The 130,101-nt window shown below is 46.7% G+C and overlaps 6 protein-coding genes and 2 pseudogenes across 10 annotated transcripts; 1 reads left to right on the top strand and 7 right to left on the bottom strand.

The window, feature by feature from the left end:
* Positions 1-16,443: 16,443 nt before the first annotated feature.
* LOC123828574 (olfactory receptor 2Z1-like) lies at positions 16,444-17,406 on the bottom strand. Its single transcript, XM_045853626.1, has one exon. It carries the CDS (start codon positions 17,404-17,406, stop codon positions 16,444-16,446), a length of 963 nt encoding a protein of 320 aa, XP_045709582.1.
* Positions 17,407-24,355: 6,949 nt separating this feature from the next.
* LOC123828489 lies at positions 24,356-24,663 on the bottom strand (annotated as a pseudogene).
* A 10,881-nt stretch (positions 24,664-35,544) lies between these two features.
* On the top strand, positions 35,545-36,495 carry LOC123828469 (olfactory receptor 10H2-like). The gene has a single exon (XM_045853480.1). It carries the CDS (start codon positions 35,548-35,550, stop codon positions 36,493-36,495), a length of 948 nt encoding a protein of 315 aa, XP_045709436.1. The 5' UTR covers positions 35,545-35,547.
* Positions 36,496-43,593: 7,098 nt separating this feature from the next.
* Positions 43,594-44,541, bottom strand: LOC123828447 (olfactory receptor 10H1). The gene has a single exon (XM_045853424.1). The coding sequence runs from the start codon at positions 44,539-44,541 to the stop codon at positions 43,594-43,596; it is 948 nt and encodes a 315-aa protein (XP_045709380.1).
* A 6,993-nt stretch (positions 44,542-51,534) lies between these two features.
* On the bottom strand, positions 51,535-54,970 carry LOC123828573 (annotated as a pseudogene).
* A 3,002-nt stretch (positions 54,971-57,972) lies between these two features.
* LOC123828571 (olfactory receptor 1361-like) lies at positions 57,973-58,908 on the bottom strand. Its single transcript, XM_045853622.1, has one exon. The coding sequence runs from the start codon at positions 58,906-58,908 to the stop codon at positions 57,973-57,975; it is 936 nt and encodes a 311-aa protein (XP_045709578.1).
* Positions 58,909-72,025: 13,117 nt separating this feature from the next.
* Positions 72,026-93,862, bottom strand: LOC123828435 (cytochrome P450 4F11-like). Of its 5 annotated transcripts, none has more exons than XM_045853399.1 (13): positions 93,739-93,862; positions 93,127-93,325; positions 90,962-91,106; positions 88,239-88,292; positions 88,020-88,147; positions 86,039-86,160; positions 84,975-85,245; positions 83,752-83,818; positions 83,434-83,563; positions 81,313-81,446; positions 81,150-81,214; positions 80,889-80,971; positions 72,026-73,717 (listed from the first exon to the last, which is right to left on the bottom strand). In XM_045853399.1, exons 2-13 carry the CDS (start codon positions 93,322-93,324, stop codon positions 73,651-73,653), a joined length of 1,464 nt encoding a protein of 487 aa, XP_045709355.1. In that variant the 5' UTR covers position 93,325; positions 93,739-93,862; the 3' UTR covers positions 72,026-73,650. The 5 variants fall into 5 exon arrangements, with proteins under 5 accessions (XP_045709355.1, XP_045709351.1, XP_045709353.1 ...); XM_045853395.1 differs by lacking the exon at positions 72,026-73,717 and adding an exon at positions 78,850-80,487; XM_045853397.1 differs by lacking the exon at positions 72,026-73,717 and adding an exon at positions 78,850-80,487 and having other exon boundaries at positions 93,725-93,797.
* Positions 93,863-101,897: 8,035 nt separating this feature from the next.
* Positions 101,898-126,203, bottom strand: LOC123828434 (cytochrome P450 4F3-like). Its single transcript, XM_045853394.1, has 13 exons — positions 126,129-126,203; positions 125,460-125,658; positions 121,321-121,465; positions 119,696-119,749; positions 119,476-119,603; positions 109,053-109,174; positions 108,076-108,346; positions 107,668-107,734; positions 107,349-107,478; positions 104,350-104,483; positions 104,204-104,268; positions 103,958-104,040; positions 101,898-103,764 (listed from the first exon to the last, which is right to left on the bottom strand). Exons 2-13 carry the CDS (start codon positions 125,655-125,657, stop codon positions 103,587-103,589), a joined length of 1,575 nt encoding a protein of 524 aa, XP_045709350.1. The 5' UTR covers position 125,658; positions 126,129-126,203; the 3' UTR covers positions 101,898-103,586.
* Between the last annotated feature and the right edge of the window lie 3,898 nt (positions 126,204-130,101).

Raw genomic sequence — 130,101 nt, 5'->3', positions numbered from 1 at the left:
GATGGGAACTTATTTTCTCACGGTCCTGGACACCAGAAGTCTGAAATCGAGGTGTCTGCAGGTGGTTCCTGCTGAGACAGGGATTTTGTTTGTTTCCTGCTGTGCCTTCAGCCCTTAAAAGAGTGCCTAAAATGTAACACATGCTCACTAAGTAGCTGTTGGAGGGATGAAGTCACAAACAAATGAACCAAGAATGATATGAAGGAAATACCTAAGATTGAGACCAGGCAGAGAAATTCAGGACAGATGGGCACACTGCAGACCGACACAGGCTTCCCAATGCTGCAGTCACTAACTGAAAACTGTCTTCCTGCTGACAAGGGCCCCAAGGTGCCCTTCATGTTGCTGTTGCGTTGGCTGTAGATGAAGGGATTCGGCATTGCTGCAGTGGCCTTGTGGGAGGACATGGGGCTGAAATAAACCCCAGTGAGCATCCCATAGACCAGTGACACCACAGAGAGATGAGAGCCACAGGTGGAGAAAGCCTCTGCTTGCTGCTGATGGATGGGACCCTCAGGATGACAACAAAGACGCATGTGTAGGAGTCCAACATACCACTAGGGGGTGATGGTGGGCAGGGTGCCACGAAGTATCCTGCTGAGAAAGGAGTCAGAGCAGGCCAGCTTCAGCAGAGAGATGAGGTCACACAGAAGTGGGACACCCGATTGTGGGGGCAGAATGAGAGGCAGGTTAGTAATACCATGTGGGTCAGGACATTTCTGAAGGCTGCAGTCCAGGATGCCACCACTGAGAGGCCACAGAGCTGCACTGTTACAGATGCAGCATAGCACAGAGGGTGACAGATGGCTGCATAGTGGTTCTAGGACATGGCAGTCAGCAGGAAGCTGTCAATGCCAGCAAATCAGATGAATAAGAACAGCTGGGTCAGGCAGGCAGAGTGAGGGATCTCTTTGTGTCCTGATAGGTGGTTGGCCAGCGTACTGGGGATACACAAAGGCCAGGATGGTCAGGAAGAAGTGCGTGGGCGTCTGGAGCTGGGCATCAGTGGCAATCGCCAGGGTAGGTTCCCCAGCCCAGTAAGAAAGTTCGTGCTCAGGAACAGTGTAAACAGCGGCTGCTGTTGCTCGGGGTTTTCTGAGAAGCCCGGGAGAAGGAACTCAGAGACGGAGGTGAAGCTTGCCCTTCCCACTGCCATCCTGGGTGAATGGAGGAGCTGTCCGTGGTCCTGGCCAAGGTCAGCCTCGCCCCTCACCCCCATTAGTTCAGACATTCATCAATTCTTCCCACTTTCTCTTGCAATAGGACCCCTGCCCCATCCATCATTTCCAACAGTGAACACACCACTCAGCGAACACAGCCCACCTTCAAGATGTCACCTACAGTTTGTCACATAGCTCCTGGGTACACTGACCATTGCTCAACGCCACCACCTGTATCTATGACCCAGGGATTTACCTGGCCATAGGAACAGGCTTAGCTCAAACATGGGGTAACAAGGAAGTGCTGAGAGTTGACAACCCCGGAGTGACCTTTGGACAGTGAGGAACAGGGCTTGTTGGGTGGCTCTCCTGGCCTCACCACTCCTGAGTGAGGCAGTTCTGGGTTGTGTTCTACAAGCTCTCAGAGATCTCCAGAAGGATTGCCCCTTTGATGGCCAGAGCAGGAACCTAATCATTCACAGCTTTCTTTCCAAAATGTTCATTAGGTCTCTTGGGATTATCTCCTCAATAAACTATTTGCATTCAGGTCGTTGACTCAGACCTGCTTTGGAGGGAACCCAAAGACACAGGATTCTAAAATTTCTTTCATCTGTAAAAGAATCTCTTCTTTGCTCCAAAGACCTCTCCAGCTACTATCCTCTTGTTCTGCTCCATTGGACCTCCAATACTCCTCAAAACATTGCCTGTCCTCACCTGTCAAGAGCAGCCATGACCTATTGTGAATCCAAAGCTGGCATACAGACAGTATGCACCAGGACAATTGTTGCATTGCTAAAATCCAGAAATATTTGACACAGGCTAGAAAATACCCTTATAGTCGTTCCCAAGAATAGTAAAATTAACAATAGAACTGCAATGTAAGCTCAACATTTAAGCTAATTGTTGTTGAATGTTGCAATAAGCTTTGATACACTGGGGACATCTGAGAAACATTTGCAAAACTTTTTGCCAGTTTGCCTCTTGTCACTGTGAGCAGCGTGGGTGTGCGTGTGTGTTGCTCTGGCTTATAGGAGAGGAACCAGTCCATCCTTACCCTCAGTTTCCCAGGTTGGCTCTGGTTTTAAGTGGTTCTGATTTACTTTGGTTTTTATTCTTTGGGCATTGCAATTTTTTGTGTAAGCTGCAAATGGGCAATGTTTTCAATTATAAAATCAAAAGTTTGTAATAAAACATTAAAATAAAGTATCCAAAATGGAAAGGCAACCAAGCTTGGATAAGCTCTTTAATGTTCCTGTTAAACATCATGAGCAGCATTTTCCCACAAATCTGTGGTATGTGTGAGAAAATAGAGGAGAAATGATACTTATAGTGAATCGCAACCCTGGAGCCTCCAATACTTGCAGAAGTCAGAGCAACTTGGAATAGTGTTGCTACTGTGTACAACTCTCTGTAAAATGTAACCACTAGTTTACAGTTTGGGAATAAAAAATCTAAAAAGTAAAAATATGGGTAGTTTAGGGTATAAGGATATAGATATTAGATGTAAATGATGTTCACTAAAGTTGGAAAGGCTGATACTTAAATATTTCATCTGAATGACAATCATGTTTTATTCATTTTGGCTCAAATAAAGAAAATTTGTAATAGTCAATGAGGAAAAATGAAAAGGACACTATTATTCAGTGTCACACTAAAAAGTATGTGAATGATAAAAAATTAATGGAAACAATTTGTTTTATGTCAAAGAATGTTGGAGCAGACAAAAAGCATTTAGAAAGTAACATAAGACTTTCAGAACACACTAATGTATGCTTTATAATAATTGAGACTTTTCAAGACTTCCGGCCAAGATGGAGGTGTAGGTAGATACGCTTTGCCTCCTCACACAACTGAAAGAAGAACAACAACAAATTTAAAAATAAAAAAACAACCAGAATGGCCAGAAAATCAAACTGTATGGAAGTCTGACTACCAAGGAGTTAAAGAAGAAGTATTCATCCAGACCAGTAGGAGGGGTGGAGACAGGCAGCCAGGGTGGAGAGGATGCTCAGAAAGGCAACTGACCGGGTGGGTGAGGTGGCAGCTGGCAGACTGGTTCGTCCCACATTTGCATGTGGATAAGCTGGGAGAAACAACTGGGGAGCGAGACAGATTTCGCAACCCAGGGTTCCAGCAAGGAAAACTAAAGCCTCAAAACATCTGGCTGTAAAAATCTGTGGGGGTTGCACTGGTGGGAGAAACTCCCAGCCTCGCAGGAGAGTTTGTTGGAGAGACCCACAGGGTCCTGGAATGTGTACAAGCTCACCCACTTGAGAATCAGTACCAAGGGCCAAATTCGCTTATGGGAGGTGGGGGAAGTGGCTGAAAGTGGGGCAGGAGCTGAGCAAGCAACATTGTTCCCTTTCTGACCTCTCCTCCACATACAGTGCCAAAACTCAGTGAAGTGGGTTGTCCCCCCACCACAGGAAAATACCTAAGGCTCTGCCCCTTACAATGTAACAGCTGTGCCAAGACAAAGAAATATGGCTCAAATGAAAGAACAGATCAACTTCCGAATGAGAAGTAAGTGACAAGGAGATAACAAACTTATCAGATGCACAGTTTAAAACACGGTAATCAGGATGCTCACAGAAATGACTGAGTACAGACACAAAATAGAGGAAGAAGTGAAGGCTATGCAAAGTGAAATAAATAAGAATATACAGGGAACCAACAGTGAAGGGAAGGAAATCAGGACTCAAATCACAACTGGAACAGAATGAAGAAATAAGAATTCAAAAACATGAGGAGAGGCTTAGGAACCTCCAGGACAACTTTAAATGTTCCAATATCAGAATCATGGGCGTGCCAGAAGGAGAAGAGGAAGACCAAGAAATTTAAAACTTATTAGAAAAAATAATGAAGGAGAACTTCCCCGATCCAGCAAAGGGAATAGACTTCTAGGAAGTCCAGGAAGCTCAGAGAGTCCCAAAGAAGCTGGACCCAAGGAAGCACACATCAAGGCACATCATAATTCCATCACCCAAGATTAAAGATAAGGAGAGAATCTTAAAAGCAGCAAGAGAAAAGGAGACAGTTACCTACAAAGGAGTTCCCATCAGGCTGTCAGCTGATTTCTCACAAGAGACCTTACAGGCAAGCAGAGGCTGGAAAGAAGTATTCCAAGTCATGACAGGCAAGGACCTACATCCAAGATTAGTCTATCCAGCAAAGCTTTCATTTAGAATGGAAGGACAGATACAGTGCTTCTCAGATAAGTTCAAGTTCAAGGCGTTCATCATCACCAAGCCCTTATTATATGAAATGTTAAAGGGACTTATCTAAGAAAAAGAAGATGATCAAAACTGTTAACAGTAAAATGACTACAAACTCACAACTATCAACAACTGAACCTAAAAAAAAAGCAGAGACAAACTTAGATAACAACTAGAACAGGAACAGAATCACAGAAATAGAGATCACATGGAGGACATTAGCAGGGAAGGGGAGGTAAGAGAATGGGAGGAAAGGTACAGGGAATAAAAAAGCATAAATGGTAGGTAGAAAACAGACAGGGGGAGGATAAGAACAGTATGGGAAATGGAGAAGCCAAAGAACTTATATGTACGACCCATGGACATGAACTAAGGGGGGGATTGCTGGAGGGAGATGGGATGCAGGGTGGAGGGGGATAAAGGGGAGAAAAAATGGCATAACTATAATAGCATAATCAATAAAATATACTTAAAATGTAAAACAGTACTGAGACTGTTCAGGTGTAAAATCACAGAACATGAAAAAATGCGATCTTGACGTGGCATGCTGTCGCCATCAGACACACCGACACGCTTGCGGGCAAACTCTTCCGGGGAAAGACGCGTGGATCTCTGGGCAGCCACATGAGTCAGTAAAAACTTCAGCATGATCCATGAAGCTTCAACAGCGTCACTGAAATTGTTTCCATAATTTATTTAGAAAGTGAAATTCAAGACTTCGAAGGCAGTTTAAGATCTGTTGTTAATCACACGAGGCTGTAATTTATTTCAGAACAACATCTGAAATAAATCTGGAAAGAGTAAAAAATAGAATTCAATTTATTGAATCTGAAACCTAATCAAATGACATTTGTGATGTTCTGGTGGCGGTTCAGAAATGTCATTTCAGTGAAAAGATATTTACATGAAGACTTTCTTGGATGTTGTACTGATACAATGCAATTCTAAGGTTCAGGAAAAGTTTGCAAAACACTCTGATGTTTTAATTTGGTATCATACAAGTTCCTTTGTTAGGTTATCTTCAAATGATTTAAAAAGATGGAATTCAAATGAAACACTTTAAACATTTCCTAAAAACTTTTATGTGTCCCTATGCATCCAATAAAGAGGATATCAATGAGATATCTGCACCCCTGCTCACGCAGCATTATTCACAGTGGCCAAGATCTGGGAACAACCCAGGTGGTGTCAGTGGATGAACGGATCAAGAAAGTGTGGTGCACTTACACCATCAAAAAGAAGGACATCCTGCCATTTGTGTCAACATGAAAGGACCTTGAGGGCCTTATGCAAAGTGAGACAAGTCAGACAGAAAGAAAAATTATATCACATATATGTGGAATATTAAAAACAAAAAAAGTAGGAAAAAATCCAAATCTTTCCAAGTCTAGTCCCTGCTCATCTCCTCAGTCCCCACCCTCACCTGCTGTCCCCCAGCAGCTCAGATCTCTTGGTCCCAGATCGGTCCTGCCCAGACGGGCCTTGGCACCTGATGGCCCGTCTGCCTCTCATGCTCTTCCCTTAGGGCTGCTCTTCAGCTTTCAAGACCTACCTCAAACCCTTCTGTCTCTTATACCTCTGTCCCTAGTGGCCGCTCGGTCCTCTGCCCTCCTAGGGCTGTGTTGTCTGGACCTGGACAGGAACAGCCTCGGGGTCCATCTGCCTGCCGTCCTGTTGCTCCCCTCTGCCTGGGAAGTCTGCACACCCAGGCTCACCGCTGATGGCACATCTTCAGTGACACATTCCCTAAGCTGAGGGTAGGAAATCTGACACCAGGACAGAGACAGGGTCCCCCTCCTGACCCGGCAATTCCACTGCAGAGGACCTCTCCTGAAGGTGCGCGTCGTGCACAGGTGTTTGGAAAGAGAAGTGTCCCAGTAGGGGTGCACCCATCGGACGTGATCCTGGCACTGGCGGGTGCCTCTGCAGTCACAGAACAGAGGAGACATGGAACCACTCACACTGGCCTGGCTGAGTCAGAGATCGTTATGCTGGGCCAGTGGAAGCAACTCTAGAAGGAGGTGCACAGAATAATGCCACATCTGTACATTTTAAAAACACACAACACAATTTTGTATGTCCTTTGTGGATAGGCCCCTGTAGAAAAGTAAAAAAATGTGCATGGGAGTGATGAGCACTTGACGTAGGGTGTTGGTTATCTCAGAGAGAGGAAGGGAGGAGGGGAGGCAGAGGAAGAGCAAGCGGGAGGGGCCAGGAGGGGACAGGAGGGAGATGGAGACAGGAAACTGGCAGCATGGGAGTAAGGAGACCTGCAAGGTGTTGGAATTCTTTAGCTCAGTGATGAATACGAGCTGTGTTCCAGATTGATTATGATTTATGCTCTCACACACACACACACACACACACACACACACACACACACACATCACTGGCCCCACCTACTTTCAAGGAACTCACCGGGAGAAGAGCAGATGGATGAACAGGTAAATGATGGCCTCCACACCCATTCTCTGGTCGAGATCACTGTGTCCCTTGAGGTCTCATCCTGAAGGTCCAGACATACTTCTTGGGTGCCCCATTTTTGTTGAAATTCCCAAGTCCCCACAGACCCTGGGTCCAACCCAGGTCAGCGTCTGCCCTAGTCCTGTTCTTCTCGGTACCCGAGCTCAGTGCCAGCCCTGCTGACTGCCCAGCCCAGCCGCCAGGCCTCCTGCCCCACTCACAGCACCCTGACTGCTGGTTTTACCTGGCCTCTACGTCTTCTTCCAGCACCCCACCAGATTCTCATCTCGTTGCTCTTAGACTTCCCACCTGCCCTTTCTCTGGCCTCTCGGACCCCAGCTCGCTCTTTCAGTCTGGGCTGCACAGCGCCCACCACTGAGGTGGAGGGACGACCTACCTCTCCACTGCTTCCAATGCCGCACTGTCTCCTGATTGCCTCGCTTCTTGCCTGCTTCCCATGCGCCTGCCACCATGACAAGGAGTCTGCTCATTGCGTAACCCTCTAAGGCAGTCACTCTTCCTTCCATTTATAGGATGAAGAGGTGGGAACAGCCAACTACCCAGTATCTGTCTCTCTTGTTCTGAAGCTTTTAAGACTCTTCAATGAAAGACCCAGAAGCTGGAACCTCCTAGCAGGGTTTACACACACTGGGCATTTCCTATCTTTGTTTTTTATTTTCCATTGTACAGACAAATGAACTGAGGCCCAGAGAAGCAAAGTCACTTCCCTGTAGTCACACAGGAAGCCCCCAGCATGCCGATTTCATTCCTTGCCTCCCTCTGTCCCCACTCACCTGTGGGAGGTGTCCCCTCAGGCTGTGAGGCTGTCCGGCAGGAAGTGAGCCAGCTCTCGCTGGGGGAGCATCCTGGGCCCAGCACAACACGGAGGTAGAGCTGGGCCCCAGCGGAGGGAGCCCCAGGGCCTGGCAGGGTCCAATTCACCGTCCAGAGCCTTGGAGCTTGGGTTCAGTCCCTCTTGTCCTGTCAGGGCACCTACTAATTGCCCACCCCACATTTTGTCCTGTTGGGCTGGCATCTTTAGGGACAAGGGGATTGCAGCTTGTTCTGGGCTCTTCCCTCTACTCCTGAGCCTGGAGTGTGTGTGTGGGGGTCTCTGGGCTTCTTTGGGGGAATCCCCGCTGTGGGGCCTCGGCCCAGAGGAATCCCCTTCCTCCTTCTGCTGGACCTGCCAGCTGCTGGGGTATGTCTGTGGCTCCTCACTACTGGAACAATGGCCTCCTAAAATTCATTTTTTTAAAATTGAGGTGAGATCCACATAAAATAAATGAACCATTTTAAAGTGTGGCATTTAGCACGCTTACAAGGATGTACAACCTCTATCTAGTTCCAAAACATTTTCGTCACTCCAAAATAACACTCTGTCCCCGTTATCAGTCACTTCCCATTTCCCCTCTTCTCCCCCCTCCCCCGACCTCTGGCAGCTGCCAGTCCGCTTCCTGTCTCTGCAGGATTTGCCTGCTCTGGACATTTCATACAAATGGGACCGTGCACTGCACAGCCTTTTGTGTCTGACTTCTTTCATTCGGTGTAATGTTTTCAAGATTCATCCACATTGTAGCCTGTGTCAGAGTCTCCTTCCTTTTCATGGCTGAGGGATGTTCCACTGCATGGGTGGACCACCTTTTGTTTATCCATTCACTGTTTGATGGGCATTTGGGCTGTTCCCACCTTCTGGTGGCTGTGAACAGTGCTGTTACGAACACCGGTGCGTGAGTTTCCGCCTGCGTCCCTGTGTTCAGTCCTTTGGGGGGTAGCCCTGGGAGCGGAATGCTGGGCCATGCAGCAGTCCTGTGTTTAGCTTTCTGAGGAACCGCCAAACTCTTCCCACAGCAGCTGTACCATCTTACATTCCCACCAGCAGTACACAAGGGTTTCAATTTCTACACATCCTGTGAAATGTGTGCTTTTTTCACATTTTAAAAACATGTTAAAATACATATAACATAACATTTACCATCTCAACCATTACCAAGCGTCCAGTTCAGGGGCACTGAGCACATTCACACTGTTGTGCCACCACCACCACCGCCATCTGTCTCTGGGCCTCTCTGCATCGGGTGGAACTGTCAGTCTGTCTCCGTTAAACACCAACTCCCTGTCATCCCTCCTGGGCCCTGCTGCCTCCCTTTCACTTTCCATCTTTATGATTTTGGCTACTCTGAGTACCTGGTATAAGTGAAAGCACACAGTGTCTGTCCTTTGTGACTGGCTTGTTTCACTATGCCCTCCCGGTTCATCCACACTGTGGCTTGGGTCAGAATTTCCTTCCCTTGTAAGGTTGAACAATATTGCATTGTGTGCACACACCACGTGTTGCTTATTCATTCATAAGCACCTGGTTGCTTCCATGTTTTAGCTGTTGTGAATTATGCTGTTATTAACACGGGTATACTGACATCTCTTCAAGACCCTGCTTTCAGTTCTTTCGGGATCTACCCAGAAATGAAATTGCTGGGTCCCATGGTCATTCTATTTTTAATTTGTTTAGGAATCTGAATACTATGTCTCACAGTGGCTTCATCAATTCAGGATCCTACCAATAGCACACAAGCGTTGCAGGTTCTCCACATCCTCACCAGCAACCGTCCTCTGTTTTTTTAAGGCACCGACCTGATGGGGGTGGGGCGTTGGCTCACGTTTCTGTTTGCATCTCCCTGATGAGTGATGCTGAGCATCATTTTACGTTCCGAATATTTTGACCTTGCACACCTGCTGGAAAAGTGTACATGTGCATACACTTCTGCTGCATGTACATTTATCTTAAAACTAAATATCGCACCGCTGTTGTAACAGTGTGATAAATTGTTATAAAATGTCTCCACATTGAAATTAAAAGGGAACACTATCAGGACGAAATAAACTCTTGGTTGTTTCAAACCACCCTAAAGGTAACACTGATGCTCGGAGGTGCCCGGGGACAAAGTTCAAGGCTGAGGGTCATGGACAAGAATGCTTATCACAAATAGGCTTTTGACAGTTGAACAATGCTTGGTCATTTCTCATCACAAACCCTTTCTCTATCCTTGCTTTTTCCCCTCGTGATGCAGCTGACAGAGTCCATTTCAGAGGCCAAGGGTCCCCACCAGCACTGTTTGGTGGCATTTTGGCCATCTTGTGTACTTTTATGTTGCAGGTTTATTTTTGATGATGAGTTGAGAAAAAAATGGACGATACGATCAGTGAATCTACTCACCTTGGCACATGGAAACTGCATTTAATGTGTGCCAAGCACATCAAAATAGGCTGGAAGCTAAAAAGTCAACCTAGTGAAACAGAAAAAGTTAGTAAAGTACATGTTCTTTTTATTTAAAAAACGATTGACTTTGAAGGAATTTGAGACCCACATAGAAGTTGCCAACAGTACAGCCCCATGAGCCCTTTGCTCAGCCTCCCCAATAAACCACCTTACAACTACATAAAAGATTGATAATTATATATTACATAATGTATCTATGTAATTATATATTTTATGTTTATATATGATTATTATATATAATTATACATTTGTACTCTAATTTTAAAAAACAAGCACCTTGACTTTGTCATAATACTGTTAACGAAAAACCTTATTTGGAGTTCACTGATGTTACATGCACTCCACTGCTTTGAAATGCTCTCTGACATTTTGTCACTCGCACAGATTCATGCAATCACCACCACAATCAGGCAACAGAGCTGTTCCATCTCCCCAGAGAAACCCCCTGCAGCTGCCCCTCTGAGTCACCCCCTCCCCTAACCCTTGGCACCCTTCATCCGAGCAGCACAGCCCCTGACCCATCATTCTGAGACTGTGATGTAAATCATACCCTAAGGTGCACTGCCTTTTGAGACTGGCTTCTTATACTCAGCACAACACTCCTGAGAACCATCCAGTTGTCTATGTCCATGGTTCATTCTCTTTCACTGCTTAGAATCATTGCACTGTATGAATGAGCCACTGCTTTGCTTTGTTTTGTTTTAGACATTTTGTATTTGAGGGAATTTAGGTTGTGTCCAGGTTTAGGCTGGAAACATGTTTCCATTTCCCCAGGGGGGAATGAGACCCGGGAATGAGATTGCTGGTTTATGTGAAGTGTGAGTTTAATTTACAAGAAACTGTCAACCCATTTTCCAGAGTGGCCACACTGTTTCCTTGTGAGACTCCTGCTCGCTCTGCACCCTTGACCACAGGGCATTGTCAGAGTTTCAGTTTTAGCCATTCTGGTAAGTGTGTCACGATATCACATCTTGGCTTTAATTTGCATTTCCCTAACGGTTAATGATGTTGAACATCTTTTCATTTGCATCTTTGTCATCTGTATATCCTTTTGGTGAGGTGTTAAAATGTTCAAGTCTTTTCTCCACCCTCTAATCTCTTTAAAAGATTTTGGAAGATAAAATGCACATGAATGGCCCTGGCTGGTGTAGCTCAGTGGACTGAGCACTGGCCTGCAAACCAAAGGGTTGCTGGTTCGATTCCCAGTCAAGGCACATGCCTGGGTTGCAGGTCAGGTCCCCAGTTGGGGGCATACGAAAGGCAACCACACACTGATGTTTCTCTCCCTTTTTTTCTCCCTCTCTTCCCCTCTCTCTAAAAATAAATAAACAAAATCTTTTAAAAAATGAACGTGAATGTAAGTTTTTCAGTTTTCTCCTTACATGAAGTGCTACTATGGCATAATTTCCGTGTGTGTGTGTGTGTGTGTGTGTGTGTGTGTGTGTAAGCACCCTTCCCATTGCAGTCTGTGTGAATGGTGCCCCCCTGAGGTTAGTGCAGGGCACTACTTTCTCCACTGGTTTCCTGGCAGCTCTGTCTGATTCTCCTTGGAACAACTTGCGTGCCCTGCCTGCCCTACCTTGACGATAGCTGATGCCGGTCCATTCTCTTGTTGTGGGATGTGCTCTAACCTCACCTGCTTGGCATCAGGGTCATTTACAACATGGCTTCAGCTGACCTTGCCAGTCCCTGTACAGTTAGTTCCCATACCCTCTCTCTCCTAAATCATGCTTTCTCAAACTTCAGGACTGTGTATACACAGTCTCTCTGCTAGGAGTGCCACCATCCCTCCAGACTAATGATTCCTCACACTCTGCTCTCCAGGCTGGGTCCAAAGCTCTTCTTTTCTCCAAGACATCTTTCCTTGTCTGCTCACCAACCCCAGGACCCTCGTTTCAGCCCATCACTAAACATTTGGGCCAGTAATATCTGTGTCCAGCTCTGTGCGCCCACCACAAGTGGAACTTCTCAGGGGCAGGGTCTTGAACGGAGCTCTCTCTGCTTTCCCAGTACTACTCAGCATGGGGCTGGGCACAGTGGGCTGGCAGAGGGACAGGCACTGTCGTTGACACATTAACCAGGGGATTCCAAGAGGACCTTGTGAGCCAGTATTCACATTTTTGTAATAGGATCATATGAATTTTGTATTGAGTGGAAAGACTATGCAAGCACAAATCTACATGCTCATGAACCTATTCATTCATTCAATTGTTATTGAGCATCTACTATGTGCAAAGCCCTAGGCCAGGTGAAGAAAACATCTCATCCCTCACCCAGCTCACTGCTGAGTGGAGAAGACAGGCAGGAGTCCATATTTGCACAAATCACAAGTTTATGGTTATAATGTGACGTGAGCTCTGAAGCATGTGATGCTAAGAGAGAGGGCTGCGGGGACCCAATCTGTGGTCAGAGAAGGCTTCACTGAAGAGGTGACTCTGAGATGAGACATGAAGAATGAGTAGGAATTTAGTTGGCCAAAGTGGGAAGGGAAGGGAAGTCAGGCCATAGGAACAGCACTTGCGAAGGCAGGAGGCTGGCTGGAGCACCCCCGGCACCAGCGCTCTTGGGCACCCTGCCCTGCGTCCTGGCAAACGTATTCGAAAGCATCATTACACCTGTTTCTTCCTCTGCTTAAAAAGTAGAAAGAATGGTTGTATTTTTTCTTTTGAAATTATTTAGGTACCATGAAAAACTCATTCACTTACTGTGCATCTCCAGGAATTCTTGCAAATGTTGAACGTCTAACCCAGGTAACCTTTAAACGTAATGGACGTTTTGGGGAAATGTGGTGCCAACAACGAATGAAGTTGACATCATGTTGGACTATGAAGAAGTTTCATTCGAAAGTTTTAATTTTGATTTAGCACACTTCTTTTCATATTTTCAAACATTAGACTGGTTTTTAATTTTTTTCTTGGTCTTGAATAACCTCAGAAGACTATTGGAAAACCTACTGATGCGGCGATATACCAGCGCCCCACAGCGTCCAAACTGGGAAACGCACCCTGCGGGCATGTAGATCAAACCCAACTTGGGGCTGCGGAAAAATCAACTTAAAGCCATCGATGGCCTCCCAACGCTTCCTCCTCTTCTCTCACAGTTGTCCTATCTCCAAGAAACCCAAATTCTAATGAGAAAGAAGTGTTCTTCTCCCCCGATACAACATTCCTCTCACACACTTCTCTGCTTTTGTACCCAAAGTTCCCTCTTCGTGCTTTTATTTATTTTGCCAATACTCCTGTTCTTTAGAGGAAGACTCCGAGGCACAGGGAGGTCAAATCGCTCAGGTCTTCTTGGTCCCAAATATCACTCTTGTTAAACATTTTGATATTGGAGCCAGTATGGCAAACATATATGAAGACTTTCTGGTCGTATTTATACAATATGAAGACAAAGTGTCAGGGCTCAGAGAGGCAAAGTCACTTGCCCAGTGTCACACAGCAGGTTTTGTTGACTCCAGAACTCTTGCTCTTACCTTCTGCTTCCACCTGTTTACCCCTCTCCCCACTTATCTGGCAGGTGAGCTATGGTGCCAGGCACTAAGCTGAGGGTGGCCTCTATAGTTCTGCTTTCTGGATCTGGATGTATCTGTTGAGTGGTAAGCTGGGTTGCGTGGAGAATGGGGTCTGAGGCTTCGAGTGGTAGGAAGGTAGGTATGCAGTCCCCCAGGAAGGAACTCGAATGCTCATATCCCAATCCCTGAGTGCCTTGTTAGAGAACCACATGCCAAATAATCGTCGGCCCTAGGTGGAACCGCTGCTAGATGTGACCTCTTGAGGAAAGCAAGCAGCATTCATCAGTTCTTTATCCTTTTCCTCCACTTCTACCGACCCCCGAGTGGTGAGAGACACGGACTCTGAGTCACTTATCCTGAGGAGAACTTTCCTCAAAAGCCGTACAAAGGGCAGCATTCCCCGAGGCAAAATTTGCCTTTGGAGAAATCTTGGGACCCACCTACTTGATTTTGAAACGCTAGCGCCCCCTAGCTATTGGTTTGGAATACATGCACGGAAGAGTTAAAGTTTAATGTGAATGGAATGGAGGAGTGAATTCATCTATAACATATATGTGTGTTCTGCATATTTATATATTTACTTATAAAAATATATATCTTTATAAATACGTATATCTTATAAATATATAAGAATCTATGTCTATCTTCTTAATGGATTGACCTTCTTATCATTATGAAATGTTCTTTATCTCTGATAACTACTCTTATTTTTGATACAATAGTGCCCTTTATCCGCAGTTTCCCCTTTCTGTTTTAGTTACCCTTGGGCAACTGCAGTCCAAAAATATTAAATGGAGAATTCCAGAAATAAACAATCCATACCTTTTAAATTACGCACCATTCTGAGTAGCGAGGGTGATGAAATCTTGTGCCGTCCCGCTCCATCTCTCTCAGAACGTGAATCAACCCTTTGTCCACATATCTACCCACATATCTGTACACCACACATCAATTTTTTTCTTTATTTCTTTTAACCCTTACCAGAGGACATGCTTATTGATTTTTAGAGAGGGGGAAAGGAGGAGAGAGAGAGAGAAACATCATTGTGAGAGAGAAACATCAACTGGTTGCTTCTTGCATGCACCCCAAGTGGCTTGCATGCACCCCAAGTGGGAACCCAACCAGCAACCTAGGCATGTGCACTGGCTGGGGATCAAACTCATAACCTTTTGGTTTATGGGATAATGCTCCTACCAACTGAGCTACATCATCTAGGGCACACCAACTTTTCTATGATTAGTATTTTCATGATTTGCTCTGCATACTTTTTACAAGAAATCCATAGTCAAGGAAATTTGAACATCTAATAAACTTATGAAAAGATGTGTGCCCTCACTAAAAATCAGGGATATATTAAAAGTAATACAATAAAAAAATGTAATTTTCCTCCAGGAAACTGATAAAAATGTGAAGTTTTATCATTCAGAATGTTGGTGATGTATTTGGGAAAGTGAACACTCCAATCCATGGGTGGCAATCTTTGCAAGGTAATTTGGAAATATCTATTAAATGAAAAATGTGTACACTTTAAGATGAAGCAGTTCATCCTCTAGACCTCTCAACTGTGTGTGAGAAGGAAGAAGGGAGGGGAGAGGTGAGTGATCCAGGCCTGACAGAGCGATGGTGTGGACGAGGGAAGAGGAGTGGCAACCAGGCTCTTCATTTCCCCACTGAACATGGCTTAAAGCCTTTCACTCTTTCTGCAGTGTCCATGAAATGTCTAAAAAATAAAACCAACTGGCTCTGGCTGGTGAGGCTCAGCTGGCTGGAGCATCATCCTGTACCGAAAGGTTTCAGGTTCAATTCCTGGTCAGGGCACATACCTGGGTTGTGGGATTGCTCTTCCATCTGAGCACCTTTGGTTCCCCATCTGGGAGCATGTGATCCCCCATCCAGGTGCATATGATCCCCAGTCCAGGTGTGTATGAGAGGCAATCAATTCATGATTCTCTCTAGCATTGTGCTTTAGCCCTTCCTATAGCCCTTCCTCTCCCTTTCTCTAAAAGTAATTTTAAAATGTACTTGGGTGAAGATGTTTTTAAAAATGCTTAGGATGAAATGCCAACTGAGCCTTTGTATGAATAGAAATGGCTGTGTTCCAAAGATTCATTAGATAAACATCTCTGCAAAGATAAAAAACAAGGATAGATCATTCCTCTGGAAACCCTTAATTGAGTAATCTTAACTCTTGTTCCCTTTGGTGCTGATAACAGAGGCTTACAAATGGCAACGTCTAATCATACATCATCCTGACAAATCATTCAAGAGTGACCTGTCTGCTCTGTGGTGATTGAGACAGCAAAAGTAACACATGCTTGGGCTGTCTAATCAGGGGCATCCTTGGTGACAGCCTTCTACTTTTGTAAAACCTAAATGTGACTCAGACAAAGACACTGCTAAGAACTAGCACAAGCAGGGATTGTCCTAGTGTCACTGCCAGAGCACCACCCCGAGTCCTCCTTCTTGCTTGGATATTAAGGATTGGATCTCAAACACTTCACTCACTGTGCAGAAATGTATAAGAATGACTGTAAGGCTGGACACTACCAGGTGGCCAAAATATCCATGAGCTGGGGCCCACCTCTAATGTTGGATTATCCTTCTTATAGTAAAAATTTCCTTCTACTTAAGACTAAATAACCCAACCCCTCCTATTTTCTAAGTAATTGAGATCACTATGTTTACATCCTACAAATGCACAACAGAAAAAGTGAGTCTCGGAGGAGGAAGGGAGCTGACTGCAGTACACCTTGCACCACATGGACTGCAAATAAAAGAAAGGTCTTAGATGTAAAGGAGGGTCGCTTGGGCAATTCAGCACCCCCTGTAGGGTCTTCTTTTTGATCTGAAACCAGTTCTGCCAAGGACCTTGACCAAAGCCACTCGAACTTCTTGGTTCCTCAGGCTATAGATGAGCGGGTTGAGTGTGGGGGTGACAAGACTGTAGAAGAGGGAAACCACATTGTCCTGCTGTGGACTGTGGTATGTTCCTGGCACCATGTACATGAACACGGCTGCCCCATAAAAGAGCCCCACCACAGTGATGTGCGAGGAGCAGGTGGTGAAGGCCTTGTGCTGGGCCTCCTCCGAACGCATGCGGAGAACCGCCCCCAACACCTGGCTGTAAGAGGCAGCAATGAGGGACAGGGGTAGCAGCAAGATCAGCACCCCTGAGATGGACAGCGCCAACTCATAGGCAGAGGTGTCTGCACAGGAGAGCTTCAGGAGAGCGGGCAGCTCACAGAAGAAGTGGTCCACAGTGTGGGAAGCACAGTAGGGGAAGTGCAGGGCGATGGAGGTCTGGATGGAGGCCACAAGCACACCTGACATCCAGGAGGTGCCCACCATGAGCAGGCACACCTGACGTCTCATGAGCACAGGATAATGGAGGGGGTGGCACACAGCAACATAGCGGTCATAAGACATAAGGGACAGCAGAACGCCCTCAGCGACACCCAACAGCATCAGGAAGAACATCTGAGATGCACAGCCACCAAAAGAGATGGAACTCTCTTCCTGGAGGAAGTCAGCCGCCATCTTGGGGATGGTGATGAGTGGGAAGCCAACATCCAACAGGGAGAGTTGGCTGAGCAGAAAGTACATGGGTGTGTGGAGCCGGGAGTTTGTCTGGATCAGGAAGAGCAAGATGGCATTGCCCAGAAGGCCCACGGTGAATATGGCGACCACGAGGGAAAATAGGACCATATGTGGTCCTGAGTGGTTGAAGAGCCCCATGAGAGTGAAGTCCAAGGTCATTGATTGATTTGACTCCCCCATCCTCTGGGAGGCATCGTTCATCTGCAGAGAAAGCTGAATATTTGGCAAGAAGTCTCAGTGGGGGTAGCTTCACCTTATGTGCCAAGTGCAATAGTTTAACAGGGGCTGCTGGAGTCTCCTGAGAAGGATGATGAGTACATTCAGTCTCAGTATGAAAAAAAGTACCATGACTGATTCATGATTCCTGACCTAGTCAGGAGATGGAAAAGAGCAAAATGATGCCCTGCTTTTCCCATTTCTTTGTAAAATTCTTGCCTTCACCATCCAGGCAAGCACTATTCATTAGTACTTGCAGTTAAACTGTGAGTCCCCAAGCCACAGAGTGCAAATCAGCCCCAGTGGAATATTGGAATACACATCGTTCCAGACACCCTGGGGACAAAGCAGAGTGAGGATTCTGAATAGACTAGAATTTGAAGTAGGGAGACTTTGTCAAATGACAGGTGGTGATGAAGATGGATCAAATATTAAAACCATGAGGAAATTCTCATTTCCAAGTTCATTGGGAGGGCCAATGTCTGGAAAGAGTCATAGGTGGGATGATATTTAGGATGTGGACTCAAGGCATCTATACAGTAAGGGGGAATATGAGTGACAGGGGTTGGGACCACATGGTCTGGGGTGGTGAATGGCAAGTTTTCCAGAATATTAGACGTCATTGTGAGGCTTAATTTCATAGGGTAGGAGTGGAGAGCATTATGCTCATGTATTAAGTGCTCAATAAAAATCTGCTGAGTGAATGCAGTGGACAAAGGAGATGAAGGATCAGGATGGACCAACTGTGCCTAACTAAGAATACTTATATGTGACCTTCTTACCTTCAACATCACCTTGCAGATAGCCCTGGCATATTATTTACACATGTCATCTTCAACTTCTGATAACTTCTGGGCCAAAGTGGTGTCTGTTGCCATCGTCAATGGGGAAGAACAGAGATGTGTACAGATAAGCATAGAGAAGCCAGCATTTTAAGACCAGGAGGATTCAACCTTGCATAGACCTCGAACAGCTTTGCTTTACCAGATGTCCAAAGGAGTTGACTGCTCAGACACCAGGAAGGGTCAGTGTTGGGTCGGTGTTTACTCAATACCTGCCCTGAACAGTGTTGCTCAGTGGGTTGGAGTGTCATTCCATAACTGAAGGATTGTGGGTTTGACCCCTGTCTGGGGCCTGTACAATCCCAGGTCTGGGCACATACGGGAGGCAACCAACCATGAATCTCTCACACTGATGTTTCTATCTCTCCTTTCTTTTCTCTCTAAAAGCAACAAAAACATATGTCCTTGGGTAAGGTTAAAAAAAGAAAAAGACCCTCTGGTGCCCAAATCATTGATTTTACTTACTTTGGCTATCTTTCATCTTTTTTGCCTTGGCTCCTTCTAATCATGAAGCTCAGTCAAGGATCTTTCCCTTACCTAACTGCTGACTGTCACCTTCACTCCGTCTCTCTCTCTCTCTTTCTCTCTCTCTCTCTCTCTCTCTCTGCTTCACCGATGTCAATGTTGCCCTAAAATCAGCCCTTTAAATCACTCTCTATTCTGACTTTTCATCACACAAAGGTGTGTTATTATCCCATCCCCAACCATTCATTCAGTAAAAATTAATTCAGCTCCTCCTAAGTGCCAAGCCCTGAAGGAGCCATGAGCTACACAGTGGTGAAAAAGGACAAAGCCCCTGCTCTCATGAGACACAAGAAACAAAGAAACAAGTCAGCCATATACTTTTTCTTAGAAATATATGTTCTTTTCTATTCTGTTCTTTTCTAAAGAAACAGAGTGATCTTTTAGGAATTTACTAGAGAAAACATGATGTGGTTGAGGGCAGCAGCTCTGGACAGAAGAGAGCTGCCCTCAAAATCTAGCTATTAATACAAAGGAGGGAGAAGATCCAGCTCTGTGTCTAGCTGTGGGTGGAGACCAGACAGGCCAGTTAAGGTTGAATGGAGAGCTTTATGAGGTAGTGTCTGTCTTGTTCAATCCATGACATATGAACTGGAGGTACAAAGACTCCTTAGCACTGCCCTCAAAGAACCTAGAGTTTGACCAGAGGGGCAAGTAGGTATGCAAACCACTTGAGGACAGTGTATACTACACTGGGGGTTTCCAGGGGTCTCATGCCCAACTCTGCCTGGAGGGTGTCAGAAAATGCTTTGCAGAAGGGGGTACCTTTGTGGTGAGTTTTGAGTCAGGTAGGGTTATTTTCTAGGTGCATAGAGAAAGAAATGTCATTCCAAGGAGAAGGAATGTGGTGTGTGTGGATTGTATGGCATGTAATTAAGAGAACACACTCTGAATGGGCTTAGAGCAAGATTTGAATTTCAATTCAGCTTCATCATATCTTTGGGACTTCATGACCTTGGGCAGGTTATTTAACCTTTCTGGAGGTCAGTTTCCTCATCTGTCTATTGGGATAAATGAGACCTTCTTCATAAAAGCAGCTGTAAGCATTAAATGACACAACAAATTAAAAAGTTTAGCACAATGACAACTGTATGGTAATTTCTTAAGTTCACAACTATTATTCATACCATAGAAGAAATGTAAACATTAGAAAAGATCAGGTGGGTGACTTCTGGAACCCCTTCATATGGCTCAACAATGCATGCTGGGTGCTTAGCTCAGTGTCTGGAATTTAATAAGACTGCTCAATACATATTAGCTTTTTTTGTTGACATTATTCAACATTATAGCTGTTGTCCAGTTATATGGCAAAAAATTATTAATTTAAGTTCATTCTCAGTAATGTTCTTCTACACAACAATCCCCCTGTTACTAGTTTAACTCAGTGGGTCCCAACTAGAGGTGCTTTTGTCCTTTCCCCTGCCCAGGGGACATTTGCAATCTCTGGAGACACTCTTGGTTGTCACAGTTGGAGTTGTTACTGACATCTCATGAGTAGAGGCCAGGGATGCTGCTGAACACCCTACAGTGCAAAAGACGGCCCCCTCCACAAAGAATTATACAGCCACCAATTTCAATAGCACCAAGGTTGGGAAATCTTTCAACTGAACTCCCACACTTTCCTCTGACCTTAACTGGAGGCTTCTGGAAGGTCTCCTGAGTCCACTGATGTGCTTGTTCAGTGTCATGTCCCATACATGTCTAGAGACTAATCTGTGAAGTTGAATTTCCAGACACATTTAAAAGGAAATACAAATAAAACTAGTCCAAACCTAAATCCCTGGACAATTGCATTGTCTCAGCATCTCTGTATATAGAAGGCTTGTTCTTTAATCATTATCCCTTGGGGTCGACTCATAGCCAAACAGTCCCACTGGACCATGTCAAAGGATTTCCAAGTGGACAATGTACTTGGTTCTTTTGACCCCTATCTCCTCCTGCTTCCACCCCCCCTTTAAGGGGAAGAAAAGAGATCTGATTTTTATTAAGCATTTACTATATACAGGGCACCAAGCTAAGATCAGAGAATGACTGACGGGTTTCTGTTGATGGGTTTCTCAACCTTGGCACCATTGACATTTTGGGTGAGATGATTTGAAGTATTTTACAGACACTTTTTTCACTTGATTCTTACCAGAGTGTGTTATTTTCTGTCTTGTATGGGAGATGGAACAGAGATTGAAAGAAGTGTAGTAACTGACTATACTGGATTAAATGAATAGTGTCACCCTCAGTGATGTTGTCTGCATCAACTTGGTACCAGTGACTGTGACCTTATTTTGAAGAGGGTCTTTGCAGATGTGATTAGTTAAGGATCTAGAAATGAAATTATCCAGGATTTAGGATTTAGCCCTAAATCCTATGACCAGTGTCCTTGTGAGAAGAGGAGAGGCCACACACAGAAACAAAGAAGGTGGTCACGTGAAGACGGAGGTGGAGATTGAAGTCACCCAGCTGGAAGGCAGGGAACACCAAGGACTGCTGGGCCACCAGACCTGGAGTCTTCAGACAGGTTCTCCCTCAAAGCCTCCAGGAGGCACTGACTTTGTTCACACCTTGATCTCAGACTTCTGGCCTCTAGAACCAGGAGAGAATAAATTTCTATTTTTTAAGCCACCCAAATCATGGTACATTGTTACAATAGCCACAGGAAACTCATACATTAACCCAAGATCACTCAGGAAACAAATGGTAGAATCAATTTTTAGACCAAAGCTTGTATAACTTCAGAGTTCCTATACTTCCATTCATATCTTACTTTCCAACTAAAGATAATGGATTATCCAGGCCCTGCTTCCCCAAGTAAACCTTTGGCTTTCCTGCCCCAGTCACATGGTGTTTACTTCCTCAACCAGATCACTGTCTTACTGCCCGGCCTGCGACGAAAGCCACCTCACCAGTTAAGGGGTCCAGGGTTCTCTGAGATGTTCTTGTCCCGGCGTTCCCCCTGGTCACTCACCCAGCTCTGGCATGGTGGTCATCTCAGCTGATTGGCCAATGGCCACTCAGTCTCTGCCTTGAGAAATACCACATAGGTCAACTTTGGTTTACCTCCAAGGAGTGTTGACTGCTCTGGAACATGATACGAACTCAATACCACCAACTCTGGTACTTCAGATCCTCTGCCTCTGCACACTATACAGCATCTCTCCAATGTCTTACCTGTAAAAGGCCCCCATCCTTCCTTCACACACCCAGGGCTGGGTTTCCCTGACCTCACCTTCCCTTCCAGAACTACCAGGTGGTCCCTCTGGTAGTGGTGAATCCATAGAGCAGCATACCCCTCACCTCCCTGCCTCCACCACCACCAGATTTTGGGATCTCTGTAAACAGCTTCTCCAACAGGACTGTGACCCACCTTGTCATGGTTTGCCTTGGGCTTTGCCCATATTCTTCCTTCAGGACATTTTAGGGAAAAGACAGTTCCCTCCACTAAACCCACGTCCCCAGTCAGGCAGGCAGGTCTGAACAGAGACAAGTCTTGGCCTAGGGTTTGTTCTCTCCTTGTCCTAAACCATCCCCTTCACACCTTAGGTTGAAGAACCCCCTGAGCCAGTTTTTTTAGTTGACTTTCAAAACCCTTCCTTTTCTTGTTTTCCTCATTGCTGCTTGCATTTCAGATCTGATGCCCTTTGCTTGAAAATGAGAGATGAGAGAAATGGCATTGGGCTTAGCTGATTCCCTGTTGCCAATAAAACCCTCACAGCATCTCTCAGCTGTGATGGAGTGAGAATGAGCCCTTTCTCCATCAGACATAGGAAGGCCACAGAAATGTTTTGATTTCTTTTAAATTCAAAAGAATAAAAGTGAGTCTATCCAACCTGGAGTACACGTGTCTTTATGCCAACAACAAGCTACAACAAATAATTTTAATGTTGTTTGTTTATGGAGGAAGAAGTCCATAGAAGCAGAAGTGCCTCTGACCCGTTCAAGATCTTCTGCCGGCCCTCCTTTGCCTTGCTTGATGAGTTTGGTAATCAAATGAGTGACTTGAGAGCCCAATTCTCAAAACACTTTTGCTTTTATTGTCTATTCAACCCTCCCTCCCAACCACATAGCACACCAGGTGCATACCAAGCACTGCATAAGCATTTTCTGAATTAATAAAATTGTGAGGAAAACACTTAGTGTGATGATGTGTCTCAGGTGATAAAGGGATTGACTGTCAGAGCTGTGCCCACTCTGACCAGTTCCAAATCACATGTTCTCCCTCCTCTGATGGCCCACCAGGGGCCTGGTGTCCTCAGCTCTGGCCCTCCAAGCTCACCTGATCTTATCTCTGAAGCTGCTTCAGTGTGGCCGTATTTTAGACTGCCCCTGGCAGGCCACTGAAGGTGTCTCTGGGCTGTGCCAGGCAGCATGTCCTAAGTCCAATCTCTCAGCAATGATCTTCCCAGCTCGGCAGCCTCTGTGCAAGTTCAAGTCTGGACTTTAAAACAGGTGACCTCCCTGGCATGCTCAGGCTCCTGGCAGTGCTGAGCAGCTGAGATAAAACAAATGATCAGATGCCCACCTGCAAACTGGGCAGGATTAAGAACAATGTACAATCACTCTCCCTTCAAATGCCTACATATAGTCAAACTCAGTGTATTTATGAAAATGAATTCTAAAACCATCAGTTCCTGGGATTTTCTTGCCACCAATACCTCCCCTCTAATCATGCCCAGAACCCAGACAGCCCCACAAGCAGAGGGGCACCAGACTCTCACCTCTGTGTACCGGTGTCAGAGAGAACCCCCCTTGGCACCATCACACACTTCAATTCTTGTCCTGGGACATCTTGTTAAAGCCTGCCTGGAATCCAGCACCTTCGGAGAATGAATCTTGCCTTGGTCTGTGGGATAACTGACAAAATTGCCTGAGGATAGAGGCTCGTGGGGGATAGTGTTGCATCAGAAAGCTCCCTTTTATCTCCCCGCTCTTTATTTTTCATCAGAGAGACGATGAACAACCATGGGGGCTAGGGCCCTTGGGATTTGAATTATTTTGGGAGATACAGTTTTCCACTCTAAGTTCCAGGAAAGTGGAAAGCACTGCGGTGGATAATTGAACTTTCCACAGAATCTAAGTTCAAACAACTGTGTCAGATAATTCAGAAGTCCTTCTTTCACCCTGGCCGAGTGGGTCAGCTGGCTGGAGCCCTGTCCTGTATACCAAAAGGCTGTGGGTTCAATCCCCATTCTGGGCACATCTGGCAGGCAACAGATGGATGCCTCTCTCTCACATCAATGTTTCTATCTCTCTCCCCTCCTTTCTCTCTCTCTAAAATCAATGAATGTGTCCTTGGGTGAGGATTCTTTAAAAAAGTCCTTTATCTTCTTGTGAGAAAAAGAGATGTGAGGTTTTTGGTGTTTTTTTTTGTTTGTTTTTTTTAGCGTGGACACATATGCGCAACATAAAATAACATTACTGATCCTCAGAGACTGTCTTCTGAATGAAAAATTGCCAAAAATAACCCAGCCTCCTTAGGCTACCTATTTTGAGTGACTGCCTTCTCAAATCCATATTTATTTTTTTGAGTAGGTTTTATTACATAGAGGGCATGGGGCTCAGTCTTTCTTGGCTGCTGCCTCACTCAAGGCTGCAAGGACATTGCCCAACTCCTGTCTCTTCTTCTTGGCATGGATGTGTGTCCCCACCCTTTTCTTGATGAACTTCAGGGCCCTCTTGTCCTTAGAGACCTTGAGCAGCTCCACGGTGCGCCGCTTGTAGGGGGCAAAGCCACACACCTCTCGGATCTTGTTCCGCACGAATTGGTGTGCTGGGTGAGGTATCCGAAGCAGCTGTGCCTCGGCTTGCTCCCATTCCTTGTCACTTTGTGGCCCTTGTTGAGGCCCACGGCCATGGGGTAGTGAAGAGCCACGGCTGCTGTTCTTCAGTGGCAGCTGTGGCAGAAGGGTCAAATCCATATTCTCTGAGGGTGCTCACAGAACTCATGTATGTGAGAGAAATCAGAAAAGCATCGAAGGCATCAATGCCCACGAGGACCTTGGCAAGGTCACTGAAGAAATGGAAAGGGTCTCAGTGTGTGTCCCTGGATGGCATATTGTCAAATGAAATTATGGGGGAGAAAGCCCAGGTTCCTGGCACCAACAGGTGTGAATCACAGCCCTGCCAAACACGATTTTCTGCCCAAGGTTGTGGATACACACCTACCCTCTAGACTGCCTCCAGCACACAGTACATCTAAGTGCTGATCAGCTTAGCCTTCAATTTGGAAAAACACAACATCTGTAAAGCCCGATACAACAGGGTGCCTGCATATCTGAGTCAGTACTCTCTGCGGTTTCAGACATCTGCTGAGGGTCTTGGAACATATTCCCCTGGATAAGGGGACATTGCTGTTTTTGTTTGTATGGTTCCATGAACCTGCCCGTGCCTCACGGGTGAGGACACCAAGTCAGGGAAAGAGACAGAGAGAGCTGTCCACCTAGAGATCTTAGTCCCTGTGTCAAACAAGGAAGGAAGAGAGATGTATGAAGTTTGAAAGGGAAAGTTTCCTTTCAAGGGCTCGGGGAAAATAACTGTCCAAGGTGGAGACAGCTCAGAGCAGAGCTGGCTGCCGTCTGGGCTGGGGGCAGGTGCATGCTGGAGGACTGCACAGAAGGTCAAGGCCCTTGGGCCTAAACCTGTACCCAGACTGCAGGAAGCAGGTGAGACAAGGGGTTGGAAAAGGAAGACCTTTAATCTGCCTCCACAGGCTGGAGTCTGATGTGATGCTCTGACCCCAGGAGGGGGCAGGGCACTCCTCTGACCCCATTAGCTTCCACGCCCAGCAACAAAGAAACCTCGGCTAAGCTTGTAAAGTATTTAAATTCTCAACATAAATTATACTTCAACCTAGCATCCCACTGGAGTCCAGGCAGGAGGTAGTCGTGGGGGATGGTTTTCTCCTCTAATCTGTCAGAGAGAGATCCAGCATCAGACAATTTAACTCTGTGGGAAACTGACTTTAATCTAACATTACTGTGGAGTGTTGTAAGATGTGACTAGATGCACTACCAGGAGCAACTGCAGGAGGTTCAGAGCAGGATGTATGAGGGAGATTTTTTTTCTTAAAGATTTTACTTATTGATCTGTTGCTCCTCGCATGCCCCAACCAGGGAACTGGCCTGCAATCTAGGCATGTACCCCAACCAGAAATCTAACCAGCGACCTTTCCTCAGTCCATGGATCCACACCAGCCAGGGCTGTATGAGTGATTTTAATGAAAACATGTTTTAAGTGTACCTGGGATGCTTTTTCACTGAGGTATAATGGATGTGTAGCATTGCATTAGTTTCAAGTGTACAACATGGTTCAGTATTTGTACAAATTGCAAAGTGATCACCATAGCAAGTCTAGTTAGCACGGGTCACTACGTAGTCACAGAATTTTTTCTGTACACTGCATCCCGGGACTTGTTTATTTTATAACTGCACTTGAACTTGTTTAAGCAGGTGTGGCAAAGCCCACAGACCTGGAAATGGCTGCCATCGAGGAGGGTTTTACCCCAGACACGGGTGGCAAGGTGTGCCTTTGGGCCACTCGGGGAAGCCCGGGGGTCGGGCAGGAGCAGAGGGAGCAAGAGGAAGGAATGGGCGCGGCAGGGTGAACAGCTTAGGGTTGGCCAATTTGAATAATTTTGGCAGGCTCTGGGGCAACTGTTCCTTAGCCTTGTACAATCTGGTGCTGGGGTGACGCAGGCAGGTGGATAACGGCCTGAAGTGTAAGGGCCCATTAGGGAGGTGGTGGGGGGTAAGGGCTGCTTTGCGTGTGAAGGGCGTGCTTGGGGCAAGTTGTCAGCTTTCCTCTAGAGCTCAGTTTGTGTCTCCAACCTCCACAATAGGTGCTGGAACATCAAGAAATAAAGAAAATAAAAAGTCACGACTAATGCAGAATATCAGTGCAGATTCCGTAACTGCTGACTGTGACGAAAGGAGGAAGCGGTATGTTGACCGCGGCTTCAGCGCCGTGGAAATGAAGCTGCAGACACGCTAGAGCTCCGCACGCGCGTGCAGGGTACGTGCATGCATTCCGGATCTTTTCTTTGTCTGTTAGTAAATTTAGCTAATCCTGTACATATAACTTGGCGTGTTCTTTAGGTCTTGATTTTTGTTTCCCCAACTCGTCCCAGTGACCAGACAGTAAGTCTGGGTATATGGAGTCTTGTCTTTACCTTCGACCTTCCTCGAACAATTTCTCCCCAGGATGGTGGAAACACAGTCTATGGGAATTAGTTGGAAGAACCTGTTACCCAACATCGGACAGACAAAGATTCTGAGCTGGGAGTCACACAGAAGCCAATGGTGCTGTGTAAAAACGAGTGGACATTGCTGCTGTGCTGGCCTTGGAGACAGAACCCCAGGAAAGGCTGTTGGGTGGGTGGACCTCAGGCAGACCATCCGAACTGAGAAGTTATCTGTTTTTACGTTTGATCACAAGAAGGAAAAGAGGGTGATAAAAGCCCTTTACCCCATTAGTGTATATACTAATGTGTATATATACAGATATATATCCAAATTATCCATATATGTTATATACATAATGCTTAGCAGTTATATAGCAGTTTAATTTTGCAAAGAATGTTTTACACCCCTTACAACATTTTTGCCTTTTATTGTGAGACAGAATGCACATGCAAAAATGCATAAACATATGTTTATGGATAATTATTATGTAACCATGACAATGAGTAGTCACATGATGAAGGTCCGCACACCTACAATGCAGGCACGATGAGAGATGTCTGTCAGACCAGGAGCCCATGTGTTTCTCTCATCGCATGGGCTGATTCTTCGGAGTTTGCTATCAGCCTGGAGCTCTGGGAACCACTTCCACGCTCTCTCTGGGTGCACCATCCTCCCTTCACCTCAGCGTGTTCACCTACCCAGAAGTTCTCCAAATGCTGGCATTTAGGGAGTTTTATGCAGGTTGCATCCCCTATGTCATTGATTAAATCACTGGTGATTAACCACATCTTCAACCCCATTCCCCTCTCCAGAGGTCATGGGGGTGGGGCTGAAAGTTCCAACTCACATTGCACCTGAGTCTTTCTGGTGCCCACGGGCATCCTGAAGCTTCCTCGGGCCCCTAGCCAGCAGTCACTGCCCCAGCCTGCCGAAACACAAAACACTTATGGCTCTGGAGAGGCTAAGGATTTTAGGAGCTGAGTGTCAAGAACCAGGGACACAATGAGAGCATCCCACACCTGTCTGAATGGCTATTATCAAAAAAAGAATAAAACAAGAAATGACAGTGATGTTGAGGGTGTGGAGAACCGGGAGCCCTTGAGCACAGTTGGGATTGTAAATTGATTCAGTTACCACAGAAAACAGGATGGAAGTTCCTCAGAGAGTTCAAAGAACTACCACATGATTCAGCAATTCCACTTTTGGGTGTTCAAAGAAAACAAAAACACTAATTTGAACAAAAATGTTCATTGTGGCGTTATTTATAATAGCCAAGATATGGAAACAACCTTGACGTTCATCAGTGGATGAGTGAATAAAGAAGATGTGGTACATACATACAATATTACTCAGAAATAAAAAGAATAAAAGTTACCATTTGCAACAACATGGATGGACCCTGAGGGTATTGTGCTGCATGAAATGAGTCAGACAAAGAAAGACAAACACTTTATGATTTTACTTATATGTGGAATCTAAACACAGCACAACACAAAACAAATTAACAAACTAAACCAAACCAAACTCACAGCTACAGAGAACAGACTAGTGTTTGCCAGAGGGGAGGGGTTGAAGGCTGTAAGAAATGGGTGCAGGAGCTCAAGAAGTATAAACTTCCAGATATAAAATCAATAAGCCCCAAGGATGTAGTGTAAAATCTGATGACTACAATTAATAACAATATATTTCAAATTTGAAAGTTCCTAAGAAAGTAAATCTTAAAAGTTTTCTACGCAAGAAAAAATATATGCAACTTGGAGTGAGGACAGATCATAACTGGCAGAGTTGTGACCGTTTCGCAATGCATACACGCACTGAATCACTGCGGGGTACACGTGAAATGGATGCAATGCTGCATGTCAGTTACATTTCAATTAAAAGAAGAACCAAGAACAAAGACCAAAGAGCAAATGTTTATATTTTATTACATCATAGGGAGGAACATCCTAATGTCATACTGCCTGGCTTGGATCTCCAGGACAACAGGACTGGGGTTGAACTTGATTGAGAAGAGAAGTGCAACTCTCCAGTTTGGCCAGAAGATCCTGGACACTTCTGCTGTCCAAGAGAAACCACTCGGGAAGACCCACTGTAGTTTACCCTTTTTCTGGGAAAACTCCAGCTGCCCTTACCCAGGCCACATCCCTGGATTCCCACTCTGGGCTCCTTCAGCTTCTGCCTTGCTCTGACCTTCCCTTGATCCCAAGGGGTTGAGAGCATCTGCATCCTGCCCTTGGAGGGTTTTAGTCAGGGGAGGGAAGGTTGGAACTGCCTAAGATGGGAAGGGGGCAGGCAGAGCAGGCAGGAGGGCGAGACTAAGATACAGCCGAAGCAGAAAGTGCCCTCCCAGGCTCAGCTTCAGTATCCCTGCTGGGGAGGTGGTCCACCTTCCTTCAGTGGGTCTCCTGCAGTCTAGTTCTGACCCCAAGGAGGTGGGGTATCTATACCCGGCTCTGCCTCTCCCAAGACTAAGGGCTCCTTCAGTGCTGGGTGATGGCAGGGTTCTCTTCGGGGCCTCAGATCCCAACAGAGTTCCTTAGCCAGGGCTCAATGAAGACTTGATGGAAGGATGAAGGAAGGAGGGAGGGAAGGAGAAAAGGAGAGTGGAAGGATGAAAGGAGAAAAGGAAAGAGGGAGGGAGGGAGGGAAGGGAGAAGGAAAGACAGAAGGGAGGGAGAAAGGAGGGAGAGGGGAGGGAGGGAGGGAGGAAGTTAGGAAGTTAGGGAGGAAGAGTTCCCAGGGCCCCTGCTGCCCTCCTTGGATGTGGAGGACCTCACATCCCACATGCCTGTGCTCCTGGGAGAAGCCTGTGGGAACCCACCCCTGGGGGGATACCTGCAGAGATAAAACTCCCCCCTCTACTGCTAGCCCTAGCCAGGCTGCAGGCAGGCTCCCCGCAGAGAGCAAGGCAAGCAGTGCATCTGTTTCCAGGGCCATTTTCCAGGAGCAGGTGACAAGAGCTGCACGAGTTGGAAGGGAGAGGACATTTGAACCATGGCGAACTGGGGCAGAGGGAGGCCCTAGCTGAGAAACGAACGTGGGGATGGAGTGGGCAGAGAGGGGAGCCTGCAGCCCCAGCATCCGTCCCAGGCTGGGCTAGCTGGTCTGGGCTCCTGGTCCCACACTAAGTCCCACACTGAGTCCCACACTGAGTCCATCTATGGCTGCCTCCTTCCCCCGCAGCAGCCCCAGTGTCCATGCCCAGGCAGGGAGCGGTCTCCGTACCAGGTTAGGGGAGAGGGCAGTTTTGAGCTGGAAGGGTCACACTGGGTGTGTCATACGTGTGTGTGTGCTCCTGTGTGCATCACCTGTGTGCGCTTCTGAGTGCACTGAGAATGTTTGTACATGTGTAGTTGTGTGTGTCTGTGGTTGTTTCCTGTGGTTACTGTAGCAAAGTACCACAAACCAGGCAGCTTACAACACCAGAAACATATCCCCTCCCAACCAAGGTGTCCACAGGGCCACACTCCCTCTGAAGGTTCTAGTGGATGATCCTTCCTTGTTTCTTCCAGCTTCTGGTGGCCTTCAGTGGCCCTTGGTTTGTGACTGTGGTGCATTATACTGTGCTGGGAACTCCTATTTTTTCCTAATTTTTAACCCTGTGCTGTTTGTGAGAACCATTCATATTGCTATATAAGGTCTGCTTTCCCCTTAACTTGTTTAGGGCTCCATGGTACATTCCCATCATATTTTATTTCTCTACTCCCACAGATAGTAGGGTGTCTCTCAGATTGTCCCCAACTCTCTGCCAACACAGACAGTGCTGAAACGAACGTTCTTGACTGTGTCCCCTCACTGCGTGATGTTTCATTCAGGTGTTTGCAGGACTGAGGGTATGAGTTCCCTTCATTTGGTCACCAGGCACTGCTAGGAGGACTAAAGTCCACTCATCTTCACATCTGGGCCAACCCATCACAGAACCCAGCTTTCTGATTTTTGCTGCTCTGACAGGTGTAACTGACAGGTGGTGCCACGTTGCTGCCTTCACTCCCTGCTCGCCGGCTGCATTTCTTCTTCTGCCCCTCGCCTGAGCCCACCCTCTGCCCACTTCCTCTCCCAGTTCCAGTCTTTCCCCCCTCGGTCTGCAGACATTCCTTGTGGAGTCTACACATCGGTCTCCTCCTGGTGTTTTCCTGGTGTTATTGAGGTACACATAATAAACAAAAGCCTGCACATATTTAAGGTGTACATTTTCATGGGTCTGGAAATATACCTACATTTGTGATGCCATCACCACAATCAAGATAAGGAGTGTGTCCTCAGCTCCAAAGGTTTCTCATGTCCCTCTACTTTTTGTGTGGTAATAACACTTAACATAAGACCTACATCCTTAACAAGTTTTTTAGTTGAAATATATTTGTCATATAACCATGTAAATTTAAAGTGTACATCTTAATTTAGTACATTTGTATATTGTAATGTGATTATTATTGTAGTTGTAGGACCTTTGTCAGGTCACATAACTATCATTTCTTTTGTATGGTGGGAATAATTAAAATCTAGCCTCTTAGCAAGCCTGATGATTACAATATAACACCGTTGTCTATGTTCTTAACAGGCTTTTAAGTGTGCATTAACATTGTTAACTATGGGCCCTATAGTGTACATTAGATCTCCAGGACTTATTTAACTTTGCAAATATGTTCTTGCTCTCTGTCCTCTGTTAACATTGTCCGTGATGTTCTTTGTTAATATGATTTCTAATTTTTAATTTTTATTTTTAAATCTTACCCAAGGACATATTTATTGAATTTAGAGAGAAAGGAAGGAAGAGAGACACAGACATCAACATAAGAAACATCCATCAGTCGCCTCCTGTGCACCCCGAGCCCACAGCCTTTGGCGTGTGGGACCAAGACAGCCATTTGGCCAGGGCAAGATTGGTAATTTTGATGCAATGGAATTAATTTATTTATAGTTTGTGGCTTTTTCTTTTTAAAGAACTCATTTCCTGTTCTTAGATCACAAAGATCCCACTGCACTTTTTTTTATTAGCTGTATTTTCATCTTTCAATTAGGGTTATTAATCCATCTTGAACCTCGCTAATTAAAAGTCCAATTTTGTTTTTATATATAGAAAGAGATACTCTCCTCTACAGCATCTCTGGACAATTTGTCATTTTCTGATTTATCTGTGACGTGGCCTTAACCATATCTGAATGGCTTCATGTCTGAAGCGTCCACTGGTCTGCCTGTCCTTGCAATAACCTTACACCACTTTATTTCCAAGCTTCTGAGGAATTCTCAGACTCTCAGAAGGCAGTTTCCACCACCTCCTCCCACTCTTCATTTCAAGGTTGACTTAGTTATTCACGGCTGGTTATCTTTTCATAGAATTTTAGAATATGTTTACCATGGATTTTTTGAGAATATTACATTGACTGTAGAAATACTGTCTTTCCATTTCATCCACTTATTTATATCATCTGCCATGTTTTCTATTAATTAGAGGTTTCATTGTTCTCTGTGGAGGTCTTGTGTATACTTATTTAAATTAATTGTAGATACTTGATAGATTTTGTGCTACTTTGGATGGTACCTTGTTCTTTAAAACTTCTTTTTTAACTAATTTTAAACTTAAAAAATGTTACAAAACCAATACCAACAATTTTTGTGCCCCTCACTCAATGTCCTGAAACGTCAGCATCTGACAGAATGCCGATGCGCAGACCGGAACCGGGAAGTGAGCGCCGGCACAACCCGCACAGCCAGCTGCAGCTCCTGCTGGAGTCTGTCCAGTCTTCCCACCAGTATCCTTTTTCTGTTCCAGGGCACAATCCATTTCATGTAGTTGTTTCAGCTTTTCACTATCATTCTGTCCTTGGTCTTTCTCAGTTTTCTGTTTGGCCCAGAGTCTAGTGAGTAGTACGTTGCTCTGACACTGTCAAAAGGCTCAACCCAAGATTGTGCCCCACGTGCGCGGGAACGTCCAGTCTCCTCTTCTTACCGGTTCCCAGTCTCAGGGCTGCGTGGTCAGGCAGCCCGGGTCTTCGCAACAGTGGCACTTGGAAATTTACCTAGACTTCCTTTACAGCTGCACACAGGCCCTTTTTTGTGAAAGTCCCATGTTCTTACTGTTTTTTTTTTGTCTATTTGTTTTGGGGTTTTTTTTAGTGTACTTATTTGGTTTAGCAAATAGAATATGCATAGTTTCGTGTTTGTACATGTTAAATATACATGTATATATTAGCTATTTTTATTAATATATATTTATACTTAGCTCAGGTATTAAATAAAATGATGGAATTAAGTACAAAACAACAGTAATTACCAAGAAGATAAATGTATTAAATGAACCAGTTAAAAGAGAGATACAATCATAGATTACTACACTTTAAGAGGGTCCAGTTCTGACCAGTCCTGGCCATTCATGCCTGTCCTCAATCTTAATTTCCATTGTTTATTGCAGGTGCTGTGAAGGTGTCTTATATGTTTATTTTATTTAATCCTCATAACAACCTGGACTGCTAAGGGTTATCAAGACCAAGTTGAGGGTCCTCTTAAGGGATGAGAAAACTAAAGGTCAAAAAGATTTTGGAACCAACCCAATGTTGTTGCTGAAGCAGTGTTTTAAAACAAAAATTTTCTAAAGGAGGTGTTTTAAAAAAATTTTATTTTTGATTTTAAAGAAAGGGAAAGGGAGGGAGAAAGAGAGGGAAACATCAATGTGAGAGAGAAACAGCAATTGGCTGCCTCCCGTAATAAGTGCCTGAGGGGGGATAGAACCTGCAGCCCAGGCATGTGCCCTGACAGGGAATCCAACTGGCGACCTTTTAGTTTGCAGGACAATGCCCAGCTAACTGAGCCACACTGGCTGGGGCTCAACATTTTTTAACTCATGTGGATAACATGCAGAGTTTTGAGAGTTTGAGAGTTTGAGAGTTTTGTATGAGAAGAAAATAGCTACCACTTACTGCAGAAGCCGTGCAGGCGGCTCGGAGTTCAGGCATATTTAGGCACAGTGATCACAGGATCTGCATTATCCTTTCAAAGGCAAACTCTAACCAGCACCGGATTTTTCCAATTCAAAAAATGTTATTTAAGATCCCACTATATGGTGCAGCCACTATGGAAAACAGCATGGAGGTTCCTCAAAAATTAAAAGTGGAACTACTTTATGACCCAGTGATTCCACTTCTGGGTATATATCTTAAAAACTCCAAACACTAATTTGAAAGAATATATGCACTCTTATGTTCATTGCACTGTTATTTACAATAGCCAAGATTTGGAAGCAGCCCAAATGCCCATCAATAGATGAGTGGATAAAAAAGTTGTGGTACATAATATTATTCAACCATAAAAAAATGGGTGGACCTAGAGGGTGTTATGCTAAGTGAAATAAGTCTTTCAGAGAAAGACAAATACCATATGATTTCACTACATGTAGAATCTAAAGAATGATATAAACAAATGAACGAAACAGGAGCAGACTCACAGATGCAGAGAACAGACTGACAGGTGCCAGAGTGGAGAGGGCGCGGGGGGACTGGGTGAAGAAGGTGAGCGGATTGAGAAATGCAGTTGGTCGTTACAGAACAGTCATGGGGATGTAAAGCACAGCACAGAAAACAGTCCATAATATTGTGATAACTATGTGTGGTGCTAGGCAGGTGCTGGAAATATCAGGGGCCACTTTGTAAAGTACATGACTGTCAACCACTAAGGTGTACACCTGAAACTAATACAAAATAATATAAAATGCAATTGAAAATATAATTTTAAAAATAATTAATTAAAAAATAAAAGATCCCACCATAATAATTTTTTAAAAGACTGAATTGTTGCTTTCTTTTAAAATTTTCATTCCTATTCAGAAAAATAGCTGAAAGCAATGAAAAATTCTAAAGTGTGGACTCTGTAACTGCAGAACCAGCTCAAACCGGCCCTATCCTGTTTCTAACAAGACCCTGGGACCAAAGTTTAAACTTTGGATACACCACTCAGCATAACCCTTGTGAACCTCAGCTGCTCCCCCCACAGAGACAAACGACCGGACCCTGACCTGAACTTGTCCAGGGAGGACTCTTTCAGAGGCGAAGGGTCCGCTGTCCAGGAAGATCTGGTGCTGAAACCGCTTAAATCCTGCCCCCCACCCTGGATCCGGGAAACAGATTGGAGCCTTCCCTCCGGTCTCCTTGGCGGCTGAATGCACATGCAAAAGCTTTCTCTTCTCCTGAGCCCCTGACATAGTCCTGGTTCCTGTGCACGCTGGGCAGCAAACCCTTGCTCATCAACAACTCCACCCAGGTGTGGCTGAATAGAGACCCTGAGTTCCTACCACTGGGGTTTAAAAATAGTAGTAATAGTAATTATTATTATTTATTCATTGAATTCTTACTATGTGCCAGGACTTGTGGTAAGCATTTTAAATGCATGATCGTATTTAAATCTCAAGTGGCTCCATGAAGCACAGCCCATTATTATGAATGTCGTTTGCAGATAAACTCACCATGACTTGGAGAGGTGAAGGAGCTCCTCAGGGAAATCCTCCCAGGTCGAGCTCACTAGAGACCTCGGGTTTCTACCTGCTGAGGTCTTCCCTCTCTCCCATTCCAGGTGTGACCGCCATGCTGGGGCTAAACCACACCTTCGTGTCTGAATTCATCCTCATCGGCTTCTCTGCCTTCTCTCACCTTCAGCTGATGTTCTTCCTGCTGTTCCTGCTGATGTACCTGTTCACACTGCTGGGGAACCTGCTCATCATGGCCACCATCTGGGGCGAGCGCAGCCTCCACACACCCATGTACCTCTTCCTGTGCACCCTCTCTGTCTCCGAGATCCTCTACACCTTCACCATCATCCCACGCATGCTGGCCGACCTGCTCTCCACCCACCACTCCATTGCCCTCCAGGCCTGTGCCAGCCAGATGTTCTTCTCCTTCACGTTCGGCTTCACCCACTCCTTCCTGCTCACGGTCATGGGCTATGACCGCTACGTGGCCATCTGCCACCCCCTACGCTACAACGTGCTCATGAGTCCCCGTGGCTGTGCCTGCCTGGTGTCCTGGTCTTGGGTAGGTGGCTTGGTTATGGGGCTGGTGGTGACAATGGCCATTTTTCACCTCACCTTCTGTGGACCCAATGAGATCCACCATTTTTTTTGCCATGTGCCACCTCTTGTGAAGTTGGCCTGTGGTAATAATGTACCAGATGTGGCCAAGGGTGTGGGCCTGGTGTGCATCACAGCCCTGCTGGGCTGCTGTCTCCTCATCCTCCTCTCCTATGCCTCCATTGTGGCTGCCATCTTGAGGATCCCCTCTGCTGAGGGCCGCCACAGGGCCTTCTCCACGTGCACGTCCCACCTCACTGTGGTGGTCGTGCACTACGGCTTCACCTCTGTGATCTACCTCAAGTCCAAGGGTCCCCAGTCTCTGGAAGGAGACACCCTGATGGGCGTCACCTACACAGTCCTCACACCCTTCCTCAGCCCCATTATCTTCAGCCTTAGGAACAAGGAGCTGAAGAACACCATGAAAAAGAACTTCCTCAGCAAGCCCTTTCTGCTGAGCTCCTGAAGTGGCTGGTTTCACAGCAGGGATGTGGTGGGTGAAGACATTCCAGTCTTCCATCTATAAAATGTGTAGAATTATGCTCCACTGGTGATGACTCCTGTATGCAAACTCCCCTACGTGCACCCTTGGCAAGTGCTCTGTAAGCTCCCTCCTTTCTCCCAGTCTGTCTGACCTCATTTCTCCTGGATTCACTGGGTCATGACCTCCCCAATATTGATCTTGTGTGACATATTCCTGTTTCCTGTGCCTGAGAGTGGCCTGGAGGAAGGGATGCCCACATCATGGTATTGGAAGACTTATGTTCATGGCTTATCTTGAATTAGTGAGTGAGGGATGCTTGCTCTGCCCAAAAAGACAGGGACATAAACAGTGACAGTGATTTGGTGCCTCCTGTGTACCAAGTATCATGTTCTGTGCTTCAGACACATCATTCCCTCTCATTCTGACTATTGTCTTGAGAAAAGGAAAGCGTTTTTATAGTGAAATGATTTCTTATTTTAGTTCTTCACATTTTTGCAGGAAGGGTGTTTCCTCCTAGGAGTGGCCTCTGTTGACTGAGCTGTATAACAGGTCTCTGGGTGCAAAGCACAAAGAGAAAGGGGGGACCTGAATGTCTCCTTGGGAGAAAAGACATGTGTAGAGAGATGAGCTGAGAGCATGGGAGAAGAGTGAGAAAGTGGTAGCTGAGTTAAGGGGAAGGGAAGGGACAGGAAGAAAAACACAATTCCTGGCAATGGACCCAGACCCAGTGCTGGTGAAGACATGGGAGGAAAAAGCAGGGACATGAATGAGCAGTTTATAAGGTTGCCCATAGAGTGTCTGATACAAATCTCCTTCCCCAACTCCCTTGAAATCCTCAATAAAATGTCATTTCTCTTTCATGCGTTGGGAGTCACGTATGTTGGGCAGATGCACCTGCAGGCTGGGCCCTGCCTCAAGGGAGGTGCTCAGGCAGGTCAGGCAGCCCCTGTGGTCACACCCCATTTAAAAATGAGGAGAATAACACAGTGAGGTTTGGGACTTTCCCAGGGTCATGGAACCAGTGAGGAGCGGGGATGCAGTATGAAATTGGCCAGGTGAGTCCTCTTTGGCAACAAGTCTCTAACTTGAGGGCACATCAGAGTCACCAGAGGGGCTGGTTAAGTCACAGTCTGCTGGATCTCACCCAGAGTGTCCAATTCAGTAGGTCTGGGAGGGGCTCTAGAATCTGATACTCTAGCACAGATGCTGCTGGCGGTGGCCTGGGGATGACACATTGGGAACACTGCTCTACAGAATCTATAGCTCAAAATAAAGCTGGATATTCAGATTGGAGACAGAAGTAACTCCCTTCCTTCCTTCTTCCATCCTTCCCTCCTTCCTTCCTTCCTTCCTTCCTTATTAATAGTTATGATGATAACAGCTTCTGTTTTTTTTGAGCATTTATCATCAGCTAAGTATGGTCTTTTTAAAATAACATTACTAAGCTATAATTCACATACTATATAATCCACCCACTTAAAAAGGTATGTAATCACCACCACAGTCAACTTAGAACATTTTCATTACCTCCAAAAGAAGCCCTATAACCTTTAGCTATTATCCCTCTTTCCCCCTTTCCTTCGGCCCTAAGCAACCACTAATCTACTGTCTCTACAGATTTGCATTTTCTGGACATTTTGTGTAAATGAAATCACATATTTAACCCCTTCATGTCTGGCTTCTTTTACTTAACATAATGTTTTTGAGGTCTATCCATGTTGTAGCCTGTATCAGTTCTCTCATTCCTTGTTATGGCCGAGTAATATTCCATTGTTTAGAGTTACTGTATTTTTGTTTATTTACTCACCTGTTGGTAGAGATTAGGATTATTTCCACCTTTAGCTATCATGAGTGTTGCTACTATAAACATTCTAGTCTTTGCCTGGACACATGTTTTCATTTTGGGGCACATTCCTATCCCCCAGTGGGGTTAATGAGTCCTGGGTAGCTCTGTGTTTGATCACTTGAGGAACTGCCGACGGTTTTCCACAGCAGCTGCACCGCTTCACGTCCCGACCGGCAGCGCGCAGGCGCTCCATGTTTTCCATTCTCCCAGCACTCACTTATCTCACTTTGTGATTACAGCTACTCTAGTAGTTCCTTATTGTGGTTCTGGTTTGCATTCCCTGATGACTAACGATAGTTATGGTCTTAAATGCTTAGCATGTGTCAGTTCTTTTATTTCACAAGGAAGATCAAATTATTAGTTCCATTCCTGAAGATGAGAAAACTGGCATATAAGGAGATGAAGTCTGTTAGCTAAAGGTCTTACCCTTGAAGTGAAAAAACTAGAATTCTTTCAGTCAGAACTGGGGCTCAGAAGCTCACCCAGGGGAGGCCTGTCTGCTCCAAGAAGGGATAAAGACCTGGACGGGAAAGAAGAGACCAATATTAGCCAGCAGTAGTGAAATGAGCCCAGAACTAGAAACATGCCGCTCTCAGGGGGTTAGAAAGAAACAGCCACTGGGAGAGAACTGGGGAGACATGTTATAAGTCCAACAAAACTGGCTGTAGAGTCTCCAGCTGCAGACACATTAACACAGAAAAGATTGTCATGTTTAAACATGAAGTTTTTTGACCTAAAGAAAATTGTGACTCCTTTTAAAGCCAGGTTCCTGGGCTATGTTGAGAAGATCTAACGTTGTTAATGAGAAAGATCTGGGGACATTTTTTGCCTCCCCTATAGACTGTGAAGAGTACAGATGGCAAGACTGTGCTCTTGGAGTTGTCATGTATAAGGCATATTTTAAAATTTTTTAGAATTGATTCTTAGAGAGAGGAAGGAAGAGAGAGAGAAAAACATCGATTTCTCTTTCCATTTATTTAGGCATTCATTGGTTGATTCTTTTTTAAAAATATGTTTATTGATTTTAGGGAGACAGAGAGAAACATCAGTGTGAGAAACATTGATTAGCTGCCTCCCATATGCACCCCAACAAGAAATTGAACCCACACCCTAGGTTGTGTCCTGACCAGGAATTGAATCCCCAGCCTTTTGGTGTGCAGCGTGACCAATGGAGCCACACTGGCCAGGGTCATTGGTGGATTCTCATATGTGCCCTGACAGGGGACTGAACCCACAACCTTGGTGTTGGGATGATGCTCTAACCAACTGCAGGACCGATATGAAGATGTTTAAGTAGCCAGCCATCTGAAGGATGGCCCCTCGCTTAGAGCCTTAGGCTGTAGTACAAACCTAGTGTGGTCTAGTCAGTGCTTCATTTGCAACTCGATCCCCCAGCCCTCCCAGATCTTCAGCACCATTAGCTCCCTGGCTGTTCCTGCAATAAACCAAGCACACTCTGACCTCAGGAATTTTGTACTTGCTTCTCTTCTGCCTGGAACTCCCTTTCCTTACTCCTACACTTCCTTAGGTCCGACCTTAGATGGCACCTCCTCAGGAAAGCCTCCCCCAACTCCCAGGGCTGTTTAGCTGATCAGGGATCTGGAGACATCTTGAAATATACTGATTGTCCTGAAAAATGGGGAAGAACCAGATTGTGAATGTGAAAGAACCAACAGCAAAGCTGACTCTGGGTTATATCTGGGAGGCGTCAGGGTGGTTCCCTACAGTCACCAGTGAACAAACAGGCTTGTTGTAGTTTGGTTGACTGATGCCAGTGCATTCTGGGCTTTAAATAAACCTTAATCGTGCTCCTATACATCAGTTTGTATTCATTGTTTTGTAAATTTAAAACAACCTAAGAAGTTGAACTTAGTGAACAGCTGTCAGGGCAAGATGGGTGAGGCAGGCTGAGAAAGCACAGTGCTGTACCCTGTCTTTATTTAACATTGACATGTTGTTTACCATGAAATTTTTGCATTAATTTTGATTTTTCAAAATATTGCATTAGATGTGATTTCTCTTGGTCACTTACCTGAAATTTGGTAGTCAAGTTGCGTGCCTCCCTTACCTGACCCCAGATTCCTCCATCCCCTCCAAAAAACCCTTGCATTTCTTTTCTCTCAAAAGACCAAAAATAGAAGCCATCTTTAACTTCTGGTGATGAAAAATAGGGATAAATGCCAAAAGGTAAACAACCAGGGTTTTGGGGTGCTGACCCTCCACACCACAGCCCAGGCCCTCTGCCCACTGGTGTCAGCCAGGACTCCCAACCTCCAGAGACCTATCCTCCCTTCCCCTCTGTTACTTAGCTTCCACTTTCTGAAGTCTCCCCATGCCTGCATTCCTAGCTGTTTGTCATTCCTGGCTAATGGTCCCCTCTGTGCCGCACCCTTTGGCGTCCCAAGGCAGGGCCAGAGCCCAGAGAAGTGATTCAAAGGCCTGGAGAACAGAGAATGGCTGTTGATGAGATCACCTGGCTGTAGGGGGCCGCTTCCTGTACTGACTGGAACCCCGCTCAGTGTTTTGATGCTAATTGTTGGAGGCAAAGGCCAGTCTGAGACATGCAATTTGCTGCCTTCACTGCCCTTGCTCCCCTTTTCTGAAATGTTGACCCCACGCCTTTGCTTGTGGGTGAAAGTCGGGTCCCCTCCTCAAAGATGTTTCCTTTCTCTTCCCTCTGCCCTCCACTTGGCTGTCTCTGTCCAGCAGTCAGACAGATCTTCATGAAGGGAAAATATAAAAGATCACCCCTCTGCTTATAGCCTTAAGCTACAGTACAAACCCAGTGTGGTCAGGTCTGTGCTTTATCCCCAACTGCATTCCTCACCCTCCCCAGCATTCCAGTTCCCTGGCTGTTTCTGCAGTGAATCAAGCATGCTTGGACCTCAGGAACTTTGTATGTGCTGCTGCTTCTACCTGAAATACATACTCCTACACAACTTTAGGTTTGATCTTAAATGTCACCTCTTCAAGAAAGCCTTCTCTGATTCCCACACTGAGTCACCACCTCTATTTATAGCTCTAATTGCAAACCCTTTCTTTTCCTCAAAGCTTTTATGACAATTTATCTCATATTCATTAGTGTGATTATTTGTTTAATATCCACATCTTCCCCTCTCAAATGCAAGTACTGAGATAATCTTTCCCTGTCAAATGCAAACACAGGGGTCATGTCTAATCAATTCAACATTGTATCCCCAATGGTTTCTAAAAGTGTACCTGGCACAAGGTAGGTGCTCAATAAATGTTTCTTGAGTAGATACATTGTCATGCTTCAACTGTTGAAATTTGGGGCTGGCTCATTCTTTTCTGGTACAGTCTGTTCTTTGCACTGTAAGGTGTTGAACAACACCCCTGACCTTGACCCACTATATATTCTAATACATTTCTCTCTCCTGCAGTTTTAACAACCAAAAATGTCTCCAGAAACTTCCAAGTGTCCTCTGGGAAAGGGGGAACACTGGTGGGAACCACTGGATATAGGAATGAGGGAAGGTTTGACTGACGCACCCCCAGCTACAGCAGCCACACCCCCTTTGGTGGCCCTTAGCACTTGGTCTACCTCCTGGTGAGAGCATTGATATTTCTGTGTGTATCATTCCACCCAGCACCCTGGAAACTTCTCAAAGACAGGGAATAGCAGCAAGCCCATCTCTGTACTCCCAGAAGTAGCACAGGATTTGAGATACAGAAGGACACAAATAATTAGTAAATAGATCTTGAAAGGCTGGCATTTATTGAGTATGTCTTGTGTGCCAGGCATTGTCAATTACCCTACAGAGATGATGCTATTTAATTCTTGGAACTATCCTAAGAAGTGGAGACATCACTACTAAACCCATTTTGGTGATGGGAAACTGAGGCTAAGAAGTGAATGTGATTTAACTAAGGCCGCTATGCTTCATCACTTAACTACTACACAGCTCTTTCTGCAATTCAGAACATCTTTATCTTGTGAGAGAGCAAGAACTCCTTTGCCATTCTTTGTCATCTGTTGTTGCCATGGTGATGAGTCATGGGGACCATTCTTGGAGGGTAAGAGCCATAGAGAGGAAGCTATTCCTGGGGAAGGAGGTTCAGGGAGAAAGGGGTCAGGTGAGGCAGCTCGTTGAAGAAGCACTTCTTCCTGTGGCACCCCCTGCTGGACGACAACGCTCTTCATGAGGTCCTACTTTTCCTGTCCCACTGATAACCCAAAGTAGGTGGCTCCAGTTGGTCATTTCCTCAATTTACTCCTCTCCCTCTGACCGTAAGCTCATCAAGCAAAACATGAAATTATATCACCCTAACTATTGTTCAAATCACTTGTGGATTAAAGGCTCTTAGGACGCTGGAGAGTTTAATTTGAAATGGACCAGTCCTCCATGGACAGCGGACAAACAAATCCCACTGTAGCAAGATGGTGTGATGAAGGACTGGAATCAGAGAAAACTTACCTTGAAAACCTGGGCCTACAAAGTTGTATGACCTTGGATAAATCACGCAACTGTTTGAGCCTCTGTTTCCCCTCTTTCAAATGAAACGATTGAGAGTTTATCTGCCCTGATCCTCCACTGTGAGGCTATGATGAGATAATGTACTGAGGCATAACAGGAAACATGCAGTATATTCTGCAAAGAAAGATGTTTTGACCTCCCCAGTTTTGACTGAAATTGTTTTCCAAATCCTCCCAATTCATGCTAGCATGGGATGTTTTTACTGCTAAAGTTATGGAGAAAGACTGAATTGAACTTTAGGACAAATGATGCCCAGTTGACTATTCAACTTAAACAGGAATACACATATTTTTCCTTTTTTCCTAACTTTGGCTAATTTGATTAATTTATTGCTTGTGCATTTTAATTACATGTGCTGCTTAACCATTGTGTGTACACTTGAATGTTGCCTGCAAGGGTCCTTGAAAAAAGCATCAGACAAATAAAGATTATTAATGTTTACAGGGTGCCATTTCTTTTTTTTTAGGCTTTATTTATTTATTTTTAGAGAGAGTGGAATGGAGGGAGAAAGAGAGGGAGAGAAACATCATTGTGTGGTTGCCTCTCATGAGCCCCCCACTGGGGACCAGTCCTGCAACCCAGGCATGTGCCCTAGACTGGAATCGAACCGGCAACCCTTTGGTTTGCAGGCCCATGTTCAATCCACTGAACTATGCCAGCCAGGGCTACAGGGTGTCATTTCTAATGGTAGCATCAGGTAACCCAACCCACTTGTTCCAAGGAATTCCTCCCAGACTGTCATATGTTTTCTGGGTAGAGCTTGCTGAGGAAGGTCTTCTTCATAGCGTTCTTCAGCTCCTTGTTCCTAAGGCTGAAGATAATGGGGCTGAGGAAGGGTGTGAGGACTGTGTAGGTGACACCCATCAGGGTGTCTCCTTCCAGAGACTGGGGACCCTTGGACTTGAGGTAGATCACAGAGGCGAAGCCGTAGTGCACGACCACCACAGTGAGGTGGGACGCGCATGTGGAAAAAGCCTTATGCCGGCCCTCAGCAGAGGGGATCCTCAAGATGGCAGCCACAATGGAGGCATAGGAGAGGAGGATGAGGAGACAGCAGCCCAGCAGGGCTGTGATGCACACCAGGCCCACACCCTTGGCCACATCTGGTACATTATTACCACAGGCCAACTTCAACAAAGGTGGCACGTGACAAGCAAAATGGTGGATCTCATTGGGTCCACAGAAGGTGAGGTGAAAAATGGCCATTGTCACCACCAGCCCCATAACCAAGCCACCTACCCAAGACCAGGACACCAGGCAGGCACAGCCACGGGGACTCATGAGCACGTTGTAGCGTAGGGGGTGGCAGATGGCCACGTAGCGGTCATAGCCCATGACCGTGAGCAGGAAGGAGTGGGTGAAGCCGAACGTGAAGGAGAAGAACATCTGGCTGGCACAGGCCTGGAGGGCAATGGAGTGGTGGGTGGAGAGCAGGTCGGCCAGCATGCGTGGGATGATGGTGAAGGTGTAGAGGATCTCGGAGACAGAGAGGGCGCACAGGAAGAGGTACATGGGTGTGTGGAGGCTGCGCTCGCCCCAGATGGTGGCCATGATGAGCAGGTTCCCCAGCAGTGTGAACAGGTACATCAGCAGGAACAGCAGGAAGAACATCAGCTGAAGGTGGGGGAAGGTGGAGAAGCCGATGAGGATGAATTCGGACACTGCTGAGAGGTTGGTTCTCGGCATGGAGGCCGTGCCTGGGAGGAGATGTGACAGGGAGAGGTCAGCAGTGATGGAGAAGGTCATCATCTTCCACCTGGACTTGTCCAAGGGGCTTCTCCTAATAAATGACAGCTAACATTGACTGAGCTTTCACTCCATGCCCTCTATAATTTAATCCTCTCCTCAACCTAGTAAGGAAGGTGCTGTTTTCATCACTGTCATTTTGAGTATCTTAAGCATACTCATTGAGAATATTGGGGTGCACAGAGTCTAATTAATTTGTTCAAGGTGAAGCTGTTAAAATGACAGAGCCAAGACTTGCATCCATGGCTGACTTTCTCTAGGTTTTCTCCTAAAATGAAAATGCTCCTTCAGCCCTAGCTGGTGTGGCTCAGTGATTGAGTGCTGGCCTGAGAACCAAAGAGTCACTGGTTCGATTCCCAGTCAGGGCACATGCCTGGGTTACAGGCCAGGTCCCCAGTGAGGGGTATGTGAGAGGCAACCACACATTGATGTTTCTCTCACTCTCTTTCTCCCTCCCTGTCTCTAAAAATAAGTAAGTAAAATCTCAGAAAAAAAAAGAGAAAAGCCTTCAGAGCAACCATTTCTGCTCTGTTCTTCTACTCCTCTTCCCATAGCTTCAGATGCCAAGAGATGTCCCTACCCCATATCTACAACTCCTTGGACCAGTGTGCATCTCTAACTTAATGTGAGTCAATCATATTCTTCATCTGGAGTTATCCATGCCAACAATCAGAGGCAGGAGCCTGCGTGGAATTAATGTTCTGGATTTCTCCAGCTCCCATGAAGCAGGTAAGCACGTTCTGAGGCAATGCAACATAGCCATAAGGCAAAAGGACAGGGGAATCAGCCAATGTGAGTTAGAATCCCAGCTCTGCCTATTGGATAAACTTGAGGGCATTTCTTCACCTCTCTGTATCTCCATTTCTCCTTACCTACCTCAGATGGCTGTTGTTAGAAATAAATGAGCTATTCTTGGAATGTGACCTGGCACACAGTAGGTGCTACCTATGATAATTAAATCAGTACACTAAGTGAGCAAAAGTGCATAGTCTATGCTCACTAAATAACCTCAATTTAATGAGATCAATGTTTCTTTATGAATAACTTAACTATTTTTAAATTATCTTATTTTATTAGGCAATGTAAAGTTTAAAAAGCAGCAAATCACTAACCTCCCTTCTGTCTCTATGGGTTTGCCTGTTCTAGACATTTCACATACATGAGATATGCTACGTGCCTTTTTGTGTCAGGCTCCTTTCACTCAGCGTGTTTTCAAGTTTCATCCATCAGGTAGCATGTGTCAGTGCTTCATTCCTGTTCACGGTCAAACAGCATTCCATTGTGTGGATGGGCCACATTCTGTTTATCTCTTCATCAGCTGATGGAATTTGGGTTGTTTCCGCTTTTTCACCATTGTGAATAGTGTTTCCATGAACATTCATGTGGCAGTTTAAAGTACATCAGTGGTTGCCCAGGGCTGGGGGAGTGGGAGAGTGCAGAGCGACTGCTAATGGATATGGGGTTTCCTTTGGGGGTGATAAGAAAGTTCTGGAACTAGACATAGGTGGGGTCACACAACATCATGAATATTTAATGTCACTGAATTATACCATAAAATGACTGAAATGGTCAATTTTATTTTACGTGTATTTCATAATTTTAAAATCAGGACAAAACTAGTAAATACTCTTGTAAGTGGGCTGAGGCCCTTGAACAAGCCCTGACAGGGTGACAACGAGGCAGGAAGGAGGGATCAGGCACTCCAGTGACTGCAGCCTGCAATCCCCAAACATTGCTGGTTTCCAGAATTTCTTGGCTTCCTTCTCCTGGAATCACTTGCATCTTTTCTCTACTTCTGGGCAAGCACCTGCCCGTACATCTCCAGGACTGTGGCCCCAATAGCCCTACTCAGTCTTGTGACTCTGAGATCTTACAAGGCTGAGTCAAAGTCAATGACTTGGAAACAAGAGCCTCTAAGAAGAGGCTGAACGGGCCCAGGCTGGTGTAGCTCTAAGGATTGATTGTGGGTCTGCGAACCAAAGAGGAGGCTGAATAGGTGGGACCAGGGCCATTGGGTCATGCACACAATTCTCCGTGCCCTCCAATGTCTAGTGTGAGGTTTCTCAGCTGTGGAACTTTTGATACTTGGGACCAGATCATTCTTTATTATGGAGAGCCATCCTGTGCACTGTAAGCTGTTCAGCAGCATCCCTGACTTCTACCAGCTAGATGCCAGTAGCCCTTGCTCAGTCGTGACAACAAAACATGTCTCTAGACACTGCCAATGTCCCCATGGGGGGCAAAGTCTCCCAAGCTAACTGGAGATCTAACAGTGCAGTTGCAATTCTTTGGCGTTCTCCCTCAGCCCAGAGCCCAGTTTCTTCTCTTCTCCACCTGCAAGTTCCTGTTTATTTTGAATATTCAGCTTACTTGTCACCTCCTCTGTGCAGCCCTCCTGCACATTCTCTTCACAAAGCAGATTTAGCCCCTCACTCCTGGGTGCTTCTGAAACAACGACCCCTGAGTGAGTTTAAAAATCCTTGTTTCATAAACAATAAAAAATTAAAAGAGATTGGCAAAAAATCTATACAACAGATGTAATAACAGTTTAATTCCATTAAATATAAATGGTTTCCAAAAAATCCTTGCTCCCTAATTTTGTCATAACCCTCATTGTAATGAATCCTGTTTGAGATGCAACTGTCTCTGGCACTGGATTTTGGGTTCTTGATGAGAGTAGTTACCTGTTATTGGATGTGCCTTATTGTAACCACAGAACCAGCTCAGACTGGTCTTATCCTGTTTCTCAGAAAATCCAGAACCAAAATTTAGGAGCAACACTTGTGAACTCTTTCCCGATCTCCTCACAGAAACAAAGGACCAGAAGGCGACCTGACCACCCTTTTAGAACTGAAGGATCTGAAGATCTTGCTGTCCAGGAAGATCTGGTGCTGAAATTCCGTAAACCTTGCCCCAAACCAGATCAGGGAGACAGATTTGAGTGTTGCCTCCTGTCTCCTTGCCAGCCAAACTTGCAAATAAAAGCTCTTTCTTTTCTCAAAGGCCAGTGCTGTAGTATTGGCTTTTATGTGCGTCAGGCTGTGAGTCCTTGCTTGGTAACACTGTGGTCCAAGCACTGTGTTCGTGCATTTCTTAATTGTTTATTGTTTATTGAATGTTTATTGAAACATTGTGAAGCACATGCTATTATCCCTGTTTTACAGGTGTGGTGGCTGAAGCCCACAGAAGGCACATTACTTGCACAGGGACCACGGCTCCAGATCTGAACCTGTGTGTCACTGACCCAAAGCCTGTCCTTTCCTAACCTCGGTTGCACTCACCACTTACTGGTGGCTGTTAATGTTGGAGGCCACTTCCAGGACTGAAAAGATGTTGGTTTCACTATGCCATTCCACTCACACACTCCCTCCTCATCAACTAGGATCACAAAAACCCATAGCCATGAAGGAAGAAAGGGTGGGGGCTGAGAAGACAAGAGCTCGCCGTGGCCTGGGGAGGTGGCCCTATCAAATGATGGGGATGCTGAGTACAGCTAAGAGGGCTGCTCATTCACTCTGGAAAAGGAAAAACTATTCAGACAGTGAAAACGTTAGTGGTTACCAGGGCTCAGGGGGAGAGAGGAAGGGATGGATAGGTAGGACTCGGGATTTTTTAAGACAATGAAACTACTCTGTATGATACTAGAGTGGTGGGTACATGACATTGTGCATTTGTCAAAACTCATAGGAGGTACAGCACTGAGAGTGAACCCAAATGTAAACTTCAAGCTTTAGTTAATAATAATGTGTCCATATGGGCTCAGCCATGGTAGCACAGCACCTCAGTAATGCAGGATGTTCATGATGGGAAACTGTGCAGGGAGAGGGATGGTGTGCAGGAGCACTCTGCTACTGGCTCCACTTCCTGTAAACCTAAAGCTGTTCTAGAATGCAAAGTCTATTCACTACTAAGTAAAAAAAAAAAAGAAGCCATAGAACTATGGTAGGTGTGGGTCTAGGACGTCGGAGAGGACCACTGAAAGCCTCCTGGCATTGATCCACCAGAGCACTTAGTGGGTTCCTCTATCAGCAAACTGAGAGGAGTGAGAGGGTGCACATTCATAGGCCAGTCCTGCCCACGTATACCCCTAGGCCAGTGTCCAACTTCAGCATCAGGGACATTTGGGGGCTGGATCATTCTTTATGGCGGGGGCTGTCCTGTACCTTGTGGGGTGTTGAACAGCATCCCTGGGACCCATGGATGCCAGTAGCATCTCTCAGTTGTGGTAATCAAAAGTACCCTCACACATTGCCAAATGAGAAACACGGGCTGGCTAGATCTGTCTGGTCTCTCAGATCCCATCTTGCCTTACCTGTCTGCCCCATCCTGGCTGTCTCTTCTTAATGTGCCATTTAGTTTCCCTCCGTGTTCTCCTTCGCGTATCAGCCACCTCCTCCCTCCACTTTCTCTCCCTCTTTTCATCCTCAAATCCTTACCATTACCTTACCTACCCCCCCCATGCTGCACACTCCTGGGAGGTGGCTGAAGCCTTCAGTCCTGCACCCTCTTGTCTCTCTCTTTGCTCTGCCTGCCCCTAATTCTTTTAGCACTGGTTTCTGGCCAGGACAGGAACGGGAGAGGTGAAAAGTCAGATAGGTGTGCTGGCTAACTTTTGAATGGCAGCAATTCTCTATGTATCTGAGCTTTCTCACCTGCCCACTGAACCCTCCCTATAAGATAATAATCATCACATGGCCTTGAACCTAGGAAGTGGGGCCCTGCCTGCTGCCCCTACCCCATAGACTCAAATTGCACCAGGAGTTGTATAAACAGGGGACTTCTCTGAGTCCAGGGTAGATGCTGGTTTTCCAGGTGTTTCATGGTCCGGTGAAGGGCAGGAAAGGTGACTTACCTGGGGCCCTGCACCTGCTCCTGCCTCACCACAGTGGAAGGCCTAGCTTGGCATTTCCCTGTGTAGGTGAGGGTTAGGCTGCAAGGTAAAGGGCCTGCTGCCTTGAGCATGCCAGCCGGGCAGGGGGGCTTGTTTGAGCCTCGCCTTCATTATTTATGTCACCTCTGCTCCCTGCCCTCTGCCTTCTGCCACTGTGGTCCTACTGCCTCTGCCTCTGTTACTGGGATCCTGGGACTCCTGGGGATCCCACAAGGGGGAGGACAACCTTGGGGACACTGTGTCCTCCCCTCCCTGCCCTCTCTGCCTGCCAGGGGTGAGTCAATTAACTGAGCTTCTCAGGGGCTGGAGCAGAGCCTAATGCTGTGCAAATCTGGGGCCTGGGGCCCTGGCTGCTGACTTCGGCAGGAGAGCAGCCCTGCTGTCGCCCACTGGGGCCGAGGAGGCTGCCTGACATGGCCCTCTGCCTTCATCCTTCCCGATCCATGTCTTCTGCCTAATTAAATGTCTTTTTAAAGCTTTAAAAATCAAATGACACACAAATATTTGTTTCTTCTTAAATAATTGAAATGTCACAAATAAGGCTGAAAGTTATACAATGGTCAGCCATGCAATCATGATAATAAATTTGATGGGCATCCTTGCAGACTTGTCTGCATGTGGAGTGTGAACAAGCACAAACCATAAAATAAGTACAATGGTGGGGTTTACTGTACTTTTGTTTTGTTTTGTTTTTTTAGGTAAATTTCACATAACATAAAACTACCCACTTTAAAGTAAATAAATCAGTGGCATTTAGCACATTCTTGGCATTGTGCAACATCACCTCTATCTAGTCCAGGACACTCTCATCCCCCAAAAGGAGACCCTGCTCCCATTAGCAGTCACTTTCCATTCCCACCCCCAGCCCCTGGCAATCCCTGATCTGCTTTTCATCCCTGTGGTTCTGGAGATTTTGTAGGAACAGAATCGTGCACATGGCCGTTGGGGTCAGGCTTCTCTCACTCCGTACCATGTTTTTGAGGTTAACCCCTGACATAGCCTGTGTCGGTGCTTCACTCCTCTCTGTGGCTCAGTGACAGTCCCCAGTGCAGACCGACCACATTGTATGTGTCCATTCACTGCAGGCTGCTCCTGCCTTTTGGTTATTGTAACTCATGCTACTGTGAATATGTGTGTGCAAAGGTTTGTTTGAGTTCTTTTCAGTTCTTTGGGGTACATACCTGGGAGTGAAATTGCTGGGTCATATGGTAATGCTATGTTTAACGTTTTTTGGTTTATCAGAGCTTTTAAAAATTATTTAATTTTGTATTTCTTATTATTTATTCTATTACAATTATCCCAGTTTCTCCCTTTGGCCCCCCTCCACCCAGCCCACCCCTCCGGCTCACAGTCCATCCCCTCTCCGTTGCCCATGTTCACGGGTCATCGTACATGTTCTTGGACTAGTCTCACCACCTTCCTTCCACCATTCCCCTTTCCTTCCCTCCTACAGCTGTCAGTCTGTTCCATGATTCCACGTCTCTGGTTCTATTTTTCTCATTAGTTTATTTTGTTCATTAGACTCCAACAATAAGTGAGGTCCTATGGTATTTGTTTTTCACCAACTGGCTTACTTCACTGAGCATAATAACCTCCAGTTCCATCCATGCTTTCGCAAAAGGTAGAACTTCTTTCCTTCTGCTGCGTAGGATTCCATTGTGTGAATGTACCACAGTTTTTAACCCACTCATCTACTGATGGGCACTTGGGCTGTTTCCAACACTTAGCTATTATAATCTCACCCTAATTTTTTGATAACTTATCTAACTGTTTCCCATACTGTGTGTTTTAACACAAATATGATTGTCTCTATAACTTGGCTTTTTCACTCAACATCTTGGAATGATATCCATGTTGGTTTTATATAGACCGTGCTTTCTCAGCCTAGGCACTGTTGACCTTTGGGACTGGATCATCCTTATGGTGGGTGTCGTTCTGTGCACTGCAGGACATTTAACAGCATCCTTGGTCTCCACCCACTAGATGACAGCAGCCTCCCCACCCCAGCCATGACAAAAATGTCTCCATGTCACTATAAACAGTCAGTCAAAGTACAGTGGGGAGAGGTTCTTACCTGAGTGGCACCAAAAGCTAGAAAGATGAATGACTAGGGACCTGAATGCACCCAAAGCTGCCAAGATAATCGGATAGAAAAAAACCCTCCCCTCCCTAGCCCTATAAGAACTGCAGGCTTGAGCAGGAAGATGAGATGGTCTTTGAGACAGAAGTCCACCTCTCTCCTAGGCTGTGTGGCACCTGAATAAAACCTCTTTCCTTCTACACCAGCCTCATGAGTTTGGTTTTTGTTGTGGCAGGCAGCCTGACCTGTTTTGTTAGGTTTCATCTAGACATGGCCAAATGTCCCCTCATGGGGCAAAATCACCCCTAGGGGAGAACCACTGCTACAGAACCACCTCACTTTTATAGAATTGGTTTAATATTCAGTTTCATGAATATATGCAGTGTATATTTAACTGATAGACACCTTGGTTGCTTCAAATTTTTTCACCATTATTAGGTGTAATGCAATAACTATCCTTGTATGTCTTCTATTATATAAGACACTATCAGATTCAAATAAATATTGAGTAATGAGATGATCAGGTCATAGAAAATGTGATTCTTAAATTTAAGAAGCATTGCCAAACAAAGCTCCTAAGTGGCTGTGCTGATTCACACTCCCAGCACCTGTTGTCAGAGGATATATTTCCCATATCCTCACTAATGCTTAATAGTGTGAAACTTAATTTTTTTGGCAGAGCCAGCTGAGACTTTATTTTTAGAAAAAAAAAACACTTGATTTGGCTTTTAGTTGGGGGCCTGGGTAAGAGGTCGTCCCCCAGGCAGTAAGCTCCCCCACCCCAGGTGAGCTGAGGGCTGGGTCTGAGCCTCAGGCAGGTCTCCGCTGCCCACGCATCCCTGCACATCTCCTTTCCCGCTGGCTTGGAGGAAAGGAGGGACCACAGTGGTCCTTCACTTGGGCAGGACATCAATGACTCAGACACCAGCTTCCCATCGCCAGTCTCAATCTTCTTAACAACCACTGTCTTGGAGGAGCTGGTGCTGCTGTGGCTGAAGGAGCCAGGGCCCACCCCAGAGCCCAAGCTGGCCTGGAAGCCCAGGCCATAGCTGAGATTCTCGTAAGCCTGGCTTAGCCCACCTGGGTAGCCACTGGTGGTCTTGGTGTGGGTACTCATGTTCTGCACCCTAGAGTCCAGGCAGTTCTCCTTTTCCTACAGCAGCTTGTGGTAGGTGGTGACCCAGGGCCATTTTGGCATTCATGGGTTCCTGGTACTCATGCAGCTGCTGGGCCATGTCCTGCTTGGCGGTCCTCAAAGCAGCTTCCAGCTCAACCACCTTGACCTGAGCATCCTGGACAGCCAGCTTGCCATGCTGCTCAGCATTAGTGATGGCAGCCTTCAGGGAAGCCCTCTGGCCTTTGAAGCCCTTAACCTCAGCCTGGATTTGGCTGATGTTCTGGTTCATCTACCTCCACCTTTGTGTGATGCAGGTCATTGCCGTGCTTCCCAGCCAACGTCTGCAGTTCCTCGTACTTGATCTGGTGCCTGGTTTCAGCCTCAGCTGGCTGCAGTTGGCTATCTCCTCATACTGGGCCTTGACCTCGGCAATTATGCTGTCCAAGCCCAGGGAGCAGCTGTTGTCCATGGACAGCACCATGGACGTGTGGGAGATCTGGGCCTATAGCTCACGAGTCTCCTCGTCATACAGCGGCCTGTAGAAGCTGATCTCGTTGGTCAGCCCTCCCAGGCGGGACCCCAGCTCTACCTTGTTCATGTAAGCTTCATCCACATCCTTCCTGATGAGGACAACTTCATTCTCCGTCTCTGTGCACTTGTTGAGCTAAATCCTTGTACTTATTCTTCAAGTCCTCCACCAGCCCCGGCATGTGGCCAAACTCTGCCTCCAGTCTCAGTTCCTCCTGGGCCAGTGTTTCCAGCTGCCAACGAAGGTTGTTGATGTTGCTCTCGAACATATTGTCCATGTTACTGTGAATCATCTTCTGCTGCTGCAGGGAAATCCGCTTGGTCTCCAGAATCTTATTCCACTGCTCCAGGCTCTGCACCTTCCTATCGATGAAGGAAGTAAGCTTGTTGTTGAAGCTCTTGATCGGCTCCTTCTCCTGGTTGTGCATAGCCTGGATGTTGGGGTCCACCTCCAGCTTCAGGAGGCTCAGCAAGCTCTGGTTTACTTGGATGGCTCTGAGGGTCCCCATACTGCCAGCTCTGGTGGAACTTGAGGCCAAATTCATGTTGGTGCCCAGGCCAACCCAGTAGCCGCTGCCCACCTGGAGAAGGCTGAGGAGCTGATGCTGGGCCCACTCGAATACAAGCAGCTGCTAAAGGCCTGAGGGCCAGAGGTGGACACCCTGTAAGTCTTCTGGGCCACCCTTGTGCACACAGTGGAGGCTGAGTGGAAGTGAGGAGGCAAACCAGACAGAAATTCAAGGAGCCAGAAGCTGCCTCTGAAACTTAATTTTGGGGATATGGTTGCCAAGTGGGCTCCTATTGTCACTTTAATTTGTGTTTCCCTAATTACTAGTGGGATTTTAAATCTCCATTGTTTGTAAGCCACATGCATTTTCTCTATTTGATATGTCTATTCAAAGCCTTTCCTCATTTTTCATTATGTTGTCTTCTTCTTATTTATTTGTAGGCATTTTTTTAAAATAAGATTTCAAAAGAAAAATAAAGATTTTAAAAGAGATTCTAGCCCTTGCCACGTAGCTCAGTTGGGTGGAACATTGTCCCGTGTACCACAAGGTTGCAAGTTCGATCCCCAGTGGAGGCATATATGGGAGGCAACCAATTCTCTTTCACATCAGTGTTTCTCTCTCTCTCTCTCAAATCAATACACATATCCTTGGGTGAGGATCTTTTTTTTTTTAAAGGGGGAGAGAATCCCAAACACTGGCGTTTCTTTTTTAAGATTTTATTTATTTCTTTTTAGAGAGGGGAAAGGAAGGTGATAGAGAGACAGAGAGAGAGAATTATCAGTGTGTGATTGCCTCTCGCACGCCCTCCCACTGGGGGCCTGGCCTGAAACCCAGGCATGTGCCCTGACTTGGAATTGAACCGGCGACGCTTTGGTTTGCAGGTCGGCACTCAATCCACTGAGCTACACCAGCCAGGGCAGGAAACCTCATTGTAAAATGGAGTTGAGAATACTTCTGGCTTCCTTGGGTGTGAATTTAAAAAGAGAGATTCTAAATACTAATTTTGTCTATCAGTCTTTTTCCTTTGCCTTGTGTTTCTTATACCTTAATACAGTTCCTGTCAGAAACATTCTCCTTGGTTTCTTCTAATGTTTTTTATAGTATAGGTTGAGGGGTGAAAAAGTACAGTATGTGGGTATGCTGCCTGTTTTTATAAAGTTTTATTGGAACACAGCCATACCCATCCATCTGCATTTGACGCGGATTTGGCTTTTGACGGAGCTGAGTAGTTGGGACAGAGACATGTGGCCTACAACATTGAAAATATTTACCATCTGGCCATTTATTTTTTAAAAAGTTTACCAGGCTCTTAAACTTTCACCTAACTTTCACCTACCGAAAAAATATTATGCAAACATTTCAAGTTGGGTTTTAACTTTTTTCAAGACTTTTTAGAGAAGTTTTAGGTTCACAGCAAAGTTGAGAGAAAAGCACAGAGATTTCCTGTGTACCCAACTCCCACTGTGGGCACAGCCTCTCCCATCGTCGATGTCTCCCCCCCACCTCCAGGTGGTAGGTTTGTTACCACCGATGAACCTGTATTGACACATCTCACCACCCAAAGTCCACAGTTCACATTAGGATCTGCTTTTGGTGTTGTGCCTACTAAGGGTTTTAACAAATATATAATGAAATGTATCTATCATAATAGTTTCACTCAGAGTATTTTCACTGCCCTAAAAATCCCCTGTGCTCCACCTGTTCATCCCTCCCTCTCCTCTAACCCCTGGCAACCACCGATCTTTTTATTGTCTCCATAGTTTTCCTTTTCTAGAATGCCATATAGTTGAAATCATACAGTAGATAGACTTTTCAGATGGGCTTCTGTCACTTAGTGATATGCATTTAAATTTCTTCCATGTCTTTTTATGGCTTGACAGCTCATTTCTTTTTAGCACTGAATAATATTCCACTGTGTAGATGTACTACACTTCATTTACCCATTCATCTGTTGAAGGCCATCCAGTTTACTCTGAGTTTTGGTAATTATGAATAAAGCTGCTATAAACATCCATATGCAGGTTTTTGTGTGGAACTAATGTTTTAACTACTTTGGGTAAATACCAAGGAGCATGATTGCTGGATTGTATAGTAACAGCATGTTTGGTTTTGTAAGACACCACCAAACTGCCTTCCAAGGTGGCTATACCATCTTGCATTTCCACCAGCAATGAATCAAAGTTTCTTTTGCTCCACATCCTCATCAGCATTTGGTGTTGTCGGTGTTCTGGATTGTAGCCATTCTAATAGGTATGTAGTGGTAAAACTTTTTTTTACCGTCTAATTAATTGTTCCAATATGATTTAATAAACAGGCCACTGATTTAAATGTCACCTTTTATACAATTTATTTATGTATACATGGACGTGAGAGAGACTTGGGAATAGAGAGAAGGAAAATCATTATCCTAGAATGATCTAGAAGATAAGTGGGGCAGAATTTCATCACCAAAGTTCACCTCTGGCAAACTGTTTGTTTTCCAAAGTCCAGTAAGAACATGAAAACAAAACACCAGCAGATGAAGTTGAACTTGTTGAAAGGATTACCTCAAAAACAAAAATAGATAGTTTCCTGTAGCAATAATTACATTCAATGATTTTGGGCTTTCTTTATTATTTTTTTCTCTAAGCCCTCTCTTTAAAAATAAACATTATATGTCAGCTTGACACAAAGGTGAGCATTCATTCTCAGAAGCACCATAAGACTGTTTTTTCAAAACTGATGTTTTCTTCTGCCCCAAATCCTGCTGCTTCTTGTGAATTGACAAAACCTCAAATTCTCGGGCTTTTTTCCAGTGCATTATGGCTTAATTTTTTAAAACATAGTTTAAAACATTTTCCATTTATTTTTATTGTTGACACTAATACAAATATTCCCATTTTCCTCCTCTTTGCCCACCTCCACCCATCCTCCACCTCCACTGCCCTCTGGCCATAATCACACTGTTGTCTGAGTCTATGAGTTATGCATATATGTGTTCTCTGGCTAATCCTTTCACATTATTTCATCCAGTGCCCCTCCCTCCCACCCCTCTGACAGCTGTCAGTCTGTTCCATGTGTCCATGTCTCTGTTTTGACTTAGTTTGTCATTTTATTTTGTTCATTAGATTCCACAGATAAGTGAGTTCATATGGTATTTATCTTTCTATGACTGGCTTTATTTCTTAGCATAATATTCTTCAAGTCCACCCATGTAATTTTCCAAAAAAAGACATTAAAATGGCCAACAGGCACATGAAACGATGCTCAACATCCCTGATCATCTGGGAAATGCAAGTCAAAACCACCGTGAGATATCACCTCACACCTTTACAATTACTGTCATCAAGAAGATAAAAGAAAACAGGTGTTTCTCAGGATGTGGTAAAGAGAGAATCCTTATATACAGTTGATGGAATGTAAATCAGTGTAACTGCTATGGAAACAATATGGAATTTCCGCACACAACCCAGCAATTTCACTTCTGAATATATACCCGAAGGAAATGAAAACAGAATTTTGAAGAGCTATATACACTCCTATGTTTATTGTAACATTACTCACAATAGTCAAGATATGGAAACAACCTAAATGCCCATCAATGAATTAATGGATAAAAAAGGAAGTGATATATACTTGTATATTTAAATGGAATATTATGTAGCCATGAGAAAGGAGGATATCCTGACATTTGCAATAACATGGGTAGACCTTGAGCACATTATGCTAAGTGAGATAAGTCAGAGAAAGACAAGTAGTATATGATACCATTTATATGTGTAATCTAAAAAAATCAAACTGATGGCAAGACAGAGAATGGGTTACCAGGGGAAGGGGGTTGGGAGGACAAGGCCGATGTCGTTTAAGGATACAGACTTGCAGTGAGTAGTAAATAAACCACAGAGATCTAATACACAGTAAAATGAATATAGACAACAATACTGTACTACAACCATCAACTTTACTAAGAGGATAACACTTCATTATTTCAACCACTAAAGAGAAAAGAGAAGTATATAGTGTGACAAGTACTAAATCACTACAACAACAATCATCTTACAATACATAAGTGTATCAAATTAACACATTGTATACCTTAAATTCACACAATGTTATATGTGAAATGTATTCAAAATATATTAAAATACATGAATAATAATTTTGTTTCTACCTTTAAAAAAGAAAAATAAGACAGAAAAGCCACCGTGAGCCCTAACATTGGGAAGCATTAGTTTATTTCAAAAGCAGTTGGGTGTAAGAAGAGTCTTCAAACAGACTTAGCAAAGTGGTTCTTGCTGAGCAGTTTCCTGAGGGCCCTCTTCAGCTCTCGGCTCCGTAGGCTGTAGATGAAGGGGTTCAGCATGGGGGTCACCATGGTGTATATTATGGAGGCTTCCATGTCTGTCTGGGTGGTGTTTGTGGATGTGGGGTTGAAGTAGACCCCAATGACAGTCCCATAGAAGAGAAAGACGACACAAAGGTGAGAGCCACAGGTGGAGAACGCTTTCCACTTCCCCCGGGTGGAGGGCACCTTCCACACAGCCACAGCAATAGGTGTATAAGAGGCAATGATACACACAAAAGGGACCAGAACCACTGAGCCCCCGAGCACCAACACCAGCATCTCGTTGACTTGCGTGTCAGAGCAAGAGAGCTTGATTAAGGTGTTGAGATCGCAGAAGAAGTGTGGGATCCTATTGGTGCAAAAGGACAAGTGGGTCATCAGAATAGTGTGGGCCATGGAGATGAGGTTGGCCAAGACCCAGAGTACCACCACCAGCAAGGCACACCGAAGGACACTCATGATTGTCATGTAGTGCAGAGGGCAGCAAATGGCCAGGTAGCGGTCGTAAGCCATGGCCAAGAGAAGGAAGCTGTCTGCGCCCCCAAATGCGATGAAGAAATACATCTGGACCAGGCAAGCGGCGAAGGAGATGGTGGTGTTCCCACAGAGGTGGTTCAGCAGCATCTTGGGGATGGTGGTGGAGGTAAAGCAAATGTCAAGGAGAGACAAGTTGCTGAGGAAGAAGTACATGGGGCTGTGGAGATAAGGGTCCGAGATGATGGCCAGGATGGTGAGCAGGTTCCCCAGGCACCCAATCAGATACAGGCTGCAGGACAGGCTGAAGAGTGCCTGCTGCTGCAGGGGCTGCTGGGAAAGGCCGAGGAGGATGAATTCGGAGACTTGGGTCTGATTGTCCATGTCCCGGCAGTTCTAAAACCAGAAGCAAGGGCATCAACAGTGGGTGGACTCTTGGGGAGGAAATGAGTTACCTCATTGTTGTCCGTCCTGTTCCTCTTTGCAGGTTTATCTCAACTTCTCTGAGCTGCAGTTTCCTCATTTGTTACATGGGATTAATAATTCTTATCTGTTAGGATTGTTATAAAGATTAAGTGAGAAAAACACGTACAAGGGGCTTATATTCCTTCCTGACATGTTATATGGGCAATTATTTTTCTTAGTGGAGTTCTCAGTGATGCTATCAAAATAGTGACATAAATTAGCTTGACTGTGGCATTGATTTTACAGTGTATCAACACATCAAGGTTTGCACCTAGTCATATATAATTTTTTATTTATTTATTTTTAGGGAGAGGAAAAGAGTGGGAGAAAGAGAGGGAGAAAAACATCGATCAGGTGTCTCTCGTACACTCCATGACCTGGGACCAAACTCACAACCCAGGCATGTGCCCTGGCCAGGAATTGAACCAGTGACCTTGCAGGATAGCACTCAACCAACTGAGCCACACTGGTCAGGGCTAATTGTATCTAATATTAAACAGTCAATTATACCTCAATCAAGATGGGGAAAGAGAAATAAACATGTAATAAATAGCATCAAGATTTCCAGGATTTAAAAAAAATAAAAGTAAATAATAGTGGTCAAGGGCATTAACTACAAAGACAGACAGCCTAGGTTTAAATCCCAAGTCTGCAACTTACTAGCTGTGTGACATTAAGCAAGTTACTCTACCTCTCTGTGCCTTGGTTTTCCCATCTGTAAAATTAGGATAATAATAGTATCTGCCCCATAGATTTGTTGTGAAGATGTGATGGGTTAATATGTAAAATGTGAACCTTATGTATTTTTCTGAGAGTTAAGATCTCTTGGAATAGATGGGTGATCACCAGAGGCAGGGCGTTGGGGGGCAGTGGGCAAAGTAGATAAAGGGAGTCAAAAAGTACAGATTTCCACTCGAAAGTAAATCAGCCCTGGAGATGTGCTGTACATTGTGGCAACCATAGTTAACAATACTGTGCCGTCTATTTGAAAGTTGTTAAGAGAGTACATCTTAAAAGTTCTCATCCCAGGAAAAAAACCTGTCACTATGCGTGGTGATGGACATTAACTAGACTTATTGTGGTGATCATTTTTGTAATATATACAAATATATTACGTTGTACACCTGAAACTAATACAATGTTATATGCCGATTATACCTCAATTTAAAAAATCTCTTCCTGTTTGAGAGCAAGAGCTCTGGGGTCCAGATGGATTCTGTTTGAATGCCATTCCTGACACTTATTAGCCACAGGAGCCAGTGACAGACAAGCCCAAAGCCTCAGTTTCCTGAGAGAATTAAGTGAAACAATGAGTGTGGAGCTCTGTAAAGGATGCTTTTTTGAAAAGGCACCACTCTGGAATGTCCCAGTAACGCATTTTTCACACCACTGATGTCTCTCTCCTTCTTGGGCTGTGAGAGCGTACAGATTCATTGTGTCCTGCCACAAATTCTGGCTTCATACACCAGGTGAGACTTGCCTAATCTTGAGCCTGGCCTCCCCTGGACAGCCCATTGCCTCTGTATCAGTCAGGTTAGGCTAAATTATGCTGTGGTAACATACACACCCCAATCTCAGTGGCTGACAGCAATGAAGGCTTATTTCTCATGCAGGCTACATGTGCATCACAGGGCGCTATGGCTGTGCCCCTCCATGATGAATTCTCTCTGGGACTCAGGCAAGTGGACAAACCTTTGTCTGGGATACTGCTGCTTATGGCAGCAGTGGGAAAAGTGAATTGTATGTTGGCTCCTAAGTGCTTCTGCCAGGACACACCCTGCTCTCACCCTCAATCACATGTCTATGGCTGAGCCTGGTGTCAAGGGGTAGAGAGGTGGAAATCTCTCCCAGGAAGCAGCAGCAAATATATGTGAAAAATAATAGACTCTCCAAAGCTTTGCAGTGACCATCCTATTCTCCTGAAGGCTGAGGAGACGAGTGCATGCATTTCTCTGTGAGACAACATGCCTGGTCTTTGTATCCCTGGAGTCCTATGTTCAGAACCCAGGAGAGCTGTTGACCCTGCAGTCCACGCACTGGATGCTATGCCAGGCTCAAGGCACATGTGAGGCATAAACATATTTATAATACAGGTGGTAGCTGTTATGATGCAAAGGCAGCTTTGCATCACTGTCATTTTCCACACTTCCTTTACTCGTTTCATTCAGTGACTGAATTTCTGGCTCCAGTGTCTACTTCTCTCCAAACTCTTATTTGATTATCCTGTTGTTTCTGAGCATCACCCCTAGACCCCTCCTTCCCCAGCCACTCAGTCTCACGGGGTCCAAAATGGGATGTCCCCTGCCAGAGCTGCTGAGGTGTGCACTGCACACCTGGGAGCCATGCACTGGGGTGTGGGAGCAATTCCACGGGGTGCACAGGCTGCACAGCCTTAGCCAATACAACCAACTCCTCTCTTGCCTCTCACATCCCATTGACTCCTGATTTGTGGGTTTAAAACATCATCTTCATTTCTTGGACAGAAGAAGAGAATTTATTTCCAGAGTGAGCACCCCAATCCAGGCCACCATCATCTCCCACCTGGATGACCCATCATGGAGTGGGCTCTCCATGGCCACTCTCACCCCTTGCAGTCCTTTTGCATACTGCAGCCAAAGGGACAGTGAAATGTAGATGGAGTCTTCCCCCATGTCACCCTGCCTGGCTCACCCCTGCTCCTCTCACTCCCAACACCCTCAGTTTCCATCTTTCTGGTTTTGTCCTCTGCCTTGGAGCCTTGCACCTGCTGCTTCCCCTCACCTGCATTGCCTTCTCTTCTGCTTTCCTAATGCCCCTTTTTTGAGTGGAACCGAGGGGCTCTCAACCTGTACACTACTGACATTTGGAGCCGGATCCTTTGTTTGTAGTGGGGGTGCCCTCATGTATTATGGTAGGAAGCTGAACCCTGGCCTTGACCCACTGGATGCCAGACGCACGCCCTCTCATTCTAGTTGCAACAAGCAAAAATGTCTTGAGGCCACCTGGGAAGGGTTCAAAATCCTCCCCCACCACCTTGAAGATCACTGATCCAGGTTGAAGTCTGTGAACTCTCTCCTCCTGCAGCACCTGCTCAAGCCTTGAGCAGGACTATGACATTTATTGGATGCAAGCCACCTTTGAGCTAACAACCACTTGGCACACATCATTCCACTGAGCTCTCCACAACCCCACAAAGCAGCCACACTTAACTCCTGCTTGGAACTAGGATCCCATCTAGGCTCTGGTTCTGGAGTCCACTCTCTTGACCAGTTCCCGATAATGCTGCTCACGCGTGAGGCTCTGTGCCGAGCACCTTGAGTCCTCATGGGCCAAACTGAGCAGAGAGCACCTCAGCCTCTGAGGGGGAGTTCTAGGGCAAGTAAGACCACTCCCCTGTACTCATTTACCTCACACACTTACTTGACCAACGACTTTTGTGCCTCCATCAGATGCCAGGACCTCTTAGCCCCCAGGTGGTGTGTTTCCAGGGGCTTGGAACTGCTGCTGCCTCAGGTTTGTCTCTTGGCTATGGAGGAGGGATCTGCTTTCTCTGGGAGCACACAGAAGAGACACTGCATCAGGTTTATAGCAGACCCTGTGGCCCCTGGGGTGTATGCCCAGAGAACCTCATTAGAATGAATACAATGAACTCATCTTCCCTAATGGGGCCTTTGAGCCTGGCACGTTGGTGGGAAAGAATTTTGTCTCAAGAGTGTCTTTCTTTAGACTTGTTTCTCCCAATTGAATGTACCCAATTTTCCTAGGAATAAGGTTTTTTTAAAGATTTTATTTATTTATTTTTTAGAGAGGGGGGAAGGAAGGGAATGAGAAAGAGAGGGAGAGAAATATCAATGTGTGGTTGCCCCCCACATGCCCCCAATTAAGGACACAACCCATAACCCAGGTATGTGCCCTGACTGGGAATTGAACCATTGACACTTTGGTTTGCAGGCCCATGCTCAATCCACTGAGCTACACAGCCAGGACAGCTAGGAAAAAGCTTTAAAATATATTAGGACTAATAATGTTTTAGTATGTTAAGTATTTTTATGTGGTTAGAGCTGTGGAAAGCATACAATGTCCTATAACTCTCACAAAAGCCCACTGAGGAAGGAAATGAGAATCTCACTTGCCCATCATCACACAGCTTGGAGTGACAGATCTAGGATTCAATTTAGGCAGTCTGGCTCCAGGGCAAAACTAATGAACATAAATGGCCCTGAGCACACACACAAATAGATTTTAATTTGCTCTGTACGGCTGAATACTATTGCATTGTATGTATATAATCCAGAAGTTTCTAGTGTGTTCACAGAGCTGTGCAACCACCACCATAATCAATTTTAGGACATTTTCACCAAAAAAAAAAGCTCTGTATATTTTGGCACTCACCTCCAATTTTCCACTTCTCCTCCAGGTCCAGGCAGTCACTAATCTTCCTTCTTTCTCTACAGATTTGCCCAAGGTGGACATTTCATATGCATGGAATTACACAGACTTTTGATCTGGTGTCTTTCACTCACTATAATGTTTGCAGATTCATCCATGTTGTAGCATGTATCAATAACTGGGTGTATGAGGTTTGTCCAGAAGATATCCAGCCATGCAATATGAAAAAATAGAGACATTTATTGAAGAAGATACAAGCAAGATATAAGGAACATTGTACATAGGATAGTGATGCCTCAGTCCCCTTCAAAGTAGGTACCTTGGGACCTCACACAGTTCTCCCAAGTGCCGTCATTTATATTTTTCCAGGAATATATTTTGCCTAAGTTTATAAATGTATGGTGTAAAGCTATATTCTTGCATTATCTTTTTATTGAGATATATTATACATATACTAGAGTGTATAAAACATTTGTATACATTTTAAATAATAATAACAAAGCAACTCTTTATAATTAGCATTCACATTAAGAAATAAAACACTACCAAAAAAAGAGAAACTATACGTTCATTAGTATCATAAGTGAAAGTCTAATGATGACATTTTTAGCATCTTTTCATGTACTGGCACCTGCTACAAGGTAGATAAATCTGAAAAACATCATGGTAAGTGAAAGAAGCCAGACACTTAGCTAGTAACATACGATTCCTTGTATATGAAATGTCTGGGACAGGCAAATCCACAGAGACAGAAGGTGGATCCGTGGTTGCCAGGGGCTGGAGGGAAGAGAGAGCAGGGAGAGACTCTTTCATGAGATGGAATCTCCTTGTTGGGGTGATGAAAATGCTTTGGAATTACCATAGATAGAGATGATGGTTGCACAACATAGTGAATGCCTTAAATGCCACTGAATTGTTCACTTTACTGATTAATTTTATGTTAAGTGAACTTTACTTCAATACTAAAATAGATCAATCTCCCTCATGGTTTAAGAAATCCCAACAAGAACAATGAAATGCAGCTTTGGCCTGGCAGACTGGTAGAAATGCACAACATGGATAACACTCAGTATCCGCAAGGATATAGGGAGATGAACATGCAAATTAGTTCAACTCTGGGGAGGGCAATTGATGGGTGGAGTTTGTCTTGTTGAAAAACGATAGTCTTGGGATCCTAGACACCTCAATTATAGCTTCTTCCAAAGTCCAATGAAGCACAGAAGACTCAGAGTGTCCAACAAGACCTGGCCAAGCTTCTGAGATGGGTTTGCAAATGGTGCCCTCTACCTACTGTGTGTTTGCTCAGGCCCTCCCAGAAATAGATGCCAAAACAGGATGAGACAAGGGAGGGTCCACTAGGGAAGGTTCCCATGAGGGAAAGTGAGAAGGTTCTGGAAGAGGCTGGGAGAACTATTGAGGCTGGAGCAGTTCAGACCCATGTGGAAAAGAGAAGGAAGAAACTAAGATTGGGTAGAATTATCTTTGACCACAGTGCAGTTTTAAGAAAGTTTTGGTAAAGCTGATGGGGAGTGCTGGGGCCTAAGTCTTCATCCTAGGAGACCCCTGCCCTCGGACCTTGGCCTTGGCATGAGAGCAATGGTGATTTCAGGTTGTCAGTCACATATGTTCCCCACAGTTGTAGGCACGAGATCTTCGAGTCCCCAGAGCCACCTGGACTCCTTTGCCAATTTGGTCTCAGCATTTGGGCTGCATGGGTTTCTAAGCTTGAAGAATGATCAGACTGACTTTAGGTGGGTCTCCATCACAAGGAAGAACTGTCTCAAATTTTTCACTCTTTTTTGGTGGCCATCACCTGTCACGGACAGCACTGGCCCCTGTTTCTCCCTCTTGTGGTACTCCTAGCCCTTAAGCCCACATAAAGCATTGACCAAAGCCTAAAATAGCTCTAAGATTTGCTTGGTGGCATGAAACTTATTTTACCGCTATGTCTGGGTTATAACAACCTGATGGTGGTAAGGCACTGATTTGAGGGGACATTTGCCGTGGACATCAGAATTGTTGAGGGGACTGGGGTACAGATGGGTCAACATCACCCTGGAGCATGAGTTGTGCATGGTCCTGTGAAGTGCTCTTGTGTGTTCATTTCATGATGTGGTCTCCGGGCCTCAGTTTCCAAATGGGGCAGTATGATAGCAGAAGCCCTCTCCCCTCTGCATTTTCTGCTGCTGGCCTCCAGTGGGGTCCCCATAGGTCAGCTACAGATTCTGCACCACATGTCCGGCCACCTGCCATAATGTCCACGTCCCTCTCCTCTAGAGGCTTTTGACATTTTCTCTAGTCCCTTTCAATCAATGTCCTCTTTACAGTCCAGGTGTGGTCCCCAGCTCCATTGTCAACATGCCGTTTGAGCTAAAAAAAAATTAATTGTCAGAATGGATCTGACAAGTGGTCATGTTCATGTGACCACACTATGTGCACTTATTATGCCCACAAAAGCACTGCATCTCTGAGTTATTACAGGACATTCAACACCAGGCTTGAGATCTTGGACTCTGGGCAATATGAATGGCTCTGCCATTGAACTCTGTATGAGGCATAGATCGTCCCCAACTTACAATGGCTCAGCTTATAATTTTTTCACTTCACAACAGTGCAAAAGCAATCAGTTGACACCATGCTTCTAGCACATGCAGTACTCTACTCTCTCGTGACCTGGTCAGAGGCAGTGCGCTGCGGCTCCCAGCCAGCCATGCAATCACGAGGGTAAACAACAGACACTCTAGAGAGCACTCAGTGTGCTAGATGATTCTGCCCAAGTGTAGGCTACTGCCAGTGTTCTGAGCACATCTAAGGTGAGTTAGGCTAAGCTATGAGGTTTGGTAGGTTAGGCATATCAAATGCATTTTCAACTTGGTATCCTTTCAATTTGTGATGGGTTTATCAGTATTTAACTCTGCTGTAAGCCAAGAAGCATCTGTACATTGAGCTTCACTTGCATTCCCAGCACTGTTACAGGCCCTGGGAACACAGAGACACATCATATCCAGTCTGAGATGCATGATCCACCAGCCACTGTAGGACTGTAAGGGAGACACCTGGCAGTGACTGCAGGAGAATGTGGAGGAAGGAATATTTTCTCTGGGACTTAAAGGATGACATTCTCTAGGCTGGTAGCAGGGAAAAAGGAATTCCTGCCACAGGGACTGAAATCAGTGAAAGTGCAGAGTAGGAAACTGCATGGTTGGATCATGTCCACATGCTGGGGCACTGGTGAGAGATTAGCTGTGGACGAAAGGCTGGGCTTGGAGTGGATCCTGCAGGGGCAGGGACATGGCCATGCACTGTCTTGGGAGGGGCACCAAGGTCCCTCCTGTCCTCTCCACCTCGGTTTAACTGTTGATAGTGATTAGGTGAGTACCCTCTTGTGCAAGGGAGCTTTGGCCTGATTCCAGAAGAGTTGTCTGTGGAGAAGTAGTAACAGGAGCCCCCAAACACCTACCAGAAATTAGGATGGGCTCATAGGAGAATCTGGGGGAAGAGGTAGGCTATTCTAAGACTGAAAATTGGACATGTCTCCTCCAATTCCAACACCCTCTCCCCAATTTTGTATTTCTGAACTAAAATGAGATGGACCTATTTTCAGTTTCTTGAATGTGACAGATTCTCACTTTCTCCTCAGATACCACCATGTCTTTCATACCTCACTCCCATCTGCCTTGATTAACCAGTCTCAAGTCATATGTCACCACCTCCAGGAAGCCTACCATGTTTCCCATATCCCTGACTGAGTCAGGTGCCTCTCTGAGTCCTAGCTTCTCCTGAAGTTCCCCATCACATGGTGTTGTCATTGTTTGCTTATGTGTCTGTGTCACCCACTAAATTCCTATGGACCTCCTGAGGACAGAGGTAGCATCTAGCTGGTTACTGCTATTTTCCCAGCACCTCACATGGTAAATACTAAATAGGACAGTAAATATTCAATAAATATATACATTGAAGAGAATAAGGAATAAAAGTCTTGCATGTTGTTATGAGACCCTATAGCGCAAGCAGGGGAGTAGGGAGGTACCATCTGAGCTGAACTTTGAAGGAAGGAAAACAGTCCCAGGACACGTTGCCAGGGAGGGAATTGCAAGCAAAGGAATGAGCCTGAACAAAGGCATGGAAAAGTGCCCAGAATGAGGTCAAGGGGCTGGGAAGTCAGACTGGACCCAAAACATGAAGGGCCTTGAAGGGACCTTAAAAACATGGCTCTAGAATCCCAGGGAAGGGTGGGCTGGAAGGAGAGTCCAGGAAGGGGCTGGGGATGCCAGCTTGGCAAGGGTAGTTGCCATCCTAGACTGAACAAGGGTCCAGCCAACATTATCCTGTAAGCTCTATCACTTGGGACAGTAAACAACCCAGAATATAGGGAAAATCTCGGGGGATTTCCTGGCATAACTCAAATTGGGGAACGATATCAGAGGGACGGATGTCCAACCAAGGAGTGAATCCAGGACAAGGAGAAAGCTCCTCAGGGCCGCTCCTGGATGCCCAGAGAGGTCTGTCAGTGTGCCAGGGTGAGGTCACAAAGCAGGTCAATACTAAACCAGGATGGGAGTGGAGGAGACCAAGGTCACAGTTCAGTTGCATTTTACAGCCTACCTGGAGGTGGCGCTGTGACCTTGGACAAGTGACTTGGCCTGTCTGGGATTTGCTTACTCCTTAAAAGCGGGCAGAATTATACAGAACAAGAAACACAATGTGTGTAAAGAACTTGGCACAGAGTAGGTGCTTGGTCAAGGTGAACTCCCCTGTCTTAGCCCCCATTTCAAATTTTTCTTCAAGGTGCTATGCTTTTATTTATCTCAGCTTTTTTTAAAAGATTTTATTTATTTATTTTTAGAGAGTGAAGGAAGGGAGATAGAGAGAGAGAGAGAGAAACATCAATGTGTGGTTGCTGGGGGTCATGTCCTGCAACCCAGGCATGTACCCTGACTGGGAATCGAACCTGCGACACTTTGGTTCGCAGCCCGAGCTCAATCCACTGAGCTACGCCAGCTGGGGCCATATCTCAGCTATTTTGAACACCTACTGTGTGGCCACTTGAGAAACAATGATGAGTTACCAAAATCTGTCTGAACTTTATAGCTTTGCTCAATTTTTCTCCCAGGCAAGAGCCATGCGCTTCCAGATCTCTCCACTGAATTTGACCTAGGGCAGGGGTGTCAAACTCATTTTCACTGGGGGCCATGTCAGCCTCCCAGTTGCCTTCAAAGGGCCAAATGTAATTTTAGGACTGTATAAATGTAACTACTCCTTAACTAGGGGCAAGGAACTTGGAGCTGCCACCGGGTAGAAACAAGATGCCGGGCCGGATAAAATGAGGTGGAGGGCTGGATTCAGCCCACCGTCCTTGTGACCTAGTGACCTAGGGGATAACCAATAAATGTTGGTTCAAGTAGTTTCACTGCCCCAACATTCATGGACCGCTGCTCTGTGCCAGAACCTGTGCAGATGAAGAGGTGGGTCAGACTCTATTCCTCCTTCATGAATAATGTTCTCCAGCTACTTCTCTCTACAGCCGTGTCCTTGACTTGGGAGTGGGGCAATTTCCCATGTGTCCTCAATCTGATCCCAAATATATTAATCTGGCAGATACTCTTTAGTGTTTATTGTAAATTGATCATCAATGGATTTCCTTTCTGGATTTTTTTTTTACTTCAATGGGTTAAGAAAGCAGTAATCTCAGGGGTACATCCCTTCTTCCTGGCATGTATCGCCTGTCTCCTGCCCTTGTCCAGGAGCTCTTAGAAGTGAAATTCAGGTACAGGTCAACTTTCATCTCTAGCACAAACTAGGTATGCCATAAATATGTATAAGGTAGAATTCCCACTGAGGATAGGACAGTTAAAACAAGTTGAAGAGCTCTTCAAATCCTTAGTCCACATTTTGCTCAAGGGGTCTCCTGTTCTTTGAGATCAGTGGCTGTCAGATGGGAAATGGAGAATTGATAGCTCATGTTTGATCCACTCATCGACAACATGGTAAAGTTAGAACTGGCCACACTAGCTGGTTAGTTTGGTAAGCATGACCAGCCTAAAGACAGTGTGTGAGACAGCTATTCTCCCTAGCTCAGAGAAAATCCAGCCACAGAAACCATGCATTCAACAGATGTGTCATCTGAGCCCAGGATGAACACAGTACCCGCTCTCACAGACATTACAGGGGAGGGGAGAGGTAGATGTTGAATAACTGAGTTTAGTAAAGAAGGTGAGGAGTCTGAGGATGGTAAGTGTTAACCCAAAAATAAAAAAGCCTTTCGAAGTGAGAGGCAACAAACATTTATTTGAGCTCCTTAAGAATAGTTATTCAGGAAGCACTGATTCGCACAGAAGCCCAAACGGGGTTCTGATTAGGAGACAAAGGCAAAGGATATCTATAAGAAAGGGGAAGAGAAACGATTACATCAGCAGAAGGAAGGCATTTCTATGGACGCAGATAACATAGTGACAGTAATTTTAAATGTTTTTAAATTTCAGTTCCATAGTCACCAGTCCAGTAGTCATAATATCTGCTTTCTTGGCATCTTTGCAAACATTTCTTTGGGGCACAAGGTTGCTCTAGGCCCAACCCAAAGGTTATTTTGCCATTTCAACATCCCAATGTCTGAGGCATGAGATGTGCAAGGCAGTTCCTCTGGAATGGCAGCTCCAGCTCCATTTTAAAGTGGCTCCGTTTATTTACTAATGTATACACTTTCTCCCTTTGGATCAAGATCTTTCCCAGAAAGCAGCACCAATCAGCTATGAAAAGCATCGTTGGCCCTCCATTGTCAGGAGGCTCATTCCTGGTATGTCATGTGCCCCTCAGAGGGAAAGTAGTTCACTTTTTTCTTAGGAGTCTCAGGCAATTGGCTAAGAGAGCCCAACACCTAATCCACAGAGAGGGCAGGCTGGGGAGAGATTGTTTCAAGGACAAGATGGTATTTCAGATGAGACATTCTGCTCCAGGGGCAGAGAGAGCGGAAAGGGCGCACCAGGAAGAAGACAGCCCACACAAAGGACCTGATGTGGGAAAATGATTGACCATCTGAGGGACAGAAGGCCATTACAGCAGGGGACGTGAGCAGCAAGGTGGAGGGGCAACTCAGAATGGCCTAAAAGAACATACAGGGGTCAGATTACCAAGGGCATTACCCTGTCACCCCAACAGGCATAGGATGATGCTCCTTCACACCGGGGATACAAGTGGTGATACACATGTAAGGGCAGGTGGGCGCCTGTGACGTCAATCACACCCACAAAGTGAATTTCAGATAAATTTAGGGACTGCCCATTCACATTTCAGAATGATTTTTCAGCTCACAGACTTGCTATAAGATTGAGATGAGTCATTTGTTATTCTCAGCAAGTATTTATTGAGTACCTATTAAGTGCCAGACTGTGTGAACACAATGATGAGCAAGTTCAGGTGGTCCTACTTTCTCTGGGCTGCCAGTTCAGTGGGCGGGGAGGAGGGCAGGTGTTGATCACATAACTTACACAACACGTTGCAGTGAGCATTACTGTGGAAGTAAAAGCCTCAGCATGCTCAGAGCTCTGGAGACCTTCACCTCCATGCACACCCAGCAGCACAGGGTGCTCACTGTGGCCACGGTCAGCACCAGCTGCTTCGCCTGCTTTGGGTTCTCCTACCATGGGCATCACAGTGCATTTGGCCATGGATCTTTGAGCATCTTGTGGCTCAGGGAAAGAGAATGCCACCTCTGATTCCCACTTGTGTCTTTTGATGCTAATCAAGTGCCTGAGTTTGGGCTTCAGCCTAAGTGGGGAAACTGTCTGGGGACAATCGCTGGGAAGTGGGGTGAGCATGTGGCTCTGTCTCCACTTTGCCCTGAGCTATGCATCAGACCTCATCTGCCTGCAGCTTTGCAGCTGCTCCTTAGGGACTCTTTAAATTTGCACAAATGAGGTAGAGGTGGGGAATTGAGAGTCAACTTTTAATGAGCTCCCAGGTGTCATTGAAAATCCTGTGGCTTGTTCACTAGGAAAACTTGAAATTGGCTCCTTGGGGTTATTATGACAGCAGAGTTTGGCAGAGTGTGCAGGATGCATGTCCCATTGGGCTCTTTAATACAAGTCAAGTCTATAATATTTTTAATTTATCTGTGTTCTCAGGGAAGTATGCCCAGGGACTTTGACTGATGGGCACAGAGGGCACTGGGTGGGACTGGAGGTGATGGGTTCAGACAACTTCTACTAATTGCCTGCTAAGAAGAACTTATCACATCACTTCCATTGAATTCTCTAGGGACTTGTTTTCTTTCTTTTCTCCTTAATTAATTGTTTTCATTTATTAAACAGAGACTGGCTGTCCACAAGTGTGAATAGTTTCTTTTCAGTTCTTAAAGACAGATTAATAGGCAAAAGGAGATCTGTGTAGTAGCAGATAGCTTTCTGTTTTAGGGCACTCATTCCACTCAGACAGATGTGGGTTCAAGTCCTGGCCCTGCCACTTGGGTGCTGTCTCTGAGTCTCTGTCTGCAAATCAGGAAGCTGATAGTACTGGCACCTACCTCATGGTGTGGTGCCTGTAAACTTGCTGGCCCTTAGTACATGCCCATAAATGCTAGGTAGTATCATTTCATCACTCTGTAGAGTTCAGTGGGTGTTTGAGCCAACCAACTCCTTCATTTATCTGACCCCATGCTGTGAGAACTCATCTAGTCATTCATCCAAACCAATGTTTATTGAGCGTTTTTGTGTTCCAGGCTCTAGGAATTCAAGCACAAACCAAGCAAGATAAGGTCCCTTGCCTTCTGGTGTTTGTCTCCTAGGGGAGTGAAATGAATTCACAAGAATATGAGTAAGTGAACCGAAGGGTTGCACATTTGTATTAATGTGTTAAAGGAAATGAACAACATGCTGTGGTTTTAAAATCATGTGTCCTAAGCCTTGAACTAAATGCACCCATGTTTCTGAGATTGTTACACTACACACCCATACACATGACTATTAGAGGCCTGGTGGTCCAGGGCAAGAGTTTTCTCATGATTAAAGACAACCAAAGAGGAAATGACCCACCCAGGGAGGAAGGGAGCCTTCAAACAGAGGTTGTCACCACTTCCCCCATTGGATATGGAAGGGGTGACAGACTTCTAAGTTCTTGGTGGGGCTGTTACAATTGCCAGAGATAGAAATGTATGCAAAATTTTATGCAAAAAAAAATAATCCCCAAACAAAAAGAAATCCTGTCCTAGGACATACAGGAACTGGGGGAGGGTATCTTGGGACTTGAAGTCATATCCTCAAGGCTCTGTTGCTTTGAAATTTCCAATTTGCCTGTGTGATTTCATTTTATTTGCTCTTTGTACAGACAAGCATCCTTTCCATTACTCTAGAGGGTAGACCCCACTAAGGAAAAAGAGGGCTTCTTTCTCCCATCATCCACATGCTTTTCTGTTTTATAGTGAAAACCAGTTACTACTGCTCCTGCTTATAGAGGAAGAGCCACGACTCAGTGAGAGTTGCGTGGTCACAGTGAATGAGTGTGCTACAAGGCAGGGTCAGCTTCCAACCTGTGACCAACATCTTCTCAGTCCCCTTACCCCACAGCCGCTGGCAACCACAAATCTGCTGTTTCTATGATTTTGGCTTTTTTAGATTCCATACGTGAGATCTTACAGTATTTGTCTTCCTCTGTCTGACTTATTTCACTTAGCATGATACCCCCAATGCCATCTGTGTTGTCACAAAAGGCAGGATTTCCTTCTTTTTTAGTGGCTGAGAAATATCCGTGTGTGTGTGTGTGTGTGTGCATATACTCCAAATTGTTTTTATTCATTCATCCATTGATCGTTGATAGACATTTAGGCTGCTCCCATGTTTTGGCTGTTGTGAATAAGGCTGCAATGATCTCAAGGGTGCAGATATCACAATGAGAGAGTGATTTCAATTCCTTCAGGCAAATACCTGGAAGTGATATTGCTGGATCATATGGTAGTTCTATTTCTAATTTTTTTGAAGAACCTCTACACTGTTTTCCATAGAGGCAATGCCAATTTACATCCCCACCAACAGCACACAAAGGTTCCCTTTTCTCCATGTTCTCACCATTGGGCCATTTATCCAGTTGATGCTTTGGGCCAGCTTAGCACAGGCCCTTGCTGTTTCCCATAGATGTAACTAATGGATATTTTAACCTTATATATTCCACACGATTAATAAATAGGATTATTTCAGATGGTGATAAGACCTATGAGAGAAATAAACGGAGCAGTGGGGTGGACATTAACTGGGATGGTGTGCTACTTCTGCAGTGAAGGAAGAGCCTCTACGAAGAGGTGACATTTCAGTCAAACCCTGAATGATGAGTCGTAGGCACATCCCCAATGGAGCGAACAGCATGTGACAAGGCCCTAAGGAGAGGAAAGATTGAGAATAGCAGGTCAGAAAGGAACCAGGGTGACCCAATGTAGTGAAGGAGGGAGATCAATTGGAGAGGAAGTTCAAGGTGTCAGCAGGGGTTGGTGGGGCACAGTCCCTTTGGCTATGAAAGGAGATCAACATTTGTAGCAGAATATTGCTTTGGGCCATGAACTGAGGTGTCTCTCATTCTCCCACCCCCTTGTATTTTCAGGCACCCCAACACCCTCAGCAATTACTTCTGATATGTGCAGCCTGCAAGGGGGAAGAGAGCTGATGTATAGATACTGGAAGGCTTGCCTTTAAGTTCCAAGACAAACTCTTAAAACTCATAGCAGAAAAAACAGGTGTGAGACACAACATGCTCTTAGACCCATGCTTTCTGCATTTTCCTTAAGATCAGGGGCAGGGATGTCCACTTTCTTTCTTTTTTTTTTTTAAAGATTTTATTTATTTATTTATTTTTAGAGAGGGAAGGGAGGGAGGGGGAGAGAGGGAGAGGGAGAGGGAGAGAGAAACATCAATGTGCGGTTGCTGGGGGTTATGGCCTGCAACCCAGGAATGTACCCTGGCTGGGAATCGAACCTGGGACACTTTGGTTCCCAGCCCGTGCTCAATCCACTGAGCTACGCCAGCCAGGGGGGTGTCCACTTTCATCACTCGAATTCAACTTAGTACTGGAAGTCCTGGCCACAGCAATCAGACAAGAAGAAGAAATAAAAGGCATCCAAATTGGAAAGGAAGAAGTAAAACTAACTATTTGCAGATAATATGATACTATATAAGGAAAACCCTAAAGATTTCACACACACACACAAAAAGCTATCAGAACTGATAAATTCAGTAAAGTAACAGGATACAAAATAAATATTCAGAAATCAGTTGCATTTTTATACACCAAAAACGAACTGTCAGAAAGAGAACTAAGTAAACAACCCCATTTACAAGAGTATAAAAAAATAGCTAGGAATAAATTTCATCAAGGAGGTAGCCTGTACTTGAAAAATTATAAGATATTAAAGAAAGAAATAGAAAAAGATACAAATAAATGGAGGCATATAGCATGCTCATGGATAGGAATAATTAACACTGTTAAAATGTCCATACTGCCTGAAGCACTCTATAGATTCAACACATTTCCTAGCAAAATATTAATGACATTTTCCACAGAACTAGAACAATAATCCAAAAATTTACATGAAACTACAATAGACCCTGAATAGATGCAGCAATCTCAAGAAAAATAGCAAAGTTGGAGATATCATGCTATTTGATTTCAAACTATACTACAAGTCTATAGTAATCAAAACAGCATGGTACTGGCATAAAAACAGACACATAGCCTTGGCTAGGTGGCTCAGTTGGTTAAAAGTGTTGCCCCATACACCAAAAGGTTGTAGGTTTTATCTCCTGTTAGGCACATACGTAGTCTGTGGGTTCAACTTGTGGTCAGGGCACATATGGGAGGCAACCAATTGATGTTTCTCTATCACATCGATATTTCTTTCTCTGCCTCTCTCTCCCTCTTTCTCTAAAATCAATAAAAACATATCCTCCAGTGAGGATTAAAAAAAAGATATATATATATATCAATGAAACACAATAGAGGGCCCAGAAATAAACCTATGCCTAAATAGTCAATTAAAACATGACAAAGGAGGCAAGAACATACAATGGGATAAAGACAATCTATTCAATAAATGGTGTTGGGGAAACTGCAGATACATGGAAAAAATAAAACTAGACCACTTTCTTACACCATATACAAGAATAAAGTCAAAATGTATTGAAGACTTAAATGTAAGATATGGAACTATGAAACTCCTAGAAAAAAATCATAGGCAGTAAACTCTTTGAAATTTTTTAGCAATATTTTTTTCTGATATAGCTCCTCAAACAAGGTAAACAAAATTAAAATAAACAAAAGGGACTATATCAAACTAAAAATTTTGCACTGCAAACTATTAACAAAATGAAAAGACAGCCGCTGAATCAAAAAAGATATTCACCAATACATCTGATGGATGTTAATATCCAAAAGGGTTAATATCCAAAATTTATAAAGAACTCATGCAGCACTTTAAAAAAAAAACCCACCCCAAACAATCCAATTAAAAAATGGGCAGAAGACCTGAATAGACACTTCTCCAAAGAGGACATACAGATGGCCAATAGACATGCTCAACCTCACTAATCATCAGAGAAATGAAAATTAAAACCATGAGGACTTCCAGCCAAGGTGGAGGCATGTGTAGACACACTGTGCCTCCTCGCACAACCAAAATGACAACAATTTAAAAACAAAATAACAACCAGAACGGACAGAATATTGAACTGTGTGGAAGTCCGACAACCAAAGAGTTAGAATAGACACACTCATCCAGACTGGTAGGAGGGGCGGAGTTGGGCGGCTGGTCCAAGAGGGGTCTCGGCAAAAAAAGCAGCGGTACCAGGCACACAAGGCAGTAGCTGACAAACCCCAGGTGCACCAGATGGCAGCTGGCAGACCCCGGGCTCGGGGTGGCAACGGGCAGACCCAGCGAAGTGGCAATTGTGAAGCTGGGCACGGCACACAAGGTGGCTGGCTGATTGGGTGGTCCAACATTCTTGTGCAGATAAACCAGGGAAACAGAGCCACAAAACACTGATTGAAAACACCTGTGGGGGTTGAGGTGCCAGGAAAAACTCCCAGCCTCACAGGAGAGTTTGTTGGAGAGACCCATGGGGTCCTAGAACGTACACCAGCCTACCCACCCAGGAATCAGCACTAGAAGGGCCCAGTTTACTTGGGGAAAGAGGCGGAAGGGACTGAAATCCAGCAGGGAATGGAGCAAGCACCATTGTTCCCTCTTGGACCCCACCCCCACATACAGCATCACAACGCAGCGACTGGGTTGCCCTGCCCTTGTGAACACCTAAGGCTCCACCCCTCATACATAGCAGGTGCGACAAGACAAAAAAAATGGCCCCAAACGAAGGACAGATCAATGCTCAGAGCAAATACAACTAAGCAAAGAAGAGAGAGCCAACCTATCAGATGCACAGTTCAAAGCACTGGTGATCAGGATGCTCACAGAATTGGTTGAATTTGGTCGCAAATTAGATGAAAAAATGAAGGCTATGCTAAGTGAAATGAAGGAAAATGCACAGGGAACCAATAGTGATGGGAAGAAAACTGGGACTCAAATCAATGGAGTGGACCAGAAGGAAGAAAGAAATAACCAATCAGAAAAGAATGAAAAAACAAGAATACAAAAAAATGAGGAGAGGCTTAGGAACCTCCAGGACATCGTTAAACATCCCAATATCCGAATTATAGGGGTACCAGAAGGGGAAGAGGAAGAGCAACAAGTGGAGAAATTATTTGAACAAAAATAATAAAGGAGAACTTCCCCAATCTGGCAAAGGAACTAGACTTCCAGGAAGTCCAGGAAGCTCAGAGAGTCCCAAAGAAGTTGGACCCAAGGAGGAACACACCAAGGCACATCATAATTACATTAGCCAAGATTAAAATGAAGGAAAGAATCCTAGAAGCAGCAAGAGACTACAAAGGAGTTCCCATCAGACTGTCAGCTGACTTCTCAAAAGAGACCTTACAGGCAAAAAAGGGCTGGAAAGAAGTATTCCAAGTCATGAAAGGCAAGGACCTACATCCAAGATTGCTCTATCCAGCAAAGCTTTCATTTAGAATGGAAAGGCAGATACAGTGCTTCTCAGATAAGGTCAAGTTAAAGGGGTTTATCATCACCAAGCCCTTATTTTATGAAATGTTAAAGGGACTTATCTAAGAAAAAGAAGATAAAAGACATGTACAGTAAAATGACATCAAGCTTACAATTATTAACAACCACACCTAAAACAAAAACCAAGACAAACTAAGCAAACCACTAGAACAGGAACAGAATCACAGAAATAGAGATCACATGAAGGGTTAGCAACAGGGGAGTGGGAGGAGGAGAGGGGGAAAAGCTACAGAGAATAAGTAGCATAGATAGTAGGCAGAAAATAGTGGGGGGTAAGAATAGTATGGGAAATGTAGAAGCTAAAGAACTTATGACACATGGACATGAACTAAAGGTGGGGAATGTGGGTGGGAGGGTGTGTGCAGGATTGAGGGGAGTGAAGGGAGGGTAATGGGACAACTGTAATAGCATAATCAATAAAATATATTTAAAAAATTACAACCATGAGATAGCCCCTCACACCTGTCAGAATGGCTATCATCAATAAATCAATGAACAACAAGTGTTGGTGAGGATGTGAAGAAAGGGAAACTGTGATGCACTGTTGGTGGGAATGTAGACTGGTGCAGCCACTATGGAAAACTGTGGAGCTTCCTCAAAAAATTAAAAATGGGACTGCCTTATGACTCAGCAGTTGCACTTCTGGGTGTATATCTGGGTGAAGAAACCCAAAACATTAATTCAAAAGAATATATGCACCCTTATATTCAGTGCAATGTTATTTACAATAGCCAAGATATGGAAGCAACCAAATGGCCATCAATAAACAAGTAGGAAAAAAAGCTGTGATACATATACATGATGGAATATTACTCAGCTATAGAAAAGATTAAAATCTTACCATTTGCAACAGCATGGATGAACCTAGAGGGTATTATACTAAGTGAAACAAGTCAGACAGAGAAAGACAAATACCATATGATTTCACTTATATGTGGAATCTAAAGAACAAAATAAATGAACAAACAAAATGGAAACAGACTCATAGATACAGAAAACATACCGATGGCCCCAGAGGGAGTGGGGTTGGAGGTTTGGATGAAAAAGGTGAAGGGATTAAGTACAAATAGGTAGTTACAAAATCATCGCAGGGATGCAAAGTACAGCAAAGGGAGTATAATATTGTGATAAATATGTATGGTGTTATGTGTGTTGGGAACAAGGAAATTAAGAACTAAATTTAACCTTAATAGACAAGAACCACATTGTAGCTAAAAAGAAATGATAAAAGAGACAAAGTACAGTTAAAGCAAACATCCTGTGTCTAGCAGACGCTCTCCCCGGGTAGGCTAGATAAGCAGTGCTTTGTAGTTTTTAATGAGAAAATAGAAAACTAGTTAGCTAGAGCCAGGAGATTACTAGGTTAATGAACAAACATCCTGCTTTCCTGCCTTATGAAAGAATGCTTGGTTTGAAATTCCCGCGCGCGGTCTTTGTAAGCGAATTACTAACTGCCACATCTGCTTCTGTATAACGCTTGCTTGCCCGCCCATATATAAGAATGTAGTTGTAAGCACTTGGCGTGGCTCTCGTTTACAGCTCCTTGTGGGCACTGTGTCGCTGGACACTTTGAGAGTTCGCCCCTGTGCAGGTTAAACTTGGCCAATAAAGTAACATCTTTGATACTCTGAAAGTCTCCGATATTTGTTCTCGCGTTTGCTGGATGCTACAATGTGGGTACTTGAAATACTGGGGGGATCCATTTGTAAAGTATACAATTGCCTAACCAATATGCTGTACACCTGAAACTAATGCAAAATAATATTGAATGCCAATTGTAATTTTAAAATAAAATTTAAAAAATAAAAAGAACCAGGCTTTCTGAAGGAAAAGTAATAATGGCCACACTTATTGAGCATTTACTGTGCACCAAGCACGGTGTCCTTGAGACCTCCCTGAGGTACATACTGCTGTTGTCTCCTTTGCATAGTTGAGGAAATCAGGACACAGAGAGGGGAACTGACTTGCCCAAGTCACACAGCGGAGCTGAGACTTAAATTCAAGCGGTCTGATTCTGAAACCCACGCTCTTAGGGGTGATGTTTGTTTCCAATGGTCTGGCTCTGAGCTTCAACGGTCAAGGGATGGTCCTCCACCCCCACCTCCCCACCACTCCACCCAAAGACAGGTCAGGGGTGACCTGTGAGGAGAATAAAGGAGGAACCTGGAGGTAAAATGTCAGAAGTGAGGACCCCCCCTTCAAACACACTCTTGTGAATTCCTGGTACACAGTGGTGGCTCAACCAGTATCTGTTGGGCAGGCTGCCTGGGCAGCATCAAGGGGTCCAGAGAAGGGAAGAGAGAGGCTTCCTAAAGGGAGGTCAGGGGGTCGCCAGAGAGATAGACTAGGGGCAAGGGGTGCAGACACAGGGGTGGAACTGTTTACAAAAGAAAGGGAAGATAAGAGTTTTGGAGAGGATGCCAGGTCTCGTCTGTGTTCTGGGCTGGCCAGGGATCTCTGTTTTGGGAAGTATCAGCGGCTCAGAGGAATGAATCTGCCTCCAGGGATTCTCAATGATTCAGAACCTCAACTGTGCCCCTCAAGTCCGTCTTCAACTGTGGTCCCTCTCCTGCTCAAACACCTGCCATGTTTCCCCATTACCCATAGTATTAGGTCCCTGCTTGGACCCTAGGAGAAGCCGCAATCAGCGTGGGGTCCTGTGGTGGGCAGGAGAGGCAGGCAGAGTCTCAGACTCAAAGACACCCGGCCCCCCTCCAACCAGCCACGCCCTCGCACTGGGGCGCCGCTGCGAGGCTGGGGCAGCGGTGGCAGCACAATTTTTTCCTGGGACTCTGCACAGGGAGGTGTGTGGGGTCAGGGCGGTGATGGGGGGCCGGGGGTGTCACTGAGCGCCCGTGCCCAGCGGCTGCACCCGCAGCCAAAGTCCGCCCTCTGCCCGCAGAATCAGCTCGGGCTTCCTGCGCGGCTCCGCATCGTCAGGCAGGACTCTGAAGCGCAGCAGCGTGAGCGCCAGCACCACCTTCATCTCGGCCATGGCGAACGTCTGCCCGATGCAGTTCCTGCGTGCGCGAGGGAGGGCGTGGGGCCTCCGATTTCGCCCGGGACCGGGCCCTGGACGCCGACCCCCGCCCCCGCCCCCCGACACCTGCCCGCAGGGGTATCGAAGGGCGCTAACTGTGCCTGGGACCCCCGTGTGGACTGGCATATGTCCTGGCTCCAGCCCGGAACTCAAACCAGCACACAGTGGGAAGGGGGTCTGAGCCCAACGAGGCCCCGTCCTTGGACCCACCCAACCCCCATTCCCCAAACCCTTTGCCATAACCTCCCGAGGAGGGAAAGGAAGGAGAGCCAGAGCTCTTCTATGTTCCCCCTTCCCCGCCCTGGGGTAGTGCCTGGGATCTCAGTCCCAGATCCCTGCCCCCATCACCCCCTTCCTGCCTCAGATACTTGCTGTCCTCACCTGGGCCCCGCTGAGAAGGGAAGAAAAGCCAGAGGTGACCTCTCCTGAGCGGTTTCTGGGTCGAAGCGGAAGGGGTTATAGACCTGTGGGGAAGCCAAGACAGGGCCACTGAGGGAGGTCCCCCAGGACAGCCCACCTTGGAGAAGCAGAGGTGTGTGTGATGGGGCACAGGGGTGTTTGATTTGCCAGGTCAGAACCCTGCTCCCTCCCCTCGAGCCCCCAAGGGGAGTAAACAAGGATGAAGGAAGAGGTAGGCAGCACCTCCGGGTCCGGCCACACCGTTGGGTTGTGATGGGTCCCAAAAATACTGATAACACAGATAACACCTGTGAGAGAGGAGAGGTCAGTCAGGTCAGGAGGAACCGCCTGCCTGCCCAGCCTCTCTTCCTGCTGGGGTGGGCCCTGCCCCTGCCATCACCAGCACCTTTGGGGACAACCCGGCCATCAGGCAGCATAATGTCCTGCGTACAGCAGCGGGAGATGGCCGTGACTGAGGGGTGCAAGCGCAGACTCTCCTTGATGCACATGGTCAGGAAGGGCAGCTGGGCCAGGTCCTCCCTAAGGAACAGCCCAGCAGTTACCCAGGGAGCAAACCCGAGACCCGCCCCCACCAGCTCCATGAGGTTCTCTCTCTGTAACAAAATAAATTCCAGATGGGTCAAATATCTCCAAACTCATATGTACATTAAATAGGTACAGCTTTTTGTATGTCAATCATACCTCCACACAGTGGTTTAAAATAAAAAAGAAAAGAAAATCATGGCCGCAGAAGTAGTAGAGAAAATTTAGCTGGGTATTTTTAGAAGCTTTTCTAAGCAATACACAATACATGAACAAACACCATAGAAAGGTTTACAAATTTACATAAAAATATTCTTTAGGGCTAGAGAGCAAAATCAAAAGGCAAATAAGCAAGAAAAAAAACAGATCCAATATTTTACTTATCATGGTACTGGAGATAGTAGCTAATGCAGTTAGACAAGGGGAAAAAATGGAGAGTAATGTAATTGGAAATGTGGGGGTAAATTGACTTTTTTGGCAGGTAGTGCTTTCATTCTCAGAAAACACACACACACACACACACACACGAGAATCCACTGGGAAAGCTGTATAAATATTGAAGCTCCAGTAAAGGGGCTGAATTCTCTTTCTTTAATCCCCTTCTTTTTGTGTGGCGACTTAAGCGTTTCACAGCTGGTGTCTCAGTAACTGGTTAAAAAATGGAAAATTACAAAGCATCGCTCCTGAAAGGACTCTCAGGTGTGTGCACTGATGGAAGGTACTCCAAGGGCGGGAATTAAGAAGGAAGTTTGTTTTCATTACAAAGTCTTTTGTACTCTTTTCTTTTTCACTAAGTGCATCATTGTGTTTGAAGTCTTGCAGGAAAAAGCATAATTTTTTTCCTCACCTCACAAGACTGCTGTGCTAAGCAAAGGCTCGAAGGGAGAACATTAGCTCCCAATTGCTTGCCCAACCTGTTGCTTCCTCACCACCCCACAGGCCCTGGCCTGGCTCAGGCCTCAGAATCTCCTCCCTGGGCCCCCACACTGTAGCTTGTCCATCTCCAGCATGGCCCCCACACTAGGCCCAGAAATATCTCTCTGGTACCAGATCTGACCTGTCCTCCTGCTCAAACACCCCAGTGGTTCCTCATCATCCTTGTGTTGAAAGTGAAGCCATAAATATTGCTTTCAAAGTCTTCCACATCTCTCTCCCTGTCTCTCTCCCCCTCCTTTCCTTTCTCTTCTCTCTCTACCTTTGCCCCCGCCTCCCTAAATCCTTCACTTGGCCCCAGCTGTCTTTTTTTTTTTTAACCCAAGTGCACCCAAAATGCAGGCAACTATCTACTGATCGGCATTCAGGGTCTCAGCTGACATGCCCTTCCACCCTCAGCCTTGCCCATCTTCCTGGCAAGCCCAGTTCTGCCCATGTGGACTGGGAGTGGCCTGAGCCTGGACTATTCCCCCAAAGGCTGGGAGCTCCTGGAAGGCAAAGGCTTGCTCTGGCTCCTTCCTGGGTCTCCAGGACACAGAATGGGCCTTGGAAAGATCAGAGGAGGCACAAAAGTGCAGATGGAAAGGCAGTGTTTGTTGAATAGGGGCTGGCTGGATGGATTCAGGTGTTCCTGGACCAGAGTTGAGAGGCTTTAATCCCTACGTGCCCCCCATGACTCCTGGAATAAACAATATGGGAGGAATTAGGAGGCAGGAGACAAGCAAATATTCCAGGAATAAAGACAGTTGGGGGGAAATGTGATTTCAGAGAGAAAAGGAAGGACATGCAAGGGGAGGTCACTTACTGAATATGTGGTCACTAATTCTCTCAGCAGCCCAGATCTTTCTGTCCCCAAACCTGTCAAACTTTCCCCTGCCATCCAAGCTGGATACCAGACCCTGCCTCCCAACTCTGCTTCCATTCATACCAAGTGGGATGACAGAGTGACAGAATCAACAGCAACAAAGAACTTCCCTCTTCCCCACTTCGGGAGCACAGCCAATGTCGGGGTGGTGGGGGCTCAGGAAGAGCCATGAGAACCTGCACTCACCACTCAATCTCTTTAGGCTCCCGGTCCCCCAGGAGCTGTTGCACCTCCTGCCGGCAGCGCTCCTGGTATTCTGGGTGCCGTGCGAGGTTGTACAGGACCCAGGACAGGCCACTGGCTGTGGTGTCATGGCCTGAGAGGCAGGCAGACAGGCTTGGGAGTCTGGGCTGCTTCCACACCAGAGGTGGGTAGCACCCTTATGTTAAAACCCTCAGGGAGGGTGGGGAGGATTGGGCTGGATGGGGTGGCCCAGGGTCCACCTGCCAGGTCCCTGGGATGGGGAGATCCATCCCCTCTGTGGTCCCACCCTGGGACCCTTACCCTCGAACATGAAAGTATCAGCCTCAGCTCTGATGTCCTCATCTGATAACCTCTTCCCATCTTCATCCTGCAGAGAAAGCAAGACTCCCCAGATCACACCTAGGGCCCCTAGGAGCTCCTAGGGCCCCTGAGACATCTATGAAGCTCCATCACCCATTCAGAAACCTGAGCCCACACTATGCACCTAGATCTCCCTGCCCACTGTCAGCAGAGGCCCCAACCCACAGGCCTCCTCCTTGGCCTCACTGCCTCCAAGTGAGAGGAATCAATGGCCCATGAGTATTTTCATGTCTCTATGTGATAAGGGATTTCTGGTTTTCAAAAGTTACTGGCAACCTGGCTTACACATGATTACACTCCTTTGGAAGTTAGAAATGGAGGTTGCTGAAGAACCAGTTGCTCATATTTGAGGCTAGTAAACCCAGAGACTCTATCTTCCCTGGAGATAAGGAATGGGTTGTAAATCTATAGAATCTGTAGACTTTGCCTTCCCAAAGGATTCCTTTATGCTCCAAAGCAATAACAATCTCTTTCTCTCCTCCTCTTTCTTCCTCCCTCCCCACCATAGGGCAGAAAGGACAGAAAGGTCAGCTGATTCATGTCAGTTCCAAGATTCAAACTGTGCAGGTACCTCTCCTGTGATGCAAGCAGGGCTGCGTGTCCAGGTAAAAGCATCATGTAGCCCTCAGGATAACTTGGGAACAGGGAACCAGAGCTACAGTTCTACTCTGGCTACCGTTACTGTGATGAGTAATGAATGGGCTGCTCTGATGCACAGCTCTGATAAACACCTCAGGCCCTTCACAGTGTCAGACTTAGCAATCCCCTACAGACTGCACTGCACACAGTCATCTCTATCACTTATCGCTGACTCATCCCTCCCTTCCTCAAGCACCCACCATGGCTCCCCAGTGCCCTCTGCATCACATCCATTTTTCAACCCAACATATGAGCCCTGGCTGGTGTGGCTCAGTGGCTGAGTACTGGCCTTCAAAATGGGAGGTGACTGGTTGGATTCCCAGAGAAGGCACAGGCCTGGGTTGCAGGCCAGTCCCCAGCTGGAGGCGTGTAATCAATGTTTCTCTCACACATTATTGTTTCTCTCCCTCTTTCTCCCTTCCTTCCTCTTCTCTAAAAACAAGTAAGTGAAATCTTTCAAATAATCTGACATGTGAAATCAAGGTCCAGTCTATCTCTTCAATTCAGATGCGAGAGAAGCCCACCTTGCTCAGCAGGAGCACATCAATGAAATCCAAAGTCTTGGTCTTAGTCTTGGCTTCCAGAAAGTCATCAACACCCTGATCAGGGAGGGTGCGGCGCCGCTCCTGGATGACGGCGTCTGTGAAGTCGTGCACCAGGCGGCAGGCCCGACGGAAGCGCCGCCCATCAGGGGTGAGGTGGTACAGGAAGTCCCAATACAGGAAGAGCTGATCCTGCCGTTTGGTCACAAGGGCACTGAGCTCCAAGATGGCGGCAATGTATTCACTGGACTTCCTGCAGGACAAGGGCAGCACCAAGTTAACTCACTGAAGCCCAAGGTGGACCTCCCACCAGAAGCCAGGAGGGACCTCCCATTAGGAAACTGAGTATCCAGGAACAGATGGCCCCACAGATGCATGGAGGGCAGCATCCAGGAGACACAACCCTGTACACTTTCTTCTCTCCCTGCATCCTATCCCCATGCACTGCTTCCATGCCCCAGGCACCCAGACACGGCTCAGACACATGCTTCTCTCCTCTCTCTCCCACCCGGTATCTGCCCCTCTCTGTCCCAGACTTTCCACACAGCTCAGACTCCGTCTTGTCCTAACTGGTCAGTGGGGCCAGCCTCTCGCTTGCATCCTTGCATTCAAGGCCAGCACCTGTCCAGTGTCTACACAACAGTTAGTCTTCTCTAGAGTCAGATTCCAAGCTCAGTTTTGGCCACATCCCTCATCTGCTCAAACACCTGCCATGGCTCCCTGGAAACCTCAGGATAAAGTTCAAACCTCTTTGCCTGGCTTTTCAATGGCCCAAATATCTATCCCCTGCCAAGCCCTCCCACCTCATTTCCAAGATGTCTCCTCACTGGTACAGACACTCTGCTCAGTCCAGTCTCCTGGCTCTTAGCAAACATTTCTACCTACCTGAAGGGATCACTCTTTCTCTTTCCCCATCCTTGTCCTTCAATGTCCAGCTCTGACCCACCTCCTCCAAGAAGGCCCTTGTGATTACCCTGGTCAGTCCTCCCTCCATCTACTCCCTTTGATTTATGGCTCATGTTCTCAGGTTCTGGGCAGAGACTCACTCCTGGCAATTGCTGTCAAAACCGAAGACACATTTCTGCAGACTGTCCAGCGTCATGAGGCTGATGTGTTCAAACATATCCAGACGGGTGTTGCCCTCTGAGGCCAGGCGCTGCCACTTGGCCTGGACAGAGAAGGGGACAGAGCAGGGCCTTCCCTGAGCCCTTCCTCCAGCCCAGCCACCTAGATGGACTCCCCCAGACCTGCCTTTTGGTCCTCTGCCCCAGGCACCCATCCCCAGGGAGGACCGGGCGTGGGTGGCAGTGGAATCTGTTACTCTTAGGACAGGAAGACTCCATGGCTGGGAGTCAGGAGACCTCGGTCCAAGGTTCAGCTCTGCCTCTTGTGCTCCCTGTTCCCTTAGTCAACTCATTGAGCTCCTCTGGGCTCCACCTGTCAAATCTTGAGTACTAGTAAGATGACCTACTTCGGTGTCAAATAAACCAGGTTGGAATCCCAGATCCATTTATTAGCTCACTCCCTAGCTGGGTGAATGTGGGCAAGCCTCCTAACCAATATGAGACTCAATTTAATCATTCAGAACACGGAAAAGAAGGTCTCTACCTCGCAGAGTGGTATAAACTAAAGACAACATACATAATGGAATTGGCACATTATTTCTGGCATATAGTATATACTCAATAAATGTACGCTTTCACCATCTTCGTTGTTATAAGTTGACTAGGAAAATGTCCCTTGTGTTGGGAGAGTCAACCTTCCGTGGTCCCTGAACACCCCTGCACATTCTTGAGAAATGTGCCAAAAATGCATGGTCCTGGTGTTCTTTACCTGGGCCATCTCTCAGAGTTGTGTTTGCTGCCAAAAGCCTTGAAGGATGAGATAATGTCTTCCCCTGGACAAATATCAGGCTTTCTTCCAATTGCTATAAAGGTTAGAGACCCTGAACTTGGTGCCCCCCATAATGCAACATACTGCATGAGCAGGCATGCACTTAAGCCCACCTGTGTCATTGCCTGAGCTTTGGTGACTTGGAGAGAGAATGCAAGCCCATAGAGGCACATGCAGCTTGCTGTGCCATGAGTTACAAACTGTCCTTTGTCTGTTACCCAGATGTCTCATATCTTCTGGGAGAATCCACAAAGCAGTGACAAGCTCACTTGTCAGCTTGCAAGTGAAAAGGTTTTGTGAAGTGCTGGGGAAAATCCCAGGCACTTCACAAAACCTTACCTCCAATTCCTCACTTCCCTTTACATATCCCTATTCTTCGCAACATTTTTCAGCAACTCCCATTAGGAGTGGGAGCCTATTGCACTACCCTTTCTGTGCTGGCCTTTTGACTTGCTTTGGCCAGTCGACAGTGGTGAGAATAGGGAGGTGATGATCCCAAGCCTAGATCTCAGGAGGCACTGCAGCTTCCTCTCAGTCTCTAGGAACCCTGCCTCCACCATGTGAACAGACTGAGACGTCCAAGAAGGAGAGAGAGAGAGAATCTCATGGAACAAAGTCCAGCTGTGCCAGCTGAGACCATCCTAGGTCAAGCCAGCCAAGGCCTAATCATGTGAAAGGACTGAGCCCAGAGCAGCAAAGCTGCCAACAGCTGATCACAAATACACGAATAACCTCATCCACATGCAGAAGCTCCAGCCAACTGACTCACAGACTTGTTGACAATAATAAGCCCTTATTGTTTTGAAATGGTTTGTTACTCAGCAGTAACTACTGTGCAATATTCATCATTATCGTCAACCATGTCTCAGGACTCCAAGGCTTCTGTGAGGGAAACAGAAATGAATGCCTTCTGAACACCAACTATGTATTGGGGACATGGCTCCATTATGTCATCCTGACCACACTACAAAATGACAACCGTTGTTCCGATTTTATGGCTGAGGAAACTGAGGCTCAGAAAGGAAGAGCAATGGCCCAGAAGCCAACCAGAAGAGCAAGAATTCCAGACAAGATGCCCCTGAGTCCCCATTACCCCTGAGGCTCCAGCTGGGATCCTGAGTTCAGGAGACTCACGTGCATGATGTCTGTACTCTTGCTGAAAATCTTCACATAGGGCTTCAGGATGTTAAAATGGAAGGCGGGTGTCAGCATTCGCCGATGGCGGCTCCACTTGTCACCAGCACTCAGCAAAAGCCCATCCCCTAGTAGAGGCAGCCACAGGGAGTGGGCAGGGGCAGTGTCTTCCCCTGGCCCCCCCAAGGGTCCCCATCCCCATCACCCTCAGTTACTCACCCAACCAAGCCTTCAGGAATCTGTAGAAGACCATATCCTTGGGTGCGATGGCAGCTGACATGAATGAACACCATCAGGGGCCATGCACAGGGGAAGGAGAGGGACTCTTGCAGGGGGGAGGGGGTACCCAGCATAGCAGAATGGGACAGGCACAGAGGAAACAGTGAGGAAGGGGGAGGTGAGGGCCATGACACAGAGCAGAGCAAAGGCAGTGACCAAAGGCATACCTCTACATGTGTGGACACACCCCAACATGGCACAACATGCCCAGCACACCTTGACGTGGCTCCTACATGATCCAACATGTTCTACACACCCAAACACAAGCCAGTGCTCTACCAGGTGCCTTTACAGGGACCTCAGACCCCCCATCTACCCCAGCACACTCTTTGACACCTCCTGGGACATGGGACATGCCCCAACATGTGTTAACATGTCACACCATGGCTCAAACATGCATGGCACACCCTGGCCTGATGCAACACATTCTGACATGGATGCAAAGACCATCTGACATGATCTCCATGTGTCCCACAGATGAGACCCAGATAGGACTTAAAACTGGTCTCATTAAGGTCACAGATGTGGACCAGGTATGACCCAGACATACCCTATGACCTGTCTTGAACAAGACTCACATAAGGTCTCACACATGTCTTAGAGGGACAAAACAAGAACATGGCCTGGACATGACCAGACAATCTCAAAAGGCATCTCAGACAAGCACCACACAGTCTCCGACAGGCCTGAAACATCCCTGGCCACAGCTGAGCCCCAGGCACGACTGAGGCCGTCTCCATTCCATCCCAGGTGTAAACAAGTATGAGCTACAACTAGGACACAGGTGGAAACACAAATGTGGCCAGGCATGGCCAAGCAAAAGACACCACACAGGCACACCTTCGGTGTGAGCAGACATGACTAGAGGTGGGGCAGGTGGGGGTCCAGGCAAGACAGAGGCAGCAGCATCTCAGTCATGGCCTCTCCTGTCTGCACCCAGGTCACCTGCCCAGCTGGAGGCAGCACAGAGACCTCAGCAGTGAGCAAGCTGTGACCAGAGGCATGTCTACCTGGAGCCAAGAGCACAGGTTTGATGAAGGTGGGATGGAAGATACGGACGATGGCGTGCCAGGGCCCCACCCACCAGCAGCACACATCCCCATAGGTGCTCGCCAGGCCCTGTGTGTACAGGAGACCTTCCTCCGAGCTCCGAATCTGGAGAGGAACAGAGTGGAGCCAATTTGCACTCTTCTGGCTGGCCAAAGGGAAGAACACTCAGGACAGAGACCTAGACCTGAGCTCCATGAATCTTATCCAGCAGGTCATCTTCTTCCTGGGGTCCCCACCCCACTCACTTAACACTGCGACAATCAGGGTCTTTTCTCATTTGGATTCCAAACGCCCCATTCACCTGACTCCTCTTCTGTTCCCAGTTTCCAGATAAGGAAACTGAGGCTCGAAACAATGAAGACACTTGTCTGCAGTCTCCCAGACAGTGGGTGGCATGCCTGAGACCTGAGCCCAGGTCTGTCTGCATCCAGCTCCTGAGTTCTTAACTATAGAACTTCTTTGAACTTCAAGACAATGACCCTGAGAACCCTATGCCTGCCAAGTCTGGGCAGTCAGAGTGGCAGTGACTGGAGGAGGAACTGGCCTAAGCCAGACAAATTAAAGTGAACCGTGCAGCTTTGCCTGCAACTGTCAGGAACAAGCTCACTTTTCCATGGTGGCTGAGCTTTTGGGATTCACCTTCACCAGCATGAGAGTGAAGAGATCACAGAGGAAAACAACCAGGAAAAAAATGAGGACAGAGTCCTGAGAACATTGTTTGACACCTGAACCCAGCTGTACCTGAAGGCATCATTCATGGAATTGACAGTGGTTCCATTCCCTTTCTTTGCTTAGACCACACATGTTTGAGTTTCCACCACTCAGAACTGAAAGAGAACTCAGCAATCAAGGAGAGCCCAGAGTCACCCAGACTTTTGGTTCAGAGCCAAGCTCTCTGTCCAATGCTGCCTTTTCTCCTGCACAGCCTGAGCTATGTGGGGGTGAGAAAGGTAGAGAGCAAAGGAAGGGATCCAGGCTGGGGTGGTGTTTCCTTGGACACCTTCCCAGGGCCTTCACCCAGAGGACAATCAATTTGAAGTGCATGAGCTGCAGGGTAGGGTAGAAGGAACAGACCCACTAGAGGTGGACACCACAGAAACAGCAAGCCCTCGTTGCTCTGGGCCCTGGGGGAGGGGAGAAGGGGCAGGTCTGGGATACAAAGGCCTGGAGTGCTAGCAATGTCCACTGCTTCCCTCTACCCCCTGCTTCAGAAAATCTCTACTCATTGTTCCAGACCCAGTGCCAGGAACTGCTCCCGCAGGAGGCCTTCCAGGCTGCCACAGCCTGCCTCTGGCCACCTCCTGACCACTCCAGGTTGGGGATTCCCTGTCCCTAAGGTGTCTCCTCAAGATTGGGAGCTCCTCCAGAACAGAATCCTGGATTGAAGCCTTCTGGGGTCCCAGTGGTGCGCAGGACACCAGAGCAGAAGGCAGACGGCATTGGAGGGAGGAGGAGGTGAGATGAAGGGTTGAATACATGAAGAAAAGAGCAAGATGCTAAGGAGAAGAGAGGAAGCAGGCCAGGTCCTGTCCAGGTCACACAGAAGAATGGCCTGGAAGAGCTGCAAGCCTCAGATGTGCCACAGCACCCACCACCACCAGCTCTGTCAGTACCTGAGGCACTGGTGACAGCCCGGATCATGTCTGGGTGGCAGAAAACAACGAGGGGGAAGGTGGGGCCCTGCCACATCATAAATCCCTGGGGGTAGGTGGTGAACAGCCGAGTGATGTCCCTCATGCCCTGTTCATTGGGGAGGACCTGAAAGCAAAGCAGGGTGTCACTCCTCCAAAGGAGCCTGTGGCCTCTGTGGTGGACAGCTTGTCTGGAGTTTGTGTGGACGAAGATCTGCTTCCTCCTGCTCTTTCCCCCTCAGAGCAGGTGGGCCCTAGAGGCCTCCCCACATCCTCAGGGTGCACCCCAGGTCTCAGCAAGAAGACCTGCCCTCTGCCCACAGAGAGGCTGACCTTGGCTCAGAAGACAGATTTTTCTCATCCTGGGAGTGGTTCCAGGCTTGGGTCTGGGGACCACAGGGAAGGTCCCCTGGGGGAGGTTTGTGGGCAGCACAGTGGCCTCAGGGTTTGTCCTGGAGTCTTAGTCCCATATCCTTTCATGTCCTAGCTGGTCCACATGCCCTTCAGTTTCTCAAATGGTGAAGGTCTGCAGACCTGGGACCCTCCAGCCTGAGCAAACCCCAAGAGACAGATGTGAACTCTGTTCAGTGATCAGAAGGGTAGCTCCCACCTATGAGCCCCTTCTGCCAGCCGAGCTGTGTGTACAATGCGTCCCATCTGTCTGTCTGTCTGTCTGTCTGTCTGGCATAGTTTGTCCTGTCTATCTATCTTCTATCAGAATGCATCATGTCTGCAGTCTGTCTATCTTTCAAATAGTGGGTCCTGCCTACCCATCTATCTAGCTATCTACCCAAGTTCATCTTTTCTGTCTCGTGCTATCTGTGTCCTCAGCCTATGGACACACCCACCAATCATGCTATTTAGAAATGAAGAAACTGAGGCCACATCCCCCCAGAGGGGGAGGAGGATGGATCACCTGCTGTTGAAGGGTCCTCTCCAGTCCCTCAGGATGCCCCATCAGAGCCTGACAGACTCCAGGTGCTCCAGGCAGGCAAACATAAGTCATTTTCACCCTAGTGATCTGCTCCCTGGGCCCCAAGGACCATAAGGGGAAGATTCAAAGCCCTTGATGAGATTGGTCCAAAGAGGGAGAGTGACTCAGCTGAGGTCACACAGCAGAGGGGCTGGACGAGAAAGAGTGGCCTAGACTAGCTCCCACGGCTGAGCCCACAGAGGGGCAGTCGGAATGGCTGTAACTTCCATTCCAAAGCCCAGAATCTCAGGCAACCTTCACGCTGAGCTTGGGAATGTCCCATTGCGACCTTGGCCATAGTGAGGAGCAACAGCACAGGAGGTCCTTCCCCAAGCTGTAGTTCTCATCCTGGGCAGGAAAGGGAAGCTGGTCTGGGGGGGAGGGAGGAGGTGGACACTCATCCTTTTGGCCATGACCAAGGGAGGTGACAGCAAGGTCATCACATAAGGGTTCAAACAGTTATTAAGTCCTTGATGTACGGCAGCCTCTGGTCTAGGTACTACAGATAAGGTGTCTACTCCCCAGAGCAAACATCAAGTTGGAGAGCCAGATAATAAGTAATTAAACAATGAACAGTGTAATTAAGTGGGGCAGGACCAAGTCAAAGGGCCCAGCCTGGGGTGTGGGTGGGGAGTTGAAGAGGGCTTCGGAAAAGAGATGTGGGAGGCCAGCTCTAGCCAGGCTGTGCAACAGGCCCGTTGAGACATCTTAGAAAGGAAGTGTAAGACAAGAGGAAGGTGTGCCAGGAAGGTGAGGGGGTGGGGAGATGAGCCCTTCGGGGTGGGGGTGAGCAGACACAGGGAAATGGACCAGTCACAGGGAGCAAACCTTGGAGAGTGCCTCTGAGGTGGTCTCAAGGCTAGCTGTGGACACTGGGAATGCCAGCCGAGGGCACCCTGCTCTGTGCAACTCACCCTGGGAGCCCCTCAGAGGTGCACTAATGTGGGGAAGACAGGCAGGAGATGGACCAAAGCAGGCCAGGGGCGGGCACAAGGATGTGGGAGAGGCCAGGGATGGCAGAGTGGAGAAGTGAGCGAGAAAAGAGGGGCTCCTCTTGACCCCCCTTGCTTCTCTGCTGCCCTAGAACTCAGCCCAGCACCTGAGCCCCATTCCCAACCCCCCGGGGAGCCCACCCACCCTGACGACTAGGACTCATTTTGCTGCCCACACTCACCAGACCCAGGTGACCCAACAACCAGTTCCGCTTTGGGGGCTCTGGGAAACATCGGAGGCGGCGGCAGTTGTCATAGAAGGTGTAGGCCCAGGCCAGGACTCGGGCCAGGAGCCAGGAGGTCCCCAGCAGCAGCAGGAGGAGCCACGGGGAGGCTGCCAGTGGCCCCAGTGCCAGCCAGGAAAGGCTCAGCTGTGACATTCTGCAGGGAAGGCAGAGGGGGGTCCTCCTGAGGCCAAGGAGGGGGCCGGGTAGGGGGCCAGGAATAGGTGAGCTCAGAGGCAGAGACCAGCTCACAGACAGAGGGAGGGGGCAGAGGGTGTGAGGGACAGGGACACAGAGGGCCAGGTGAGTGCTGGGGACAGGGAAGGGAGTGCTCAGAGGTGGGTGAATGGGTTCTCAGGAGAGAGGGGAGACCCAGGGAAATGCAGAGGAAGAGGGAGAGGAAGAGACAGAGACAGACAGACACAGAGAGGAAGAGAACCGAGTTTAATTACCCACTGTTTTCCAATCAAGTCCCAAGCCAGTCTGTTCCCTGGAGCCACCCCTACTTTGAGCAACACGTCTCCCCACCCTAGGCCAGGACCCCCAGCTCCCTCACCCCAGGACTGGCACCTTCTGCCTGGAGCCGCTAGTCCCACACGACTTCTTCTCCCCTCCACCTGGACAGCCTTTGCCCCTGGATTCTGATCTCAGGGGAAGTTGTCTGGGGCTGGACTACACCAGCCAATCCCCAAACACCTGCTTTCCTCCACCCTGTTGGCACAGGCGCAAATACAGGGTGGGGGCGAGGGGTGGGGCTATGGTCTTGTCCACTGGGCCTAGGGTTAGCTCGGGGTCACACAGTGTGGACACTGGATCCTCGGGATTCAGCACCCTCCAGTGGGATGGGAGCAAGTTGGGGGGTGTAGTGAAAGATGACTCTGGGCCCCCAAGTTTACTGTCTTCTCTCCCCTCTCAAGACCAGGGTATGGCAGAGTGTGGCAGCTTTAACTTGATTGTTTAGTTGCCAGATGAGCCGGGTCCCCAACATTACCCAGCTCCTCTCTCTGAGCTGCGACAACTTTGTCATGCGGTTTCTTGACTCAGAAGCAGGAAACTCAGAAGTTCCAGCCTCTGACCTCCAGGTGCACAGCCTGACAGGCATTAATGTCCTGCCTCCAAACAGTCCAGGGCCTGAGCTGAGACCTGCCTGCTGTGAGCAGGAACTTTCCCATGGGATTCAGGGGAGGGAGGGCTCCGTGAAAAGAGAGCACCTGGAGGCAAGGGGGTAGGTGTGAGGGGTCCAGACAGGGGAGGCAGAGCTGGGAGGCCCGGAATGAGTTTACTCCGCCCTTGTTCTAACTGCTGCTGGGCCAGCCCTTCTGGGATCAGCCTTCCATCTGGGATGTTGAGGGAGGTCTTGAGAGGGAGACAGAGGAAGGTTACACAGGAAGGGGGAAAGAAGGATCAGGAGTCCCCCAAAAAGATGGTGTGAAGGGAAAGAGCTGGCAGCTAGTACTTGTGCTGCTGTGTACCTGTACTCCACATAAAGTAGACCTGCTCTGCACAGATGACTGTACCTACAGTGTGCCTACTATGTGCTGGGCACACTATATCAAACATGCCTACTGTGTGCCGGGTGCACTGTATAAAGCACATCTGTGTGCCAGGTACTCTCTACAGACTGTGCCTACTGCATACTAGGTAATTCAAAAAGCATGCCTACTCTGTATCAGCTGCATACATAAAGTGTACCTACTGTGTGCCAGGTGTGCTATATAAAGTGCATCTGCTGTGGGTCAAGTACTCTAATAAATACTGTCTACTGTATGCTAGGTGTTGTACATAAAGCATGTCTACTGGTTGCTGGGTACGCTCCATAAGGCATGCCTATGAGGTGTCAGGAGCTCTATATAAAGCACACCTATTGCATGCAGGATACCGCATGTAAAGCATGCGTACTGTGTGCCAGGTACTCTAAATAAAGCACATCTATTATGTGTCAGGTGCTCTACATAAAGTAAACCTATTCTGTGTGAAGTACTTACATAAAGTAGGCCTACTGTGTGCCAGACATTCTACATAAAAATTGCCTACTGAGTACCAGACATACTACATAAAGCATGCCTCTATGTGCTGGATGCTCCTTCTGTGCATCAGATACCACCCATGAAGTAAAGCTACTATGTGCCAGGGGTTCTGCCTGCAGTTGATGCACCCTCCTGCCCTCTGCCCTCTGGGCTGGCGCCCTGGGGAATCACACAGAGAGACCCAGGTGACAGCATCCCAGGAGGGAAGACACCTACTTAATGTAAGAGCAAACTGAAGCTCAGAGAGGGCAAGACTCTAGCCTGTATTGCAGGGCTGGAAGGAACCAGGGTTGCTCATACTCCCAATCCAAGCCTTTCCCTCTGCCACGCTGCATCACCCATGTGAGGAGGGCCTGTGCCCTATTAATCCAGGGACATTTATAGTGGTAAATTTCAGGCAATATGGTGACTCCAGAGGGGAAATATCCTCTCAGTGGACCTAATGCTCCACTCCTGGCCATCCCCTGACCCTGCTCAGAATTTCCCTAGGGAGTGATCTCAGGTAAGGGGGGCTTGAAGGATGGAGGTCCTGGTAGAGCTGCTGGGCAGAAGAGCAGGGAAAAGACAGGCCCTCTGACACTAGGAGAATGTCGGGGAGACTCCAAACATCCCTCTCCCCCTCCCACTCGTTGGGGGATAAGGGTGGCTGGTCCCAGAGTCCTCAGTGAGGAAGGTGCACCCTGCCCCCAGAATCTGATCCACTCTGCAAGGGCAGAATTCACCTGCTGGCAGACCCATCCACTAGAGGCTCAAGGGCAAAGTCAGGGTATGATAAACCAGACAGAGGTCTTAACACAAGGAAGAAAGGAACCCCAGTGCCCAGAGGGCCCAGCTCACTGTGAATCTGTGGAGCAATTGACAACATAAGCCGCTGAATCTGTTTTAAGCTCTTCAGATATATTAGCCTTTTTTGTTTTCATTTTACAGATGAGGAAACTGAGGCTGAATTCCATGTGAGTGACATGTCCAAAGTCACACAGCTGGTGGAGCCAGACTGTGCACCAGGCCTTACACTGGGTGCCCTGAACCAGTGGGCATTTCGTCAACGCCCCCTCCAAGACACGGAAGTAGTTAAAACAGACCATGTCTGCGAGGCACTTGAGAAGGAGGCCTCAGGAGGTGCCAGTCATCACTGTGGTTGCTGCTGTTGTTGCTGCTTTTGTGGTTCTTGCTGGTGCGTGACCATCCAACAGCCCGGCAGTGTCATCCTCAGGAGCCCATTTGTACAGAAAAGGAAGCAGAGATTCAGAGAGGTGAAGCAACTTGCTCCAGCCTCACAGCAAATTTGGTCAATAAGACAGCAAAGCCTGGCACGTAGTAGGGGTTCATTAAATATCTGGGGAAGAAAGTGAGCTTTGCAACCTCGAATTCCACAATGCAGCCTCACCAAGGGTGGTCCTCAGACCTTCACCATCAGTCTCAGCTGAGAGCTTGCAGGGAGTACAGAATGTAGCGCCCTGGCCCAGAAACGCTGACCAAGAAGTGCATCCTCACTGGGGCATGGTGAACACTCGTTCAGTTTTTAGACATGTGGCTTTAGAGCCCCCCAGTCCAGATTCTACAAGGGAAGCAAGGAGGGAGCACCTTCACCTTTCTGATTCACAGGCTGGGTTTCTTCTCAGTTATAAAACAAGGGGGGAAATCTATACCTCCTGGGGCTGTTTACATAACCACGTGTTTCTTGTACATCTATTATGTGCTGGGCACTATTCTGGGCACTGGGGATGCAGCAGTGAGCACAGCAGACATCACCTCTGCTGTCCAGGGGCTCACGTCTTATGGAGAGATGGGCAATGATTAAATGAATGATCAGAAGTTTCAGACAGTGATCAGCGATGTGCCTGTGGGAGGGGTCCCACCTTAGGCCAGGGGTCAGGGTGAGCAAAGACCAGAATAAAGAGGGAGAGCCTCCAGGGACAGGCTTGGAATGGGACACTCAGGCTGCACCAAAAGCCAGTTGGCTCTGTTCCTTCAACTCTGGGGCTGAGAGCACTAACCCATGAAGTCATGCAGTGAATCCTGGGCTAGGCCAAGGTGGGCAGCAATATCTGGCCCCAAATGGCAGCTATACGCTGAGGTTGAACTTTCAGTAGCCACGACCAAGGACTCAGACTCCAGCAGGGCTCCTCAGCCATCACGAGGCCAGAGTCTACTAGTCCAGGGCTCCCCACTGCCATTCCTGGGTCAGGTGAGAGAAGAGGAAAGGGTGCCTCAGGTGGGGACTTGACTCAGAGTATGAGGAGGCTGCAGCATTCCTCGTGGTGAAGGTCTCAGCTTCCAAATCACACAAGCCTGGCTTGTGAAATGTCCCCTGCCAATATGGGGGCTTCATGGTTTATAGGCACGTCCTAGGCCTGTAGCTTCCTTGTCAAAGGTCAAACTTTACCTCAAGTGAGCCTGTCTATTGTCCTTTTCCATCTATGATGACACACCTATGAGATGTCAGAGCAATGTCCTTTTCCAGACCCCTCAGGGCACAGCGACCACACCAGAGCAGCAGACCCCAGAGACCCTCACCATCATCTCCTCATCTTGATCCCCGAATACCATCTCACATGCTGTAAAAGTTCTTCATTAACTATCCTGTACCCACCAATGTGTAAGACGTATGTCCCTCTCTGTTTTACTTCTTGTCCAGTCCCAGAGATGTATGGGCTTTGCTTCTTCCCGCCCCCTTAATCTACCACCAGTAGATTTCCTGTATCCCTCCTTACACCTCCACTGTGGGCTGTAACCCATAACATAGGCTGCAAAGCTGCCATTCTCCAGAGCATTTTCTCAGTCCATTGAGAGTTTGCTTCCCAGCACTTGTCATCAGTTTGGCTCAAATGCACCAAAAAAAAAAAATTCTCCACCGGTTTGGACATTTCTTAGGTCGACAGGGACAAGTTCCAGAGTGTGCAAACCAAGTTGACATCCCATCTCTGCCACTTGTTGTGTGACCTCGGGAAAATCACTTGTTCTCTCTGAGCCTCATGTCCCCCTTGGTAAAATGAAGAGGTGGGTGTATATATCCCAGGTTGTTCATGCCTCGGCAGCAAACTGCTTGGGCACCTACTCTGTACCAGACTCAGTCAGTGCTCGGACCCAAGACCCGGGAAGAAGAAGGCAGAAGGAGGCCTCTGGATTGCGGTGCTCATGTCTGATGGGGGAAGCCAACAGGAAGTAAGACCAAGTCAGATGGCGGGGTGGCAATAAAGAAAATGGACAAACTGAGATGTGGTAAAAAGTGACCAAGGAGGCTGTTCTGGATGGGGCAATCTAGGAGGGCCTCTGAGAAGAGGTGGCCTTTTCAAGAAACCTTAATAACATGGAGGAGTGAGCAGTGAATAAACATAAACATTCCCACCAGCCCCACAGCCACTCCAGGACTGTAGAGACCCATCACAGGGTGTGGCAATCGAATGGCCTGAAGCGTGTGTCATTTTTGCTTCCTTCCTCAGACATTCTGAGACAAACAGATGAGCAGAGCCAGTGAGGCAATTTGGGTCAGTGGCTGAGGGAAGCAGGAACCAGATTTGCAAGAGACCCAGGGTGGCAATGAAATCTGCCCAGGCCGACCCTGAAGGCATGTCCAGCGAGAGCCAGCTCTGTACACTGGGGCTGCCAGCTTCTTGGCAGTGGCACCAGGTGATCAAAGGAACTGGTTTGGGGGAAAATAAGGTGCAAGGAAAACTTCAGCCAAGTCATGAGAACCCAAGGTCTTTGGCATCAGCTTACTCTGGGTGGGACTTTTTGAGTGAAAACCAGCCTGACCACACCAACCACTCAGAAGGGGGCTCCTCAGGAGGCTCAGCAGAGACCATCGAGACCATCCTCATGGAGAGGGAAAGGGTGCTTCTCACCCAAAAACCAACAGAGTGTACCCTGAGGATGTCATTCAAAAGGAGCAGAGGAGACTGCAGAGGGAGAGATGTTTTGCTCCCCATTTAGGAACCTGCTTCACCAGCTTGTAAGGGGCCCTCCCAGGTGCAGAGGAGCTGAGTGAATGCCCACCAGGGGGGCTGCACAGGCAGCTGACATTGACCGAGGTTGAGCTGATGGACTGCATCAGGTGTCTTTGACCACCTTCCTGAAGCTTCTCTGAGTCAGTAAGATAGTGTTAGGTCAGTGGGAGACCACTGCAGGCAATCACAGAGGATTAGGGGAATGACATTTGTCCTCTAACAAAGGCTACCTTCATGTTTGGCTTCAGCTACTCCCTGTGGATTCCAGGAGCAGCTGGCTCCCTGGTCCCATGAGCCCAGGAGTGGTGAAAGCCCCCAGGTGATGCCAGCCTCTAGACGCTGCACCTTTGTAAATGGCCCCTTCATAAACCCTCTCTATTTGACTCATCTGAGGTAGCTGCCAGCACCTCACCATTCACTCCCCAAAGGGATGAAAGTGCTGAACAAACCGGTTATGTGGGCATTCGTGCATGTATGTCTAGGCACAGAAAAATCTGGAAAAGTACATCCAGTCCCTGAATGGGAGGGGAAGAGCAAGGAGCAACTTTTTTCTTTGAACTGTCCATACTTACTACTTGATTCCTTTTCTTATAGAAAGCTGCACAGCATTTTAAATTATAATTACTGATATAGCTAATTATAAATTATCTTTTTAAAAGGAAAAGTGCATAGCGTCATGCCTGGCACATTGTAGGACTGAAAATATAAGGCTTGTGAGAAGCCAGAGGACATTGTGTTAAGCACAAAAACTCCAGTCTCCAGGTCAAGTCCATTCCAAGCCCATGTCTTCGTTCTGTCATGAAATAAGAAAAATAATGCAATGCCCCCAGTCTTGGGTGAGAAAAGTGAGACACAGGGAGGTAGAGAGACCTGCCTCCATTCCCACAGCTGGTCCTGGCGGGAACCCTGGCATACTTTTTCCTGGGAAACTTCACGTGGCAAGTATCTGAGGCCTTGCACGACCCATCCATCGGGTTCCCCTCCTCCCCTTCCCCCTCGTCCTTCTATTGAATTGGCCACAAAGTCTGTTTCGTTTACTCTGTAAAATAAAAGACACGTTTTCATTTTCACCAATAACTTTCTTGGTCTGGATATTTTGAGCGTGTCAGCTATCTCCCAGCACTGGCTTCTAGTGGGCAAAGGTCAGGGTGCTGCTAAACATCTTCCAGTGCATAAGACAGCCCAAAGCAAAGAATTATTTGGCCAAAATGTCAGTAGTACCAAGGAACTTCACAAACCACCTTTGACACGTTCGATCAGTCACAGCACCTTCTCTACACACTGCACACATCTTTCTCTGCATTTCAGTTATGTTTTTACATTTCTTAAAATAATAAAGCATAACATGCCTAAAATGTTGCATGTTTTCTTCCATATTCAATATTAGAATGGCTGCACAAAACTTCCCCAGTTTTCATGTTTTTTTTTAAATGCACACGGATATGACAGGTGTCACAACACAATCTAACAAAACTGTTTCAAATGAAGTTAAAGGCAACTAAGCACTACTAGAACCATCCTGCAGAAAAAACATGACAGACTTTTTGACCAACCCAATATAATTCTTCAAAAATAGAAAACCATTCTTAGTTTAAAATAGGCCAGACTTGGTTCGTAGACCATAGCTGGTGGGCCCCTGGAACACAGGAACAGAGTCAATTGTGTATGTTGACCGTGTATCCTGACTCTGTTGGACTGGGCCTCCTGGAGCAAACTTGTGCTGTTATTTCCTCAGTCTTAACTCTTCCTTTGACCTCACTTTGCCACCAGCTAAGGCACATTTCTTTTCTCCATTGTGCAGCAAACCCCTTCGATGACAAATGTCTCCTCTTCCAGTGCACAGGGGCTTTGAGTTCCCACTAAGGGTCTTGATGGTGGATGAATGAAGGAGGAGGGGGCCTGAGGGGCCTCGGGACTCACTGCACCTGCGTGTGTGATCCTGAAGACACACCTGGGCCTAGGCCTGTCCCTTGTGGCTGTGGGGCCTTCCTCCTCTTCTGAGTGGCGTGTCTGAGGCTCTCACTGCTGGAAGGTTCAGAGATGACAGGCTGTTCGGGCCTGGCCTCCATTGGTGTAGTGTGTGTGAGTGAGTGACTGAATGTAAGTATATGTGTAACTGTGTGTGCATGTGTGAGTTTCCATGTGTATTCATGTAATTGTATGCACATGTGACCGTGTGTATTTGTGCACACATTTGAGTGCATGTAAGCCTGTGTGTGACTGTGTACACACACACACATGCACGAGTGTGGCTGTGTGTGTGACTATATGCAATTGTGGGGGGGTGCGTGTGTGTGCAAGGGTGTGAGTGTGTGTGTCTTGAAGTCACACTGTGGCTGTCTGCCCCAGGCTGTGCTCCTGCTCACCAAGGCAGCTGCTGTCAGAGGTCCCCATGCTGATCCCAGACCTCAGCCTTGCAGCAGGTAGGACATTCTGGAGAAATAATTTCCCTGCATGCGGCCTTGTCTAGTAAAGGTGGGTGCCTGTTCTCTGCTCTTCCCCAGATGTCCCCAGAGGGACTGAGCTCCAGATGCCCACAGTGGGAACTTCCTTTCTAAAGCACATGTTTTCTGCTGTCTCCCCTCCCTGTCTCCCCTGCCCACTGCCCTACAGGCATCTCTTGGGACCACCTCCCAAAGAAGCCACTTGCAGCTGAATTCGTGTCTCAGGATCACCTCTAAGTAAGGTATTTGCACTCAAGTCTTTGCATTAGAGTTTGCTTCCGGGTAACCCAAATCAAAACACACAGGCAGCCTTGCTCTTCCAGTCCCCACTGGCCTTTTATTATTTCTGTTTTACCGGAAAGGAACAGGAGGCTTAGAAAGGGCAAGTTACTCACCCAAGGTGACATCACTGAAGAGTTACAAAGCTGGGCTTTGCCCCTGGCCCTCTGACCCAAGCCCATGGCTTTTTTCCCTCCTGGATCCCCCTCCTTGCTAAGGGGCAATGGCACAGGAGAGACGTTCACAGGCTGTTACAAATCTAACGAAATATGTACAGGATGTCTGTGATGAAAACTTCAAGACACACATGAGAAAAAAACAAAGACACCCAAATTAATGAAGAGAATTGAGACCCCCTTCTGTCTTCCTCTCAGCTGCTGCAGACCCAGGAGACCTCCGTGTCCTGGAACAACTAGGGGCCAGGGGCGTCCAACCCATGGCCAGCAGCCTGCATGCGGCCCAGGAGGGCTATGAATGCAGCCCAACACAAAATCCTACATTTGCTGAAAACATGGGGATTTTTTTTTTGTTTTTGTTAGTGTCTGTGTGTTTAATGTGTGGCCCAAGACAACTCTTCTTCCAGTGTGGCCCAGAGACAACAAAAGGTTGCACACCCCTGGTGGGTGAGAATGGAGTCCAGGCCATGCATCTCTGGGGGGAGGGGAGAGAAAAAAAGAGTTTTTTCCCAGTTCCTAGCTTCAGGCCAGCTTTGCATCAAAGATCCTTGTAACTTCTCAGATGTAACAATGGATATTTTAAATTACTGAATCTTCTACTGATAGCTTTCTTTTTTAGCATTTGTTCTTTTTCTTAACATTTTGGGGGTTTTGTTTTATAGTCTCCTTTAACAGCAGGGTGCCACATTTCCCAAAATTTAAAGTTAACTTTTAAGATTTTTTTTAAATTTAAAATGTGGAGCGTGATGCAAGAAAGAAGGGAAAGGGAGGAAATGAATCCTCACTAAGGACTGAAGTCTACCAGACGATGGCTGGGTCACGTGGCACGTGCTTGCTTATTCAGACCCCCAACAGGGCATGAAGTGGCCCCTATTGGTTAATAAAGGAACTGAGGCTCAGAGAGGGACACCATGTTCCTGGAGCTAAACAGTCAGCAAATAGCAGACTGGGGTTGTGATTTGGGGAGCAAAGTCCAGGCTGTGGTGGATCCAGGGTCATCTGACCCTGCCTGCTTCTAGGTACCCCCTCCACTTTCCTTAAACAGTCTTGTCCCCAGGATGCAAGGTGATCCTCATCTTTAAGGAGACATTGTAACAGTGACCATAGGGACACTGGGAAAGATTGAGAGGTGACGAAAGACTGGGTATATTAGGAGATCAGAACGGAGGTTAGGGTGGCCAGAGTGTAGTATTGCTATGGGTTCTCCTGTGTGACTCAGTCTCAAATGTACTCTTAAAGCCCATCCTTAAATCTGGTCCCTCTCCTGCTCAGACACCTGCCATGTTTCCCCATTACCCGCACTACAAAGCCCCTGCTTGGACCCTAGGAAAATCCGCAATCAGCGTGGGGCCCTGTGGTGGGCAGGAGAAGCAGACAGGGTCTCAGGCTCAGAGAAACCTTGGCCCCCTCCACCGGCCCCGCCCCCGCGCTGGGGGGCCGCAGGGAGGCTGGGGCAGCAGTCACAGCACAGTTTCCCACCCCATCCCCCGGGACTCTGCACAGGGACGTGTGTGGGGTCAGGGCGGTGATGGGGGGCCGGGGGTGTCACTGAGCGCCCGTGCCCAGCGGCTGCACCCGCAGCCAAAGTCCGCCCTCTGCCCGCAGAATCAGCTCGGGCTTCCTGCGCGGCTCCGCATCGTCAGGCAGGACTCTGAAGCGCAGCAGCGTGAGCGCCAGCACCACCTTCATCTCGGCCATGGCGAACGTCTGCCCGATGCAGTTCCTGCGTGCGCGAGGGAGGGCGTGGGGCCTCCGATTTCGCCCGGGACCGGGCCCTGGACGCCGTACCCCACCCTACGCCCGCCCGCAGCGGTAGCGAAGGGGGTTAACCGTGCCTGGGACCCCCGTGCGGACTGGCAGGTGAGCTGAGCCCAACCGTCCACACCCCATCCCCACTCGACACCCGCGGGCCTCACCTGGGCCCCACAGAGAAGGGAATATATGCCAGAGGTGACCTCTTCTGGGGTATTTCTGGGTCGAAGCGGAAGGGGTTGTATACCTGGGGTTGAAGAAAGGCGGGCCTGCTAGATGGGGTTTCGCAGAACGCACAGCCATCCCCCAAAAAGACATGTAGATACAACGGAGGGGGAGTGTCTGGTTTCCCGGGTCTGGATCCCGCCCCATCACCGGGTCCCAGGATGCCAAGAAGGAAGGGGCAGCACCTCAGGGTCCGGCCAGACTGAGGGGTTGTGATGAACTCCAAAGATGCTGATGACACAGATGTTTCCTGGGGTGGGGGGAGGGGGCCGTCAGGACGAGGCCCAGGTTGGCAGGACTACCTCCCTCCTCCCCCTGTCATCTCCATTACCTTTGGGGATGACACGTCCATCAGGCAGCATAATGTCCTGGGTACAGCAGCGGGAGATGACCGTGACTGGAGGGTGCAAGCGCAGACTCTCCTTGATGCACATGGTCAGGAAGGGTAGCTGGGCCAGGTCCTCCCTAAGGAACAGCCCAGCAGTTACCCAGGGAGCAAACCCGAGACCCGCCCCCACCAGCTCCATGAGGTTCTCTCTCTGTAACAAAATAAATTCCAGATGGGTCAAATATCCCCAAACTCATACCTACCTTAAACAAATAGACACCCTCTCCCCACCAACCTACCCCATGTCCTCCTGCCCCAGAAGATCCTCTTCCCACCTCATTCTGACCCTCTCTCCTATAACAAAATAAATTCTAGATGAACCCCAAACTTAAGCATTAGAAAGTCAAAATCACAAAACTTGCTAGAAGAAAATGTAGGCTGGTGTTTTTAGAATCGTTTCTGAGCAAAACACAACAGTCACAGGGCAGTCTTAAAAGCATTTATACCATTGCATACAATTCTTTTAAATTGTATAATTACCAAAATATAAACATCTTTATCATGGACTTAAAAGGGTATTTGAATAAATAAGATCCGCTCTGTACTCTAAGTTGGGATGACCTAATGTAAAAGTGCCAGTTCAGTCTAAATTAATCAATATTTAATGCACTCCAATAAAAATCTACTTTGTGTGTGTGTGTGTGTGTGTGTGTGCATGTGTTTGGAACTTGGTTATATTATTCAATTTGAAAAAATTAAAGTCCATTAAGAGCTAGGTCAATTTAAAAAGAAAAGATCAGCCCTGGCTGGTGTGGCTCAGTGAACTGAGCACCGGCCCGTGAACTGAAGGGTCACTGGTTCAGTTCCCGGTTGGGATGCATGCCTGGGTTGCAGGTGGGGTCCCAGGTTGGGGCCTGCAAAAGGCAGCCAACTGATGTTTCTCTCTCATATCGATGTTTCTCTCCTTCTCTTTCTCCCTCCCTTCTCCTCTCTCTGAAAATAAATAAATAAATAAAATCTTTTAAAAAATAAAAATAAAAGATCAAAGAAAGGGAACTCAATCTACCAAATATTACGACCCATCACAAAAGAGCAGTAATTAAAAAGAAAAAAACCAAACCGCTGTGTGGTATTGCACAAGAACAAGAAAACAGACGTATGGAGCAGAGTAGAGAGCTTGGAGACCACATGCAAACAGGTGAAATTTGAGCATCCAGTAAAGGAGGCCCCACAAACCCCTAGGAAATGGACAGACAGTTTGCTGGGAGGTGCTCATACAACTGATGATGTGGAAATGAAAAGAACTAGATCCTCATCTACTCCCTGCACAAGGTGATGAGTGTGTCAGCTAACCTCACTGTACTCCTTGTGCACGCGCATCATGTCACCGCATTGTGCACCTTAAACCTGCACAGTGTCATATGTCCATCACAGCTCAACAAAACTGGGAGGAAAAAAGATGAACTTTTATAGTCTTTGTCAACCATTTCACATTATACTATTTGAGTTTTCACCAAGTGTGCAATTTTCTGAAGATGGGAGAGAAACGTTTCTCCACATTACAGGACAGTGGTGCTGAGGTAAGCCTAGAGGTGGAGGACACCACCTGCAAAGTGTTTGTCCAGCCTAACATCTCCTTTCCACCCTTCAGAACTTGGCCCAGAATCTGGACCCCGGGTCCCCAGGCCCCAGCTCATACACTCCAGTTTGTCCTTGTAGTCACAGGGAGATATTTCTAACGCCCATATCTGACCTGTCTCTCCCCTTCTCAGACACCTCCCATGGCTCTTCATTGGCCGACGTTAGTCATGGCTTTCCCTTCGAGAAAGAGTCTGCTGTGCAGCCACAAGAACAGCTGGCTGACAGCCTCCCCTGTAGGGTCTGTGGGCACTGCTGCAGCATTCACACCAAGGCCACACTCACCTGGACAGCCCCTAGCCGATGACTGAGCACATGGCCACTGCTGCCTGATTATTTCTGCCCAATGTGGGACCCTAATGGCAGCATCCCTGCCCACTTTTATCTTTTATCCAACATCAACTTCCCAGAAGAACTGAAGTGACACTGTTGGAAACTCCTAACATGGTTTCCAAAGCACTCTCAGGGGGGCTTCCATGACCAGTTCAGCCTCATTGGGGACCCCTCTGATTCTTCACACTGCAGATGTTACAAGGATCCAGCCACCTTTACTCCCTCCCAAACATGCCAGGCTCACTCTTGCATGCTTCTGTCCTGCCCTTTGCACAAGCACTCCCCCTGGTCAGGAGCACTGTTCACTCCCTGTGGTGAATCATATTTGCTGTTTTGCTACCCAGTCTCACCTCCTTTCCTCTCAGCCCCAGCCCTGCCCAGGTAGGACCCAATCAGGACTGGATGCTGAGCTGGGAAAGGGCAGGCAGTGCAGCCATGTTTACTGAACGAATGATGGATAACTTTTTACCCCTGAAGACATCTTGGGAATCCCTGAAATAGACTATTAGGTGGTCATTAGAAAAAAAGCACAAATAAGGGGAGTGGGGGTCTTTGGAGAAAGATTGCAACACCAGGCAGAAATGCAAGGGAGGGGAGAAGTTCATTTACTGAACATAGGCTGGGTGGCCTCTGCTTTATACACATTGTCACAATTCTTCGAGCAGCCTGTGGGCGTGAGATTCAGACACACACACACACACACACACACACACACACACACACACACAATTTGCAGAGGAGAAGAGTGGCATTCAGAAAGGAAAACTGACTTTATTAAAGTCACATAGCAAGTTAGTGAGACAATAAATGGGGACACTCAGATCTTTCTGTCTCTAAAGCTGGCAAATTTCCCCTGCCATCCAAGCTGGATACCAGACCCTGCCTCCCAACTCTGCTTCCATTCACACCAAATGGGATGACAGAGTGACAGAATCAACAGCAACAAAGAACTTCCCTCTTCCCCACTTCGGGAGCACAGCCAATGTCGGGGTGGTGGGGGCTCAGGAAGAGCCATGAGAACCTGCACTCACCATTCAATCTCTTTAGGCTCCCGGTCCCCCAGGAGCTGTTGCACCTCCTGCCGGCAGCGCTCCTGGTATTCTGGGTGCCGTGCGAGGTTGTACAGGACCCAGGACAGGCCACTGGCTGTGGTGTCATGGCCTGAGAGGCAGGCAGACAGGCTTGGGAGTCTGGGCTGCTTCCACACCAGAGGTGGGTAGCACCCTTATGTTAAAACCCTCAGGGAGGGTGGGGAGGATTGGGCTGGATGGGGGTGGCCCAGGGTCCACCTGCCAAGTCCCTGTGATGGGGAGACCCATCCCCTCTGTGGTCCCACCCTGGGACCCTTACCCTCGAACATGAAAGTATCAGCCTCAGCTCTGATGTCCTCATCTGATAATTTCTTCCCATCTTCATCCTTAAGAAAGGGAAAGATGCCTTGGATCACAGTGGCCCTGAGGGTGTCTGTGTCTAACCTCAAACAGTCCCTGAAGCTCTGTCATCCAAGCAGGATCCTTCCCTCATCAGCTCCAGAACTCACCCCACATGTGTCCTTCCTGGTCTCCTGCCTCCTGTTTACTCCTTCCAGATAGCCTTCTACACAGTCATGGCCACAGCTTATCTCAGACCCATTCCTCCCTTCCTCAAGCACCCTGAATGGCTCCGTAGTGCCCTCTGCTTCAAGTCCAGGTTCTTCGATCTGACATTTGAAATCAGTGTCCATTCTACCTCTTGAATTCAGATCCCAGAGAAGCCCACCTTGGCCAGTAGGAGCACATCAATGAAGTCCAAAGTCTTGGTCTTAGCCTTGGCTTTGAGGAAGTCATGAGAACCCTGACTGATGAGGGTGTGACGCCGCTCCTGGATGACGGCGTCCGTGAAGTTGTGCACCAGGTTGCAAACCCTGCGGAAGCGCCGTCCATCAGGGGTGAGTTGGTACAGGAAATCCATGTGCAAGAATATCTGCTGGCTCCGTTTTGTCACGAGGGCACTGAGCTCCAAGATGGCAGCAATATATTCACTGGGATTCCTGCAAGAAAGACCAGAAAAAGCAGCTCCTTAACACACATGATATCTTGGGAGGTCCTCCCAGCTAGAGCTCAAGACCACATTCGATCCAGAAAAGGATGCTCTCCACACATGCTTCCATCTCTCTGAGCTTCCTCATGTCCTAGGCTGCAGGACAAAGCTTAGGCATCATGCTCATCCCCTCTCTCCCCTTTGCACTATCTGGCCCTGCCCATTCTTCCTTGGCTTCTCTCAAATATGTCCCATTTTCTCCACCAAACTCAGTCCTCCTCTTCACTCTCTCCTTGCATCCTGTGTGTACACAACAGTCAGTCATCTCTAGACTCTAGAGCTCAGCTTAGAGCCAAAACCTTCCTCTGCTCAAACACCTGCCATGGCTCCCTGGAAACCTCAGGATAAAGTTCATACCTCTTTGCCTGGCTTTTCAATGGCCCAAATATCTATCCCCTGCCAAGCTCTCCCACCTCATTTCCAAGATGTCTCCTCACTGGTACAGACACTCTGCTCAGTCCAGTCTTCTGGCTCTTAGCAAACATTTCTACCTACCTGAAGGGATCACTCTTTCTCTTTCCCCATCCTTGTCCTTCAGTGTCCAGCTCTGACCCACCTCCTCCAGAAAGGCCCTTGTGATTACCCTAGTCAGTCCTCCCTCCATCTACTCCCTTTGATTTATGGCTCATGTTCTCAGGTTCTGGGCAGAGACTCACTCCTGGCAATTGCTGTCAAAACCGAAGACACATTTCTGCAGACTGTCCAGTGTCATGAGGCTGATGTGTTCAAACATATCCAGACGGGTGTTGCCCTCTGAGGCCAGGCGCTGCCACTTGGCCTGGACAGAGAAGGGGACAGAGCAGGGCCTTCCCTGAGCCCTTCCTCCAGCCCAGCCACCTAAATGGACTCCCCCAGACCTGCCTTTTGGTCCTCTGCCCCAGGCACCCATCCCCAGGAAGGACTGGGCGTGAGTGGGAGTGGAATCTGTTGCTCTTAAGACATGAAGATTCATGGCTGGGAGTCAGAAGACCTGGGTTCAAGGTCATTGCCCTCCTCTGGGCTCCATCTGTCAAATTTTCAGTGAAGTTAAGAGGACCTGTTTTGGTGTCAGACAAGCTAGGTTAAAATTTCTGATCAACCACTCAAAATTCACTCCTTAGCTATGTGAACTCAGGCAAGCTCCCCAAACCCTCTGACCTTCTGTTCTATCACCTACAAGTGGCAATCATAATCATCTCATTATTTCTGGCCAAGATGGAGATGTAGGTAACTTTGCCTCCTCCCACAACCAAAAGAAGGACAACAACAAATTTAAAAACAAAAAATAACCAGAACTGCCAGAAAGTCATACTGTATGGAAGTCTGACAACTAAGGAGTTAAAGAAGAAACATTCATTCAAACTGGTAGTAGGGGTGGAGGTGAGCAGCCAGGGCAAAGGGGACACGTGGCAAGGCAGCGGCTGGCAAACCAGGTGGTCCCACATTTACATGTGGATGAACCAGGAAGAAGAACTGGAGAGTGAGACACACCATGCAATGCAGGATTCCAGTGCAGGGAAATAAAGCCTCAAAATGTCTGGCTGTAAAAATCTGTGGAGGCTGTGGTGGTGGGAGAAACTCCCAGCCTCACAGGAGAGTTGTTGGAGAGAAACACAGGTCCTAGAACATACACAAGCTCACCCATCTGGAATCGGCACCAGAAGGGACCAATTTGCTTGTGGGTAGTGGGGAAAGTGACTGAAAGCTGGGCAAGAGATGAGCAAGTTGTTCCCTCTCTGATCTCTCCCCCGCATACAGTGCCACAACACATGGAGTGAGTTGCCCCACCCTAGCAAATACCTAAGGCTCTGTCCTTTACTATGTAACAGGCACACAGAGACAAAAAAAAATATGGCCCAAGTGAAAGAATAGATTGAAGCTCCAAAAATAGAACTAAGTGATGACGATATAGCCAACCTATCAGCTGCAACCTATCAGATGCAGCATTCAAAACACTGGTAGTCAGGATGTTCACGGAAATGGTTGAATATGGTCACAAAATAGAAGGAAAAGTGAAGGTTATGCAGAGTAAAATAAAGGGAAAAAAAAACAGGGAACCAAGAGTGAAGGGAAGGAAACCAGGACTCAAATCAACAATTTAGAAGAAAAGAAATAAACATTCAACCAGAACAGAATGAAGAAATAAGAATACAAAAAAATGAAGAGGCTTAGAAACCTCTGGGACAACTTCAAACGTTCTAACATCCAAATCATAGGGGTGCCAGAAGGAGGAGAGGAAGACCAAGAAATTGAAAACTTATTTGAGAAAATAATAAAGGAGGGCTTCTCCGATCTGGCAAAGGAAATAGACTTCCAGGATGTCCAGGTAGCTTACAGTCCCAAAGAATTTTGACCCAAGGAAGCACACATCAAGCCACATCAAAATTACATTACTCAAAATTAAAAAGAAGGGACTTGGAAGATGGCAGTGTGGTAGGAGGGAGCAGATTCCACTTCCTCCTACACGCAGGAGAAAAACTAACCAATCTACAGAGGAACAGAGCAAAAAGCCAACAACATCACAACATTTATGAAAATTGGAGATAAAAAATTATAGCGGACATTGAAAAACCAGACAGTAAGGAGACTGCTTCAGGAAAATAAGGGCCTAGGGATCAGCTTGAGGACCAGGGAGGTTGCAGCTCCCAGGCCCGGTGCTTCTGGGTCTGCCTCAGGGCACTGGGGAGAGAGCTGGGTCAACCGCTCCCTCCCTGTCCAAACAAGGATTGAGCAGCACAGAGCAGCAAGGATTCAAGCACTTCCTTGCTTGAAGACACAGAGAGGGGAGTGAGGACTGAGAGACAATCACACAGGGGCTGCGAGCACCCACGCATAGCCCTGGTGAGCCACAGCCTGTGCGACCAAGGGTGGCCTGGCCATGTGCCTGTGCCCCCAACCTGGAGATAGTGTGGTTTTGTGGAAGACCCAGACCCCACAGCCCTGAACACAGAAAAGGCACGGGTGCTCCACGGGATCCCCGGTGCCCAGGCCATGAACTCCAAGGGAAGTGCGCGCCCCTCAGGATCCCCAAAGCTCACACTGTGAACCCGGAAAAGGCTCGGCTCAGCAGGATCCCTGAGCCCGCAGCGGTGAGCTCCAAGACCATGCTTAGGAGTGCCCAGACCCACACCCAGGGCCCTGAGGAGAGGCAACAGACTGGCTCTGGGGAGACCACATGGCTAGCCCTGGGGACAGTACTTCAGAGACTGACTGAGTTCTGACTGGGAAGGAAGAAAAGCGATTCCAATCGCCCCTTAGCCTGCTGAAGCCAGCAAGACCAGAAAAGCTGTTGTGGCCAGTTAGAAACCAACAAGAGGTTTTTTTGTTTGTTTGATTTTATCTTTTTTAAGTAACTTTTTATTTTTTAATTCTTATTATTTTTATTCTCTCAATGTCTTATGCTTCTCTTTCTTTCACTCTAGTGTTATTCCTTCCTTTCCAAATTTATCTCTTCTTCATTCCATCTTCTGCTTTTTTCCTTTTTTTTGAACCTGCAAGTTATTGCATATTTGTATTACCTTTTTTTCATTATTCTTACATTTTTAATTTTAATAGTATTTTGGTATTCCTCTTCTTTCTGTATAGTCTTCTTTGCTTGGCTGCTTATATTGTTATCATTTGATAGGTTTCCCCTGTTATCTCATTCATAGTGTATTGCTAATTTACTGTCCTTCATTTGTGTTCCATTAGTACACTACTCAAGGTTCTACTCCCTATTCTTGTTATCTAGATCTCATAGATTCTGTCATATGATTGTTGCTCTAATATTACTGTAAATAAGACCTATTCCATATAATTGTAAATACTACACAACACCCCTCCCAGATCTCAGCCCACTTTGCAGTTTCCCAAACTCTATTACTGTAGTGGTTAACTCTATTCTCTCACACACTACATCTATCTACTATTCTTTACTCTCACTCTGTCTCAGAATCTGACCTCCCACAGCCTCACTGCTTTCTAGATACAACTCACAATCCTTCCCTCCCCAATAAGAGTCTTATCTTCTTTCCATCCTTTCTAAAAAGTGGCTAGTTGGGTGGAAGATCACGGTTAACACTATACATAACCAAAGGATCTCCTATCTCTTCTCTACTGGCTGCTACTGTAAGTATCATAGAATACTCTGTTGCTGTCCTAAACCATTTTGCCTTACCCCTCTAATTGATCACGAAAAAGAATAGAAGGAAGCTGTGGACACCAGGATACCCGAAAGAAACTGCACCACTGAATCTCACAGGTATTCTACCACAGAAGTTCACACTATAAACCCAGGGAACCAGAACAGATCAATTTAAGAGACAGAGGCTAACAAGAGGAGTCTCACAATCAATGAGAAGACAAAGAAACAATCCCCAAATTAAGGGAAAGAAGGAAGCCTCAGAAAGAATGCTAAATGAAATAGAGGCAACTCAACTATCAGATATTGAGTTCAAAGCAATGATTATCAGGAAGCTCAACGAGCTCACAATGAGCTACAAGAAATTACAGGGAAGTTACAATGAACTCACTGCAAACTGTATCAACATGAAAAAGGAAATAGGAACTATCAACAAGAGCCAAGAGGAAATGAAGAATACAATTTCTGAACTGAAGAACACATTAGAAGGAATGAAAAGCAGGATCAATGAAGCAGAAGATCGGATCAGTGAATTGGAGGACAAAGTAGAAAAAAACATGCAGACAGAGCAAGAAAAGGAAAAGAGACTCAGAAAGAATGAAGAGGAACTAAGAGAAATGCAAGACAATACAAAACGTAATAATATCCATATAATAGGGATATCAGAAGGAGAAGAAGAAGAGTAAGGGATAGAAAATCTATTTGAAAAAGTAATGATGGAAAACTTCCCTAATTTGATGAGAGAAAAGGTCACACAAACCCAGGAAACACAGAGAGTCCCAATCAAGAGGAACCCAAAGAGGCCCACCTCAAGACACATCATAATTAAAAATAGCAAAATTTCAAGACGAACAGAGAATCTTAAAGGTAGGAAGGGAGAAACAGGAAGTAACATACAAGGGAGCCTCAATAAGGCTAGCAGCTGACTTCTCAGTGGAAACGCTTCAAGCCAGAAGAGAATGGCAAGAAATATTTCAAGTAATGAGAACCGGAGGTCTGCAACCAAGGCTACTTTACCCAGCAAGGCTCTCAATCAAGATAGAAGGCCAAATAAGAAGCTTCCAAGACAAAAGAAGTCTGAAAGAATACACCTCCACCAAACCAGCTCTGCAAGAGATACTAAAGGGACCGCTTTAAGGAAAGGAAGGGAGAGAGAGAGAGAGAGAGAGAGAGACAAACATGTAAATGGCAATGAATAAGTACCTATCAATAATAACCTTAAACATAAATGGATTAAACACTCCAATCAAAAGACATAGAATAGCTGAATGGAAGAAAACATGACCCATACATATGCTGCCTACAAGAGACCCACTTCAGGATAAAAGACCTACACAGACTGAAAGTGAAGGGCTGGAAACAAATTTTCCAAGCAAACAGACAGGGAAAAAAAAAAGCCAGGGTAGCAATACTCATATCAGACAAAATAGACTTCAAAAAGAAAGGCCATAAAGAGAGACCCAGAAGGTCACTTCACAATACTCAAGGGAAGAACCCACCAAGAAGACATAAACATTGTAAACATATATGCACCTAACATAGGAGCACCCAAATACATAAAGAAAATCTTAGAGGACTTCAAGAAAGATATTGACAGCAACACAATTATAGTGGGGGACTTTAACACCCCACTGTCAAAAATGGAATCATAGTCCTAGATCTTCCAAACAAAATATCAACGAAGATATGGCATTGAACAATGCCCTAGATGAAATGGACTTAACTGATATATATAGAGCCCTCCATCCCAAAGAAGCTAAATATACATTCCTTTCAAATGCACATGGAATATTTTCAAAGATAGACCACATGATAGGACACAAAACAAGCCTCAACAAATTCAAGAAAACTGAAATCATACCAAGCATTTTCTCGGATCACAAGGGACTGAAACTAGAAACCAAACCCAAGGGAAAAAACCCAAAACACTCAAAATCATGGAGATTAAATAGCATACTATTAAACAATGAATGTGTCAAGAATGAAATTAGGGAAGAAATCAAAAAGTTTCTGGAAACAAATGAAAATGAACTCACAACAACCCAAAACTTATGGGACCCAGCTAAGGCAATCCTGAGAGGTAAGTTGATAGCAATACAGGCCTACCCCCCAAAAATAGAAACATTTCAAACAAACAACCTAACCCTATGTATACAAGAACTCAAGGAACAACAACAAAGACTGCCCAGAGCAAGTAGAAGGAAGGAAATAACCAAGATCAGAGCAAAATTAAATGACCTAGAGGCTAAAAGCACAATTCTAAGGATCAATGAATCCAAGAGCTGGTTCTTTAAAAAGATAAACAAAATCAATAAGCCTTTAAGCAGACTCATCAAGAAAAAAAGAAAGAAGACCCAAATAAACACAATCAGAAATGAAAGAGGAGAGATTACAACTGATACCACAGGATTGCAAAGGATTGTAAGAAATTACTACAAAGAACTGTATGCCAAGAAATTTGAAAACCTAGGTGAAATGGACAAATTTCTTCAAAAAATGTAATCTTTTAAAACTCAATGAAAAAGAAGCAGAAAGCCTGAACAGATCAATAACAGCAAATGAAATTGAAGCAGTAATAAAAAAACTCCCAACACACAAAAGCCCTGGACCAGATGGTTTCACAGGAGAATTCTACAAAGCATTTGAGGAAGAGCTAACCCCAATCCTTCACAGACTATTCCAAAAAATCCAAAATGATGGAAGACTCCCAAACTCTTTTTATGAAACCAGCATCATCCTAATCCTAAAACCAGATAAAGACACAACAAAGAAAGAAAACTTCAGGCCAATATCGCTGGTGAACATAGACACTAAAATCCTCAACAAAATATTGGCAAGCCACACCCAACAATACATTAAAAAGATCATACACCATGACCAAGGGGAATTCATCCCAGGGATGCAAGGATGGCACAATATCAGTAAATGTAATACATCACATAAACAAAAGCAAAGACAAAAATCATGTGGTCATATCAATAAATGCAGAAAAAGCCATTCGATAAGGTACAGCACCCATTTATGATAAAAACACTCAGCAAAGTGGGAATAGAGGGAGCATTCCTCATCATAATAAAGGCCATATATGAGAGACCTACAGCCAACATCATACTCAATAGGCAAAAACTAAAATCTTTTCTGCTAAGATCAGGAACAAGACAAGGCTGTCCACTTTCACCACTTCTTTTCAATATAGTACTGGAAGTTTTAGCCACAGTGATCAGACAAGAAGAAGAAATAAAAGGCATCCAAATCCTTTGGAGGAAAAGGAAGAAACAAAACTGTCACTGTTTGTAGATGACATGATAGTACATAGAAAATCCTATAGACTCGGCCAAAAAACTGCTCGACCTAATAAATAACTTTGGCAAAACAGCGGGATACAAAGTCAATATCCAGAAATCAAAGGCATTTCTGCACACCAACAATGAAACAGCAGAAGCAAAAATCAAGAAAAAAATCCCATTTGATATAGCAAAAAGAAAAATAAAATACCTAGGAATAAACCTAACCAAAGAGGTAAAACCTGTAATCAGAAAACTACATAACACTGAAGAAAGAAATCAAGGAAGACACAAACAAATGGAAACATATACCGTGTTCATGGATTGGAAGAATTAACATCATCAAAATGTCCATACTACCCAAAACAATTTACACATTCAATGCAATACCTATTAAAGTACCAATGGTATATTTCACAGACATAGTGAACACTTCAAAAATTTATATGGAACCATAAACGACCCCAAATAGCTGCTGCAATTTTGAGAAAGAAGAGTAAAGTAGGAGGGGTCACAATACCTGATACTAAACTATATTACAAGGCCACTGTAATCAAAACAGCCTGGTACTGGCATAAAAACAGGCACACAGACCAATGGAACAGAACAGAGAGCCCAGAAATAAACCCAAGTCTCTATGGTCAATTACTATTTGACAAAGGGGGCAGCAACATAAAATGGAGTAAAAATAGCCTCTTCAACAAATGGTGTTGGGAGAACTGGACAGCTATGTGCAAAAAAAAAAAAATGAAACTCAAGCACCATCTTACACCTTACACAAAAATAAATTCAAGGTGGATAAAAGACTTAAATATAAACTGTGACACCACTAAAATCCTAGAGGAGAACATAGGCAGGAAAATCTCAGATATTTCATGCAGAAACATTTTTACTGACATGTCCCCTAGAATAAGGAACATAAAGGAAAGAATAAACAAATGGGACATCATCAAAATAAAAAGCTTCTGCACAGCTAAAGAAAACAGTATTAAAATAAAAAGAGAATCAACTGTATGGGAAAACATATTTGCCAATGATACCTCAGACAAGGGTTTAATCTCCAAAGTATACAAAGAACTTATACAACTCCACTCTAAGAAGACAAGCAATCCAATTAAAAAATGGGCAAAGGACTTGAACAGACACTTCTCCAAGGAGAACTTGAACAGACACTTCTCCAAGGAGGACTTCTCAGAGGATTCAGACACATGAAAAGATGTTCAATATTGCTAGCTATCAGAGACATGTAAGTTAAAACCACAATGAGATACCACTTCACACCAGTTAGAATGGCCATCATAAACAAAGCAACAAACAAGTGTTGGAGAGGTTGTGGAGAAAAGGGGACCCTAGTGCACTGTTGGTGGGACTGCAGACTGGTACAACCACTATGGAAAACAGTATGGAACTTCCTCAGAAAACTAAAAATGGACCTGCCTTTTGACCCAGCAATTCCACTGATGGGACTATATCCTAAGAACCCTGAAACACCAATCCAAAAGAACCTATGCACCCCAATGTTCATAGCAGCACAATTTACAATAGCCAAGTGCTGGAAGCAACCTAGGTGCCCATCAGTAAATGAATGGATCAAAAAACTATGGTACATTTACACCATGGAATTCTATGCAGCAGAAAGAAAGAAGGAGCTCCTACCTTTGCAACAGCATGGATGGAGCTGGAAAGCATTATGCTAAGTGAAATAAGCCAGGAGGTGAGAGACAAATACTATGTGATCTCGCCTTTAACAGGAACCTAAACAACAAAACAAAGAAACAAGCAAAATATAGTCAAAGACACTGAAATAGAGGACAGGTTGACAATGACCAGAGGGAACAGGGGAGGGAATTTCAGGGAAGAATGGGAACCCATTCTTACAGGAACCCATCCTTACATGGGTTTACAGGAACCCATTTGGTTATAAAAAACAGATGGACAAAAACTGGGGGGGGGGGGTGGAAACGGCAGAGAGATGGGAAGGGGTGGGCTGGAATGGGAATAAAGGACAGAAAAATGTACTTGAACAATGATTAAAATAAAATTTTTTAAAAAGGTTAAAAAGAAGGAGAGAATCTTAAAAGCAGCAAGAGAAAAGGAGACAGTTACCTACAAAGGAGTTCCCATAAAACTATCAGCTGACTACTCAAAAGAAACCTTGCAGGCAAGAAGGAGCTGGAAAGAAGTATTCAAAGTCATGAAAGGCAAGAAGCTACATCCAAGATTACTCTATCCAGCAAAGCAATCATTTAGAATGGATCAGATAAAGGGGCAGATAAAGTCCTCCCAGACAAGGTAAAGTTAAAGGAGTTTATCATTAGCAAGTTCTTATTATATGAAATGTTAAAGAGACTTATCTAAGAAAAAGAAGATGAGCAAAAATATGAACAGTAAAATGATGAGAACATGACTATTAACAACTGAACTTAAAAAAAACTAAGCAAACAACTAGAACTGGAACAGAATAACAAAAATGGAGATCATATGGAGGGTCATCAGCATGTAAGAGGAGAGGGAAGAATGGGGAGAAAGGTACAGGGAATAAGAAGCATAATTTATAGGCACAAAATAGACAGAGGGAGGTTAAAAATAGTGTAGGAAATGGAAAAGCCAAAGAACTTATATGTACAACCCATGGACATGCTGGTGGGAGGTGGGGTGCTGGGCAGAGGGGAATAGTGGGGGGAAAATGGGACAACTATAATAGTATGATCAATAAAATATATTTTTAAATAATTAAAAAAATAATAAACAATAATCATCTCTACAAATTATACAACATATGCCATAGAACCAGCACATCATTTTTTAATGTACAGTAAATGTTAAGTAAGTAATTGTTAGCTATTATCATCATCTTCATCATCATCATAGTGGTAGGTGACTGCAAAAATATTTCCCTTCTTTTTGTCCCTCCCTATATCCTCATCCTTTTCAATGAGACACTGCAGTTCCTCCATTAGGAGGTGGAACCTCTTTATCACCTATTGAATTTGAGCTGGATATCAACATGCTTCAGCCAATAGAAGATGGAAATGATGGTGTGCTAATTCTGAAACTGGGCTTCAAGAGTTACTACATGTTTCTACTTGTTCTCTTGGAATATAGTTTCCACTATGCAAAGAGTCCAGGCTAGCCTACTAGAAAATGAAAAGCAAATGCAGGAGTCCAGTTGTATGACGAAGGCCATCCTAGACCAGCCAACAGCTGGTCAAGCCTCAAACATGAGATGGATCTGTGCCTGAATCAGCAGAGCTGTCTACCAAACCCCATCAAGACCCCAGACATTGTGTGATTCCAGCCAAGACAAGAACCACTCAACTGATCCATCACCTCATGAGCAATAACAAATACTAATTTTTTCAAGTCCATGAGTTTTAAGGTGGTATGTTATGTGGAAAAGGCTACTATTCAATATTTATTGTTACCACCTTGAATTTAGAGGGCTTCAGGGAGCAGACTAGAAACTAAAGCTTTCTGACCACTAGTGCCAGGAACAGGATTCATTACGTCATCTCCACCACCATTTAAAAGGGATTATTATTTCAATTTTACAGATGAGGAAGCCGAGGCTTAGAGGGGAAACTCATTGGCCCCAAAACCATCCAACAGAGCCGGGACTCCAGACGATGTGTCTGGGGCCAACCCCCAGCCACTTTCCCAAGGCTTCAACTGGGACCCTGAGTTGAAGAGACTCACGTGCATGATGTCTGCACTCTTGTTGAAAATCTTCATGTAGGGCTTCAAGATTTCAAAGTGGAAGGCAGGTGTCAGCAGACGACGGTGATGGCTCCACTTGTCACCAGCACTCAGCAGAAGCCCATCCCCTAGTAGAGGCAGCCACAGGGAGTGGGCAAGGGCAATGCCTTCCCCTGGTCCCCCAAGGATGCCCCAATCCCCTTCATCCCTAGTTACTCACCCAGCCAAGGCTTCATGAAGTTGTAGAAAAGTCTATCCTTAGGTGCAACAGTGGCTGACATGAATGAGGACCATCAGGGACCATGCAGAGGGGGAGGAGAGAGACTTTTGGAGAGGGGAGGAGGCACCTAGCCAGGAATAGCATTCCCTCTCCAAGTCCAGCATAGCAGAAATGGGACAAAGGCAGAGAAAATAATAAGGAAGGCGGAGGCAAGGGGAGACCAGATCCCAAAGGCATACCCCTACATGCTTAGATGTACCCCAACATGGCATGATATGCCCAGCACACCTTGACATGGTTCCTACATGATTCAACATGTTCTACACACCAGAGCAGAGCCCAGCGCTCTACTAGATGCCTTTACAGGGACCTCAGACAGCAATCTTCCCAAGAACTATCTGACATCTCTTGGGATATCCAACACAACACATGTGTTAACATGCCCTGACATGTCCCCAACATGTGTGTCATGGCCTGACATAACATGACATGCTCTGACATGGACAAAAAACCATCTTGCATGACCTCAGTGTGTCCCACAAACAGGACTTAAATACGGTTCATTACTGTCCCATCATAGCTCAGGGGTGACCCAGGCTTTCTCATGTTCTCCTCCATAGGGTTCTCACTCAGCAGTACGTGCTTAGCTCAGGGGCTCTTCTGTCCTTAAAGAGACCAGGGGATGCTGCCCTTCTCACCATGAAGAGCTGCCACTGTTCCTTCTAGAACACACCCCAAGGCCAACCAGACACAGTTAACCAACCTGGGGGTCTGGTGGATGTTCCCCCACAATAGGCCGGCTATCTGTCTTCCCATCCCAAATCACCTTCTAGCTTAGGGTCCCTCCCATCAAGGGCAGCTAGGGAGGGCAACTGAGAAAAGACAGAACTAAGGAGAAGCTTCTGCATGCTCTGTGGCCTTGAGAAGTCACTATGCCTCTCTGAACCTCAGTTTTCTCACCCAGGAAGTGCCCATCTAGCAAGGATGTTGGTAGATGGACATCTGGGATTGGCCTGTCCAGAGTCCCTCCCCTTCTCTGCTCTCAATTCAAGTGGTCAGGAGGGTGGCCATGCCAATCCAGCCTTCACTCCAGAGCTAGGCATATGGCCCCGAGCCTGGGCAATTAGGTCACAGTGATTAGATAAGGAACTGGTCCCTGTAACCCAAGCCAGGTCAATTTAAGGAATCCTTTCATTTTCCCTGGGTCTGTAAGAAATGAGCTCCCTTTTCCAGGGCAGGTGAGCTCTGGGATGCCTTTTCACTAGCACAAGGGTGAAACCAGTGCAGAGTAACACAGAACTCTGAGATGAAGACCCATTTCCAATGGCATTCTTTAAGACCTGGATCCAGGTGTGCCTCAGGACAGTCCTCCCTGAGCTTTTCAGTCAATAGATCTCCCTTCTTTATTTAGACCAACAATGATGAGACTCCATCACTCAAACTGAAAGACACTTTGGCAACTGGAGAGAGCCAGGGACCTTCCCAGAGTCACCCAGCAGGTGAGAGTCCCAGCTATGGTCTCTGTCAATGTTGCCCCATCCTCCTACTCAACCTGGTCTCTCTAGGGGTGGGAAGGGCTAGGAACAGAAGCAAGGGAAGGGGTTGGGGGCTCCTGAGAGAGATACCTGGGGCCTGGAGCAGAGGGGCAATGAACTTAGGGTGGATGAGCCGCAGGACAGGGTAGAAGGGTCCAAGCCACCAAAGGTGAATGTCACGGAAGTAGTGGCCCAGTTTCTCTATCAGCTGCAAGCCCTCCTCATTGGTCTTCACCTGTGAATTAATGGGGATGAGGCAAGGCCTGGAAGAGGGCCACAGCTTTCCACTGTACTCCCTAACCACCACACCCCACTCACTCCTTTAACTGCTTCTGCCTGGATTATTGGTCTACACTTGTCTCCATCTCACTATGTCAGCTTCTGTCTGTTGGCCTCTGTCTTTTCTTGTGCCTATCTACCTATGTCTTTCCCTGTCCCCTCTCTCTTTTTATTTCTCTGTTTCTTTAGGTAGATGAAACAGAAAGAGAGAGATGATAGATAGATAGTAGATAGATAGATAGATAGATAGATAGATAGATAGATAGATATAGATAGATAGATAGATAATGGATGGATGGAAAGAGGTAGATTACTCAAGGTCTGGAGGTGAGAGAGCCAGCACCTGGCTGTGAGCAGCAGGAAGGAGTTCAGTGCAGCTGGAGTGAAATGGGTAAATGGCAGAGAGAGGCAGAGAAGGGAGCAGATCAAGCAAGGAACAGTGAGTGGGTAGAGGCAGGAGATTGATTGTGAGGGTGATGGGGAGTCATGGAGGGCACGGAGATGAGGAGACACTGATGGAGAGTTGGAGAGATGGACAGAGAAATAAGGGCAAATAAAGAGAGAAACAGAGAGAGTGAGGGAAGGACAGAGAAGAACACAGAGAGAGACAGGTAAATAGTACATACACAGTGCACATGCATCTATCTCCTGCTTCTATGCATGTGTCTGCCTATCACCTATTCATCTATCATCTCTATCTATCAATCTATCATTCATCTATATATGTATCATCTATCTGTATCTATCAATCTATCAATCAGTCTATTCATCCATCATCTATCATCTATCCATTCACAATCTATCTATTCATCCATCGTCTAGTCATCTGTATATATATCCATCCATCCATCACCTGTTTTTCTATTATCTGTCTATACATCATCTATCCATCATCTCTCACAGTATATCCTGTCTATCTATCTCTCCTGAAGCTATGGACGTACCCATTCATCGTACCATTTACAAATGAGAAACTGAAGCCATGTCACCTAAAAAGGGAAGGAGGATGGATCCTCTCCTCATGAGGCATCCTCTCCAGTCCCTCAGGATGCCCCATCAGAGCCTGACAAATACCCCAGGTGCTCTAGGCAGGTGAACATAAGTTGTTTTCACTTTGTGACCTGCTCCCAGCTCTCCAAGGACCCTGAAGCATTTGATGGGATTGTTCCAGAGAGGAAGAGTAACTTAGCTGAGGTCACACAGCAAGTAGGACTGGAGAAGGGAAGAGCACCTAAGGCCATGTTCCATGCCCAAGCCCTTGGAGGGGGAGTCAGAGCTGCGGTAACTTTCTAACACTCCCTCTGACTCCAGGGCTCGCTGAAATCATTCTAAGAACCAGAATCTCAGCCCGCCTTCAGGACGAGCCTGGAACCTCCAGTTCTGTGATGAGCTGGCAGGAGGAGTGGGGAAGAGAGGAGAGGACGTGGTTGCTCATCAGCTTTGGCCTTGGAAGACCAAAGGAGGTGATTGCAAGTTCACCCAGGCCCAGAACATGGCCTCCACCATGACATCATCAAACATTCATTAAGTGTATGGACACTGTAGATATTGTGTCTACCCCCCAGGGCCATTACCTAATAGGTGAGATGGATAATAAATAATTGGTCAATTAACTGTTTAAGTGTGAGCAGGACCAAGTCAGAGGTCAAGGTCTGGGAGTCAAAAACAATTTCCATAAAGAAGTTACATTTCAGCTGCAAGTGGGAGGATGAGGAGGAATCAACCAGGAATTGACAGAAAGGGAAGTGCTTCCAGTCAAAAGAGCAGTATGAGCCAGGCCCTGGGGTAGGAGGGCCTTGAGGCCCTGGGGTAGGAGGGGCTTGACTCACTGGAGCAATAGAGCAGGAGCTGGCGGGGGGCGCGTGTAGATGGGGTCAGCAAGGGCAGGCAAAATTTAGTCTTTATCTCCAGAGTGATGGGCAGTCATCAAACAGTTTTTAACCAAGAAGAGGCATGATCTCAACTAAATTTCAGAAAAATCTCTCCAACCCTAAAGAGAGAGAGGATAATAGGAAACAAGAGCCAAAATGAGGAGACCAGAGAGTGAGCTGGGAGAGGCTTCCGAAGAAAGATGGTGGTGGATGGGACTGGGGGTGGCAGGAGGATGCAGAGAGGGGACAGGCTGAGGAGAGATTGTGGAGGCGACACAGCCAGGTGTGACAAAGGACCAGATGTACAGGTGAGAGAAGAGAGGGGCCAGGAGACCCTAAAGGGTGGGAAGTGGGCAACTGGAAGGATGAACTAGACTAAGGGCAGAGGCAGAGTTGGGAATGGAGCCATAATTCAGATTCTGTCTTGGGGGAATGAGGTATTTATGAGATCCCCATGTGAGGAGGGGAGGAAGGGGCTGAACACACAGCCTCAGACTCAGGGGAAACATGACCCTGGAATTCACTTATGCAGCGGGGACTGATGGTCTGTCTACTCAGGAGCTGGAGCCCTGGATAAGGAGGCGGCCTTGGGAGAAAAAGGAGGGGTTAGGACTCTGGGGGATTCCTACATGGAAAGGTGCCGTGAAGGAGGAGCCACAACTACAGACAGAGTCACAGAGCAGTCAAGAAAGACTAGGACAGGGACTCAAACTGGAACCAAGAAAACAAAGAGGTTCTAAGGTAGCAGAGTGGTGAGTAAGGTCAGAGTCGCTTGGAGGTGGACGAGATGGGACTGAGGGACCTGGAGTTCACATGCCCCTCACAGGAGCATGATGGGGGTGGGCCAGACGGGATCGGGTGGGGAAACGGAGGCAACAAAGGAAGACAAGCCTGTCCGTGAGGAGAGAGCCAAGCAAGCAGACAGGAGGTTTTGTGCAGATTGCAGTGCACTGGAAATGGGCGGGTGGGAGGTTAGCTGTCACCCTTCTGTCCCATTTCACGACCTTCTCTAGCATCATCATGGAGCACCAATCAGACAACGTGGTGATTGAGCTCAAACAGGCAAAGCTTTTCCAAAGGGCTGTGAAGGAAAGCTCGAGTGGCAAGAGACTTCAGCCCATGTGCAATGGGTGGCATCCAAGCTAAATGCATCCAAGGAAGTGGAGTCAGAAGGAAGCAGTTGGTCAGGGATGGAGAAGGGACTGGGAACCCTGGCAGGGACTTAGATGGGAGAGGAAGAAGAAGAAAGAAGCTAGGAGGAAGAGGGGCTTCTGCTCAGAGGATGCAGCACTCAGGTCAGTGGCTTTGGAGGTAGAGCCTTCAAAGGTGATGACAAACTCCAAAGTGTGACTGTGGCAATAGGGGGAGGGTGCAGCATGGACAACACATCTCTGGGGAGAAGACCAGGAATTGGGGGTGGGCAAGAGCCCCCTCCAGGGAGCTTGGTCTTGAGGGCAGAGGCCAGAGTGATTCCCTCTGAAAGGTGGAGTGGTAGACTTTGATCCCAGTTGGGCAATGGGGCCCACAGATAAACAGAGAGGAAGGAGGATGGTGGGCAGGGTTAGAAGGCCAGAAAAGAGAAGTGCCTGAGGAGGGGGAGGAGAGACTGTGGCCCAGCTCTGTCCCCATGGGGGAAGGGATGGCAGAAGTTACAGTTAATTCCTCTGGGGAAGCAGAGGCCCAGAGAGGAGCAGACACCGGCCTGAGGCCAACAGACATGGGTCAGGCAGGGAGAGGACACAGGGAGGCCTCTGGTCCGGTGGTGGGGACTATGGGGACACCAGTAGACCTGGCTCTCTGCAGCCTGCTGTGGGAAGCCCTCAGAGGTGCACTGGTGGGGAGAGACAGGCAGGAACAGGAGTTGGAGCAGTCTCGGAGTGAGGAAGGGTAAAAGCAAGAAAGGTTTCAGGGCATGAGGTGCACTGAGGACAGGAATGGACCTGGTGGGGAGTGAGGAAAGAGAGCCCCCTTGATTCTCTGCTGCCCTAGAACTCAGCCCAGCACCTGAGCTCCATTCCCAATCCCCCGGGGAGCCCACCCACCCTGACGACTAGGACTCATTTTGCTGCCCACACTCACCAGACCCAGGTGACCCAACAACCAGTTCCGCTTTGGGGGCTCTGGGAAACATCGGAGGCGGCGGCAGTTGTCATAGAAGGTGTAGGCCCAGGCCAGGACTCGGGCCAGGAGCCAGGAGGTCCCCAGCAGCAGCAGGAGGAGCCACGGGGAGGCTGCCAGTGGCCCCAGTGCCAGCCAGGACAGGCTCAGCTGTGACATCCTGCAGGGCAGACAGAGGGGGCACTCCTGAGGCCAAGGAGGGGGCGGGTTGGGGGGCAGGAATAGGTGAGCTCAGAGGCAGAGACCAGCTCACAGACAGAGGGAGGGGGCAGAGGGTGTGAGGGACAGGGACACAGAGGGCCAGGTGAGTGCTGGGGACAGGGAAGCGAGGGCTCAGAGGTGGGTGAATGGGTTCTCAGGAGAGAGGGGAGACCCAGGGAAATGCAGAGGACGAAGGAGAAGAGACAGAGACAGAGAAAGACAGAGGGGGAGAAGGAGAGAGAGGGAAGGAAAAAGGAGAAAGAAAGATGACTGAAGAACTGCTGAAAGGAATCAGCCAGTGGAAGGTTGCCAGGAGCTCCTGTTACAAGGAAACCATGCTGCCCCGGGGCCAGCTTGCTCCCTGGAGCCACCACAGCCTTGGCCAGCACCCTTCCCCACCCAGTCAGCCCAGCAGCCTCAGCCTGGTACCTTCTGCCTGGAGCACCAAGTCCCACGAAACCTCTCGCTTCCCCCACCCTCCCCCTGGGGTCTTGGTCCCTGCTTGACCTCTAACTAGGGAGGGCTGGGCTTGAGTCAGCCAATCCGTGCATACCAGGCTGCTTCCTCCCAGATGGCAGTCACCCAAAACTTGGAGCTAGAGCCTGCTGGGTCCCAAGAGGAACCGGCTCAGTGTCACAAGGTGTGGGTGCTGGGTCCTCAGGACTCAGCACCTCCCTTGTGGGGTGGAAGAGCAGGTTGGAGGTGGGCAAAAGTGACTCCAGGCCTTCAAATTCACTTCCTCCCCTACCTTGCCAAGGCTAGGGTTTGGCAGTTAAAAGCTTGAACTTGATCATGGAGTCCTGTCCCAAGCACCTCCCTGGGGCCTCCAGGGCACACAGCCCTGCCTCCAGGCAGCCCAAGGCCTGTGCTGAGACCTGCATGCTGTGAATGGAAGAAAAGAAACCAGCCTGGCTGGGGCCTTTCCCATCAGATTCAGGGGTGGAAGGACCCTTCGGAAAGAGGGCACCTGGAGGCGGGTGGGGTGGGTCTGTGGGGCCATGAGAAGAGGGTGCAGGCCTCCAAGAGCAGAGGTGGGAGATCCCGAGGGAGGTCTGCCTCGCCCTCACCTGCCTGCTGGCTGTGCTGGCCCCTCCTGGGCTCAGTCTCCCCACCTGGGGTGAGAGCCCGAGAGGGGTCACAAGTTGTCCAGCTCCTTCCCACATTTCCCTGTGAGGGCTTCTCAGCCCCTATGAGATCTCCCCACAGTCAGGCTCCAAAATGCGTTCGAGTTTGAAGAATGCAGCTGAGTGGAAAGATTGGGGCAGACTTTCCTCTTACAATGGATAGAATGTTAGGGAAATGTCAAACTTCCTCTCACCCCGCCACCTTACTCCTCCAGTCCTACGTGACCCAGCTGTAGGTGGCTGTTCCTGGAGCCCCCAGCAGGTTGGGGCACACTGTCCTAGATCCTCCTCCTCCTCTGCTGGGCTGGGGCCACCTGCTGGCAGGTCCATCTGCAGAAGAGCCAGGAGCAGGGCTAGGGTGGACGAGAGGCAGCAGGGCTGGCCAGAGAGGCCTGGAAGCAGCAGGAAGAAAGAAGAAGAAACAGGTGTCCAAAAAGGTGCGAGACCTTGTACCCACCACACGGCAAAGTCATTCAACATGACAGCACAGGAGAAAGTGAATCCTGGCACAGTGTAGGTGCTCATTAACTATTTAGGGAAGGAAGGGACTTAGGAGCCATGAGCTGAAGAACTGTCTGCTCCAATTGTGGTCCTCAGACCAGCAGCCTGGCTGTCACATGCAGCATCTTGGAAATGCAGGACCTCAGGCTCTAACCCAGACCCCCCGAGAAGATGACTGCAGGATTTTTGCCATTTTCCCCAGTAAGAAGACCTTGTTTTCCTTCTCCTTGAATCTGGACTGGCCTGGGATGCTTTGTCAATAGTATGTGTACACGTCGTTCCATGCCAATGATGGCCATGATGATGGGGGCAGCGTACACTTCTATTTGCTCACAGGACACGTTGAATGCTGTAGGGAAGCTGAGGCCACGTGGAAAGTCCTCACACATGTAAAACTGATCAACAGCCCCCACTGACCTCCCTGCTGTGACAGCCAGTTATCAACTGCCAGCCATGTGAGAGAGCTGTTTGGACCGTCCAGCCCAGTGGAGCCTCCAAACGACCACTTGATGTGCAGAAAATAAAATGGTCATTGTTTTAAGCCACTAAGTTTGGGGTAGGGGGCTCTTTGTTATGTGGTGATAACTCATTGAAACACTGACTGCATGTCTCTCTCAGTCTCTCTCTGTTTACTGCATGAGGGCTGTCCACAAAAATTAGCCTGACTACCACCACATCCACAGGGGGAGACTTGGGAAGTGCGGTGTGTCATAAAAAGAAGTCATTTGTCCCCTCTCCTTCCCAAGCAGTACAATGAATACACACACACACACACATACACAATCTTGAGAAAAATATATACCTTAACATAAGTTTGTATAAGTCTTAAGATATAAATGTACATGTAAGATTTATATCACACATAAATCTTAGGATAAATATAACTGTATATAGAAGACTGATAGATGATATATAGAGATAAATGATAGCTAGACAGATGGTATAGATAATAGGTGATGAATACATAATGGATGAGTAGATAGATAAATAGATGACTGATAAATAGATGCTATTAGTTCTGCTTCTCTGGAGAACACTGACTGACTCAGAGACAAATCTAATTCCTTTCTCCTTGAACCTGAGCTGTTCTCAGTGTCATCTGGGACTTGGAGTCTAGATCATAAGAAGACTTGTAGCTTCCTTCCAGGCCCCTTGTAATACACCCTCATGGACACAGCTGCCATGTGCAGAGGAAGCTCAAGCAACCCCACGGACAGGCCCTACGTTGGCAGGAACTGAGGACCCCAGCCAACAGCTGGCACCAAATTGCCAGCCACGAGAGTGAGTTCTTTTGGAAGTGGATCTTCTGGCTTCAGACAAGCTTCCCAGGTGAGGCCACATAGAGTAGAGAAAACCAACCCAACTGAGCCCTGCCAAATTACAAATTGATGAGCAAACTAAAGTTTGTCAGTTGAAGGTACTAAACTTCTTGGTAGTTCATTGTACAATAATATTCTAACTGGAACAGATTGTATTTTTTTAAAGATTTTATTTACTGCCCTGGCTGGTGTGGCTCAGTGGACTGAGTGCCTGCCTGCAAACCAAAGGGTCATGGGTTCAATTCCTAGTCAGGTCACGTGCCTGGGTTGCAGGCCAGATCCCCAGTTGTGGGCGTGTGAGAGGCAGCCGCATATTGATGTTTCTCTCCCTCTATTTCTCCCTCCTTTCCCCTCTCTCTAGGAATAAATAAATAAAATCTTTTTTTAAAAAGCTGCATCACTTTAAAAAAAGATTTTACTTATTTATTTTTAGAGAGAGGAAAGGGAGGGAGACACAGAGAGAAACATCAATGTGTGTTGCCTCTCATGCATCCCCTACCGGGGACCTGCCCTGGAATCCAGGCATGTGCCCTGACTGGGAATTAAACCCTTTGGTTTGCAGGCAGGCACTCAGTCCACTGAGCCACACCAGCCAGGGCCAGATTGTATTTTTTAATATGTTTGGAATCCTCAAAAAAAATGATTATGTGTGGAAGCACTGAGATCTTGCTCACTGGCATATGTCATCAGTTTGGCTCAAATGAATTCTTATAAAAAATTCTCTTGTCCCGACCAGTGTAGCTCAGTTGGTTGGGCATCGTCCCACAAAGTGAAGGGTCACGAGTTCTATACCTGGTCAAGGCACTTGTCTGGGTTGTGGGTTTGGTCCCAGGATGGAGTGTGTATGAGAGGCAACCGACTGATATTTCTTTCCCTCTCTTTATCCTACCTTCCCTCTCTCTGAAAGTAAATAAATAAAATCTTTTTTTAAAAACTATTCTCTTTAAGCCCTGGCTGGCGTAGCTCAGTGGATTGAGCTCGGGCTGCGAACCAAAGTGTCTCAGGTTCAATTCCCAGTCAGGGCACATGCCTGGGTTGCAGGCCATAACCCCCAGCAACCGAACATTGATGTTTCTCTCTCTCTCTCTATCTCCCTCCCTTCCCTCTCTAAAAATAAATAAATAAATAAATAAAATCTAAAAAATATATATGTATTCTCTTTAAAAAGTGGTTATGTATGCATAAGTATATATATATATGAAAATGTTCATATATGTAATTTTCAAAACTAAAAAAAAATCAAACCAAACTGCTGGACTGGGGATGGGGAGCAAAAGTAGAATTTCCCTTTAAAATGTTCACATTTACAACTTTTTTTACACCAAACCCATGCAATTTTGGAGACAGGAGATAAACAAATAAAATGCTTATTAAAACATTCCCTTGACACATAGTCAGCACCAAGCATGTGTTTGCCATTATTTCTCTTATTTTGTGACAGAATGAAGAGACAGGAAC

The sequence above is a fragment of the Phyllostomus hastatus genome, unplaced genomic scaffold (genome assembly GCF_019186645.2).
Source record: "Phyllostomus hastatus isolate PE091 unplaced genomic scaffold, TTU_PhHast_1.1 phas_contig_98, whole genome shotgun sequence".
Taxonomy (NCBI): Eukaryota; Metazoa; Chordata; class Mammalia; order Chiroptera; family Phyllostomidae; genus Phyllostomus; species Phyllostomus hastatus.
The sequence above is the reverse complement of the archived record's forward strand: the minus strand, read 5'-3'. Positions and strand labels throughout refer to the sequence as shown.

Excerpts from the sequence above, each read along its gene's own strand:
- LOC123828574 (XM_045853626.1), bottom strand. The coding sequence starts at position 17,406 with ATGGGGGAGTCAAATCAATCAATGACCTTGGACTTCACTCTCATGGGG.
- LOC123828469 (XM_045853480.1), top strand. The coding sequence starts at position 35,548 with ATGCTGGGGCTAAACCACACCTTCGTGTCTGAATTCATCCTCATCGGC.
- LOC123828447 (XM_045853424.1), bottom strand. The coding sequence starts at position 44,541 with ATGCCGAGAACCAACCTCTCAGCAGTGTCCGAATTCATCCTCATCGGC.
- LOC123828571 (XM_045853622.1), bottom strand. The coding sequence starts at position 58,908 with ATGGACAATCAGACCCAAGTCTCCGAATTCATCCTCCTCGGCCTTTCC.
- LOC123828435 (XM_045853395.1), bottom strand. The coding sequence starts at position 93,324 with ATGTCACAGCTGAGCCTTTCCTGGCTGGCACTGGGGCCACTGGCAGCC. Across the intron at positions 88,293-90,961 it reads GGCTGTCACCAGTGCCTCAG|CTGCCATCGCACCCAAGGAT; the intron begins GTACTGACAGAG and ends CATTCATGTCAG. Across the intron at positions 88,148-88,238 it reads ATTCCTGAAGGCTTGGTTGG|GGGATGGGCTTTTGCTGAGT; the intron begins GTGAGTAACTGA and ends TGCCTCTACTAG.
- LOC123828434 (XM_045853394.1), bottom strand. The coding sequence starts at position 125,657 with ATGTCACAGCTGAGCCTGTCCTGGCTGGCACTGGGGCCACTGGCAGCC. Across the intron at positions 107,479-107,667 it reads TGATACTTTCATGTTCGAGG|GCCATGACACCACAGCCAGT; the intron begins GTAAGGGTCCCA and ends CCTGCCTCTCAG. Across the intron at positions 104,041-104,203 it reads CAGTCTGGCCGGACCCTGAG|GTATACAACCCCTTCCGCTT; the intron begins GTGCTGCCCCTT and ends CTTCAACCCCAG.